This window comes from Dermacentor silvarum, chromosome 3, assembly GCF_013339745.2.
Source record: "Dermacentor silvarum isolate Dsil-2018 chromosome 3, BIME_Dsil_1.4, whole genome shotgun sequence".
NCBI lineage: Eukaryota > Metazoa > Arthropoda > Arachnida > Ixodida > Ixodidae > Dermacentor > Dermacentor silvarum.
Window position 1 is genome coordinate 232633840 of NC_051156.1, and position 139720 is coordinate 232773559.

Here is a 139720-nt window from a genome sequence, read left to right on the forward strand (position 1 = left end):
TCAGAAAATCGTAAAGTACGACTTAACCACAACCTGCAGACATCATAGCGTCGGATTGTAATTTGAATGTACGAGAAAACATAATCCTGTTACGAGGAAACTCAAACAAAAACCCCTATTCCAGCATTTCTATACCATACAACAGCGGCGCACCCAGGTAGGTTACTTGCTAAAACACCATCCTGATGGCGCTCGCGTCCTCGGCAGGTCAAACTGCGACTTAACCTGTCAAAAGGCTGTTTCACATGGTGCGATTTTGCACTGCGATTTTCGCAGATGCGAAATTCGCAACGGCCGTTTCTCATGGTGCGATGTCAACAATGCGACAGATGTAACGCCCAGGGTTGCTTGCCGTCAGATTTTGTCGCACACGCCGCATAAATTCGTTTAATGTAATGAAAAAGACATGCGCGTTATAATATAATTGACCTCTCTTTATTAGGACCAAATAATACGTGCGTTTTGTAATTTAAAAACGCTTCAAAGTATAATTTGTTTTGGATTGCGCAACAGCGGTTTGTCAAGTTCAATACGAAGAGAAATGGCGGACGTAAACAGCCATAGAGTTTCATATTACTATAACTATATGTTTTTTTTATTTAGAAACTCTATGCCCCGACCTTTTGGTGAGACGCTTCTCTCGTCTCCGTTTCGCCGCGTCGAGACGCTCGCACCCGCTGCCTGCCCGAACTTGACTAATGCCATCCTAGTGCCTTTCTTGCCGTGACGTCTTTTTGAGTGTTTGTGGTTCTTTATTCTTGTTTTTAGTTTTATTAAACGTTTTGTGTGTGTGTTCTCCAACAAACGGCTTTGTCCTCAATAGGGTTCTATGACCCTCAGAGAACCGTCTAAACCATTAAAAGAAAAGAACCTGTCATCACACCAAATAGTGCCGGGCAGGTTTCTTGGAATAATGAAACCTTTGGGCGACTTGCTAGACTTCTGCTTACTTACACGTGGTTGGATCCTAGTATATGGGGGCGCGGATCCAGGGGGGATGTCTGGATGTCCTGACGCTCCCCCATCTCCCCCCCCCCCCCCCCTCAGATTTCTGTATCGCCCCTCGCTGCCAGGGCGATCGCCCAGTCGCAAAAATTTGGCCACCAGCATTCTTAAAAAGTCTTTTTCGCGAGTACCAGTGGCAGCAGCCATGTAGAAGTAAAGCTAGCTCACTCGTAAGCTTAGCTGTTTTCAGTATGGGTGTGGTGTCGCGAAGTTGCCGTAGTAATTTTTTCTCATGAGCACCTAGGACCTCCTGTCACCGGCCGTGCCTTACTCGTTCCGTCGGCGGCATCTTGCGAACGAGGAGGCGTCCCTTTTGTCAAGCCCGCCGATGTCCGCGCGAGCGCCTTCGCGCCTGATTAACTGAGTTCCCCTTCGGGGTGTCATCGGTTGCCTCTTAAGGCGCAGTTATAGTCTAACGTAGCGTAAGCGCGCGCGCGCGGCCGCACAAGCTACATCACGTTGGCGAGAACAACAGCGTCAATTCGCCCCGCGATCTTTGAGTGGCGCCATCTCGCGTGTGACGTCAATGGTGGAACTCCGCTGCCGCGCCCCGCGCGTGCTTGCTACGTGAAGGCAACTTGAAGCTGTCGGCGGTCCTGCTCTGCTCGAGTTTTCGAAAAGCGAGTGGTGCAGGTTTTTCAACCAGTATGTACGAAATTTTCCAGGACACAATTCCCTGCGAAATCGAGCCGAGTAGTCACCACGCTTATTGTGGATTGCTCCTGGCGTCGTTTGCTAGTCTCCGTGTGTATACGTACACATATACGTGTAGCTTTTCGCCACTGCTGTTCCGTTTTCATGGCGCACTCAATGATTTGTTGGCCATTTTTTGACAATGAACTGCGGGATTTGGCCTTCACCTACGGTGCCTGCGCTGTAATCGCGTGTTTGTCTATTCAACGCATGCTGCATGTTCGGTCGCCCACTCCGTTTGCCACAGACATTCCGATTTTGTTGCTGCCCAACGCGTTGAGCCTATCACGAAAGACGTTTGATGCCATTCTCAAGAAACTAGGTGGTCACTGCGGTACGTTAATGCATGCATTGCTTTAGAGGCGTTGCAGCAAAATCTAATCAGGAATGCCTGATACAAGGGCGCTCAACATTAGTGAGCAAAACAAAATTACGTAGTCTTGTGCTGCAGCACTGACCTTCGCATGATTTTTCATTAAAATGGATTTCTTCCAGCGTGACACAGCTCGCCTCTGCAGGTTAGTCGGCTCAGCGTGACCCTTTCTTTTTTTGCTCCTACCGCAGGTAGCGTGCACATTCCCCGGGCTAGATTCGTATAGCGATGATAATTAGTGCTATCGCGTAACAAAAATAGGCGACAACGTTTTCTTAGATCACCATTTCCAATATATTTTGCTCTGTAAGCGGGTCATACCTATTCAAAACCAAAACAAGAAAATTGGTAAGTTTAGGTTTGCTGGGAACTATACCGAGTAAGTTGCTGGAGCGCTAAACACACAGGGGGGGGGGGGGGGGGGGGGGGGGCAGACATACGTATAAATTTGAAATGCTTACAAGATCTTGTGCATTTTTAACCACACTGATAAAATATTTTCCGAATGGTCTCTGGTAGTTGGAAAGTGCGTTGAACAGAAACAGTATTATGCTAGCCGAAGCAAACCTCATTTTTTCTAATTAGAAAGTGTTAATGCGATCTATTTGCAAGAAAGTAATGCAAAGCATGCTTGGCAAGTGATAACGATAGCTCGTGGTGCCCCACTAATGTTCACGATAAACCGCTTCTCGGTAAAATAACGATACTTTTGTAGTCAGAAAAAAGAATACGGAGTAAGGATAGTAGTTTTATCAGCTGTATAAACTTGGACATGCAGCAGCCCCAGCAAGGCGCAGAACTGGTGTCGACGCCGTCGCCGTTTTGCCCGCGTTCGCACCGAACGCGCGCGACGTTGGTGACTGTTGCCAGGGCCTCTGGGGGCGGGAGGACGCTGCTCGGCGTTCGCATGGAGCGGACGCGTCGCTCTCGAGCTCTGCATAGGTTTCAATTTATCCTGGTTTATGCGGTGCTGTACCTTCCATTTTTGGCAAGGATATTCCAAACGGTGATCGACACCCGCTGTTTTATTCACCACTTTCTGCGTCGCCAAGCTTAAGCCTCGGCGGCCGCTCCGCCACGTCGGCGGCAGCGTTCGGCGCCAAGGTGGCGATGGCAGCTGATATTGAAGTTGAAGGAGAAGATCTCACGGCGGAGGAGATGGCGCGATGGCGGGAACAACATATATTCCGTGCCAGCAAGCCCTCCAACCCAATCGCACTATCATCGCAGCCGAAACGACCTGGGAAGATGGCGTGGCCCAGGCAGCCACTGCCACCGGATGACTCCTACACCGCCGTGGTACGGATACGCGGCGGCCTAGATTGCTCAAAATACCATCCGATCTACCTCAAGAGTATGATGCAAGAGGCTGCCCAACTTGCAGAAGACATCGACAGTGCTCGGGTAAATACCCTAAAAAACACTTTATTGATCACCTCTACCAGTATAGACCATATTGACGCCTACCTTCGCGTCAAAAGCCTCACCATCGCTGGCAAAACCCACGAAGTGGTGGTGCACCCCACCTCTCCGCAAGACTCGTGTAAAGGAATTTTCGCTTTACCCGTCGACATTAAGGAAGCCGAAATCTTGCCGCATCTTCGACAAGCTAACCCGGAACCCGCGGTGCTCCACGCCCGCCGCATGGGTAAGACCGAAACAATATTGGTGACTTTCCTCGGGAAGAAGGTGCCGTTCTACGTCCAATACGCCCACTGCTGGCTCCGCTGCACCCCTTTTCGACAGAAGGTGGAAGCCTGTGTCAAGTGCAAGCAAATCGGACATCGGCCGGATGTGTGCCCGGTCGTGTGCGTTCCAACTTGTGAGAAGTGCGGGGAGGTTAGCCCCGACGCGAACCATACCTGCAATCATAAATGTGTGGTCTGTGCGGGAGACCACGCCACGGGCTCGGCGCAGTGTCCGCAGCGCTACAAGCCCAAGAAGACCCCTCCTCCTCCAAAGAAGAAGAAATCTGATACCAAGAAATCACGCAAGGAGCCGCCACCACCTCTGAAAGGGAAAGAACACTGGCCGGCGCTACCGACACCATCAACCTCGCAATCAGGACCAGCGCACAGCCAGGTGAGCTGGGCTGGGGTAGCTTCTCGCGGCTCCTCACTTCCCAACTTCCCTCCCAACCTGACAAACACCAATCAATTTTTCTCACTAGCTCAAGAAAACGCAATGTTAAGAGCCAAAATAGCCCAGATCGAAGCTCAAATCCAATCGCTTAACTCCCCTATCCCTAGTACGTCCAATGCATCAGAAGACATGGACGTTTCTAACAATACACAGGCGAGCCCTGTGGTGGCGCCTCCCCCTCGAAATACGGCAGGACCTCCGCCCGCCAAGCGCAGGAGCTCCGACGAGGCCGAAATTCTCTTAGACGCAGACGCCTACATGGATCTGAACGACAGAATCACAGATCTTGAAACCAAAACTGGTCAGAGATTCCTTGCCATAGAGACGCGCATTACGCACCTCGAGACTCGCATGACGAATATTGAGAGCAAAATTGACGAACTCAAAAACATGATTGCTACGATCATCCCCCTCATTCCAACACTGAATAATGGCCAAAACAAATAAAAGCAAAGATTTAATTATCTGGCAATGGAACTGCCGGGGGTACAAAAAGAAAAAAGCTAATTTCCAACACTATGTAGCCAATAGCCCACCGGCGGTAATAGCATTACAAGAAGTTCACTGTGCAGTGAAACTACCGGGATATAATACTCACCAGTCGCATCGCTCTGCTGCAGGGTCGTACACGGCATTCCTTACACAACGACACCTCACAGTAACACATGCCAAATTTGACGGGGTCGACATAGAACACGACTTTATTAAAATTCTTCCACAATCTCACAGAATTCCTACCATATCCATTCTTAATGTTTACAGCAAACCGAAAGACAAAAAACGCAAATTTGACACTCTCTTTGTTTCTGCCCGCAAGGAAGCTGGCCGTCACCCGTTAGTAATTGTGGGTGACTTCAATGCACCGCATCAGGCCTGGGGGTACAGAACCAACACTCCCAAGGGTAGGGGATTATGGGAACTCATTCAAGACTCGCACCTTACCGTACATAATAATATAGATACACCGACGAGACTCGGTAATAGTGTCGCCATGGATACGACACCTGACCTTACGCTCTCCCTTCGTGCCAGAAATGTAGATTGGCTCAGATTAGACGAGAACCTATGTAGCGATCATTATATTGTTCAAACCTCCCTTAGCTTTCAACACAAGCCATTTCGTAGCACACAACTCAGTATCACAGACTGGGCTAAATTTCGTGAATACAGGGGAGGGCAGATGTCAGGCGACATTCTTGACATAGAACAATGGGTTGAGCAGTTAAAGGACGATGCGCTCAGATATACCACTACCCTGCCTGAGGAGGCACAGATGCAAGAAATTGACGCGAAACTCCTTCACATGTGGACGGCGAAGAGCTCGCTCTTACGAAGGTGGAGAGGACAACGCTATAATAGGAAACTCAGACGCCGGATAGCGAAGCTGGACCTGGAAATCCAGGACTATGCTGAGCAACTGGCTCAACAGCAATGGGGACAAAAGTGTGAAAGTCTTAGTGGGAGACTGAGCAATAAGCGGACGTGGCAACTATTGAGGCATCTTCTTGATCCGACTGAATCTAAAACTGTACATGGTCATCAGATCAATAAAATACTGCACGAGCGAAAAGACGATCTTGCAAGCTTTTTCCAAGAGTTACGCGATAAGCACCTCCCCTCACAGACAAAAGCTCCCCACGTAAATTACACAGGATCCCGCAACCCAGAACTGGACGCCCCGATTACGGAGGCTGAGGTTGCACACGCAATGGCCAATCTCAAAACAACGTCGGCGTCAGGGCCGGATCAGGTCTCTAATAAAATGCTTCGTAACCTCGACAGGCAAGCCGTTGCTGCACTCACAAAATACTTTAACGAATGCTTGGAGACGGGAACCCTCCCCAAGCAATGGCGAGACGCCAGGGTAATCTTTATTCCGAAACCAGGCAAGCCCATTAACCCCGATAACTTACGCCCCATCTCCCTTACGTCATGCCTAGGCAAATTGCTAGAACACGTTATTCTCTACCGACTAACGGCGTACGTGGAGGAGGCAGGAATCTTTCCAACCGAAATGATTGGCTTTCGTAAGCACTTATCTACCCAGGATATCATGCTCCAACTTCAGAAGGATATAATTAGGCAGAGTCCAGGTTTCGACAGCAAAGCTGTGCTCGCACTTGACCTTCGTGGGGCTTTCAATAACGTTAGCCATGCAACCATATTGAGGGAACTTAATGGACTAGACATTGGAGAGCGTACTTATAAGTACATCGCCAACTTTCTCAAAGATAGAACAGCCACGATTCACATGGGTACAGAACACTCTTCGGAATTCAACCTGGGCAGCTTTGGAACGCCCCAAGGTTCAGTGCTATCCCCCTTCCTCTTTAACGTCGCGATGCTAAACATCACTCGCGAACTTCAGGCAATCCCAAATATATCCTTTGCCCTCTATGCGGACGACATCACCATATGGACCAGGGGCGGCGGTTCGGACGCGGAGCTGCAGGAACTCTTGCAGAAAGCCACGGACCGGGTCAACGAATGCGCGCAGCAGCTCAACCTGACGTGTGCTCCAACCAAATCAGAGCTCCTGCTTCTCCCCTCTCACAAACGAGCCGAAAAACATATGACTCCAATTCATATCACCCTAGATGGCACTCCCATTCCTATCGTTGATAACATTCGGATCTTAGGTCTCACCATACAGAAAAATAAGCAAAACACAACTATAATTCAGAGGCTTAGGCAATCTGTTGCTCAGACAATTAGACTAATTGGCAGAGTATCAAACAAGAGAGGGGGCCTGCGAGAAAGAGAACTACTCCAACTCGTTCAAGCTTTCGTAATCCCTCACATAACATATACTGTGCCCTACCTCACTCTCACTAAACGGGAGGAGGAGGAAATCAATACACTTATCCGCAAGGTTCACAAGTTTGCCCTAGGGTTACCCATGAGAACATCTACTGAACGATTTCTTGCCACTGGGGCGCATAACACAGTCTCAGAGTTAATTGAAGCCCGCCTCAATGCACAGTATTACAGACTCGCAAAATCCACTACCGGAAGATGCATACTTCACAGCCTTGATATTAACCCTCCCTTCCAATCTACACGCAAAATTCCTCTGCGGAGTGAGCTCCGAGCCAAATTGTATGTACCACCGCTTCCTCGGAACATGCATCCACAATATAACCACATGCGGAGAGTGGCTCGTGTGCGAGCGTTGCACCGCCACTACGATAAACTACCCGGCACACTATACGTAGACGCCGCAGAATACCCCTCAAACCCCCATAAGTTTGCTATCACGGCAGTCACTCCACAAGGCCAGCTGGTGGCAGCGGCCTCTGTATGCACCTCTTTCTCAGAGGAGGCAGAAGAGGCAGCCATAGCGCTGGCTCTCACCATCCCCTCAGCCGCCACAATCATCAGCGATTCTAAATCAGCCGTGTACGCCTATGGAGCCGGGTGTATCGGCAGACTGGCTGGAATCATCGCATGCAAATCAGTAGTTCAATCAGAAGTTACACTCGTTTGGGCTCCTGCACACGAGGGCCTGCCAGGCAACGAAGCCGCCCATGCCTGTGCCCGAGGTTTCACGAACCGGACACAGACAACACAAGGGGAGGCTGAGGCCGGCGCCTCGCGTGAAAGACTCATAACATATCACGACATCTGCCAACACTACACGTCATCTCGACGCACTTTACCCCCTCTCACTCGTCCCCACTCGAGGGAATTGGAAATCTTATGGAGACAACTGCAGACACACGCCATCACTACTCCGTCACTCCTGAATAAACTATACCCCGATCAATTTCTCGATCCCGGCTGCTCTCGTTGCACAGCCCCTTATGCTAACTATAACCACATACTTCTAGAATGCCCCGACCACCCCCCTCCCCCCCGCCTTAAGAGTGTGGAGCTGTGGGGGGCTGCCCTAGGCAGCTCCGAGCCTGGTCTGCAGGACGACGTCCTGCGCTGGGCCGTGGAGGTGATGGGGCTCTACCACGAGTAGATGTCTCTGTCGCCGCCCACCCCCGCAGATCCTGCAGGGTTTTAATCCTGACAAATAAAGTTATTCATTCATTCATTCTGGGGGCGGCTCGGAGGTTTTCGACGAGATCAGAACGGGAAAGTCGTCGAGCAGCGTCGGGAGTCTTTACCACCTTCTCGCCTCGCAACGTTTTATTGCGATAGCAATTAAGAGGGTCTTGCGCTGGAGTTTGAGGTATAGTAGCGGCGCCTGGTGGCGGCGAAAAACGTCATCTGGGTAGTACCAGCTTGGATAGTATTGAGCCCTGGCTGTGGCGAAGCACGTTTCTAGCCCGCGTTTTGCGTCGATTCGCACTTTTTTCTGCCCTGTTTAGAGTGCGAAAAGGCTCGTCACTTCTCACAGACCATGGCGACCAGGCTGCGAGCTGGCCGCAGCTATATAGTTACGGTGGCTAGATGGGTAGGTGTGCCGACCGGCGCCTCGGGAGCGTAGTTCACCGCTTCTCCGCGTCATGACGCAAAATTGGCGCTGCGGTCAGTAGAACGGTTCCGCAGCGCGCGTCGTCTGCTACAGGGGGCTGGCGGACTGGCGGCGAGCAAAAAAAAAAAAAAAAAAAGAAAGAAACAGAGCTAGTCCGTATTGGAATAGTTGTATGTCGTCTGTTCGTGTCAGTTTCAAAGGTGAAGAGCTCCGCATCTCTCGTACTGTTTGTAAGTTCCTAAGCGATGTGGAATGTTCCAGGTCGGAAAAATGACCGGCGAGATTAGCGCCGGCGTTGCTCCACCAATCAAGACCACCAAGGAGACTTACTGCTTCGCTCCGAACTGCAAGTCGGGCTCTAAATTTGTGACAAAGACAGCGGAATTGTTCCACTGTCTGACAGCGGAAATGTTCACCCCGAGCTGCTCAGTAGCTTGCTCAGTATCGGTACGGTGGCTAGATCGATTGTATCGGCGACGTTAATGAGCAAGCGGTACACCGAAAAGCGTACGTCCATGAACTCCTCGACGTTGGAAATTTTCAAGCCGCACATGAGGTGCTCAGCGCCCGCGACATCGAGCACCGCTGCGCTGCTACAGGGAAAAGAAAAGTGATTCTAGGCTGATATTCTATATAGCAGGCTATGTAGCAAGGAAGTTCCTGCAAAGAACCAAGTGCACCGATTGCTCAGGGACATTACTAAATTCAACAGAATGAGTAGGTCAGGGCTGTTGCTCCCTTCTGAAGCACTAAAGAAACTGGTAGCATCGCTCGAAGACGCCTTCAAGCTGTGCTTCAGTTTAAATGAGTTACGAAGGAACAGTGTATCGCCGACTTTGCATCCTTTCTGCAGCTGAATCCCCCGAATTTAATCGGCTGTAAGCGGCACAAGAAAGAGCTCACAAACGATGTTGTGAAGTTCTATTCAATTATACGCGTTTACTTTCTTGTCAAGGGCAATAACATAACGCGCGAAAGCAACAGGGAGAAGAAGAATCACCTGAAGTGGAGGCGTACATGTGCTGTGAACAATGCTATGATGTGGTGGACCAACGTTGCGGCCTTGCTGGCGCTAGGCTATTTATGTTGGTGCGTTTGCTGACTCAAGTTATGAGAGCGTTTCTTGTATTTTAAATATATTCATGAATTTAGCCCAAGACGTATTACATTATTTTATTGTAACCAAACAGTGAACCATGCATATGCACTTACCCACACAATTCGTCTCTTAACAATTTAAATACCGTAACTGAGGCAGCAATAAACACAATAGCTGGATTTCTCGAAATTGAAACATTAGAACTCACTAAATATCACGTAAACACGTTTCCATGTACCGTATAAAACCACTGCAGTATTGTTTTATGCATGGAAAAATGCATCTACATACTTAATGCAATATGCTGGAGCGCCGCGTTTATACCAATAAATGTGACCAATCGCCAAGCTAGAAAATTAACTTCAGCATATCGTGTCTTCTGACTAGACGACAGCAACAAGTTCCCCATTCTGGCTTTGCCTACACTGCTCAAAATGGCATTGCATAGCACGTACTTCAAAGCTAGAGCAGAGGCAGCGATACTATCAAACACGCTGCTCGTCTACACAGCGCAGCCGACGTTGCGCGCAGCTCAGCCGTTATACTGTCCGCAGCGCCACTTCTGCGTCATGATGCGGAGAAGTGGTGAACTACGCTCGGTCGGCACACCTACCCATCTAGCCACCGTAATATAGTTATACGAAAACGGACTCTCCGTGTGCCGTGGGACGTAATGCTGTTGGAAGCAGAAGACATCGGCGACGCCGATCGGGAGAGACCGAGCTTAGCCTCGAAAAAGCGTCACCGTCGTTAGTGCTGCGTCGTGGGCTGCCATGAACAAAAAGGCCTGAATCCCAACATCAGATTCTACCGTTTTCGTTCAAGGCCTCAGAAGTGGAGCGTCGGACGCGCTGGATAACTGCAGTTCGTCGCGCTGGGTAAGCGAAATAGAAGACCGACATAGCAGCAGGCATGGCTGGTGATTCACGATTCGAGACCCGGCCACAGCGACAACTAACAATTCGACCGGTGCGAAGTGGTGAAGTGACCAGGTGTGTGCAAAGAACCACAAATGGTCGGGCTGATTCGGTGACAATTCACTACCCCACTAGAGCAGCACAGGTTAGAGAGTTGAATGTGCTCATCCTTGACCTCAAGCCAGCACGTTGAGGCAGCACAGCAAGGTAGTATTGATTACAGCACATCGATGTTCGAGCGCTGTCATTAAAAGCTACATCAAGCGAGCAGCGCACGAGCTCGCGCTGCAGCGCGATTCGCACGTACGTACGTTAATTACTGCGAGCTTATATGCATTGCATCAGTTATTTATCAATTGCTAAAGGGACAGATGGCTGCTACTACAGCGCAGGCATAATTACTTGTCTAGCGGCATGCAGTCAACAAAGATTGCAGGAGATCCGCCGTTTCGCGGCATGTCGAAAGACCGCTGCCGTCGCGGCGTGTACGATCGTGCGCTCGAGCAGTTCGTACACCGCGGCATGCTGAATGACCGCTACCGTCGCGGCGCTAACCGTGGTGCGCTCGAGCATTTCCGTACACATGTCTGCTTATCACTGCTGTGAATTCATTTATAGAAAGCATTTCCTCGCGTTTGTGCGGCTGAATCTAGCAGCGTGGAAACCTTGCCTGAAGTTCAACTTCGCACGTGCGTGACTCGCTTCAGTTGCGATTGACACCACGGTAAAACTTCGCCGCTTATTTCTTGAACGGCGTACAGGTATTCGGCGTTGCATAATTTCTTGCCTTTACGCAGCATGCCACCCATGGAAAAATCTTCGGCGCCCGATATTCGCTGCAAGCCGTGGTACAACACAACCGAAAGTGGCGGATCCATATTGTAAACGTGCTTCCCGAAGCAGACGACCGAGTTTGGTAGTACCCAGTTTCGGATGGAGGGCGCTTTTTAGCACCATTTTCGCAGCGCCCCCTGGGCAACGCAAGAGCCCCTCTCCAAAGCAGATTTCTGCCGTCGGCGTCACCGTCGTCGTCACCGTGAGCTTCCGTATGACGTCAACGGCGATGAAATCGTCGCCGCGCTCCGGACCCTGTATGTGCGAGTGAAAGGGCGCGAGGGACGCTCGCTTTCACGGGGAGCGAACGCACGTCGGAGAGCAAACGCGCGTTCTCCGCCGTGCTCCCTGAAGCAGGCCACCAACTGGGGAGACGTTCGCGAGCACATGGTCTCATATCATGAAATTTCCCTTCATTACAGAGAGGAAAGACTCCGGTACCCACCACCACACAAATCTCTCACCAAACTGCGGCAGGTGACGTGGCGCCAGCTACAATCCCGCATTTTCCTCTCCCCCGCCCATCTAGCACTAATACACCCGGGACTTTTCTCGCCTGAGTGCACACTCTGTGGTGCGCCTAAAGCGGATTTCCACCACATTCTATATTTATGCTCTGAGCTCCGACCACCTGCCGATTGGCAACTCAGACCTCGAGCGATGGGAGGCTGCTGTGTCCAGCTCTGATCAGGCTGTGCAAAAACAGCTAACGGACTGGGCTTTAGTCGTCGCTGAGAAGCACCAGCTCCCAGCCACTGCACGCAGCCAAGAGCCAACCCATTCCTAAGGTGTAACCGCATAAGGCACAAACGACTCAATAAAGTTTTCACCACCACCACCTGAAGGGCTGCAGAATTAAGCGTCTCTTTCCTCCTTTCCATATATAGAGAGCAAACGCAACTTTTTCCGTCGCGCGAAAGGCTTGTGGGGGGGACGGGAGGAAGGGAGGGGAGGCGACGTTTAGCTGCGGCACCAAATACATATTTATATAAAAACGCCGCACGCGTTCGGTGCGAACGCGACGCCGACGGCGTCGACAACAGTTCTGCGCGTTGCTGGTGCTGCTGAATGTCCAAGTTTATATCGCTTATAAAACTACTATCCTTACTCCGTATAGCTCTCTACTAATTTGCTATCGCAATTGGTGCTTCGCCTTTCGGGTGAAACTGCGACAATTTTTTTTTCATATATATATAAATACGCATTTGGTGCTGCAGCTAAACGTCGCCTCCCCTCCCTCCCCCCACGGCCTTTCGCGGGACAGAATAAGTCGCGTTTACTTTATATATATATATATATATATATATATATATATATATATATATATATGGTGATTGTAAAGGAGGTTATAGATAGATAAAGAACTTTATTGAGGTCCTGAAGGATTCCGCCCCCGTTTTATAGGGGAGGATCGCGGGCCGCTCCCACGTAGGGACGCGGAGGCCTAGCCTCACCGCCGCGTCGTGGGCCTTCTGGACAGCCTGGAGTTGTAGTAGGACCGGGCTCTTGAACATGGAATCAAATTCATCTTCAGAGAAGTCGTGATGCTTTCCCTGTAAAGAGGGGCACCTCCAGAGCATGTGTCTGAAATCACTGCGATCGTTACAGTCTGGACAATGTGCTGAAATGTCTGAGTAGTGACTGTAAATGTAGAGGCTGGGGTATGTCCCCGTCTGAAGCATGCGAAGAGAGATTGCCTGTGGCCGAGACAACTTTTCGTGTGGGAGTGGGAAGGACCTACGCCCCATTTGATAGTGTTTCGTGACCTCGTTGAAAGTAGTCAAAATGTCCCTAAAATGAAGGCTGGGGGCTGGTTCCTCCGCCTGAGCCGCGCAAGTCCCGGCGCGGCAAGTGAGACCTCGTGCCTGGGAGTGGGCTAGCTCGTTGACATTGGAAAGGCCCCCGACCCTCGAGCCAAGATGAGCAGAGAACCAAGTGATGGTGTGGTGTGTGAGTTCCTTGTGAGCGAGAGTTCTAAAAACTTCCTTGCAGACGGTCCCAGAAGCGAAGGCTCTAGCAGCGGATCTAGAGTCAGTGTAAATATCAGTTCTTTGCGGATCAAGGAGAGCGAGTGCGATGGCCATCTGCTCTGCTTTGTGGGGAGAAGAGGTTCGAACCGATGCTGAGGATAGAATCCGACCCTTAGTATCTGTGGATACTACTGCAAAGTGAGCGGAAGATCCGTACTGGGTGGCATCGACAAAGCATGCAAGCGGAGAGTGGGCGTGAGCGTGGGATAAAAGAGAGGAGGCTCGAGCGACACGCCTGCCCACGTTGTATTGTGGGTGCATGTTTCGTGGAAGGGGAGAGACCTTGATGCAAGATCTCATGCGATCAGAGAGATGTGTGTTTTGCACTTCGAGCGTGAGGGGGTTGTGTCCCGTGTCAACCAGAATCTTTCTCCCTGCTGATGTAATTGAAAGCCTGGCAACCTGTGCCGTTTGCTGAGCCTCGATGACTTCTTCAAGCGTATTGTGGATTCCAAGGTCCATCAGTTTCTCTGTACTCGTGCGCATCGGAAGACCTAGGACTCTCTTGATGCTTTTTCGAATGAGAGTGTTTAATTTAGTCCTCTTGTGGCGTTGCCACTTGTGCATGGATGCGACATAGTTTATGTGGCTCATCAAAAAGGCATGGAACAGTCTGAGGAGGTTGTCCTCCCGAAGACCACCCCGATTGTTGGAGATCCTAGCGATTAATCGGATGACCCCTTCCGCCAGACGGTCGATCATCCAGCCGTTCTGTCCGTTGGCTTCGATGATCATGCCCAGAACACGTATGAAATCCACCCTTGGGATTCGCTTCCCCGCAGCCGTGTGCAGCCTAATGTCGACGTCTGCCAGTGGTTTCCAGTTTTGGGGTTTAGGACCCCTTCTCATAGGCCGATATAAAAGAAGTTCGGACTTTGACGGCGAGAGCTTGAGACCCATTTCCTTGATGTACACTTCAACACAGTCGACGGCCTCCTGAAGGGAGCTCTCGACGTAGCCCTCCGAGCCACCGACACTCCATATGGTAATATCGTCCGCGTATAGGGAGTACTTGATGCCGTCCAGGCTTGAGAGCTCGGCAGCAAGCCCGCACATGGCAATGTTAAACAGCAGCGGGGAGACGACTGAGCCCTGAGGAGTGCCGAAGGAACCCAGATCGTAGGGCTCAGATTTGAGGTCCCCTAGCTTGATAGTGGCTCTTCTATCCCTAAGGAACGAGCTGGCGAACTTGTGGAAGTTGGTTCCTAGGTTGAGGCGAGAGATGGATTCGAGTATGGGGGAGTGTGAAACATTGTCAAAGGCCTTCTCTAGATCGAGGCTGAGAATGGCCCTAACGTCCTTTGTCTCCTGATCTATATTATTATGTTTCAGCATTTTCATGACGTCCTGAGTCGATAGGTGTGGTCTGAAACCTATCATGTTGAAAGGGAAGAGGTTTGTTTCCTCAATGTGTTTCGATATGCGATCGTTGATGACGTGCTCGGCGACCTTGCCTATACAAGACGCGAGAGAAATCGGTCTCAAATTGTTAAAAATGGGACTCCGGCCTGGTTTGGGGATGAGAATGACTGACGCCATTTTCCAGTGCTCGGGGAAAACCCCCGACTCCCAAATACGATTGATTTCTTTGGTGAGGATGGTGACAGAATCGTCGTCTAGATTATGTAGCATCTGGTTCGTGATGCCGTCTGGGCCGGCGGCGGATTTCCCGTTAAGATTGGTTAACGCGTTCCGGACCTCTGCTTCCTGGAAGGGCTTGTCCATTTTGAGGGCTGGCGATCCCGTGTATTGCGGGTAGCCAGAAGGAGGTCGGGCTATAGCCAAGGGTAGGTATGTTCGGGCTAAAGACTCCATTAAGTCCGCGTCTGATTTCGCTTTCCTTTCCGAGTGTAGTATTCTGTCTACCAGACGTGTCTGTGTGGATCTGGATTTGGTCTCCTGCAGCAGGTGTTTGAGGAGGTTCCATTTCCCCCCCACTCTCATTTGCCCATCAACCGTGTTGCAAATTTCGTCCCAATGCTGTTTCTCCAGCGTCTGACAGTGTACGGATATGTCCCGATTAAGACTCGCTATGCGCTTGCGTAGTCTGCGATTCAGGCGGTGTGCTTTCCACCAGGTAACGAGGGCGCTTTTTGCCTCCAGAAGATGGGCAAGCCTGCTATCCATTTTACTGACCTTAAGATCAGTCTTGATCGTTTTGGTGGCCGACTTGACGTCTTCGCCAAGCTGAGATAGCCATTTGGCGAAATCCGGTGGGTCATTGCCTTCTTGTGTGTTCCTAGATCTGATCTTACGAAAGAGGTCCCAGTCTGTGAACTTGAAAGTTCTAGGGGGTTTGCCCTGAACTTGTAATGTTGTACTGAGAATATAGTGGTCGCTCCCCAAGTCCTCGGCCAAGTTAGACCACGAGACCTCTTCCGTGGTTGCAACAAAGGTGAGGTCTGGGGTGATATCCCTAGAGCAAGAATTTCCAGTGCGGGTAGGAAACGCGGGGTCCGTTACCAGAGTGAGGTGTAGATCCGAGGCCGCTTGCCAGAGCTCGGCTCCTTTGGCAGTGGTGCGAGGGTAGCCCCAAGCGTGATGGGGTGCGTTGAAATCCCCCGCTATCACTATGGGTGCACCCGCATTGCTAGCGATCGTAATGGCTTTCGATAACAACGTGGTGAAGCGATGGTGCCTACCTTTTGGAGAGCTATATATGTGGAGTATGAAGATGCTGTTTCTTAGCTTGCTGCCTGGTATGATCTCTATCAGAGAGTGCTCAACCTTGCTGTGTCTCATGTGTAGATTGTGCGTGATTGAAGTGTACTGGTTAGACACCAACGTGCAGATACCTCTGCCATCTAGACTTTTCGTGATGTGGGGTGTGTAGCCCGACAGGCTCACCATTTCCATCAGCGTCTCCTGTAGCATAACAACTTGTGGTCGGATTGATTGGGATTTGATGTACTGCTGTAGGGCTGCCCTTTTTGACTGGAAGCCCCAACAGTTCCATTGCCAAATTACGAAATTGTTATGGTGTCTCGCCATTGTTGAGTATCGCTGGAGGTTTCTCCTGCGAATTGCTACGGGATGGCAGCGTCTGTGCGATTGTGACCTTAGGATTTACTTTGACCGGAGTAGCCTCGGTTGAGTGTACAACTTTAACTTGGTCAGCTTCAATCTTTGTGACTCTGCTGTCCAATGCCGCTATCGACTGGACCACTGCCTTTAGTGCATTTTTGATATCGGCTAACGTATCCTTGACCTGCGTTTTGAAATCTGCATCCTCGTCCTTGGCCGGGTTTGCTAGTGCTCTCCTTTTTGTGGGTTTTGCCCCTGGCTGGACGTCCATAGGGACCTCATCGAGGATCGTAGCCGATGCGGCCACTGTACCGGGATACGTGATAGGAGGAGACGGTGATGAAACCGGCTGGGATTTCCTTAAGTCGGCTATTTCAGCTCTAAGTTGCTCAACAATTGCTCTGAGGCTAGCATTTTCTCTCTGCATCTGTACAAAAATATTCGTATGTTGCTCTGGATGAGTGCCCCCCTTTACCTGTGGGTGTAGGCTCTTAACCTTGGATGCCCAGGTCTGGTGCTGATCTCTTTGCTGCATAGCGATGCGGACGGCAGGTAGCCTGGAGCAGGAACGGCCCCTGTATCTCGAACGGCCTCTGGATCCCGAACGGTCACCCGCTCCGCCCCTGGAACGGGAGCGCCCTCGTGATGGGTGTAGCTGTTGGCTGACGTGAGGCAAGCGCCAGCTGCTGCTCGGGCCCGCAGCGGTATCGCGTGCACCTGCGCCGGCTGGTAGCGGCGGGAAGTCTCCGCCGCCATCTGTGAAGTTTATGTCATCGTCGATGTCTTCCGCAAAGGCCGACGTATATTGCATCAGCCGCTCTCTTCTTCTTCTTCGGACTATGTAAGGCACTTGAAAACGTTGTTTACACGTCTTGTCTGCCGTGAGATGTGGACCCCCGCACAACTTGCATTCCGGGGTGCAGACGTGACCTTCCGGAGGAGATTTAATACCGCAGCCTCTACAGACCGCCTCTTCTGGATTGGGACAAACATCGACTCGATGACCGAGCTTTCCACAGGCATAACAGACATCCGTCTGTCTGCGAAACAGGTTGCAACGCACCAAGCTTGTGCCACACACGATGTAATTTTGTACTTTTAGTCCGTCAAAGAGGACTATCACCGTGGTGGAATTCTTGATTCTCTTGACCTGTAGTGCAGTAGGGTTCCTTTGGTGCACGATAAGTGAATAAAGCTGTTCTTGACCAATGTCCAAGTCTATACCCCTGATGACACCTTTGCATGTGTTGTCGGGGGCAGCTCGGTAGACTCTAACTTCAAAAGTGGCCTTACCGATAGTAATAGTGTTGATCTTGGAGTATGCCCTGGCGTTCTCCGCCGGGGTACTGATAACTGCGATGTTCTGCATCATGTTCGGGCAAACCACGTCTTCTGCGACGTCTTCTTCACTGAGCGCTGCAGCCACTGCGAGTGACTGGGCAAACTTGATTTGACTCACATTTCTCATGTCGAGGCCATTTCTAGGTCTCACGATGACTCGATGGTGGTCTCTTGGGAGGTGAGGAAGTCTCGAAGCAGCAATAAGGCGCCTCTTCAATGCAGCTCGGGAGCGATGAGACGACTCCGCGTTGCGGGGCATCGAGACGCTTGCTTGCGTCTCGTTCGTGGGGGTATGCGTCGTACGAAGTTTGCGTTTAGCGATGGCCACGGACCACCCAGAGTCTTGAAGATCATCGGGAGTGATATCCTCTCCATCGACGGAGATTTGCATAGACATCTTCTGCGTAGAGTTCGGGAAAACCCTTGCGGGAACGGCCGGCGGCCGCTCCGCCGATGGGTAGCTAGGCCTAGCGCGGTACGCAAAAAAAGTCTTGAAGAAGAGGTCGAAAAGTCCACCCACCAAGAAAAACTTGGTACCGATGGAATCCTTGTGACTTTATGCGTTGAGTGGCGCAAAAATTCGCTCACAAATAGGCAAGAAACTGACCGGAAACATTCTCGAGAGCAGGAGCCGATATTTGTTCGGGCGGTCTAGTCGGCGTCCTCTTGTAAAGGAGGAAAGAGACGCTTAATTCTGCAGCCCTTCAGGGAGCACGGCGCAGAACGCGCGTTTGTTCTCCACCGTGCGTTCGCGCCCTTTCACTCGCACATACAGCATCCGGCGCGGGGCGACGATTTCATCGCCGTTGACGTCATACGGAACCTCACGGTGGAACCTCGCAATAACACGCTTTACATTTGTAGCCCCAAGTTACTGGAATTACGAGCGAAATGTGAAATTCGCATTCAACTACAATGCCGCTTTGTCAACGCGAGATTTTTCGCATGAGCCCTGCGATCGTGCTTCATTTCCAAAGCTGCGTAGACTCTCATTTACTGGCTCGGCGCGATGTTTTATGACGTGAGTCAGGAGATCGTGTCTGCCAGTGTGAGATGGGACCATATGAAAAAATGTCGCAGTTTGTAGCAGGAGATGTAGCAGCACCAGCAACGCGCAGACCTGTTGTCGACGCCGTCGGCGTTTGGCCCGCGTTCGCAGCGAACGTGTGCGGCGCTGGTGACTGTTGCCGGTGTCTCTGGTGGCGGCTCGGAGGTTTTCGACGAGATCAGAACGGGACACTCGTCGAGCAGCGTCGCAAGTCTTTACCACCTTCTCGCCTCGCGACGTTTTTATACTACTAACAACTACTATTACAACAACTACTACTAAATACTACTACTACTGAAAATTTTCAACAAACTGGAGTGCACTCTAAATGAATGGTACACGCATGGTTTCATGCTTAGTTTTTTACGCTTTTGTGATCAGCCCAAGATCTCTGATCTGTGCTATTTTTATGATGCAAGTTAAATAATCGTGGGCACAATGCAATGGCCTTGGTTCCCCGTGCCAGAGCAAGCAAAGCAAGAAGAGTCTGACGTCATTCTTACAAGTTAAAAAAAGAGTCCACAAAGTGCAAGAGGTGTGTGCAGCTGAACATGAGACAAAAGGAGTGCCATGCTCGGACTCTTCAATAGAGAGCTTTAGTGTGTCCGTTATTCCCGTGGCGCACCGACGGCGAGGGGGTGGGGGGGGTTGTAACCCCCCCTGAGGCCGACCTTACCCCCCCTTTTGTTTAACCCCTTTTCTTTCCTTGCGCATTTGAGTACTGCAACTAAGATGTAAGACGCGCAATCGTCTGCACACTCGCAAAAAGCGCATTTTTTGTCAATTTCCCGTGAAGAAATTGAAATTAGTGCTGTTGAGATGGTATTGGCAAACTGTCAACCCCCCCCTGGCAGAGATCCTGGGTGCGCTACTGCGTCATTCGGCTAAATGCAAGTGGACTGGGCGTTTTATCGGATGAGTGGAGGCATAAACGGTGAATGGCCAGCACAGTGCAGCCACTTGGTGCGCCACGCCACCAGGTGACTGCAAGCTGTTCACGTGTGTGCGTCCGCTCACCTGGTAAAACGCCCAGTTCGCTTGCATTTACCCGAATAACGGACACGCTCAAACTCTACAATGTTGTGCTCCAAACAACAAGTCCAGCCTGCACCTTCTCGTCAAGTCTGGTTTCTGCTGGAGCGCTCGTACAGTGGAGGGCAAGATTATGCACCAACCGAGAGAATTTCCCCTGTTTTCTGTCCATTTGCTGCAGTGACCTCCACTGCTGCACCTTTCATTGCACTGCTCCACCAGAACGACCCGTGCGACAAATGCTATGGACACCAAAAGCCAAAATGGAGCCTTAAACAACACCATGCCTTAGAGGCACAGTGCATCAACTCACCGTATTTACTCACATGTAGGCCGATACTGTTCTTTAAAAAATAATGTACGAAAGTCGGGGGTCGGCGTAGATTTGAGGATGTGGTATGGCCACCAGACATTGCCAACTGCAAGAAGGTGGATTCCACAAGGTGGACAATGGTGTTGCTGATTTTATCAGCACACAATGAGAAGTGGGAATATTCATAATGATGAAGATCATACAAGCGAAGACGAAGGAGCTCACAAATGTTCAAGGCGTTGCTCTGAACAAGTTCAGATGCCTCTCTACTTCGACATGAATTTGGCATGTCTACTTCAATTCAGGCAGTGAATTGTGTCGTGGTGGCATGGAATTAAATTCCAGTTGTTCTGATAATGCGTCTACGTAAGTGCAACATCTGAAGACTGTTGTGTGTTCTCTTTGCAGTCGAATGCATTTTTCCATTAGATTTATATATTCGAGGAAATATATTTTTCTTTATCTTAGAAATTTCAGGGGTCAGCCTAGAATCGCGGACAGCTTAGATGTGAGTAAATACAGTTAATCTAAGGTGATGCACATCTGAACAGTAGTAAAGAAACAGGTGAAAATGTGTATTTCACACTTAAGACTTGAAGAACAGAAGTCCATTGCTGCCCTTTTGGATGCTTAATTTATGTCTTTTTTTACCACCCCTTCGGCCAGCAAGAAGTCGTAGAGCTTCCTCGTCTTGTTGACATCAATCTTGATGATTGCTCGTGCATTGGCAAGGCGCAGTGAGCCCAGCTTCTCGTATTCATTGACAAGCAGTCCCTTGAAATGGAGGTACATTTCTGGCACTATGCGGAGACCTGCACACAGCTGAAACACATGTGAATCATGTAGTGCAACACACTCACAACATTTTGTGCTTTCGCATACAGACACAGTACTTGAACCCTGCTCACTCAACTGCTGCAAGTAGCACCACCAGCCATGCCAAATTATGGCATCCCTTTGGGCTGGCTACAGTGCATGCAGTTCTTGACGACCACATGATGCCAGAAGTGCACTTGAGCTCTTTGGTTTTTCATTCGCTCAGCGAATCCAGAATTCTTGGTCTTCCCTTTAGGCACAGGACGCGCTGCAGTTAATATTACAATTCACCAAATACGGTGCAAATAGCACTGCAGTTTCACAGCTAATGTGAGCTTAGAGCATCGAAAAGAAGTTTCACGCCATTTGTTGGCACACAATGAAATCTGCAAACGGCAGGTGTGGGTGTACATGTGAGTAAAACTAATTACAATACGCAGAGACAGGAACATAGAAATAAAGAAATGTAAAGGAACTCATCATCATCAGCCTATATTTATGTCCACTACAGGACGAAGGCCTCTCCCTGCGATCTCCAATTACCCCTGTCTTGCGCTAGCTGATTCCAACTTGTGCCTGCAAATTTCCTAACTTCATCACTCCACCTAGTTTTCTGCCGTCCTCGACTATGCTTCTCTTCTCTTGGTATCCATTCTGTAACTCTAATGGTCCACCGGTTATCCATCCTATGCATTACATGGCCTGCCTAGCTCCACTTTTTCTGCTTAATGTCAACTAGAATATCGGCTATCCCCATTTGTTCTCTGATCCACGCCGCTCTCTTCCTGTTTCTTAATGTTAGGCCTAACATTTGTCGTTCCATCGCTCTTTGTGCAGTCCTAACTAAGTTAAGGACAAGGAAAGGAACTATACATCGGCAATAGCAGCAGGTAACAAATTTCACTGTTCAATCATGCAGGGGAAATTTCCAAGCGGGTTATAAAAAAGCTGAAACAGGTGTGTTGTGCAAAAGAATGCCTTTATATTTACACATTTTCTCACTGTATCTAAAAACTGACACGTACCCAGCGGTCTGTAAAGCAACTGGTGATGAGTTCAATTTGTGCACCTAAATAGATACACCTGCGAGAGTTGTGTTCTGTGTGCAGGGTGTTGTTTTCTAGATGAAAGGTAGTGACACGCGTCGATTTAGGAGCGAAATTGTGACAACTGGCTAGAAGAGGCCAATACTGGCATCACACAGGCATTTAAAATTGGTAGTCGACAGGCTCAGCAGCGAAGCAGGCGCTGTAAGTAGAACAACAGGGTGTCCAAAAGATCAAAACTGTCAGAAGGACACCCTAATTAAAGATAGTGGTAAATTGTAACATGTAGCAGTCAGCTGCTTAGACTAATTATACATAATTTTAAACTGAATATATTGTTACGGTGAAGGGAAAGAAGAAGTTGACGCGAACGAGAGGAAGACGAAGACTCTGGCCATCGCCTGAACGCCATATTTCTTCGCTTGTAAATATACATTCTTCTACACTCGAGGGCCTGCTTTCTTCCTGCAACATTTTGGTGGAAGGTGCTGGGTACAATCACGGAACTTCGCAGCGGACGTCATCTACCTGCCGCCACAATGGCAGATCAACCGACACAACCGGCAACGCCTCAGCAGTCCATGCCAACGGTCATCCTCACTCATCTGCGGGACCCGGGGACATTTTGTGGCACGGACAACGCCGACGTCGAGGACTGGCTTGCGATGTACGAACGAGTGTGCGACAACAACAGGTGGGATCCAACAACGATGCTAGCAAACCTCATGTTTTATCTGAAAGGAACTGCGAAGCAATGGTACGATACGCATGAAGCTGACCTAACAAGCTGGGATGTCAGCAAAGAAAAAATGCGAGACCTGTTTGGCAGACCTGTCGGTCGTCAGTTGGCAGCAAAAAAAGAACTTGCATGCCGCGCTCAGACGTCCACAGAATCCTATGTCGTGTACATACAGGATGTGCTGGCTCTCTGCCGCAAGGCTGATAACACCATGACCGAGGCGGACAAGATTGGTATTGCAAACAAGATTGAAAGGTATTGCAGACGACGCCTTCAATCTCCTGATGTGTAAGGATTGTGCCACTGTGGATGCAATTATAAAGGAGTGCCGGCGCTTCGAACAAGCGAAAGGCCGCCGCGTCCCTCAACATTTCAACAGACTGCCCAATACCACCGCGACATCTTCATGCGAAGACCCACCGCAGTTCGTTCAGCCGACAGGATCAGAAGATATAACGTGTATCATTCGCCGTGAGCTTTAGGCCATGGCTGCGGCTCCAATTCGTTCCGACTGTCGGGAAAGTGTGCCCGCTATCTCGCTTATACAAGCGGTCGTTCGGGAGGAAATAGTGAGTTTGGGCATTCCATCTCTCTGCTCGGTCCGCCATACGAACACCTACCAAATTTCTCCAGCCGCTCGCTCCCAGACGCAAAGCTTTCCGCCACTCCGTCGCAACCCCGCTGACTGGCGCACAGCGGATGACAGACCCATCTGTTTTAATTGTTCCGGTATTGGACACATCGCCCGTCATTGCCGTAACCGCTGGTCGTCGTCTCCTCGGTGGTCGTCTCCGAGTCACTACCGCCAAGTACCAGACAATCGCACTTTCTCGCCCTACACGCCGCCTAGGAACATCAACGCCGACAGTGCTCCACCAAGATCCAGCCGCTCCCCGTCTCCGCAAGGCCGTCGGTCCCGTTCGCCTCTCGTTCACCGCTCTTCGTCCCCATCTGCAACCGGTCGCTTCCCTTCGGGAAACTAGGCGGTGCAGCTCCCGGAGGTGAAGCTGCAACTCCGACCCGACCCACAAATCCTCTGTTGACCCTGCCTACACGTGGAAACCTACTGGACATTGAAGTTGATGGTGTTCCTGTTACATCTCTCGTTGACACAGGAGCGCAGCTTTCAGTTATGAGCGCTGCTCTCCGCCGAAGGCCCAAAAAGGTTCTGACGCCCGCCGTACCGTGCACTGTGCGAGTCGCCGATGGGAGTACTTCACCTGTTCTTGGAATGTGCACAGCACGTGTGACCATTGCGGGCCATTATAGCGTTGTTTTATTTATCGTCCTTGAGCACTGTCCACACGACCTAATTCTCGGCCTCGACTTCCTTTCGAAACACTCTGCCCAAATTAACTGCTCCGCAGGTGTTGTACAGCTGGATCTGCCGCTTGCTGCCGACGCAGACGCAACAACTTGTGCTTCACCCCGCTTATGTTCTGCTGAGTTTGCAAGGCTGTCTCCACAGGCAGCTACCAATGTCCTCCTGACGCCCTGTCCTCCCGTACCTGATGGCGAGTACGTCGTGTCCCCGCTTACTGACGTGGTTTTGTCACAAAATATTGCCCTACCGAGCACCTTAATCCGGATCCTCGAAAACTGCGCTCGGGTGCCCATCCTCAATTTTGGATTTTCGACGCATGTGCTGCCACACGGTATTGCCGTCGCACTTATCACTCCTTTGGAAGAGCTTGAGATTTCTTCTTTGGCTCCGAATCCTTCCCGAGTACCAACGCACCTTTGTCACCCATTCCTTCGTGCTCGACGCCTGCGGACGATGTTTGTAAGATGATCGCCCCTGACCTTCCTTCCGAGCAAACAACAGCTCTTCGTCACCTCCTGTCATCTTATCGGGATATTTTTGATTTGGACGACCGTCCACTTAGTCAGACATCTGTTGTCACGCATCGCATCAACACCGGTTACGCCAGCCCCATTCATAGGCGGCCATATCGTGTCTCCGCAACAGAAAGGGCCACAATCTAGAAAGAGGTCGACAAGATGATGGACAAGGACATCATTGAACCTTCCAGTAGCCCATGGGCATCACCGGTTGTCTTAGTAAATAAAAAAAGACAACTTGTGGCGCTTCTGCGTTGACTACCGTCACCTCAACAAGATGACAAAAAAGGATGCTTACCCCCTGCCTCGCATTGACGACGCTCTTGACTGCCTTCACGGATCCCAATACTTTTCATCAATTGACCTCCGCTCCAGCTATTGGCAGATTAGCGTCGACGAGATGGACCGTGAGAAAACCGCCTTCGTCACACCGGACGGTCTGTACCAATTTAAAGTCATGCCCTTTGGATTATGCAATGCACCAGCTACATTCGAGCGCATGATGGACTCTCTGCTGCGCGGCTTGAAGTGGTCTACATGCCTCTGTTACCTTGACGATGTGATTGCGTTTTCGTCGAACTTTGAGAGCCACCTGAGGCGCCTCACGACCATACTCTCCGTGTTTCGCAGGGCTGGCCTTCAGCTAAACTCCTACAAGTGCCATTTCGGTCGCCGTGAAATTACCATGCTCGGCCATCTCGTAAACGCCGCCGGAATCCAACCTGATCCACAGAAAGTCCACGCTATGCGCCATTTTCCTGTACCTTGTTCAACAAACAATGTCCGTAGTTTTCTGGGCTTATGCTCTTATTTCCGGCGATTTGTGAAGCAATTTGCCAACATCGCTCGCCCTCTCACTGACCTTCTTAAGAAAGATGCCTCTTTCTCTTGGGGACCACTGCAGGAGCAAGCCTTCTCTACCCCGATCGAGCGGCTTACAACCTCCCCGATTCCGTCACACTTTGACCCTTCTGCGCCTACTGAAGTACGAACTGACGTGAGTGGTTATGGCATCGGTGCTGTCCTCGCTCAACGTCAACAGGGCCACGACCGTGTCATCGCTTACGCCAGCCGCCTTCTTTCCACGCCCGAGCGAAATTACTCCATCACTGAGAGGGAATGCCTCGCGCTCGTATGTTGCGAAATTTCGGCCGTACCTTTTCGGTCGGAGCTTCTGCGTCGTAACCGATCATCACGCCCTCTGCTGGCTCTCCTCTTTGAAGGACCCAACTGGACGACTTGCACGTTGGGCATTGCGTCTACAAGAATATACATTTTCTATTCTGTATAAGTCAGGGCGCCTGCATAAAGACGCTGACTGCCTGTCCCGCAATCCCGTGGATCAACCGGACGATACCGATGCAGACTCGGACATCAGTATTCTGTCCCTCTCCGGCTTTCTCCATATTGGCGACGAGCAACGCCAAGATCCTGTTCTTCAAACACTTATGGAACGCCTAAGATCCTCGCCTAATGACCCGTCTCTGCGGATGTTCACCTTGCGCGATGGAACTTTATACTGTCGTAGTGTTCGTCCTGATGGCCCGGAGCTCCTCCTAGTCGTTCCAAAGCACCTTCGACTGGCCGTGCTCCAGCAACTTCACGACGCTCCTACTGCTGGACATCTGGGCATCAATCGTACTTACGACCGCCTGCGGCGCCGCTTCTTCTGGCCCGGCATTTATCGCTCTGTACTCCGTTATGTCACTTCTTGCGACCTGTGTCAGCGCCGCAAGACGCCTGCTATGCCTCCTGCTGGTTTGCTTCAACCAATTTCTATCCCTACAGAGCCCTTCTTCCGTGTGGGCCTCGACCTCCTTGGCCCCTTTCCTATTTCTATGAAAGGAAACAAATGGATTGCTGTAGCAACAGATTATGCCACGAGATATGCCATTACACGAGCGATGCCAACCAGCTGCGCTATAGATGTCGCCGACTTCCTAATATATGACGTCATCCTGCACCACGGCGCCCCTCGCCAGTTACTCACGGATTGCGGCCGCTACTTTCTCTCGAAGGTCGTCGATGATCTGCTCCGCTCCTGTTCTACAGAACACCAGCTCGCTACCGCATACCACCCTCAAACGAACGGCCTCACCGAACGACTCAACCGCACACTAACTGAAATGCTGGCCCTGTACGTTTCCGACGATCACCGCAACTGGGACGTCGCTTTACCGTACATCACTTTCGCATACAACTCGTCCCGTCACGATACTGCCGGATTCTCCCCATTTTACCTTTTGTATGGCCGCGACCCCACCTTGCCCTTCGACACGTTGCTACCTTCCGCAGTACAATCATCCAGCACTGGTTACGCTCGCAATGCTATTGCCTTAGCCGCCCAGGCCCGAGAGGTCGCCCGTCATCGCCTCACAGTCTCGCAAGCTTCTCAAAAACAACGCTACGACCTTCGGCACCGAGACCACCATTTTTCACCTGGTTCCCTTGTCCTTCTCTGGACGCCTTCACGTCGCGTCGGCTTGTCGGAAAAACTACTTTCCCGTTATTCTGGTCCATACCAGATCTTACGACAACTGTCTGACGTGACATACGAGATCGCCCCAGTCGGTCAGCCTTCAGTGCCTCCCAACGTCACCAGCGATGTTGTCCACGTCGCCAGGCTCAAGCCCTATGTCCCCCCATTAAGCGACGCTCCATAACCTGCACCGGGACGGAGCTAACCCCACCGGGAGGCGGTGAAGGGAAAGAAGAAGGTGACGTGAACGAGAGGAAGACGAAGACTCTGGCCGTTGCCTGAACGCCATATTTCTTCGCTTGTAAATATACATTCTTCTACACTCGTGGGCCTGCTTTCTTCCTGCAACAATATTATGCAGTGAGGCATAGACTATGCAGAAACTTCATTAGAAGAACAAAACAGTTAAGGAAAAAATAAGAAAGAAAAAGAACCCAGAAACATGACTCTGTATAAGAAGAACAATAAAATATGCATTAACTAACCAGGTATCTGTTCTAAAAAGCACTTTTTGAGTGAACAAAAAAATGAATGCAATGAGGAACATGATTTGATTTCACATGAGATGCTATTCCAGTTTGATGTCACAGCAAAATAGGCAGTTTTGTTCCCATAGTTACAGCTTTCGGGAGTAGAAAGTTGTGTGGCTCTGCAAATCTGATTTTGCAAGTCAAAAATAACATTTTAAACAGTGAAACCTTCAATAGGTACCTCTTTGTGTAGAAGACAAAATGAAGATTAGTAGCTTATGAGAAATGAACTTGTCGAAAGGAAGAAAATTTAAGCTTTTATAAATGGGAGGCAAATCTCGAAGGCCAACCAGCAGTAAGTGCAGGCAGTCTCGTCAACAATGTGTTCACATAGCACTTTGTAAAATAATATATAACAATAATAGCATAAAACTGTTCACCTTGTAGATGATACCAAACCATAACAATGTGTGATGACGATGCTAGCACAACTAAAAATAGTACATTATTTCCATATGACGTTTAAACAACATACAGCAATGACAATGCACTTTTTTATATTTAAACTAATTTTCAGAGCTGGTCACTTTCGGAATGCAGAACTGTCGCTTGTGATTGCAGGGCCACAAGCACTTGGTGTCACGATTATTGAAGCACTTCAATAACCACCGGTTTTGCAACGTAGCACCAACACAACACCTTGAAGTTGGATTGAATTTGAGAATTACCATGGCTACCGACTCGATATCCACTGATAAGTGCCCGTGTGACAGATGCACTTACCTCCCGCTCCTGGGTGTTGAGCTTGTCATAGCCGGGCATGCCCTCAATTGCAAGTGGTGGCGCCGTGCGTCGTCCTGAGGGCACACAAAATTGGATCAAGCTGGTCTAAAACGAAACAACTGCTGACAACCATGAGCAGCCCCAACAAGCTGAACAGACTTGGTTGTCCAATCATTGCTGCATGTCATGCTATTTAAAGAAGGCTGGTTGGTTAACAAGTAATGGGATCCTGGCACTTAAAGAATAGATGACACGGCAAGATTCACACAAGGCAAACCAACAACTAGGCTTCGACCCTGACGGGACCGACAAAACTGCTTAAATTATCTGGCGGGTCTAATAAAAAGAGATGCATAACAAATCTCAAAACACACCGGTGATTCATTCTGCAGTATTTGCCAGAACTTAACCCGCCCCAGAATCAAACGCGTGCCCGCTTCATTTGTGTCCATAGCTAAAAAGTAACGTATAAATTAGATTAAAGCTCGTAAACCAAGTAGAAATTTAAGGCAAGTAGAAATTTAAGGCGACCCGATTTTATAGCAAGAAAAATATATGTGTTGCACAATGACGACCGGTTGCCTAAGGTCAGCTTCGCTGCAGTACATTTGCATTATGTGGTAAATCATACAAACGTCGGAAAAAGGTTTTGGTTTCGCATTCGATTTCACTGCACAGACAATTTTCAGCCCAATTTTCTTGAATAAGAATCAGGTAAATACTGCAAAGAGACAGGGTGAGTTACGGTTATTGCTTGAAAATCTTCCTAGGGCAGGCCAAATATAGGTGTTTTCAACAGATGACGACGTATGTTCTGCGCATTCACTGTCCCCTAAGCTTTGTGGGGACAAACACTGCCACCACTATCTGGTCACTGCCAGGTCACTATCTGGGTCACCATAGGGATGAGGCGCATGCGTGCTAACTGGCAAAGTTCGATGCGGGGACAACCACTGCCACCAAGGGGTCACTATCCGGGTCACCATAGGGATGAGGCGCATCCGTGCTAACTGGCAAAGTTCGAATTATCCGGCGAAGGTCAATTTTAGCATCGAAATAACGAAAGTTGGGGCTCATAGAAATGCATGGGCGCCGGCTGTGCGTTGCCTTCAGTCAGGATTGAATTAACCGAAAAACTGAGTAAACCCAAGTCAAATTAAAGGAAGTCTACATACAGGTGCAAATGTAGTTGCCCTGCAAGACATTTTCATATACAGAAAGCAGATACTTACCAAGGCCTTTTGGTGACGATGGTGACAGAGAGGCATCCTTGACAAGCTGCTTGTGTAGCCAAACTTGCGTGGACGTTTCATTCTGTAATGACAAGTCATCAGCCCATTACGAGCAGGAATTCAAAGTTTGTGGCTGTACTTACAAAATTTCGATTGGCATCCTCTAGCACAAATTACGCTTCTGATTTCTTTTCGCAGTTGCAGAGAATGGTGTTAAGTGTTGGCCTGAGCTAGTTTAGTTAGGTTCTATACTTGATAACAGTGCAAAAGGCATATTGTCCTTTCACCTGTGTTTTTTGTACCGTTTTCGAGTAGAGAACCTCTAGCATACATAGCATCACTGACATCAAAGTACTTAACATTGCAATTTGGGTCATCAAATCAAGATCCTAACTGTGCCACCCTGCAGAGGCAAGTTTCGAGAAATGCTCTAAAAGGAAGTTACAAGTCAACTTCTTTCACTTGTTAAACTGACAGCGTCACCATTATGTTGCTAATTTACTTCAGGGCTCTCAAAATCCTCCTGTGTATGTGTGCCTTCTGCACCACAAACCATTTTGGGAGCAATGACCAGCCCATTTCTAGTGTCCCTGCTTATCTGCTCAGCGATGAACATGCCTGTTATTTATTTAACTAAACATAGGCAGCTCGTGCTGAGACATGTCCAAGCTTTTCCGAGTTGGTGACATGTGAAGCAAAAGGAGAACAGAAAGACAACAGTAATTAACGTTTAGTGCGAGCTGTCAAAAGCTGCTGCTCTAAGCATTCTCTGTTGTCGTAACCATGGTAACAGTGGCCCCAATACCTGCAGCATTTAGAATTGCAGCATAAGCACTTAGAATTCATACTTGAATTATAATGAAAGGGAAAAACTGTCATTGACAAAATTGTCAAAAAGAGGATAGGACAATGCGCTCTGTCATGTCCTCTTTATTTATTTTCTTGTACAGAGGGGTCCACTGTTAAAGGGAACACCGGAGCGCATGGCGTCTGCTCTGCGCCACCGCCGGCCGGCGGCTGCAACGAGCTTCGCGCAGGCGCAGTGAGCGTAGTGGGCGGTGCTCTTTCGTCGTCTGCTACCGTCTGGTGCCGCACTTCGGATCGTCGCGGAAAAGCAGCTCGCGTGGTTCGTACCTGAAAGCAGCCACTTTCCTTCCAGCTGGAAGGAAAATCACGGAATTGATCTATAATCAAACAAATGTCACCCTGCACACCAGCAGCAATGATGCTGCTGTCTTTTGTTCGCCTTCTTGATACATAAACACTGCCCGCTTCAGAAAAGGTTAAGTGTGCACTTCGTTCGCCACTAATCCACGATGGCTCGAGTGCCATACGATGAAAGGCAGCGTATTGTTCAACTGTGGCAAGGGAAGTACAGACAACGCGTTATTGCAAAACTAGCGCAGAGGCCGCTCAATAAAGTTAATAGAATAGACAGTCGTCAGCGTTTGGGGCTGCATGACAAAGGATGGCCTCGGGCCTCTCGTCAGCTTAGAAGGAAAATTAACGGCCGACAAATACTGCGATGTCATCGAACAATTTGCGCTCCCTCATGCTGCAAATGGTGCTTTCCAGCCGCATGAGTTCCTCTTCCAGCATGACATCTCCCATGTGCACACCACAAAAAAGCTCGATCACTTCTACTGCGTCACCAAGTGGAAGTTCTGGGCTGGCCACCGCAGTCTCCCGACTTGAACCCTATAGAACACGTTTGGGGTACCATGAAGAAGTCCTTAGCAAGTCAATGCCTGCACGGGCTCTCCGCGGACAGCCTTTGGAGCACGGTCAAGGCCGAATGGGAGCGTTTGAAGCAAAGTGCCTCATTCTGTGAAGCCTTGTATGCAAGTCTTCCTTCTAGGATCAAGGCAATGCTGGAGGCAAACGGCGACGCAACCAGATATTGAGCGACGCACGGGTTTTATTTATTTGTTTTGACGCATGGTTTTCTTGAAGCCCAAGATGACGGCAGTTTGTAGGAGCACATTTTACACCTAGTCCTAATAAAACGGTTATAGCGCTCAGTGTTTTGAAGGTGTACCCAAAAATGCCTACCGTAATCAGAAAGGCACGATTTGTAAACGTAAACAACCTAAAGGTCTAGAACAATTTGGCATGCTGCTAAACTTCAACATCTACTCATAACTAAAATATCCGCAACTGCGGGAGTTCAACACGTTACGCATGCCAATACATTTCTCCATCGATCTTACCACTGTGAATTCTACTGAATGAGCTTCAATGGCGCTTATGGATTCTTTGTTCAGCATATATACCCACAACAGTGGCTCCAATATGCCTTAGCGTGCATGAGATGACCACTATACACGCAGAAATACTGTCTATTATTGTTGTGTCCTTAAGAGACAGTCCGCCAAAAATTGTCATGTTTTCCTTGCGAGTTCGAACGGCAGAAGTATCTGCAAGGTAATATTTTGCCCCGTCTAATTCTCGTTCAACCTTGCAACGGCTAGCTATCCAAATGTGACCATTAAGCCTCCGGCAAACTTTCAGAACGCGTGAACGGGTTGCTTTGCGACGATACGAAGCGTGGCTGCAGACGGTAGCAGACGACGAAATAGCACCACCCACCTCACTCACCGCGCCTGCGCGAAACTAGTTCTAGCCGCCGGCCGGCGGTGGCGCAGAGCAGACGCCACGCGCTCCGGTGTTCCCTTTAACAGTGGACCCCTCTGTACATCTTGCGCAGCATGTTTATGATTCAGGTATGGCCGACCAGTTCTGCGGAATCCCACAAGGTGGAGGTAGTATCATGAAAGGGAAAAACTGTGATCCACCCGAATGTAGTACTCATCTTCAAAGGAAACCCATATAGTTTTTTTTTTTTTTTTCCCTACAACCCACGTGCTCACTGTACGTTTTCCTCTAGGTCACCGTAGTCGGCTCAGTCGCCCAGTCGCCTTTTTTTCATCCCTGACTCTGTCAATAGACTGAAATTTCTCAATGACACAGGTGCTAAGGTGAGCATATTGCCGGCAAGAGTGGAGGACAAATGCTGCACACCCTTCTGCAATTGCAAGCTGTGAATGGTTCAAGCATTCCTGTTTTTCGTCGCAAATCGCTCACCCTCAACCTCGGCCTCCGTAGAACTCTCCGGAGGCTATTCCTTGTTTCTTCAGTTAGCCATTCTATACTAGGTGTCAACTTCTCTCATTTCGGCCTCCTGGTCGACATGACCCAACAAGGGGATACTTGATTCCACTACCAGATCCAGCATAGCTGGCAAACCTTTTTCGGTTGCTCCATTAGCCTTCACATTGCAATGTACGGTACCGGAGCCATTTGCCGCCCTCCTTCACGAACACCCGTCTAACTGTGTCACCCGACTGGACTACATCAGTGGTTCACAGTGTTCAGCATCACATAATCACCAACGGCCCGCCATGCCAAGCATCGCCGCGTCGTCTTGTACCAGAGAAGCTACGCAACACCAGGAACGAGTTCGAGCATACCGTAAAATTCCGAGCAAGCCCCCCCCCCCCCCTCAAGCAAGTCGAAATTACCGGCAAAGTTAGGGGGGGCGCTATCTCGAAACGGCACCAAAATTCAAGATGGCAGCGACAAAATTTTCCCGCCAAAAAAAAAAAAAGCGCAGTGGGAATGGCATTAAAATTTTATTGAACATGAGCTTTATTAAGCCAAAGATTTGTTAGTGGTGTTTAGCACTCTCAAAACCACCGAAAGAACTACAGATAGAGCGCATCGACGCTGCACCAACGCGTCGCCGCGACCGGCGACACGAACATTGGTTATGCAGCTTCTATTCCAGGCAAAATTATGTCCGCTAGAGTAAAGTGACACGTAATGTTCACTTTATTAAAAACCACATCCACAGTGAAACATTTAGCACTAATGAGAGTTCCGATACAAGTCAAGCTCAGCTGCAGTGCATGGCTACCGACGGCGGACAGCGAACTGCGGCTCAGCCATGCTCGCATCGCAGCTGGATCAGCATGTTTTCTTCGTGTGAAATTTTGCAAGGAGAGGGTAAAGCGGCAATGACGGTAACAAAACATTGCTGCTTGGGAGTGTCGGCGGTTCGTTCTGAAGTGCCGTCTGCTACAGATTCGAAGTGAACTGGAAAAGGCCTAGCGACGATATCGGTGGCGAGTGATTAGCAGCGGTGAAGCTGCCGGCGAAGCTAGAGCGTAGCAGCGACCACTCCTCTGTCGCCGAGTGGTCACGTCGTCGTGCCGCAGGGAAATCCTCTGTGCCGTGTGAGAGGCAGATCTCGCCATCGGCCGGCGGTCCATGAACAGACCGCCAGCCACAGTTCGCCCCGATGCGCACATGTGCCCACTGGGGCGTCCGGGTACGACCATGATTTGATGAAATGGCGTACCGGTGCAATTTGCCGAATTTGCCATTATTTTTGTGGACTGGATGTGGCAGGCCCGTGTTGTTGCAGGGTGGGAGGGGGGGGGGGGGCGCTTTCCCGGAACGGCGCGGAAATTTGAAATTAGCACTGAAGTTAGGGGAGGGGAGAGGGGGCTTTTGCACGGGTGGGGGTGCTTGCTCGGAATTTAACGGTATGTTAGAAATCGACATTGCTCGTCCCTCCAGCAGCTCCTGGTCCTCCACCCTTCACATTTTTATTTTTTTTATTTATACATACTGCAGCCCGTTAGGTCTACAGCAGGTGTGGGTGTACACATGAATAAAACTAATTACAATACGCAGACAGGAACATAGAAATAAAAATATGTAAAGGAATTATACATCAGCAATAGCAGCAGGTAACAAATTTAACTGTTCAATCATGCGGGGGAAAAAACTGTATTTGAAAGTGTTAGTGTGTGGATGGAATGGTCTGATATTAGAGGCATGATAAGCTCTAGTTGAGGTCAGGCAAGCAGGCGTTAAAATGAAGGGATCTGAGAGATGACAAAAAGAGTTCTTATAAGAATATAAAATCTCCAGAGATTCTATGTGCCGCCGTCTGGAAAGAAACTGGAGGTTTAATTCAGAAAGAGCAGATAACGGTAAATAGTCTCACACATGGTGAAAAGTCTTCACACGGTGCCCAAAAAGACCGGCAATTGGCGCCCTTGCGAAGATTATAGCACGCTGAATGCTGCTATGATTCCTGATCGGTACCCTCTACCAAACATTTAGGACTTCACTGTCGGTCTCCACGGTGCCCAGATATTTTCCAAGATCGATCTAGCAAAAGCCTACCATCAAATTCCTATCCCTCCCGAAGTCCAAAGGCATAGAAAAAACAGCAATCACAACGCCGTTTGGCCTCTGAGTTCCTGTGGATGCCATTAGGCCTGAAGAATGCCATCCAGACATTACAATGTTTCATTGATGGTTCACGGACTGCCCTCAGTTTTCGCCTATATCGATGACATCCTCGTGGCCAGTAGCTCATTAGAGACAAGTACGGTTTCTTCTCCATTGCCTTCAGTCTCATGGCCCTATCATCAACATCGCCAAGTGCTTCATCTATCGAGTTCCTTGGCCATCTCCTGAACGACGAAGGCATCAGACCACTTCCTTCCAAAGTTGGGACAATCATCAACTTTCCTCGCCCCACTTCAATGCGGCAGTTACTGATGTTTCCTCGGTTTGGTGAGCTTTTATAGACGTTTTATTCTGTCTTGTGCTGCTACAATCAAACCTTTGGAAGCTCTCCTCAATACCACCAACCCCACATCACTTTTACTGTGGTCAGAGGCGACAGAGTGAGCCTTCACGGAGATTAAAAGGCAACTGGCAAATGGCACTTTGCTCGTACACCCAGCACCCGAGGCCACCACTGCGCTCATAGTTGATGCTTCCGGCACTGCCGTCAGTGCAGTGCTTCAATTCATGGCTGGCGTTTGGCATCCACTCATTGCCTTCTCAAAAAAACTATCAGAAGCAGAGACAAGGTACAGTGCTTTCAGCTGCGAGCTTTTGGCAGCTTACCTATCCGTCACGAACTTCTGCTACTTTCCTCGAAGGCCGCTGTTTCACCCTGTTTACGGACCACAAGCACCTCGTCCATGCTTTCGGCTCTAGAAGAATGACATACTCCCCTCGTGAAATAAAACAACTGGCTCAACTCGCCGAGTTCTCGGTGCTATTTCAGCACGTCAAAGGTGCATTAAATACTCCAGCAGACGCGCTCAGCCGAGTCGAAGCCATTGCAACGACGGGTGTTTACTCGATTCTAACGCACCCTCAATTGTAATGCGCACTCGTTTTCCGTTTTCGTCGAAGCACTCATGTTTGGAATGTCACACCAGGTACTGCATGCGTGTCGTTTCGCACAAGCGCGAGGCATTGGAAAGGAAGAGCAAGCGTCACGATGGCGTCGTAGCATCATATAGTGTTACAGTAGAACCCTGCTGTTACGTTCCCGGGTGCTGCATTTTCTCGGCTGTTACGTCATTTACGGCTGGTCCCGGCACAGCTCCCATAGAACCCAATGCATTGATAACCCTGCTGTTGCGTCGCAACTGTGGACTGTTCCCGCATCATACGTTGCGAACTGCCACCCTGCGCCGGCCCGAGCGGCCCTTTTGACTTTTCATGTCGCTTGGCTTGATGGCTTGACGATGGCATTGGCCGCCCAAAGTGCCGGGGGCGACAACTATGACGTATTTTCGGTTTCCGCCAGCAAAAGTATGGCCCTTGAGATCCGTATTTGCTATCTAAAGATGGTGTCTATACGCATTGTGGCCCTAAATTGGTTTTGGCTCATAGATGTTCCGTATAAAGTCCAAGGGCGATAACGCAGTCGCCGAGCGCCGTATGCTGTATGTGCGAGTGAAAACGTGCGTGGGGAGCCGACGACCGCGTCTAAATCTTGCGCGCGCACAAGAAAAAAAAGCAGGGAGGACGCGCACTTTCTTCCATTGCGCTCGAGGCACTGGCGAGGGAGCGAGGGGGGAGGGATAGCGGGCGGCGTTGTACTGTACTCTGGCATCAACTGCGTACTGCGCTGCGGCGCGCGGTCGCGAGGGCCGTATCTTGAAAGCGATCTACATTGGGGGCAGAGTCTACTCAGTGTAGGTGCGTCGGCCGCTCGTATTCTGTGTATTCTCGGTGCTCAGTTTGCGTTGAAGCGATAGACAACAGCACGATGAGCGCGTGTCCGCGCTCATCGAGTGCGATGTGTCACAGCGTCTGCCAGCGCTTCAGCAACATCAACTGAAAAAGGAGAGTGCTGGCTTGGCGGGCTAGGCCAGCTGCAGCAAGATCAGGTTTGAATGAAGGGAGGAGGAAAGGTCAGGCCCGGTGCGGCAAGATCACCGGGTCGAGGGATGCAGGCCCGCCTCGCACACGCTCGCAAGCACGCACCAGGGTTCGTACACAATATTTGGCTGGAAATTCAAGGACATTTCAAGGATTTCAAGGATGCAAAAAGGAAGAATTCAAGGAGTGTTAGCGTAATTTTATTTCCTCACATGACTTAGGAAAGGAGCCCTATTTTCGCATTAATTTATCTTTCGAGAGCTGTTATCTCCGCTTCTTTTTCTTTGGCTGTTCGACGGAAACTTCGTCGCCTTTCGCCTTTCTGGTGGCTCTTCAAGGCAGATTCCCCCATCGTTGCAATGTCGACCGTCTTCTGACATAATGCGCACATTGCTCGATAAGGATCGCTTGGTTCCGGTCTCACCCAGTGACGATAGTCCGTATGTTGCAGCCACGCAGGCTGAAACTTGCACTTCCCGCCTGGCATCTTGTCAAAGTAAACACACAACGCAAACGCGAACTTCACTGAAATGGCGCGCACGAGGCCGACAAACGGCCCGACTATAGTACCTAAAAGACACATACTAGTGTGCCGAGAGCGGGTGTCGCGGTAGCACCGAGTGTGATGCCTGCCGCCGCCGGCCGCTTGGTGCGCTGCACTTCGAGACTGTGCCGGACCATGCTGAGACATGGGCGGACTTCAGGCAAGACACGACGCGAGTCTCCCCATTTGCCCGGCGATCTGCCTCTTATGTTCTTGTCCCAATCCGCAATACGTTCGGGGTCTGCGGACGCGCTGGGTAATGAGATGAGCCGTTTCTTTCCGCGTCTCTGGGAAATCGCGGCTTCGCGACCTGTTCAAAGTTTCTTTAGACGGACGAGTGCACACATAGATGCAAAAAACCCACTCACAATAAGAAAAGACTGCAACGAAAGCGGCAGCAAGGCGAGAAATGAACTAAGCATTGCAATCGACGCGTAGCAATCAACGCATCGCAAACGAACGCGAGTCGAACACCGCAGGATTTAGCATGATGCCGACAGGCATCGCTGTCTGGTGGCCCGCGGCGGCAGGCATCACAGCCCGCGCCACCGTCCCGCGTAGGGATGGTCGATTAAATGTTTGAATCGATTAACGATTAATCGTTTGTCGCTTTAGCGTATCATCGATTAATTGATTTCGATGCGGGGTTTTTCGTCGATTAATCGATTAATCGACTTTTTCTTTTCGGGCGCTTTAAAAAGGCTGAAATACAGTTATTATTCACGTAAGTACCTATTTTAATGCTTGAAAGGTGGAACCAGGATAAGACATACAAGCGTATAAATTTTGATAAAGAATAATGTTTAATTTGTTAGAGGTCAACTATAATTGCCACTAGTGACTAGTGAAGGAATAAGCAATATACAGCGTGTTCATATCGACACGTGAGCTTGTTTATCTTTCCCCGGTGACCGCTTTTCACCGGCTAACAAATGTTAAGGTGGTGGTCCGGCGCCACCAGCCCCCCGTTTCGATTACTTTTGGAGCAACCATGGTGGCTCTTCTACTTAGGATATAAAGTTGTCGTATATGCCATAAAAAAGCCTAATTTATGTAGATTCCAACTATTTATATTATAAAGAAATTGAATAATGTGATTTAGAAGTAAATGTTCAAGATCAAGCATGATATACATGGTTTTTGCGAAATGTGTCTCAGTTGTGACCATATTTAGAAGAAACTACCGCATTTACTGCATTGCGGCTTGCTCTGTAGCTTTAGGACATATTTATCTATTTCCTAGACGCAGCAAAATAATGTTGAATTTTTACTTTTTGGATAGTTTGCTTTTGAAGATTGCCAAATATCGCAACTTCTGTTGTAAACAGCCCGGCCACTACATGCTCTAGAAAGCTAAATTTTGGACAATTAGAGTTCAAGGAATTTCCATGTAGCACGCTAAATTTCATTCATGTACCTTTATTAGTTTTACACCGCACCTTCGTAGCTTTAGTACCTTCCCGCAAAAATGGGCAAAAGTAGGACCAGAATTCTAAATATTGCTTAATTTCGGTCGCATTATTAGGAAAGCCAAGAAAGGTACATAAATGAATTTTTGCATCCCAATTGGAAATTGCTTGATCTCTAATTTGTCCAAAATTTAGCTTCCTTGAGCGTGTAGTTGCCGGGCTGTTTACAACAGAAGTTGCGATATTTTGGCAAACTTCAAAAGGAAATTATCCAAAAAGTAAAAATTCTAAATTATTTTGCTACGTCTAGGAAATAAATATGTCCTAAAGCTACAGAGCAAGCCGCAATGCAGTAAATGCGGTAATTTCTTCTAAATATGGTCACAACTGAGACACAGTTCGCAAAAACCATGCATCTCATGCTTGTTCTTGAACATTTATTTCTAAATCACATTAATCAATTTCTTAATATTATCTATAGTTAGAATATACAAGAATTAAGCTTTTTATGGTATATACCACAACTTCATATCCTAAGTAGAAGAGCCACCGCGGTTGCTCCAAAGGTACTCAAAACGGGGGGGGAGCTGGTGCTGCCGGACCGCCACCTTAAACGTTATCGCTCAGCGCAGGAAGCGCCTGCATGTATCGGAATTTTCTCGAACGTTATCGATGCTTCTATCCGTTGTCAGTTGTCACCGACGCTTATGTAATCTGATTGTATGAGCGACGCCAATTGTCTAGTACCTTCTGGAAGACACGCGGGTACCAGAGATTACTCTGGAACCTTCGATGACTCATGTATAAAAGCCGACGCGCTTCGCCGCTGATCAGATTTCGACGATCGCCGATTGTGTTCGCCGCTATCGTTGTGCTTCGAGTGAAACTTGCTTTTGTGGGCACAGGCTCGCCCAATAAAAAGTCTGTTTCGTCATTCACAGTTTTGCGACTGTTTTCTTCACCGTAACTACTACGTGACAACTACAACGTAATTTTTAAAAATCGCCTGTGGCAGGTAGCATAATTCTTATCGTTGAGCGGTGGACATTAGTAGCACGATCAATCGAAAGACATATTCAACCAATTAACAAAAATTGACTAATTAACTTCTTGGTTAATTACTTTATGACACATATCGCAATTTACGAACTGTAGCCGGTGAGCTTGCAAGACGCATGTACTTGAAATGAATATCCAGGATGACACCAGGTGCGAGATACTATTTCTCAAAGTGTGGGACGAAATACATGGACGTTACAGTTACCTTTGTGCTTCCATGCATTTTGGTAAAAAATTAAGTGGAACAACAGTGCATTTTTACGGCGAGTATGATGGCGCCTATATCCAAACTGGTGTCATTCTGGAAATTCATTGCAAGTGGATACGCCTGACAAGATCACCGGCTACAATTCGTAAATTGTTATATGTGTCATAAATTAATTAACTAAGAAGTTAATCAGTGATTTTTTGTTAATTAGTTGAATATGTGTTTCGATTTCTCGTGCGAATTTGCGCCTCATCGAATAACCCAGCTCAATGATAAAATTATGCTACCTGCCACAGGCGATTTCTAAAAATTCCGTAAAACTTAAAAATGAACACCCTGTATGTTAGATGGCGCTTACTGAGGAGGGTGGGCATGGAGGAAGGAATAATTAGAAGAGAACATCGCAGCACGACTGACATCAAGAAGTAATGGCGCAACACGTGATCGCCACATCAGAGCGCGCGGTAGGTTTAATGCTGCCGGGTGCAGGGCAGCAGCGCAGCTGAACGGGTGCGCACTGATTTGAAACTGCTGCGAACCAAACATTATAGGCCAATACGTTGTCACTGAGGGTCACGTGTTGACCCTATTGCGAAGTAAAAAGCGAAGGAAATCGCTTGACGGTGAGTTCGCTTGCCAAGACTAGTTGCCTCACGTAATGCTCTCGCCTAGTTTATTTCTTCCTCCACGGGGGCGGCCTCTCTCCAGGCCCCAGGCAGCCTGTGTGACGTGCGCGTAAAGCGGGGAAGCGCTTGGCCAGCTGGATATGACTCGGGAAAACAGTCGACAGTCGCTCTCGGTCTTCGCAGCCGCGCGGTCGTTGCTCGTACTCCGCATTCTACAGTACGATTTCAAAATTTTCATGCCACTTTAGTCACTGTCTGGAAAACGATTAATCGAACTGCTTTAATCGATTAAACCGATTAAATTAAAGGTACACATCGATGACGATTAATCGTTTTGCGGCGTACTTTTAGTCGATTAATCGATTAATCGTTCATCGATAGTCCCGCGTTGGAGACTCTCGGTGGACGGCACACTAGAATATGTTCTAGGCACTATACGCAAGCCGAGCGAGCGATATGTCTCGCATTGGATTGGATTTCCAATGCATATTAGTTGCCAGACGACTTAGGGGCTGCGAGATTTAAAACCGAAACTTCCTGATGTTGCCCTTTAGTCAACACAGCTTGTTTTCATGGGCATTCGTAAGCGAAAGGGCCTTAAATATCAGCATGACTTGCGGAGGTACATCGTTAATTTCCTCTAGCGGAACAAATCCCACGGGATTTTCAAGGATTACAAGGAGCCCACGGGTATTCAAGTACTTTCAAGGGCCCTTGAACTTATACTGTCAATATCAAGGATATTCAAGGATTTCAAGGGGCTGTGCGAACCCTGACGCACACGTGCGCTCGCTTCGCATTCCGTAGCGGCGGAGAAGGTGCTTCTGCTGCTCGCGCAAAAATGACAAAATTTGGGGCGAAATCTCTAGGTTGTCGGCGGGGGAAAATTCGTTATTTCGAGGGGGTCTCTCGCTGCCACTTCGTTACGTAGAGGTTTCAAATACATGTGCTTCTATGGAGTAACGGCGAGAAATACAAAAACTTCGTTATATCCAGGAATTCGTTATATGGAAGTTCGTTGTAAGCAGGTTTAACTGTATTCATGTCAAGACCTATCATTTATTCTTGTCATACATTCTTGTCATACTATGCCAATTTTGGTACACACCAAGTTAATGAAACGACCATGAGAGCACCAAGATGTAGGCGGCTGTCTCATGACCTACATGACACATGTCATGATATTCATGTCATGCCCTATCATTTATATTCATAATACACTCTTGTCATACTACACCAATTTTGGTACATACCAAATTAACGAAACGACCATGAGAGCACCAAGACGTAGGCGGACGGACGGACGGACGGACGGACGGACGGACAGACAGACAGAGACAGACAGACAGATAGATAAAGTCAAAGTGGCAAATGTTCGCCAAGAAATGCTTCACATTTAAAAGTTCCCGGAATGGTGGTTCAGCATGCTAATGTTACGACCTATCACATTGAGTAGCACTGACAATTGGGCGAGTTGGTACGGATGCATGGCTTCAGAACGGCGCAACAAGGAAGACGAAAGGCGCTTGTGTTCGTGTGTTCTTTCGTCTTTCGTCTTCCTTGTTGCGCCGTTCTGAAGCCATGTTACGACCTATGGCAATGTTTACCTAATCACCTTCGAAGTAGGACCCTTGCGAGCACACACTGCATGTTTTCCTTGGCACTTTGCATAGTGAGGTGTGCTGGCACAGTTGTCGGAAGGGTGATCTTGGGAACTACACTTTTTACAGGTTAGTCAGCCTCAGCAGCTCTGCGAGCCATGGCCAAAACTTTGACAGTTGAAGCATCAGTGAGGGTTAGGGATATATGGCTTTACAAAGATTTTTGTGTATCCAGTTTCGAGAGTTTAAGGAAGTGTACTGGAGACAAAGGTCATGACCAGATGTTTGGTGGGAATTCCTGTGTTGCCTCATCTTAGTTTGATTCTTTGCACATTGATCACATCCTGGTCCTTCCATCCTTCATGAAGTTCAGTTTTACTCATATCTACTAGGTCATGGGGAACCCAGGAGTTTCGCAGGCCCCTCCTCAGGGTTCCGCGGGGCACTGATAAATATTCCCTGGTTCTGCGCTCTCCAAGTCTGTGTCGCCATAGTCATCAGCGAAAATCATACGGGACAGGAACACCGGAAGGCTTCGTGCGTAATTGTGCTTTTAAAGCATTTATTCTTGCTGTAAAGGCGTTTATTAGGCACCAGCCTTTCGGACCGACCGTTAGTTCAAGGCCCGAGATCTCAGAACGAGCGGCGTTTCTCGAGGAGAGCGCAGGAGGGATCGACCCACTAGACAGGGCTGGAGAGCATGACCCACTATGGCGTTCGTATCCTTCGCTACAATCACCCCCGGGAGCGAAAAGGGAGCCGTCGGGCGACCGAACAGCTAGTCACTATGAGTGGGTCATAGTAGGTCTTGAGGCGCTCGACGTTGACAATGTCGTGTCCACGACGGCGCATGTCCGTAGAAGGTTCAACTGGTTCGAACACGTAGTTGATGGGAGATGCGCGTTCAACGATACGGTAGGGGCCTTCATACTTGGGCACTAGTTTGGATGAGAGACCAGGTGTAGCGGAAGGAACCGAGAGCCACACAAGCGCTCCAGGAAGGAAGGTGGGTGCAGAAGTGGTGTCACCGCCTGTGCTCTTCTGGCGCTCTTGGTCACTGGATGTAAAGACCCGTGCGAGATCGCGGCACTCTTCGGCATGTCTTGCCGTGTCAGAAATGGGTGCACATTCGGATGCATCCGGCCGGTACGGTAGAATTGTGTCGATGGTGTGCGATGGGTGCCGACCGTACAGTAGGAAAAAAGGTGAAAAGCCAGTGGTGCTTTGAGTAGCGGTGTTATAGGCGTAAGTGACAAAGGGCAGAATGGCGTCCCAATTAGTATGGTCGGAGGCTACGTACATAGCAAGCATGTCCCCGAGGGTACGGTTGAAGCGTTCGGTAAGGCCATTGGTTTGGGAGTGGTACGCCGCAAGACACCCCCGCGATCACTAAGCAGTTCCTGGGGTGGCTCATGTCGCAGGATGAATCGTCGAAGCAAGAAGGAGGCAACATCGCGCGCTGTAGCTGCCGGTATGGCGGCAGTTTCAGCGTATCGCGTCAGGTGGTCGACTACCACAATTGCTCAGCGATTTCCAGCCGACATCAGTGGAAGGGGCCCATACAAATCGATGCCGACGCGTCCAAACGGCCGAGTAGGGCAAGGTAAAGGTTGCAGACCGGCTGGCGAGAGGCGGGCCGAAGATTTCTGGCGCTGGCAATCGGGACAAGAGCGAACGAACTTGAGAACGTAGCTGTACATCCCGCGCCAGTAATACCGCTGTGAAGACGCTGGTAAGTCTTGAAAACGCCGCAGTGCGCACACTGTGGATCAGTGTGGAAAGCTGCGCATACTTCGGAACGCAGACTGCGGGGTACCACTAACAACCACTGGCGTCCGTCGGGGTTATAATTGCGTCGGTGAAGCAGGTTGTCGCAAATGGCAAAGTGACGTGCTTGGCGACGCAATGTGCGAGTGCTTGGTTGGGCCGACGAACCAGAAAGCAAGTCTAGAAGGGAGGCAATCCAATGGTCCTTGCGCTGCTCAGAAGCGATGGTGTTAAGGTCGAGCGAAGAAACAATCTCGGATAGGGAAGAGCAGGTATTGTCAGGCAACGGAGAGCGCGAGAGGGCATCGGCGTCAGAATGCTGGCGGCCGTTGCGGTACAGCACGCGGATATCGTAGTCCTGCAAGCAAAGTGCCCATCGAGCAAGACGGCCAGAAGGGTCCTTCAAGGACGACAGCCAACATAGTGCATGGTGGTCCGTGACGACGTCAAATGGACGGCCATATAAATTAGGTCGGAACTTAGTCAGAGCCCAGATGATGGCTAAGCATTCTTTTTCTGTCACACTGTAATTTGTCTCAGCTTTCGTAAGCGTGCGACTTGCATAGGCGACAACATATTCAGGAAACCCTTGTTTGCGTTGGGCAAGAACAGCGCTGAGGCCAACCCCGCTGGCATCTGTATGCACCTCAGTAGGAACTGTCGGATCATAGTGGCGCAAAATTGGCGGGGAGGTAAGCAGATGACGCAGCTTTGTGAAGGCCTCGTCGCACTGGGACGACCACGAAGTGAGGGGCCCGTTGCATGTAAGCAGTTTCGTCAGGGGTGAGATGATGGCGGCGAAATTGCGAATAAAGCGTCTGAAGTAAGAACACAGACCTATGAAACTGCGCAATTCTTTGACGGATGTTGGCTTAGGGAATTCGGCGACGGCCCGAAGCTTGGCTGGATCGGGGAGTATCCCATCCTTGGATACGACGTAACCGAGGATCGTCAGTTGCAGAGCTGCAAATCGGCACTTCTTGAGGTTTAGTTGCAGGCCTGCGTTTGTTAAGCACGTCAAAACACACCGTAGGCGTTGAAGGTGCGTTGTGAAGTCCGGCGCAAAAAGAACAATGTCATCAAGGTAGCACAAGCATGTGTGCCACTTCAAGCCACGCAGAACGGTGTCCATCATGCGCTCAAATGTTGCGGGCGCATTACAAAGCCCAAAAGGCATTACGTTAAATTCGTATAAGCCGTCGGGTGTTACAAAAGCTGTCTTTGGCCGATTGCCGTCAGCCATGGGTACTTGCCAATACCCTGAGCGCAGATCTAAAGATTAAAATAATTCTGCGCCTTGTAGACTGTCAATGGCGTCGTCTATGCGCGGGAGAGGGTAGACGTCCTTGTGTGTGATCTTGTTTAGGCGCCGGTAGTCGACACAGAACCGCACAGAACCATCTTTCTTCGTAACGAGGACCACAGGGGATGACCATGGACTGTTGGAAGGTCGTATCACCTCGCGGCGAAGCATGTCGTCGACTTGTTCGTTGATTACACGACGCTCTGCAGGAGATACACGATACGGGCGTTGCCGCAATGGCGGTTGCGAGCCAGTGTCGATGCGGTGAGTAACAGTTGATGTCCGGCCTAGGGAAGATTGCCCGACATCGAAAGAAGAACGAAATTCTTCCAAGAGGCAGACAAGTTGAGATCGCTGGACCGGCGTAAGGTCATCGGCAATGGAAGAATCAAACACATCACTGGACGGTCCCTTACAGGCAGAAATAGCGGTGAGCGCATTAGAACTAGCGCAGTAATTTTTCATCGGGCACGTCCATAACTTGCACGTCTTCAATCGCTTCGACATTGCCTAGACATTCCCCTCGGAGCAGAATGACAGGGTAGGGGAACGGGTTGCAAACGAAAATGGTGCTGTAGCCCTGCTTGATGTCCACTGTCGCAAAAGGTAGCAGCAGGCCTGTCCGAGTAAGGAAGCGGTCAGATGGAGACAGCAGCGCAACAGCGTCTGAGATTCCACTGCAGTACATGGGCACGACTGTCGACGCGCGGGGAGGAACGTGGGTGTCGTCGTGGACAATTAGCTTGCTCGACAGGGAAGTATTGTCGGTGATCGGCAAGTCTAACAGTGGCGAGAGTTCCATCTCGGCCCGTGCGCAATTGATAACGGCATTGTGGCGCGAGAGGAAATCCCAGCCGAGGATAACGTCGTGAGAACACGAGGTGAGGATTATGAATTCTATGGCGTACAGAACGTCGTCTATAACAACACGAGCAGTGCAAGCCGCTAAGGGGTGGATATGCTGAGCACTGGCTGTGCAGAGGGACAGTCCAGAAAGGGGCGTCGTGACTTTCCAAAGTAGGCGGCAAAGCTTAGCGTCCTTAACACATACGGCGGCTCCAGTGTCCACGAGTGCAGATGCGCGAACACCGTCAACAAACACTTCGATCACATTTGAAGGACTGCGTTGAGGACTTTCACGTTTCGACGGGGCCACAGCCCTTGCCTCTTGGACTGCGACGATTAGTTTTCCTCGTCCCGAGTTACGGGACGGGGTCGCATCGGCGACATTGAGCAACGGCGTGGAGATGGTGAACAGCGGGTAGTTGGCGTCGGGCGCGAAGTCGGTGACATAGCCGAATGGGATTCGTAATATGGACGGTTGAACTGGCTTGTCATAGATGATGCGGCGCTAGGCGACTGAGCGCGATAACAATAACGAGCGACGTGACCGGCATAGCCGCACGCAAAGCACACCGGCCGGTTGTCGGAAGTACGCCATTGGTTCGCTGGGGCAGGTCCCATCCATGTAAGAGGTCGCGTTGTACTGGGCGGATGCTGGTATGACGGCATGGCGGGCAGCGGTCGGGGCCTAGCCACAACGTCGCCATAACGGAGAGGCACACTCGGAGAGAGTGGTTGAGACCTCGCGACGACTTCAGCGTAGCTTAGTGGAGCGGCCTCAGGATGATGGTGATGTCGGAACATGTTGGAGCGTTGCGACGACATCGGCGTAGCTTAGTGGAGCGGCCTCAGGATGATGGTGATGCTGGTCTGGCAAGACCTCGGCGATTTCCTGCTCGATCGCGCGACGGAGCGTGGGCATAACATTCGTTGCGGGCTGTTGCACATGCGGTGGCTGAGCGAAGGTTAGCAAGGAGAGCTGGCGTGCAACTTCCTCCCGAACGAACGCTTTCCCTTCTGTCGTCAGTGCTGTCTGGTCGGAGATGGTGGCCAAACCAGCAATGTGTCCATCACACGATGAAGGGCGACGTGTCAAGGAGCGCTGCCTTCGTAGCTCCTCGTAGCTTTGGCATAGAGTGACGATGTCGGTCACGGACTGAGGATTCTTCGCAAGCAGCATGTTGAACGCATCGTCTTCAATCCCTTTAATGACATTGCTTATTTTGTCGGATTCCGACATCGTTGCGTTGACTCGTATGCACAAGTCCAGAACATCTTCGATGTAGCTGGTAAATGATTCACCCGGCTGCTGTGCACGTTCTCGCAAACGCGATTCCGCTCGGAGCTTGCGCACCGCAGGGCGACCAAACACCGCCACCAAAGAAGTCTTGAACGAGGACCACGTCGGAAAATCGGTCTCATGGTTGCTGTACCAGAGACTGGCGACACCCGCGAGATAGAAGATAACATTGCTTAGCTTTGCGGGGTCGTCCCATTTGTTGTGATGGCTGACCCTCTCATACGTTGTCAGCCAATCCTCCACGTCGGTTTCATCCGCGCCGCTGAAGATGGCAGGGTCCCTGTGGCGAGGCACACCAGAGCACGACAGACTGAGGAGGCGCTTGCTGGGATGGGGTAGGTGGCACTTGCTGGGACGCGTCTTCTGGCATGGTTGAGCGAAGGGTACGGGATCGAAGCTCCAGGATTCGCGCTGAAGGCAGAAGCACTCTCCACCACTTGTAAAGGCGTTTATTAGGCACCAGCCTTTTGGACCGACCATTAGTTCAAGGCCCGAGATCTCAGAACGAGCGGCGTTTCTCGAGGAGAGCGCAGGAGGGATCGAACCACTAGACAGGGCTGGAGAGCATGACCCACTATGGCGTTCGTATCCTTCGCTACATTGCGTTTATCGCCACACATAACACCGCGTTGGCGACTGGCCACGTGCCTTAATAAGTCGAACCTGGGTATATCGAACTCGCCAAAAAACGTTTATTAGTTCAATATATGGCATAATTCGATGTAGGCCCGCTATAGGATTTGATGACGCAAAGGCACATACCAATAAGAAAAGTACTTTATTAATATGGTGGCTTACTTGCGTGCCCTACTTTGGAACAAAATAGTCCTGGATTTTCTTCTGTTTCGACTTCGCTGCCTGCGACAGCACGCACGCCTCCACGTTGTCCAATGAGTCGGAGCAGCTGAGGCCGCAACCTTCTATATTCACGCAATAGCGCCGGACCAATGCAAGTGCACTAATCACTTCGGAGGATGTAGGCAACGGGCCATCGTCAATTTCCTTATTGCTGTCGTTTTGGCTCGTGGTCGGCACGACGTCTGCAACGCAGTCCTCATCTTGTAGCTGGCCCATGATGGCGACATCATTATCCGCACTGACGAACTCGTTGAATGTCGATCCGTCGATAGCACCCGGGAACTCTGCCAGCTCGCTCCAAACTTCGGCGGAAACACCTGCGGTGACTTCAGTGTCTCCGCGCCTCGGAGAAAGCACGACGGCCTCTGATTGAATGTAAGCGCTGCGAGCAGGCCAGGATCATTTTTTGCAGGGGGGTGCCCGTGCACAGCCGGGTCTAAACCACTTTTTCTAGGGTGGCGCCGACAGTTTTCCCCACCAATGCGAGGGAAAGCCAACTTGCTGGGGCACTTTTGAGGCACATGGAGTTTGATATATCGGTTGTCGTTAATATTTTCGTTCGATGTAACAGTAACTTTTCCTATATATTCTCAATGTAAATTTACCGTGTTTAGAAATTGTTCGATATACGGGATAATTTGATATAAACGGGTTCGATATAGTCGGGCTCGACTGTAATTGCGCAGTCGCCATCCATGATCGCGTCTACACTCACCACGGTTTTGTCTGGAGCGGCTGCGGCAAACAATAGTTTTGTTTTGAGTCAGTGCATGCGTCGGCCGCGTGCCTTCAAAAATGCCTAGTCGCCATCCATGATTACGGCGATAGCGACCACGGCTTGGTCTGTAGTTGTTGCAGCAAACGGTAGTTTCATTTTGTCTTGGTGCGTGTGTTGGCCACCTGCCTTCAGAGCTACAAGGTCACTGTCAATAGCGGCCATGGTTTCGTACCGCACCGGTTGCAGCAAACAGTAGTTTCCCTATCACTCAGTGCAGAGATGTCGAGGATGAAGTGCACCGTCTACAACGCAATGGACGGACAATTTGTTGGCGACCAGCTCAATGGCTAAAAAATGGCAAGCAGAAACTTCTCTGGGAGTTCTCTACGTATGCATAAGCATTGTGCCACTTGCTCATCTCCACACAGCCTGGTGTCATTATCAGTGTTAAGACACTTGATCCGACCAGTACAAACTACGTGCTGCGGCGACACGAACTGGTGCAGACGAAGGCGCAAGGTGCATTGATAACGCAAGCTAAGTACTGCAGGTGGCGGCGCCATGTGCGCTGATGACGTTCCGATCATCATAAGCCGTTATTGCTCCTTAGCTCCTTGTCCATACGTGCCGAACCATTATGAACCGTGATCAAAGGACTCCGGCGGCGGCACGGACCGATCAAACATACTCTGGCACGGCCGCGCGGACCGTATCTTGAAAGCATCTGCGAAGCGGACAGACAGTGCCGACTGCTGCTAACTTTGCATGTTCTGTTTTCGCCACTCCGTTTGCGCTAAAGCGCCAGGCGGCCCGAAGGTAAAGTTGCTCGCTGCTGCGGGCTCTATCTTGAAAACTATTGTCCAATGCGAGACGGACGGACTGACGAACGGACAGTTTTCATGTTGGGTAAGCATAGAAATGCTTACGCGTTTAAAAATAATGTAGTGAAAAGCGTTCCTCAGATGAAGACACGTGTCGCAGCCATGCTGCCAAGAAAGTCGCGAGGCCTTCGCCGCTGCGAGCGCTAATCAGATACGAGATGACGAGAATTGCAGTTTTCGCACTGTTTTGTAAATAAAAATGGGTTGACGTAGTGGGCATTTGTTACTGTTCTTTACACCCACGATAATTCGACAATCGGTTAATTTTGCGATTTTTTTTTCGGTCCCATGAAATATGAATTAACGTGGTTTTACAATACACAAAGTAGAGCCGGCACTAGTTCTAACTAAATATAAGTCTCCCTGTGCGACATGCACTGAAAACTCATTCTTTATACAAAAAGAATGAGTTTTCAGTGCATATCGCACAGGGAGACTTATAATTAGAATTAGTACTGGCTCTACTTTGCGTACTGTAAAACCTCGCTAACTCGGATTTCACGGGACCAAAAAAAAAAAAATGGTCGAATTAACCGAGTTTTCAGGTGTAACGAAGAACATAAGTTTGTTTTGGTGGTGTGCTTTGGTCATGCCTTTGTTGCGATGCTGTCTTGTCTTGGATCATGACGACTGCACCCAGTTTGCACCACGTGGGCTGCATGCCACCCTCACCGTTGGCCCCAAACATGTTGCACGCTATGCCTAGCAGCTTTACTGGAAGGGGGGGGGGGGGGGGGGGTCCTTGGCACTTGAAGCTTAGCAGGGTACCCTGGGACCAACATGCTTGAGAACCCCTGTACTAGGTCTTTCTCGGATATGACACTGAAAACAGTGTTTAGGGAACCATACTGGGTTGCCGTTACAGGGATATCCCCGAACGTCCCAAGTTTGGAGAGTTTTTCATACTGAAGCTTGTGGCACACCTCTAGGAGGAGGTCACCACTCGCCATCTTGGTTAACTTGTAGCCTGGTCCTATGGTGTCCATGAAACATTTGGCCATGACAAATGGTGAGCAAGTTCTTACAGTCTTTTTCACTATGAATTACATGAAATCTCGGAACGTTTTCTTTGACATGGGTGACGAAAGCGAACGTTTCATCGGTGAATCTTCTTTTTGAAAGAGAACGATAAGGTAGTGCTGGGAAACAAGTTGAAGTCATAAAGGTTGACGTTATTTCGGCCCACCACGGAGCCCAACAAGGGGATGCTGCAATGCCTCTGGAAAGAGACTTGCATGCGCCCGCTGTGCATCACCGCTATTACCCAATATAACATACCCAAGGTTGGATAGATTACACCAGGTTAACCGTCGCCACCAGAAATTTGGGAAACTAAGATGAAATAAAAAGGAGACAGGAAAGATGATGTTACAGGGCATGAAGAGTGACAGGAAAAGGAGACTACCGATTTCGCTCCACGGAGGGGCCTTAGAAGTCCGAACACCAGGTGTCAACTCAACCCCCGGGATCCCCTTTTCCCTGGACACAGATAAGCCCACACATGACTACACGCGAGAGGGTCCAACCCCCATATGCTCGGGACTGTGGGACGCCTGCTTAAGCAGACGTCCCTGCAGTGGCTGATAGTATGTACCTTTGCATGTATTCAAACACAATGCAAGTTGCCAATACATTAGAATCTCGATGCTACACTCACATTTGATACGAATTTCGGGATGATAGGAACTTTTCAAAAGTCGTGGCCCAAGTCTATTACTTACAATGTGCTAAATTTCAGATGTTGCAAACCACTTTTTGCACTGCTTCAAATGGCATGAACAACCAAGCCGCCACGCATATGATGGCAAGAAAGCCCCAACTGGCTCAAACTAGCTTGGCAAAGAGTGAGGCGTGCTTGCATGAGACACTGGCTGTTTTCAGGCCGGCTGAGCTTGAAGTTGACGCTGAGGTTGAGCAGCTGAGCTGTCACAGCAATGTACCAGTCGCATTCATGTTGCCAGGGAGAGGTATATCACTTTACCTCGACTCCACCTGTGCACGTACCACACCCAAGAAAAAAAAGTAAATAAAAGTAGCTTTTGATTTGTGTGTGCGTGGACGTGCACACTCCCCCTATCCCCTCACCGGCTGTCTCGGTGGCGTGGCCAGTGTTGTCTGATGTGCCCGTAAGCGAACGTGTTGCCTCAGTTGCTTCGACACGTGTGAGGATAATACTGCAAGTTGGACTCGACTAGTCTAAGATGTCTACTCGGAAGCGGAAAACCCTTTTCTTCATAGAGCAGCTCAAAATTCTGAGAAAGGTGAATGAAGACCTTAAGAGGAAGTGCTTGGACATAACGACAAGCTAGGCCTTGCTACATCGACACTGAGAACAATTGTCAGACTTCACCGCAAGACACTGCATATGCTTCACCGCACAACATGACTGTATTGCAGCAAAACTAATTTTGAGAACCGGCCACTATGTAACACTTAAAAGACCCTTGTCATCGCGACCAGGTACCCTATGGGCGCGCACGAACTCAGCAACAACATCTGCAACTGAATTTATGCTTTCACAAAAATATATTCTGCCCCAAATAAGAATATTGAGGTGTGCTTGTGTTCAGTTACATTAATTTCTTTATTTTGTTTTACATTTATGAGTGACACTAATTGTTTTCACCGTTCCGAGAGATTCATATCATCGAGGTTCTACTGCAGTTCTACGACGTTTCCCCCACAAGATAAAATGGCCTTCAGATGTTGGAGTTTTCACATTTGTTGCATACATTCTGCTTGCAAGACAAGAACACGGCAATTGTAGCACGGTATTCTTTGCACGGTCAAATGTATTACGATTAAATTATGTGTACAGAGCACTTTAATGATTTACAACCTCGACGAAATGTTGTATCAAGGGCACAACAAAATAGCATAGTACCTGACAAGTACCAGGCCAACGTTGCGCTGTACGTGCAACTAGTTTGTTGCAATCTGTTCATGTTGGTTTTCAGACATAATTTTTCCAGTCGATCAAACATACCATTTCAAGGAAAAAACTCTGCTGTAGGACATTACTACACATTAAGAGTTCCCATACCAAACTTGCATACTGTAAGAGATGATCATATTAAGTTTTACAGAATTTTAAAGATTGCCTGTGGCAGATAGCATAATTCTTGTCTTTAAGCTGGATTATTCGAAGAGGCGGACATTACTAGCATGAGAAATTGAAACACATATTCAACTGCTAATTAGCAAGAATACACTAATTAACTTCTTCATTAATTCCTTTATGAAGCATACTGCAATTTACGAATTGTAACTGGTGAGTTTGCAAGATGTATCTACTTGAAATGAATTTTCAGGATGACACCAGTTTCGAGATATTATTTCCCAATGTGTGGGACGAAATACATGGACGTTAGGTTACTTTTGTGCTTCAATGCATAAAAGAGCGTCTTGTTAAAAAAGTAAGTGGAACAACCATGCATTTTTATGGCAAATTTGATGGTGCATATCTCTAACTGGTGTCATTCTAGAAATTAATTCCAAGTGAATACGCCTAGCAAAATCACCGGCTACAATTCCTAAATTGTCATATGTGCCATAAAGTAGAATGCGATGTTGGGCTAGTTGGTTCATGCTTTAAATGTGGTTCTGGCACAGCAAAACTAAGTGCAATTCCCACTTAGTCCACTTAGTTTTGTTGCGCCAGAACCACATTTCATGCCGTAAAGCAATTAACTGGAAAGTTGGCTAGGGAATATTTTTTTTCATTAGATAAATATGTGTTTTGATTGCTCATGCAAGTAATGTCTGCGTCTTCAAGTAATTCAGCTAAAGGACTAGAATTATGTTATCTGCAACAAGCGATTTTTCTTTAACTTCGTAAGACTTAAAAATGATCACCCTGTATAATTATGCATTTTCTGTAAAGGCATATGTCATTAACACTGTGACTTAAAACTAATGGTATTGGCAATTTATTTTAATTAACACCATTTAAATGGTGATGGTGACATTTCTTTCTGTTCTGGCACAAAAAATCTATATTTTTGCAAGCTCTTTGCATCCACTCGTATTTCAAATGTAAAATTTTGCACAGAGAGTGCTCTATACCTACACATTATTTGTAGCTATACTTCTTATGCGGCCCGAAAGGTCGTTACGGTTGGCTTTTAAATGAAATGCAAAAAGCTGACACTGTGGGCTGGTGCCACTGAGTAGAGAGAAAAGAAGAATCCTCCTTTGTGTATCTAAGCAAATGCCACAAGCATGTCTGCAGAGCAGCCCTGCTCATTAAACAGTTGCCTACGATTAAAGCAGTACTCTTCAGACGTGTTCTGCACTGAAAAGTGCAGATTTGAGTTTGCCGGAGCATGTGCGATCCACAGAAGAAGCAACGCTCCACATTCCTTGACCTGCATGCAACATCAGAATGCATGTAAAATAACTCCTCAAATGACTAAGAGCTACCTTGATGTGTGCCAGCAGCTCAGTGAAGGCAGTGTGCTTGGGGCGGTGGGTTGCCCTCCAGCGGCGGCACTGCTTGAAAAGCGCAATGCTGTCCAGCCGAGTAAGCCCAGCCCGACGGGACTCCTGCAGGAGCTGCACCTGTTGGCACAACAGCTGCTCACCTGCGCATTGACACAAATCATGCAAGGGCCTCAAAAATGTGCACACTGTCACCACATGTTTGCCGGGTCGCACTGTAAGGATGGACTGTCACACCTCACACACAGCTAGTGATGGCCAGCACACAATGTTTCACACTGCAATGCAGTGAAAGCTGAAGAGATTTTTGCACTGCTTCTATTTGCAACCACAAGGTTGTGCGCCACACGTAGAAAGCAATAATATTGACGCGAAATAAATTGGCATGTGGTGACACTGGCCCCTTGTGGTGAGAACTACGAAGTTCGTGGTTGCGCACGCTCTCCGAGGTCAAGCCATTGCTAAAGGCTGACGTGTTTTTTTGTCTATCTGTTGCTGGTCAACTATTCTAGCTGTACTAGCTGGGTGAAATTTCTGGTGGAGGTGCTGGGTACGGTCGATGTTAAGATCTTCGGAGCATACCCTAGACCTAAGCCCGGCGAGTAGTTCGGACGAGCTTACTCCTGTGCACGTACGTACTAGCCGACATCTCCAGGGACTCCAGCCACAGCACGGCCTGCTACCCGAATCATGTAGAATGACGAACCAACTACCTCCTGCCACTACTGCAGCATCGCACGTGGTCGTCAATCAGACCTGGAAGCCGAATCCGTTCCATGGGAGTGCTTCAGAGGACGCCGACGACTGGCTTGACCATTTTAACCGGGTCGCCAACCTCAAGGACTGGACCCACGAGCGCAAGCTACGCTACCGTACTTCGCTCTTGAAGATTCCGCCAAAACATGGTTTTAGAACCATGAGGCGACACTGACGTCATGGGAAGAATTTCGTCGGCAGTTCCTCAATGCCGTCGCCAGGGCGGACAGGAAGGAGAGGGCGGAGTTAGCAATGAAGGCTAGTATTCAAGGCCCGAATGAGCGAGTGACCCCGTACGTAGAAGACATGAATCAACTGTTCAGACGTGCGGACCCCTCTATGACTGAAGCAAAGAAGGTGCGCCACCTAATGCACGGCGTCAAAGAGGAAATCTTCGCTGGCCTCAATCAAAATCCGACGACGACACTTGCAGAGTTCCACGACGAAGGCACTACCATGGAAAAGGCCCTTCAACAGCAGGCCAGGCAATACAACCGCGACGCCGTGATTTCAAGGGAGCTCTCTGCCGTTACCCTTGGCAACGAGATCGGCGCCTTGCGAGGAATCATCAGGGCTGTCATCAAGGAGGAACTGCAGAAGATGCAGACGATCGCTGCCTCTGTGGGACAACTTTCCATTGCGGAAATGGTGCACGCCGAGGTCCGACAGGCCGTCCATGTTCCTGGACAGTACGAGGCACCACAGCAGGGACCGCGTGCTGAAATGAGTTACGCTGAAGCAATACGCCGTCCACCACCCTCAAGTGCATATAGCGTGGTACACCCCGCTCAGCAAATGGACGTAAGCTTCAGGCCTCGCAGCCCACCCCACATCGCCGAGGCAAGAACTAGGAAGAGCGACATCTGGCGCACCATAGACTACAAGCCCCTTTGTCATCATTGTGTCGAAGCCAGGCACATCTACAGAATGTGTTCTTATCGTCATGTGGGGCTCCGTGGATTCTCACCGAATGCACCTCGTCCACGACCTGGTGAGCGGCCTCCAGAAATAGAGTTTCGTCGCGAATCATCACAATGGTGATCAACGATGGCACGAGCCCCGTTCGTCATCTCCTGCTCATTACAGGTCACCATCACCAAGCCAAGCCTTCTCTCGCGGCGCTCTCAGACGCTGCTCGCCTAGCCCGGCGAGTCGGGAAAACTGAGTTCAGCGACCTCCGGAGCTGAGGCCGCTGACATCGACTGTGCGCAAGATCCTCCACTATGACAACAACGATGAAAACAGAACGACGCAGACATACAGACGCAGTCAAACACCGTACGAGAGGTAGTAACGTCGAACATTCCCGTCACCGTAGACAACGAAGAAATAACGGCGTTAACCGACACTGGAGCGGACACCTCAGTTATGAGCATGGACCTTGCCTGAAAGCTGAAGAAAGTTTCTACCGAATGGACTGGGTCGCAGATTCGCACTGCAAGAGGCCATCTGCTAACCCTGGTAGGAAGATGCACAGCGCGAGTGAGCATTCGTGGGTTTACGTACCTCGGAGTTTTCGTTATCCTCCCAAACTGTTCGAGGGATCTAATTCTGGGAATGGACTTTCTGCAGGCTAATGGAGCCGTGATTAACTTACAAAAGTCGCTGGTAACGTTTTCGACGGTGCAGGCCTTAACAGGGAGCAGCACTGACGACACGTATGTCAACGCCTTGAGGATTGTCGACGAGAACATCACGATGCCGCCAAGGAGCAGCGTATTGACCCTTGTAACCTGCGACGCATTTGACGACTGTGAGGGTATTGCCGAGGCAAATATCCCGCTGTTGCTCGAAAGACACATCTGCATCGCCCGGGGCCTTGTTCGAATACAGAATAAGTGCTCGCAAGTTTTGTTGATAAACTTCAGCTATAGGTATCAGCACGTCCCTCAAGGTACAGCTGTAGCCTTTCTGAACGACATTGCTGACTTCTCCGACGTCGGCACGTTACAAGTTACTTCACCAGATGCAACAACTCACGCCAGCATGAGTACCCGTGTCTACATTAATGCTGACTTAGCAGATGTACAGAAGGATCAGCTGCTGGGCCTAGTGACAGAATTCTCTGGCTGTTTTTCCACAGAATCTAAAGTCCAGTGCACCTCCATTATGCAACACCGGATATTTACAGAGGAGTCGGCGCGGCCTGTTCGTCAGCATCTGTACCGCGTGTCACCTATGGAGCGGGAGGCGATTAAGCGTCAAGTTCAATAAATGCTAAATGATGACGTCATCCAGCCGTCGACAAGTCCGTGGGCGTTGCCTGTCGTACTAGTAAAAAAAAAGACAACGCACTCCGCTTCCGCGTTGACTACAGACGGCTTAACCGAGTCACCAAACGCGACATTTACTCCCTGCCACGGATCGATGACGCTTTGGACCGTCTGCGTCATGTTGAGTGCTTTACTTCGTTAGACCTAAAGTCAGAGTACTGGCAAATCGAAGTGGACGAGCGTGACCGTGAAAAAACCGCCTTCGTGACTCCCAACGGGCTATACGAATTTAAAGTCCCGCCTTTCGGTCTCTGTTCCGCTCCTGCTACGTTTCAACGAATGATGGACACTGTACTCATCGGACTAAAGTGGCAGACGTGTCTAGCGTACCTAGATGACGTTGTTGTGTTTTCCAGCACGTTCTATGAACATCTCACCCGGCTACGAAGTGTCCTTACCGCAATACGCAAGGCAAGCCTCACCATCAAGCCTGAAAAATGTTACTTTGGCTTCCAGGAACTCAAGTTTTTAGGCCACGTGGTCAGCTCCCAAGGAGTACGACCAGACCCAGAAAAGCTCGCTGCCGTTGCCGAGTTTCCTCACCCTAAAGACAAGAAGGCTGTTCAGCGGTTCCTGGGCCTCTGCGCTTACTACCGTCGTTTCGTTGAAAGCTTCTCAAGGATTGCTTAACCTCTCACGAGACTGACGCGACAAGATGTGCTCATTGCGTGGACAGAAGACCAGGAGCAGGCCTTCACCAAATTGCGCAAACGCCTCCAATCCACTCCAGTGCTGGCGCATTTTAATTCACACAGACGCAAGCAACGTAACACTCGGGGCCATTCTGGTTCAATGGCAAGACAGCACAGAACGTGTAATTGCGTACGCGAGCCATAGTCTTACAAAAGCAGAAAATAATTATTCAACCACCGAAAAAGAATGTTTAGCAGTCGTGTGGGCCATCAGCAAGTTCCGACCTTACTTATACGGCCGGCCATTTCGAGCAAACAGTGACCACCATTCGCTCTGCTGGCTTGCCAATCTACGAGACCCGTCAGGTCACCTCGCTCGTTGGAGCCTCCGCCTCCAGGAATACGACAAAACAGTTGTCTACAGATCAGGCCATAAGCATAGTGACGCTGACTGCTTGTCACGTTCTCCTATTCCTTTGACATCCTCTGACTTGGAGCTAGATTTGCCATTTCTTGGTGTCGTCGACGTGGTGCGCATGGCTGACTATCAACGTGCAGACTCTGAACTGCTTCCAGTCATCCGATATCTCGAGGGAGCTGACATTGTTGTCCCACGCCCACTTTCATGAGGATTGACATCGTATTGCCTGCGGAACGATGTCCTGTACAAGAAAAATTTCGAGAACAGCCAAGAAACGTTCCTTCTCGTCGCTTCGACGGTGCTACACGAGGAAGTTTTACAAGCGTGTCATGACGATCCCTGTGCCAGCCACTTAGGCTTCGCGAGGACATTAGCGCGCATACGGCAGAAATACTATTGGCCACACCTATTTTCGTCGGTTCAGCGCTATGTGCGAACGTGCCGTGACTGTCAGAGGCGTAAAGTCGCACCCGTCAAGCCTGCTGGCCTCCTTCATCCTTTGGATCCGCCTCCGGTGCCATTCCAGCAAGTGGGAATGGACCTTCTTGGACCGTTCCCCATGTCTTCCTTGCAAAACAAGTAGATAATCGTGGCAACTGATTTTTTAACTCACTATGCGGAGACAAAAGCTGTGCCGCGGGGAACTGCTGCTGAAGTCGCCAGCTTCTTCGTCCACAACATCGTGCTTCATCATGGTGCACCCGCTGTGCTCATTACTGACCGCGGTGCAGCGTTTACAGCGGAGTTGTTGCAACAAGTCGTCACCCTGACGCACACCAACCACCGAAGGACCACAGCCTATCATCCCCAGACTAACAGCTTAACAGAGCGCCTGAACAGAACATTGGCCGACATGCTATCCATGTACATTAATATGGAACACAAACCATGGGATGAAATCTTGCCATACGTGACGTTTGCTTACAATACCGCTGTGCAGGAGACCACCGAGTTTACACCATTCGAGCTCGTTTACGGGCGTCGCGTTACAACCCCCTTAGACGCCATGCTCCCGGTAGACCACAGAACCACAAGGAATAACACCACTGAAGAGTTCGTTGAGAGAAATGTCACCCAGCTAGCACAGCTAGAATAGTTGACCAGCAACAGAAAGACAAAGAAACACGTCAGCCTTTAGCAATGGCTTGACCTCGGACAGTGCGCGCGCAACCACGAACTTCGTCGTTCTCGCCTCAAGGGGCCAGTGTCACCACGTGCCAACTTATTTCACGTCAATATGATAACATTTGTGAGGACGCTAGACTCTCTCGCATCGCCCACATAGCAAGTGCTGTGGCAGCAGTCGATGCAGCGGCACAGTAGTAGATGAGACTGCAGACACCGCCTGACCGCAGGGATACTCGGGCACAAGAGGAGCTAGCTTCTTCCTCTTCTGCTTGAGGGTTCATCTCCCAGACGCCCTCACGTTTGCTTCCCAAGACTTCAACTGCGAATGACTGAGGCATTTGTGTCCAGCATGGGGCAAACATTATAGCTTGGTGCCTTTATGTCATTGAGAACTGCCTCTATTCCTCAGTGTATTCCATCGGCCTGTCTCATTCCATGTAATTTCTCTAGCTGGCAACGTTGTACAAAAGGTGCAATAAATGCCCTTTTGTTTGTTAGCACTACAGTGTCCTTTGTTCGTAGTGCACACACAATGTGTTTACAGGCAACACAGAGTCCTACGGCTATTGTTGGCTTATTTACCCAATAGTAGCTACGCTCAGCCCCCAAATGCAGCCTGGTGTGACATCAGGGCAAGTGCTCACGTCTGCTACAGTCCAGCCCACACTCCAGTCAAGTTGCTTTGTTGTTTTTTCCCCTTTAATAATCGCATACACCAAAGTTCATACAGGAAATCAGTGGTAGACAATGATCTATTTCCCAAACTCAACACCTACAGTGCCATCTGACATCGATTTGTTTCCTCCAGTGCTGCATGGAGTTTAATGTGTCGTTTTACACACTGAAGCAGCAGCAGCAGCTTGCATCAATAATAAAGTTATAAAGCGAAATTTCTGCTTAGCTGCAACAAGCATGAAGCACAAGCTGGCTATATATAAGTCCAAAGTCCAGAACATTTACCTTCATTCTAAACCACTATAATTTGTTTTATCATGATTTGTAGTTGATAGCACAGAAATGAATTGTCACAAGTGTTCAGAACAATGCGTGACAGTAATGTAACAAGTCAACTAACAATTTTGTTTGCTCTCTGAAACGGTAATACCGGGCTGGCAATGTGGCAAAGGCATGCGTGGCACGTTAAGAGTACAGTGCCTCGCCTTTTTTTTTTCCTTTTTCTCTTCCAGGATTTTACATTCCATTTCCTTTTGGTGCAGACGTCCAGTAGCCAAATTTAATAGTTGTAATCAATAAAGTGGCATGGGATCATTGTACGAGGGCTATTTTTTTTTTCAAGGTCCGATCAGTTGCGAAATGAAAACCACAGTGAAAAATAAGAGCCGTTTTATTTGGAACATTTAGGTACACTTCCCAGCTACTTCTCTACATAGTCGCCGCTCCGATTGAGACATTTGTTGTAGCATGGTACTATAGCGGCTGCGAGAGGGCCACAAGGTGCAGGCAAGGGCAAGCAGTGAGCGTACCTCCGAAACCTTTCTAGCCGCCATACCGGTTGCACCCCGCGCCCCCGTCTTCCACTCTCCACCAATGGTGACGAGTGGAAAGGATGAGCAGCCCCAAGGGCGGCTGAAGCAAAAGAAAAATAAAACCAGTTGACAGTTGGGATTCACGCCGTCGAGTCGTCTCTCTCTCTCCTCCGCGCATACTTGCGTCCCAACAGTGGTGACCCAGACGAGGCTTAACGACAACAACATATCGATGCCATGGAGACTACAACCAACGCACCAGCAATCTCCGCCGTCGACGTTAAGCTGCCGCCATTTTGGACAGTCGACCCAGAACTCTGGTTCCTGCAAGTGGAATCGCAATTCGCCGCCCGATGCATTACTACCGACCAGACAAAGTACACCACATGGTCAGCAGCCTTCCACCTATAACAGCGAGCGAAGTACGAGATCTACTGGTCGCTCCACCTGCAGTGAACGCGTACACAATGCTCAAGCAACTGCTCATCAGCCGCCTCACGCCATCAGAGCCTCAGCAACTGCAACAGCTGCTACATGGTGCTGAGCTCAGCGACCGGGGACCCCTAGCCAATTGTTGCGCCACATGCAACAGCCGCTCGGCACGACGACCACCGACGTGGACAGCAGGCTGCTTCGGGAGCTCTTCCTGCAACGGCTCTCCACAAACGTGCAGATGGTCCTCACCTCAGCTGCCGACAAACAGCTTTCTCAGCTGGCCGAACTTGCTGACTTAATAACGGCAGTGGCTTCGCCATCCATCGCGGCGGTGCAAACAGACATGGGACTCCGCTCATCTACCAACGAGCTGCAGGACATAAGGGAGCAGATCTCTCACCTCGCCGACACCGTAGCAGCCATACGGGACGGCAGCGTGCGTGCGGAGCACCAGCGTGCCACAGCGCAACCCCAGCAACTGCGACAGAGAATCTGTTGGTACCACAGGAAGCACGGCAACGCAGCCCGCAAATGTATTCCACCTTGCGACTACGCGGGAAACGACTGCAGCTGGCAACTGAGGGCGACCAGTGTTCCGGATACCTCAGAGCGTCGTCCTTCAGTGTTCTTTCTCACCGACCGCGACAGTGGCCTGCGATTCCTCGTGGACACCGGTGCTGAGGTGAGCGTGGTGCCGGCTTTGTCAACAGAGCACCGTGTCCCCAGTGCGTCTCCCCTTCAGGCGGTCAACAATACCACCATTTCCACTTATGGATATCGCTCGCTGCCATTGGATTTAGGTTTGCAGAAAACATTACGATGGATTTTCATTGTGGCAGAGGTGAAACTCGCTATCCTGGGAGCAGACTTCCTTCGGCACTTCGGTCTTCTCATCAATGTGCGCAACAGACGACTCCACAATCCCGTGTCGCAAGCGACTGTGCAGGGAAACCCCTTGAAACACCCTCCGTTGAGTCCTACGCTGCTCGGGCCGGCCGGCGCCAAACATTTTGCTCGCATCCTGCACGAATTTCCTGAACTGACGAGGCAGCCGCCAGCCGGCTCTGCAGCGAAGCACGCGGTATGCCACTACATCTCCACCAGCGGCCCACGTGCGTGCACGGCCTCGCCGTCTGTGCCCGGAGAAGTTGAAAGTCGCCCGGCAGGAATTCGACCACATGCTGGAAGTGGGGATCATCAGGCCCTCGTCGAGCCCCTGGGCATCTCCACTTCACATGGTCCCTAAGTCGACACCGGGAGACTGGCACCCATGTGGAGACTACTGTGTGCTAAACCGGGTTACGACACCAGACAGGTACCCGGTACCGCATATCCATGACATCACGACGAGTCTGCACGGTGCTACCATCTTCGCAAAGATGGTAGCACCGTGCTGTGCTACCATCTGTGCTACCATCAGTGCTGTCTTACAGCAGCTCGTCGATGGAATCTGGCCCCCCACATCGTTTTTCTCGAGGAAGCTAACTCCCCCTGAGCGCCACTATAGTACTTTCGGGAGAGAACTGCTGGCCATGTACTTGGCCATCCGACATTTTCGCCACTTCCTGGAAGGCGTAAAATTCTTTGTCCTTACTGACCACAAGCTGCTTACCCTGCGTTTGCTAAGCTCCGACGGTGGCGCGCACACAGCGCGGGAATTGCGCGACCTGTCATATATATCTGAATTCATGACAGAGATCCACCACATCAAGGGGGACGACAACGAGGTGGCAGACGCCCTTTCCCTGAACCCTATAAATGCCATTGTGGAAACACAGCAGGTTGATCTCTCCACTTTGGCAGCAGCTCGACGTGAAGACGACGAGCTAAAGAGCCTGTTGACCGCAACCACTGCCCTGAAGCTGCAGTGGCTGCCAATTCCCGGATCCCAAGACAGAATTTGCTGTGACATAAGTATTGGCAATGCTCACCTGTTTGTGCCTTCCAACCTCTGTCGCCACATGTTCCAATCGCTGCACAGACTCTCTCATCCAGGGGTTTGAGCCACACAAAGACTGGTGACGGCAAAGATTGTCTGGCCATGCATTAATTGTGACGTCCGGCGCTGGGCACGTGAATGTGTAGCCTGCCAGCGTTCCAAGATACAGCGACACACCTTGACAGCACTGGGAGCACTCCCAACCCCGGACTCCCAATTTGATCATGTTCACCTGGACATTGTTGGCCCACTACCACCCTGCCACGGACAGACTTATCTGCTGACATGCGTGGATAGATTCACCCGTTGGGCGGAGGCCATTCCTATCATGGACATCACTGCTGAAACGGTTGCCAGTGCCTTCCTGTACCATTGGGTTGCCCTTCGGGGTGCCTTCCACGATCACAACGAACCGCGGCCGGCAGTTCGAATCCGCCCTCTTCACTAGCATCACTCAGCTCATCGGTGCCACTCGCATATGTACAACGGCATACCATCCCATGAGTAATGGCATGGCGGAGCGCTTTCACCTTCAGCTTAAGGCAGCGCTCACAGCAACCGAAGAACACAGCTGGGTGGAGGCGCTCCCGCTCGTCCTTTTGGGCATACGGTCCACTCTAAAAGCTGACATTGGCTGCAGCGCCGCTGAGCTGGTCTATGGCACGACACTCAGGCTGCCAGGGGAGTTCTTTGTGCACGGCTCAGACGAGACACCTATGGCTTCCAGTGGTTATGCACTTCGTCTACGTGATATGACGAGCAAACTTCGTGCTGTGCCCCTGCGATATCCAGGGATGCGGGCTGTACATGTCGACCCGCGGCTCACATCATGCCCATACGTGTTTGTGCGACATGACGCTGTTCGGCGGCCTCTTCAACCACCATATGATAATACCACCACGTAACAATATGATGGACCGTTTAAGGTCCTCCGCCTTGGGGACAAGCATGTCACCATCAATAAATGCGGCCGCCAAGAGGTTGTGTCGCTTGACCGTGTCAAGCCAGCACACATGGACAGTGACGCCGCCGCGGTGTCTCTGCCAAGAGAGCCCCCACCTTCCCCAGGGCCCCCAGCTGCAGCGCAAACTCCAGAGGTGCTCACGCGACGTACGCAAAGTGGACGGTGCTCAAGAGCCCCTACTCGCCTGGACCTTTGATCACTCCGTTCGGCAACTCACTAAGGGGGGAGTGCTATGGCGGCCGCGAGAGGGCCACAACGTGCAGGCAAGGGCGGGCAGCGAGCGCACCTCCGAAACCTTTCTAGCCACCATACCAGTTGCACCTCGCGTCCCCGTCCTCCACTCTCCACCAATGGTGACGAGTGGAAAGGGCGAGCAGCCCCAAGGGCGGCTGAAGCAACAGAAAAATAAAACCAGTTGACAGTTGGGATTCACGCCGTCGAGTTGTCTCTCTCTCTCTCCTCCGCGTGTACTCGCATCCCAACAGTACCAACTTTCCTATACCCTCATCATAGAACGCTGTGCTTTCAGCCAATTCTGTACGCTGGTCTGCAGCTCGTTGTCCGAGTTAAACTCCTGTCCTCCTAGCCAGCGTTTCATGTGAGCAAAGAGATGGTAATCAAAGGGAGCCAAGCCCGGGCTGTACGGTGGGTGTTCAAACACTTTCCATCATTTGTTAGGATGGATAGTTGGGCGTGTTGGTTAAGCATGATCTGAAGTGAAGGCGCAAAAACGACGACAGACGAAGAGAGAACACACACACACAGGGCTCCGATCTTGAGCGACTTATTCTTCGCTCGTGCTGGCAGAACCATGTCTAGCAGTCTAGAGGGTAGTGGTGTAGTCGAAGTTTTTAGATTCATTGAGAACTTCCTAATTTTCGTAGATAGGAATTTCATTGACGCTGACTTGGTCGTTAGTCAAACAGTGACAATCTTCAGGCAGATTCTATCTCCCATAGAAGTGACCAACGAACTTTTGGTAGATTCCTCCATCAGGTTTTTAGATCTTAGATTGTTTTTAGCAAGTAACCACGTCTGTTGGTAGTATGAACCTCGGGCTAGTAAACCTCTGCTACCTTTTAATTCCTCTCACTCTAAGCTAGTTAAACGAAGCATTGCTAACATAAGCCTGCTGAATGTTTTTAAGAAGTCCTGTCCACATAGAGCTGCGGCGAGTTTTCTTAAGCAGATCGACCGACTGGAAGAGGCAGGCTACCCGCAGCCTGTTCCAGTTTTCGTAGCGGAAACAATCCTGAAGAAGTCGAGAACTCGCCAACTGAACCAGGAGCCACCTCGCGAAAAAGAAAAGGTAGCCATCATACCTTACATACACCGCATGTCGCATAATTTGAAAAAGATTGCCAAGCGACCTAATGTAAATGTCGTGTTTTCTGCCCCGTGCAAGCTTTCCAACCTCTGCAGAATGACCAACCCTTTTTTCCGCAAGGCAGCAGCCTGTGTCACAAAACACGATAACAAATACGTAGATTGTCAGGCAGGAGTCGTGTATGAGATTGCTTTAGATTGTGGTAAAAAGTACGTGGGCCAAACCGAGCAGTGCCTGAATGACAGGCTGAGGCAACATAATAAGTCAACAATGGGAGGGAGGGCCACCTGGCAATTCATTGTAGAGACTGCAAATGTAAGCCAGACTTCTACGCCAGCGCTGTGGTTGCTAGAAGCCGTGACAAATGATTCCGTTTAATAATTGAGGCCAAAAGGATCATTGAGGCAGGTGATAAGTGCGTAAGTGTTGCCTCATTATCACTATCACGCAAAGAACTACTTTACCTGAACGCGAATGCGCACTGAGAAACTGGGATTGCGCTCCCTGTATAAAATAGTGGCGTTTTTTCTGATTAAACATTGTTGGAAGTGGCGCCGTGTGTGTGTGTTCTCTCTTCGTCCGTCGTCGTTTTCGCGCCTTCACTTCAGATCATCACTTCCCATCAAAAACGCTGCAGAAGCTTCTTTGTTGCAGCTGCACTGTACAGCCACGCATTGTCATGAAAAAGGACAATGCCTGATGACAACATTCCTCTTTGCTTCGTAGACATTCAAGAATCACGCTGTATAAGGCTGCAGTGATGGTCATGCCACGATCCATGAATTCCACCAAGAGAACACCATTGCTGTCCCAGAATACAGTAGCCATACGAGGGCGGTCCGATAAGTACTTAGCCTTCAAAATAAAAATGAAAATTTTGGAATGCTGTCGATTTATTTCTCAACATAGTCCCCTTTCAACTCTATACACTTGACCCAGCGATCCTCCAACTTCTTGATCCCGTCAGAAAAATATGTTTTCTCCTGAGCTGCAAAGTAGGCTTCTGTGGCGGCGATAACTTCTTCATTCGACTCAAATTTTTGTCCGGCAAGTGACTTTTTCAAGTCGGGAAACAAGAAAAAATCACTCGGGGCCAAATCTGGAGAATACGCTGGATGGGGCACCACTTCGTAGCCCAGTTCGACCAACTTGGCCGTGGCGATGGTGCAGGTGTGAGCTGGCGCGTTGTCATGGTGGAAGAGCACCTTTTTCTTTACCAAATGTGGCCGTTTTTTTCGCTATTCGGCATCGAATCGGCCCAGTAATTCGGCGTAGTAGGGTCCTGTCACCGTTTTGCCCTTCTCGAGGCAGTCGACGAAGATCACACCTTGAGAATCCCAGAAAATGGTGGCAATCACCTTTCCGGCCGATGCGACAGTCTTCGCCTTCTTCGGAGCAGGTTCTACGGGTGCAGTCCACTTTTTCGACTGTTCTTTGGTCTCTGGTGTGTACCAGTGGATCCATGTTTCGTCGACGGTCACAAAACGACACAGGAACTCCTTCGAATTACGCTTAAACAGCTTCAAACACTGCTCTCAAGTGGTCTCACGGTTGCGCTTGATGTCCGGAGTGAGCAAACGCGGCACCCCTCACGCCGACAGCTTTCTCATGCCCAAAATTTCATGCAGGATATGACCCACGTGGTCTTTTGAGATGCCTACTATCTCAGCTATCTCGCGCACCTTCAGATGGCGGTCTGCCAATACGAGGTCGTGAATTTTTGCCACGTTATCGGCCGTGGTAGCCGTTTGCGGGGCCCCTGGGCGAGGCTCATCAAAAACCGATATGCGACAATGTTTATACTCGTTTAGCCAATTTTTGACGGTGGCCATCGAAGGAGAAGACTCACTGGAGACGGCATCCAGTCGCTCTTTGATTTTGCTGCGTGATTTCCCTTCCAAAAACAAGAATCGAATCACCGGCCGATATTGCTCTTTTTCCATTTTTTTAATGGACACGAAAAATCACCTGCTTCCTCTTCCTCAAGCGGCCAAAAACAAAACCGCGAGCCCGATTCGACTGGACCTTTGCATGTGTCCCTCTAAGAGAGCGTACTCAATGTCAGTATATGTCATGCGATAGCATCGCGCTCTCACAGTGAGACTAAGTACTTATCGGACCGCCCTCGTACACTTTCTGCTGGAGAATGTTCGCTTGAACTTCAAATGCATCTACTATTTGGAATCAAAATGCATCTACTATTTGGATTGCTCTTTTGTTTCTTCAGTTTTGAAACGAACCTATGTCTCGTCCCCTGTGAAGATTTTCTTCAAAATATCTTCTCCTTCACTATGGCAACGCTCGAGAAACATTAGGGCTGCGCCCATTCGCTTTGTTTTGAGATGGTCGGTCAGCATCTTGGGAACCCACCTCGCACAGAGTTTGCGATACTGGAGTCTCTCACTCACGATGGTATAGAGAGCTGACTGTGAAATTTCGGGAAACAATCACTCAACACAGAATTGTGAACTGATGATTTTCTCAAATTGCCTGATCCACTCACTGAACAAGATTGGTTGACATTAGCTTCCTTCCCTGCCTGCCTGCATCATGAACGTCTGCGCATCCTGCTTCGAAGTTCCTGCACCATTGCCGCACTTTGCTGCCGCTCATGAAAGTTGTACCGTACACATTACTAATTCGTCGATGATATTATATTATTTATTTATTTACTTACACATACTGCAGCCCAATATAGGGCTATAGCAGGAGTGGGAACATTATACATTACTATAAATTACATATTAAAAACATACACATACCCAAAAAAATGAAAAAAGGAAGCGCTTTACATGTTAGCGAGGTGCTTACCGGTGGTAGCTATAAAATCTTTTAGTACTAATAGTGAACACATGTTGCCAGGTAGAGAATTCCATAGCTCTATTGGACATGGAAAAAAACTATTTGAATGTGTTAGTACGAGCAAAGATAGGTGTTATGTTCAAAGTGTGGGAGCTACGGGTACAACTTTGTTACAATGAGAAAGACCAGAGGTGGAGTTGTGTACAAAAAAAAACGTTTTAAGGCTTCAATGCAATAACGTGAAAGTAATGGCTCGATGTTCAGAGATTGTTGAGCCTGTGTTGGTGAGAAACTGCGGCTGTAATTTTGGCAAATGAAACGGATAGATTTACATTGAACATTATTGAGCAAAATTATTTCACAGTGTTTGTAGGGAAAAGAGACAACAGATGCATATACTAGAAGAGGGCGAATTTGGCTGCATTGCACCCCTCAGCAAGCAGAAATCAAATGACAGCACACACTTAACACTTAGCGGGAGACTGTATTGTTTGAGGCATGTTTACGTGCTCACTAAACGCTCAGAATTGACAACTGCGACCTCACACGATTGACGAACATACTAAAAACACTGCACAACACATCTGCACACAGCGTCATTGGGTTTTCTCTGTGGTTTTCATTTCACCACCGATCGGACCTTGAAAAAAAAAAATAAGACCTCATGCTAAGCAGTTTATTTTACTATAAAACATAGACAAAAGTTCACAGTGTCACAGCTGCTCATTGTTACATCGAGTATCATTAAATCTGGTTATGGTGAAGCGGGTTCGACTGTATTCCTTCCTGTCTAACTAAATTGTTTTGATTAGGGGAGTGTGAATACAAGCAAATCTAATATGAATATCTACTATTTGATTTTTCGAATATTCAGTACATTCAGTGTAGAGCCCCACTTTGTTGTTTTGGCGCAAAAAAAGCACCAAGTGTGCCGCAGGTGCACTTTCTGCGAGCACTTTTGCCATACTGCATGCGCTTCCCAACATCGGCCCGATGTGGGATCGCACACATCGGGCCCTAATGCCGCAATTCGCAGAACGGCGCCGCATCGGTAACGGGAACGGCGCCGCCGCCTCTGTCTGTACAATAATATTGTAACGTAGTACAATAATATGTTACGCAATGAACGAGTCAGTAAGACGGGCAACTATTTACAGGATGTATTTACAACAGCGGTTGCAGCGCTGACCGGTTAGGTTCACAGCGCGAGCCCAGCTCGTTCTTCCTCTTCTTTTCTCGAGTGATGGCACCCGCGCGCCTCGGTCAAACAATCAAATACCACACGCGTGTAGCAATATAACCAGGTTGACAGGACTGATTGAAACAACAACGTGACGCAGATAGGAGAAATGGCAACAAAACCAGGTTGACAGGACTGATTTAGACAACAATGTGACGCAGATAGGAGAAATGGCAACAAAAGCAGCGTGTATTTCGGTAAGTGTGAAAGCAAGTGCGAAGATCGGGCCAATTAGCCACCGAAAGGCACGCAGATGGTGTTGATTACATGGTGACGAACTTTCACACCACTTCAACAGCTGTCATTCTAACCCACACGCATGTTCTCAGGACCTATCACTGATAAGCCACCCGTACGAACATAGTAATGACCATTAAGGCTTGTGGCGCATTAACACTTTGGACAGCGGCGAATTTTCGTTACGGCCACAATGCATAGGCCATTAGGTCTAATAGACCGATCCAACCGGCCAGTTTCACGACGCCACCGCTGCCGCGGTGCATGCTGGTACTTGTCATCCGGCCACTCCAGCCGCCCGGAGTGCCTGAGCCTCCCCTTTCCGAACGCTTTTTGGCAATTTTTATGGTTCATGTAGAGCCATTGTGCGATGGGAGGATTGACCTGCTGCGTTCCTGGGTGCTACAACAACCACACAAGGAACAAAGGCTTCGGATTCTATGTGTTTTCTAAAGAGCGAAAGCTTCGAGAGACGTGGATCCAATGGATTAATAGGTGGTACTGGTAATACACAGCGCGAGAAGAAATACGGAGACGAATAGCGGCCTCATTTCGATGGGGGCAAAATGCGAAAACACCCGTGTACTTAGATTTCCCGGAATTTAAAGATTTGTCAATTATCGATTAGCTATTGATTGGCTATCGGTTGGCTATCACAAGGTATTGGCTACATATTTGGGCTAGGCTAAGCACTAACAAGTCATCCCCAGAATTTATTATTATCGATCGATTATCGATTAGCTATTGATTGGCTATCGATGACTTGGCTATGATTGGCTATCGGCGGTTTTATAATAAAACCGCCGCCTAGCTTACCCAAGAACTTCTAGATATCGCTGTTACCGAAGTCTGCAAGTCGTGCGCGAAACCCCTGTAGGTAAGCATCATTAGGGCACGAAAGTTTCGGTGCCTCATTTCAAACCTGTCTTGAACAGGTATACAAATCCTATTATGTCCGTCTCTAAGCAAGCATAACGTTGCAGTCACCGAGATGCACGTGTGCAAAAATAGTAACGCAATACGACCGTGTACATCAGCACGTACTACATACAAAGCTCGAACAAATACGATACTCACCGCGTAATCAGCGGGCCGCAACCGAAATGAAAGAGCAGCAGGCACTTTTCAACATTCGCCTCACATGCTACAATGAACAGCCGATGTAATTTCTTAAAATACATGATGAATGATTCTCGGTGGTGGAGTCACAGAGATATCTGGGAAGCTTGTGCGCAGTACTGAACGAGCGCGAACTGCGGTTACAGTGGCTGTACTGCGGTGGTGTGGTTGACCAGTTGACTACAACCAAGATGGTGGCAGTGCTACTTCCGGAAAACCGGCGCATGCGCAGATCGGTCTATTGGCGCTGATTAATTGGGCACGTTGGCGACTTAAGTTACGGCTCGATGCCGAATCAATGCAGATATATTTGCAGCAATCGTGCGACACCAGGGAAGCCAACAAATCATCTCGCATATAAAAGCGAGTGCACGGGTTGGCAACAAAGTTGCTCGCAACCACCATCTTTGTGACAGAGCGTACGGTGGTCTCTCGTTCCAGACGCGGGTCATAGACGCACATTGTTCTTTTTTTTTTAACACGAAAGTGTTTTATGCCGGGGTCCACCAAACTTCACTGACGTATTTCCGTCACGGAAATACGTCAGCTCACAATGTACACGAACATAATACAAAGAAAGAAAGCAGAAGAAAAAGTTCCACAAACATGCAAAATTTGGGAATCGAACCCACGACCGCTCGGTCCGCGACGATAGATCGCCGAGCGTTTAACCCATTGCGCCACAAACGCATTTGCAGAGAGCTACGCAGACGCGCCTTATATATCTAACACTCCTCCGTGTACCCGCGCTCTTGCTCGGGGCGGTGCCGCCGCCTACGAGCAGAAAAGAGAAGTACAGCATTATGACACTAACGCTATAGTGCCTAGAATATACTTACTAGTGTGCCGACCGCGGGCTTTCCGGTGGCACGGAGAATGATGCCTTCCGCCGGCGGCCATCAGACGGCGATAGCCGTACGGACCGTGCTATGCCGAGCGGCGTCTCTAGCCAACGCGCGCGTGTGCGACAGACGCCAATGGGCTGTCCCAGCCCGTTTCGTTCTGCGGAGCGTTGGTTGAGGTGCAAAACGTAATCGAAAGAATATGATTTCGTTGCACTTACAAACGATCGTATGCACAGTTATCATTATAACGCTACACGATACGGGGTGTTTCTGTGAGAAATACCAATAAATAAATACGTAGTCTCCGAAGAAGTGTAACTTTTTTCCACAGTAAACTATTATATGCGAGACATGTCCACAAATGCTAAATTCGCACCAAGTTGTATCTAATTACCATAAATTAAATTAATTACCATAAATGACGGTATTTAAACAGGGCACATTTTCATGGGCGACATGCCGTCGACTAATTTTGAAGGAGCGCTCAATGTAGCAATTACTAAAGTGTTTCTCACAAGCGACAGCTGCCAGAGTTATAGCCTTCGATCAGCCCTCTTATATTCTTCTCCCACTCGGCAAAACGTTCTGGCCAGTCAACAGGCGCGCTGAATAATCGGTATCCAGTTCTACAATATGGGACAAAACAGGGGCTGTCTTTACGCCTCGTTTTCTGCGACGACATCTCGGTTATGTCCGTGAACAGACACAAGTGCGAACCACTCGCACAGAAAAAAGTTGTCGCAGTTTCACCCGAAAGGCGAAGCATCAATTGCGATAGTACCTTAGTAGAGAGCTATACGGAGTAAGGATAGATAGTAGTTTTATCCGCAGTACAAACTTGGACATGCAGCAGCACCGGCAACACACAGCATTGTTGTCGACGCCGTCGGCGTTTTGCCCGCGTTCGCACAAAATGCGTGCGGCGTTGGTGATTGTTGGCGGAACCTCTGATATAAATAGGCACTTGGTGCCGCAGCTAAACGTCGCCTCCCGTCCCTGCCCCCCCCCCACGGCCTTTCGTGCGTCAGAAGAAGGCGCGTTTGCTCTACATATATGGTGATTGTAAAGGAGGAAAGAGACGCCTACTTCTGCAGCCCTTAAGCGAGCACGGCGCAGAACGCGCGTTTGTTCTCCGCCGTGCGTTCACTCCCCGTGAAAGCGCGCGTCCCTCGCGCCCTTTCACTCGCACATACAGCGTTCGGCGGCGCGCGGCGACGATTTCATCTCCATTGACGTCATACGGAACCTCACGGCGACGGCAACGGCGACGGCAACGGCGACGGCGACGCCGACGGCAGAAATCTGCTTTGGAGTGTCCATATAATTGCTATCGCAATAAAAGAAACCCAGCAATGACATGCGGAGGCACCACATGCTACTTGCTCGAAAGCTACAACGCGCCGCAACCGACTGCGCTTACGAACGCGCATCCGAAGTGCACCCGAAGCGCAAGTGACGCGTGATGCGCCGCTCGGTTAATTAGCACGGTCCCAAACAGTGTCGCCGTCTGGGGGCCTCCGGTGGAAGGCATCACCGGCGGTGCCAGCGTCTCCCATTGGAAACGCCCGGCGGTCGGCACACTAGTAAGTATATTCTAGGCACTATACTAACGCGCACCGACAGTGAACGCTTCGGTGGTCTCAGCACTACGACGCCTCGATGCCAGCATTCGAAAGGACGCTGGCATCAAGAAGCACTACCAACGCCACCTAGGTGGCGTTCACCGTACTCAGCACAGCGGAGCGTGGCCTCCGCAATTAGCTCTGAAAATGTTTCTGAAGTTGATCGCGGAGGCTGCAATTACGACGCGCTGTACGCGCTGATTTGACTCGGTGACGATTCAGTTACGTGCTTTGTCTTGCGCGTTGTATTAGTGTGTCAGTTACGTGCTTCGTCTTTCGCGTTGTGCTAGCGTGTGCAGCGTAGTGCAGCTTCCATATGCACGACGGTTGCTCATGGTCATCGACGTTGGTAGTCGTGATGGAGGAGACGTGCCACCAGGCGTCAGCGTGGGTGCATCAACGCCTAAGGGCGCTTTAGCCACAAAACACCAATAGACATTATATATCAATGTGCAATAAACATTACACTACTTCTGTGAAGACACGTTTCACTTTCGTGTTCTATACCGATTCCTATATAAGAGGGATCAACCACATTTTTTTTCTTTAGCTTGGAGCAACCCGGCACAAGACTAGCTTTAGACTTACACGGCGGTCGTGAAAGTGTCATGTCCAGGTTGAATGTACTTGCGCGGATGGCGGATGAATGAGGACAGGGGGGGACGTCTGCCATGACTCTCCAGATTTCAGAATGTTTGAAACGTGGCAAATCACGCCGAACCTGACAATGAAACGGCACGGATGACGCCTGCTCTTTTACCATCAGCGCCAGCTACGGACGGAGCAGTGTTCAAGTCACTTGATGTGTGGTCCTTTCATCTGTTGCGCAAACTGGCCTTACGATAGCCCAGCTGCCGTAAAGTTGGCATAACTCTTCTGTATTTTGGAGTAAAACTGGAAAGCAGAACAGTCTATGTAATATTGCCCTCAAAACACAGGTCCACTATTAAACTGAGAACCCCATTGGTATTCAGTACAACAGAATGTCACTAATTAATTAGCTTCAGAGAGGAAGAAAAGGCACTTTATTCTATTCAACCGGCATTCTACAGATAAAAAGTATTTTCCAGACTTTCACATACTAGAACTTAGCTGTAATCAGTGCTGGCATACTAATTTGGAGTTCCCTTTAATAAGAGTTCTGTACATCTGATAATAAGAGCATTGCATATCTTTTCTATGTACCTAATTTACTGACAGCTTGCCACATTATGCAATGCTAGGCAACCCCATCTGATTCAATATTTGGCTTTTTTAATGTGTGAGCATTCAAAAGCGTCAAAGCAGAAAAAGTGCATGTGTGTGAAGTGTGGGAAGTTGGTCATGTGGCAGAGGAGTGTGTGTATATATATGTACATGTATATATATAACATATCACGCCAACAAACAATGAAGCCAAGGGGAAAGCATCGGGGAAATTAACTGTGGTTGAAATTGAAATGTAGAAAATAGTAAAGAAAAGGGAAATTAAAGTGGACAAAAAGATAACTTGCCGCCGGCGGGAGCCGGACCCACAACTTCCACACTACGCATGCGTTGCACTACATATTGTGCGACAGCGATGGCTATCAATCCATGGCCATGGCTATCAGCGATGGCTATCAAACACCAACTTGGGTATTTATGTTTACTAGATCGATTCCTAGGAATGTTAGAGCCATGGTGGGCAGATGAGGAATATCCTTTTTTGCCCAATGGTGTCACGTAACACATGAACTTCGCAGGCACGTGGCTGAAAACCCTTGTAGGCTACCTGACGGCATCAAGGCTGGCAGATTCGAGACTTTCTATGAATGAGTGAGGGAAGAAGAGAAACCGAGAGCCTAGATTTTTCTTAATCGTGACCATATTGTTACGCGAAGGACGAGTCAATTAGACGAGCAACTATTTACAGAATATATTTACAGCAGTGGTTGCAGCACTGCAGCCAGTCAACGCAGCCAGCTGTGGAAGACGACGATGATGAACACGGGAGCAGTGGCACAAGCGCGTGCCAAGCGCGAGCACGAGCCACTTGCTTTACCGTGACGATGACAACACAGAAGACACCGACAGCCCGAGCGCATAAGGTGCTTCGCGAGCTCGCGCTTTACCGTGACGACGACGACAGGAGACGCTGACAGCCCGAGCGCATAAGATGCTTCGTACCTAAAAGAACCAAGAACTGGTCACACTCACTGTGCAGCCCCTCGCAGAGGAACTCGAAGTCATCCGGCGGGAGCAGCTGCATGAAGCGACCCAGCAGGGCGGTGGTGGTCTCCCCTAGTGTGGTGCTGTACCGGCGCCAGCTCTGGCGCGTCTTCTGGGGATGCACCAGGCCATGCTTCCGTACCAGCCACTTCCTTCTGGCCCGCTCCCGCAATCGGTCCTGGTAGATTGACACCATGGCCAGCTGGAGCTCTGCAATAGCAGAATAGCCTCCCATCTCAGAATCTCTTGGCCACCAGTCTTGCTGCTGCAGTGCATCATTGGTGCAGTGAGTGCAATACCATATGGATGCCACTGGCACTATTTCCACGCTATTGCCGAGCAACAAATGTCAGCATGAAGAGGAAGCCAGGTGGATGGGTCTGGAATACACAACTCTTTCCAAGACATGGAAACGAAAGGCCCTCCTGATGTCATAATTCTGACAGTGTGTACTCGTAGCTATTTATTCGATTACAATGAAACCCTGTTGATATGTTCCTCGCTGTTGCATTTTCCTAGCTGCTACGTCGCCTTTTCACAGTCCCGACCTAAAGCCCATTGACTTCTATGTATTATGTTGCCATCTGATACACCATTCTGCAACGTTCCCACATGTTATGTTGAGTTCAAATGCGGTAACACGTAAATTTAGCACTGCAAAGGCAAATTCGAAAGTACAAAATGCCACAAGTATGCAATCATCAGTCCTGATAGGCATGTCACGGTGTGGTTGTAGTTTTTAGTGGGTCCCTAATATCAGCTTTGCCGCAATATGACTGTGTTATGCGGTCCAGCATTTTAGGAGTAGAAAGGGCCTGCTCCATGGGCCCTGCAGCACCAAGAAGGGGAGTCGCAAGTTGCATGTTGTGCAGAGAATGCCTTCTCTGCTGGTGCACTTTGTGATTAACAGGATTCTGCAATACACATAAATGGTTATCTATCGTAGCTGAATGCTTGTTTCTAAAAATGAGGTACTCAGCTTTCAAAAAAATAGTTTTAGTTGTGATATGAACATGTTAAAGGGGCCCTGCAATGCTCTTTGAGCGTACTAAATAAATGATACTACACATACGAGAATGCTTCAGTGAACACCTGAGCCAAATATTACACAATTCAATGCAGTGGGGAACACACTAATTGGGCATGCTCTCCTACGGCTCCCTCAAACCCCCACCATTGAAACTGCACATGATGACGCCATGGCGCCCTCATACGACATTTGGCCATACATCCGGTATACGTCCGGTGGTCGCCGTCAGCTCAAGTTGTGCTGCCTCCTCCACAGTGCAAAATCATGGCATCACTGAAGTTTCGCTGACTGCTATCACAGTACACATCTGCACGTTACAGTGCACGTCTGCATATTAGAGTGTGTCTCTCGCTTTGTGTGTAAAAATTGTCACACGCAGGCTCACTAGAATGCAAGCAGACGTGGAGCATGAATGTGGCGATTGTCATTTTTGCAGCTGTGGAATTTGTGAGAGACGTGTTTCATCAGTCTTTTGCTTAAAATTAACGCGAAAGAGCAAGGTCGGTGTGCAGTTGTTGGCTGCAAAAGCAACGAATCTGGTAAAAATGCACTGCACTAGTTATTGCAAGACGATCAGCTTTGGCGAGCCTTGTTAGGTGGCAGCCTCTGAGTTTAGTTTAGCGTGTCATAGGCGGTAAAACAAGAAGTAGTGGCATCTACACGAAAATCTAAAACCAAATTTAAACTGAGAGCCCTTCAGCGGCCAGAGCGCTGCAGCCTCTATAGCCTCCACAGTGCACACCGCTGACGAAGGAGCGGGGGCACCGCGAAGGGGATGAAATGCGATCTTTTGAATGCCCCAAACTCTGCTTCTACTGAATGGCTCGAAGTACTTTAAACTCAGTTTCCAACGCAGCAGAAGAATTAGTAGTAATGTTATGCCAGCTTCTAGCATTGTAGCAGTTACTCTGCTCTATGCTTGTTTCCGGCAAGGAGAGTTGAGTAGTTATGTTACTCTTCCTGCCACAACGAACGCACGTGAAAGTGCATCCTCCATAACATTGTTCTTTTGCCTCCTGTAGCGCACGGTAAAGTCATGTCGCTACAGGAAGTGCCGGTTCCGCCGGGTGCCACTTGGGTCAACTTGAGAGAGATCAACTCATGTGTAGCACTGCCCTCATCCAAGCTGATCACAATTCCGTTGGCTAAAGTTCACAGCAGGATTCGAATGTGCGCTAGCTGTTACAGCCGCTTCGAACTGCATGTGCGTTGATAGCCATCTGTGGCAGCATGTACAACATTTGTACATTGGCCCTGTATGCTGCCATTGTTCGTACGTGTTCCGGCTGTCACTCACACAGACAGACTCGACCTCTCACACCTATGGCCCCACGTTTGGTGCCAAATATAGGGGCATTAATCAAGTTCGCGCATGCGGACTTGACCCTTCTCTAAATCGCACCGCACCAGCGAAGCGGCAGTCACTGGCTAGCACTTTCACAGCAGCTATAACAGTCAGAGCTGTGACCCCTAACCAGTGATTCGCAGTGAGTTGCAACCATGGCGGATTCAGGCCAGGGTGACAGGGCGAGTCTGTGACTTAAGGCATTTATTCACCTTAGTGTTACACCGACAATGGCAACAAAAGATGAATGAAACAAAACCACAGAGGCAGAGCATTCCGCACGACTGAGGTGAAAAACCACAAAATGGGGGAAACACACAAGAGGCTTTGTAATGGTTCAGCTCACCTAGCGTGGATCCGTGCTCAAGCCCTGGCATGCTCAGCCACTCCGAAAGGCCGGGCGCTGCAGGGGGACGGCATGCAGCGATCTCCGCGGAACGCCGCGGAGATCGCCGCAAGCTCCTCCTCGCATCTCCTCACAAGCTCGTCAGCCTAAAGACAAAAACGCATGGGGGGAACCACGCTTCTCCTGAACGGTGTAGAAGGAGTCTCTCCAGTTCGAAGAAAGGGGAAAGGAGAGTACGGGGTGTCTTGGCTGCAACATCGCAGCAAGGCTCAAAAGGCAGCGAGCGGCAAAAGGTGCCTTCTCCACGCTACTCTCCGCAAGCGCGCGCGTGATCATCACGTGATAACTGCGCACGGCCGCTCCGAACATATCAGGATGCATGTGCATTCCCACTACTTCCTGCTGCAAAATATTTCTAAAATTGTGTCTTTTCATGTCAAATGCTTTGCACAACATCTGCATAAGAAGTCTTGCAGGGCCCCTTTTACGAGCTAAGTGATATGGGAAGTCTCCTTTCGCTCACTTTCCACATTGCCAGCACTGTGCCACGTTTGCTAGTAGCAGGAGGAGGCGACTAGCCAGGTCTCTCACACGTGCACTTAATGATGATATGAGTCATGGTGATAAACAGACGCCTCCTTGACTGTGTAAACAATTTTTCCCAACTATGCATGTAGTGGAAGTATAGGAATGAGAAACGTGGTGTTCCACTACGAATTTTGTCCAGAGCACATAAAGCAAAATGAAATACCTTCAACTGGCTGCCCTTTCAGTGAGGCACAAAACGTCAAGGCACTTTCAGCAAAATATTTTAACAGTTGGGTGACAAATAAGCAAATGTAACAATAGCATAACTAAGTAGCCAGACCTTTACGTATGGCCAGAGCTTTATGAACCCATAAGCTGATTCTCGTTGATTCTCGCTGATTTTCCATGTACAGGCATTATCAGTTTCCTGCATGTTCAGAAAAACTGACTGTGGCAGTCAGAGAAACACTGAAGCCCTTAAATGACCCTGGAAGTAATATTATCAACACATTGCACACACATAACCACAGTCACGATGGATTACACAGCACTAAGGTTGTAAGAGCCACCTACTGTGAAGAGAAAATAGAACAAGTATGCGTACACCTTGATGATGGTTGAGCCAAATTAAATCTCGTTCCTGTTTGGATTCCCTGGCCCATGTTTCACTGATAAATGTTAGCAGCAAGTCATACCACTACACAGATAAAGGGTAAGAGTAGGGTTGAATAGCCTGGCAAGGAGCGAAGAATTCTTGATCAGCTTTCAGCCTCTAGAACCTGTGCAAGAATATGTTTATGTAGGCCAATTACTCACAAAGATCCCCAATCAAGAAAAAGAAATTTAAAGAATGAAAAAAATTATGCAAGTCCAAAGCACATCTTGAAATCTATGTGAAGCAAAGCTTTCATGAAACAGTTAATCAAGTGCTACAAATTTGTCTATTTCATTCATGCATCTTTCCCACTGAACGCAAGACATTTTGTAGGAGTCTTGCACCAGCCAAAATGAGTTAAATCTTCTAATACAACTATTCTAGGCAGCTACAAAATCTCTTTCTGTACACGTCTAGAAGACATCTTGCAAAAGACAGCTAGAAGACATTTTGTTGAAGTGTTTTCAGCTTACACTTTGCTAAGACTTATACAAAATGTTGTCTAAAGGTGGCTAGAAAATATACTGCGAGAACTTCTAGAAGGTATATAGCTGATCTGTAATCAGATATAAGTATAAAATAAGATATTTCAGTGCTTTCCTTAGCTTTATATGGATGTTACATATCTAGTGCCTGAAATGGCCACTCAGCCTAGACTTAAATAGCATGTGCATGCCCTTCCGTTCCTTCGGTTCGTCATTTTACTGTGCTGAAAGGTGGTAAAATGTGCACATCTCCGTTAGCAGCATATATATTGTTGTACTGTCTTTCTAGTGGTAGCGTCTATACGTATTTCACAAAGAAAAACACAAAGCAAATGTAAAGGAATACACAAAGTGTATGTGAACATATACATGACCAAAGGCCTTTACCAATGTACAGCCACACCCCTTTGTACAACTCTTCCTTGTGTCCGGTTAAGTAAATATCACCAGGCCAGCTACACGTTTACACGCTGTTGTTAATTTATGCTTTGCTTGTTGTTTACCATTTATTTATCAGTGCTTCATTGGTTTACTGGCAGGGTATTACTATCCTATAGCAATTGCCTACAACGCTCTCTGCTAGGTGGGAACGAAAATTGAAATTGTAAGGTTGCTACACACATTTTGCATAACGCTATATACCACTCTACCGTTGCTGTGCCGATCTCTGGCACCAGCCTGGTTGGCACATGCTAGATGAGCCCCCCCCCCCCCCCCCCGACTTATTTTCTAGTACTGACAGGAGAACTACATTACAATTGTATTTACCGATATACAAATGACCACACAAACATCAATGTCTCACTTTTGCAAGCATTTCGTTATTGCTGATTCTGTCTACAAAAATTCTTTAAAATTTAAATACATTCTCAGATCTTACACCCCACAACCACCATCTGATTATGAGGCACACTGTAGTGGGGAACTCCGGTTTGATTTCGACCATCTGGGGTTCTTTAACGTACACCCAATGGACGGCACATGGGCATTTTTTCATTTCGCCCTTAACTAAATCCTGCGAACTCGTGCTTAGCAGCGCAATTGCAAAGCCACTCAGCAACCACGGCGGGTGTTCAAAATTCCTTTAGATAATGTTTGATTGTAAGAAATTTTATTTCCGCTGTGTCCTTGTATTTAGCCGCTCCGACTACATTGCTCTGTGGTATCAACAAAATACCCAATGCCACTTCGGCTGAGCACTACATTAAAATACTTCAAGACACTTTTTGAGCCAGCGCTCCTTGCTTTTAAAGCCATGACTGACTGTAGGCCTACGCAATGCCAGAGCGGCTGACGCTGAGGAGAACGACGGAGAGTCTAGTGTTGCTAGTGGCGGAATGCGGCATTCGATGGCTAGCTTAATGAGGCTAGGGCCACTAGGGCACCCAACAACCCCGTCAGTGTAAGGAGCAGCTCTGCGGTTAACAAAATAGCGCATGTACAGTGTAGACCGTTTATAACGTTAAGTCGCCGGAGTCGCGAATATCTGCACTATAAGCGGTACCGCACTATAAGCGGTACCGCACTATAACCAAAGCAACAATTTTCAAGGCCCGCACATATGCAAAACATGTGCACCGAGCCGCCACACGTATGCGACAGTCAAGGAATGCGGCTAGAACATTTGCATTCAATTTACCAGTCGAATCTCGTCAAACCAAACCAAATCACGCAGCGGCGCCTCCGACCGGCATTGCTCCGGCACCGCCATAGAGTAAAAGCTTAGGAGAGACCCCTCAATGTCGCGCACGAACAAAACAAATAAAAAGAAAGGGAAAAAAATGCGGCAGAGATTTCACCCTTTCTCAAATGGCAAGGTCGCCGATCTGCGTTGCGCCGGAACATGCGTGTACGTGCTGACGTCTCAGCCACGCTACCGTAGCCACGCGTAGAAAATGGCAGTGAACCCTTCTTTCTCCTTTACAGTCACGTGTTGACCTTGCACGCTGCGGCTACTGCGCAGAGGGAAGCAGCGGCGCTGTCCCAGGCCGGCCAATGAAACTGCCCCACGCCGGCAAACGCTCGCTTCCCGATAACGGCAGAAAACGAAACTTCAGGGAGCTGGCGCCAGACCGGCTGGAGCGGCGGCGGGCGCGCATGGTGACAGTCGAAAGTGAGGGAGCTACGAGGGAGGGCGAGGGGAGCCACCGAAGCGGCGGAGTTGCCGAGGTGAAATCCGCTTCCCTGCCGCCCTCCTCCCTCACATTCCACGGTCTCCTCGTGCACCCTTCGCCGTGCCGTGCCGGCGCCGCCCGCTCCCTGAAGTTTCGTTTTTGCCGCTATCATGAAGCGAGTGTTGGCAGTTTCGTAGCCCTCGCTAGCTATGCAAGGGTCACGGACTATACGCGCCGTGATATTTCACGACTCGCACTGAAGATTCTGGTTTCAGCCTCACTGGCTGTTCGTTCGCACCACATGCCCTTCTCCTCCACTTCGTCTCTTTCTTCCTCGAGCAGTCCTTGTGGCGCCCGTTTGAGGGGAGCGTTCGCCGTCTCCGCTGACTTCCGCACTCCCAGGCAGCCGCACTGTAACCGGTATTTCGTTTCCCGCAACTGCACTATAAGCGATACGTGTATACATGGAGTGCTATGGGAAAATTAACGGGAGTCTGAAAAGACCGCACCATATCCGGTCCTGCACTATAAGCGGTTACGTTATAAGTGGTCTATACTGTATAGGATTTCCCTACTACTTTCTTAACAATTTTTTGAGCGATGAACTTCCAGCTGGATTGGATTGGGCTGGATTCTTTTTGCCAATGTGGCCTGGCAAAGCGCTGGACGTGGATAGAGACGGGACACAACTGCAACTTCCGGGAGATTTTTCTGTCAACCGTACAACCGGAAGAAACGGTCCAAAATTCGGGAGTCTCCCGGGTAATCCGGGAGACTTGGCAGGTATGCTAGCATACTTGCAAGTTGTTGAACACAGCCTGTTTGTGGCCTGATGACTACTTGCAGCCTTTCGATGCAGGTAATGTATGTGGCTGCAATGCCTTTGGCACTTTGCTGTTGTTAGGACACTTGGCACTTACAGCAGTACGTGACAAATTGCACCAAAAAGCTCATGCTCGTGTGTCCCCCCCTGCAGCAGTGCTCATAGAGCATTGCAAGTTTTCGTGTTCAAGAGGAAGGAATTGCACCTTGGCTGCGGGAGGTGGTTCGCTTGGAACACTTTACCACAGCGGTGGTGAAATGGTAGAGCTTCCACCTCCTAAGCGGGAGGTCCTGGGTTCAAATTCCACTGTCGCCGATAACCCACCTTGTTTTTTTTAATGGGTAGAGATATACCACGATCAGGCGCTCGGTTGTTTAAATGGCTTCTCATCTAAAAAGGGAGCCCTATACAGACTTGCAAAGGTCTCTGGGCACCCCTTGTACCACCACAGCTTTGGTGAAATAGTCAAGCATCTGCCGATGCTGTGGGAGGCAGATGAGCCGTCAGGTACCTACTGATAAAATTGGTACAAGCACGCTCCCGGCCCAGTACTCGGCAACTACGGGATTTCCAGATGCTTGGAAGGACACCCACCTGATGGGAAGTTGGCAGCATGGGACCGCTAGACACCTTTTTTTTCTGCGCTCCCCAGATTTTGAGGGTACTGGCTCTTTTTCCAAGTGATCACCCCTGAAAAAAGCCGAGCGCCAGACCAAGGTATGCTTGCACCCATTTTGAACGAACCAGTGGGTGCCCGGTGGCTGTAGGAATCGAACTCATGAGCTCCTGGTGATGAGGCTGGCACTCTACCACTAAGCCACGGCTACGGTTGCAATTCAAGGATGCAATTCATGTAAATGATATTATGTCACTACACATAACGAGGTTTGTGACATGGAGATGATGGAAGCAATGATGGCACATGAGCTATTCGATGGTTAAGTTTATCAGTGATTTGACAATATATTCATTTGAAAGTGGAACAGAAATACATTCAACCATTCGGCATTCAACTCGGTATTCAACTTGAACTCAAATATTTGCACAGTCTTACTTTTCATGGTCGCCCTGTATTTATACGGCAACTCAGTTGTGTTGGAGTGGTAAGTGTCATGAAAAGTAAAAATCATCAGACACCTGGGAGCTACAAAGGAAACCCTGTGTTCACTATTGCAGCCTGCAATGGGTGTTGGCCACAGCTGTATAAGCAGGTAACCTGTAAGACATGAGAACACACATCAGACAACATACTCTCACCTTTATCCAGGTTGTCTTCACACTGGCTGAAATCCAGGTCAGCCACATCCATTTCCGCAAAGTTGTCGAACTCATAAGCAAAGTCACCCCTGGCTGCCATGTAACCAGCCATGTCAACGTGCTGCTGGGAGCAGAGTACAGGCCGCGGTGGGTCCCCCGACACTGCATCATGGCAAACACAACCACTGTGTTGTGTGTCTCAAAATGTGGGTGGCTCTTCTCTGACTCTCCATGGGAAGAGCACCTATAGACTAGTGCCCTAAACCTAAACTCTCAGTTCCACAAAAACTGATTATTTCCGGTTCAGCTATGGAGTTAAAAAAATGGTTCAAACCGGTTTATGACCATTTGCATAACCTAAGTATACTTACAGCAAAACACCATAAATTTATTTTCTACTAAAGCTTGATGGTGCTCCAAGCTGCATCAGAAGACTTTCTTTTCTTAACTCTTTACCTACCGCGCCCATTGGGCATCGTTAGTCCGCTATCGATTATTTGAAATGCTGATTTCGAGACCTTCTGCGCCGCTCATGGTCACACTGCACCATCGGACATGAAGGAGGAGAACAATATTTTTGTTTCCTAAGCAGTCTGCTTTTTTCCCACTTGGCAATGATTTTTGAACACGCTACAAAGTTTCGCAATTGTCAAAGTTGAAAGCGAAAATGGCTGCCTCCAAAAGCAGCGCACGCACCTTGAAAGATGGCGGATTTCGTGATTCCACTGCGTCTGCGGCTGATTTTATCGACGGGTCGAGTAGCAGCGAGTCTGAGGATACTTCCTTTTCGTTGGACTTTAACTCTGAGAGCTACAACGACACTAGCTAGTGAAACTGCTCCTTGAACTTGAGGATACGCCCCCAGTTCGCCCTCCCCTACCATCTGAAGCTATTCAGTACCAGCCTGCCAAGATGGAGACTTATAAAAATTGCAAGAAATGCTACGACAGGAAAACTGAGCAGAAAACAAGAGTTGACTGCAAGACATACAACGTTCCGCTATGTTTTACATCAAGGAACTGCTTCGCCGCATGGCACGCCGAAATGTAGTCCTTGCAGTTACATTTTTGAAGTGGGAGACCTCTTAAATGAAAATTTTTGATTTTTTGTGAGACAGTGCTAATTAGACAACAATACATTTTGTAGCACAGCCATACTGGAGCAGATGAGTGCAAGTTCCAACTCAAGCCCTGTCATGCACAAAGCAAACTGCATTCGCACTACAGTTGAATGTAGCTGCAGTCTGCTACGTAGCGTAGATACCGCGGCAGCCGCGGGGTGCCCCAACAAGTCCGCTGGCTGAGCCACTGTGCGTCGCAGGCGCCAAAATCAGAAGTAGTGGTGTCTATACAGGAACATCTAAAATCAAATTTGAACTGCGCGCCACGACGACATTTAGTAGGCGGAGCACTGTGGGCACATCCCGCTCCGCCGTCACTTTCGCAATGGAAGACACTGAAGGAGGAGCGGAAGCACCTTGAAGGGGATGTTTGATAGCCAATAACTCCGCTTCTGCTTAATGCATTTCTCGACTTCGATAAGAAGTGGTTCAGGGCCCCTTTAAGGTTTTATACTGAAAGCAGCACCCATCGTGGAGATAGGCAAGTACATTCTGTGTAATTCAATACAACATCCCTCATCAATTGCTCCATGTTAAACAAGGGAGATGTGTATCTGCACAAGTATAGCACAAACAATAACTGGAACACTGCCAGACAGCTTAGGAATGTTGTTTTCTTCTTGGCCGGCACAGCGTTAGTATGGTACGACAACCACACGGGCATGCTAACTACATGAATACGTTTCGTTGAGGAGATTAAGAAGTGTTTCGGCGACTCGGACGCAAAGAAGAAATGTGTAGAATTCACATTAGCCCAGAAGCTCAGGTACCCGGCGAAACTTGCACTACCTATATAGAAGAAATGCTGAAGCTGTGCGGAGCGTCGACCTTCAAGTGACAGGGGAAGATAAAGTGGGGCATGTCTTAAAAGGAGTAGCAGAAGACGTCTACAACTTCCTCATTGGTAAAAAGAACTTGAACACCGTATCATAACTGATACGGCACTGCTGTACGTTCGAGGCACTGAAGACTCGCCGAATTACACCAAAGTTTGGACAGCTGGCCAACGTAATGACCGCAGCAAGTGTTGACACGAGTCCTCCGCACCCAGACCTTTCGTCCTCCATCCGCCAGATAGTCCGCGAAAAGCTCCAGCGGCATGACAAACAGGCACGTTATGCGGTGCCACGCTGCAGCTCTTCCATTTTCCCGAGACACTCTTTGGGAACCCCCTTCGGCTACTTGGAACCAGTCAGTGAACGTCGCAGATTTTAACGGCTCCAGAGACAAACCGCATTACGATACGACAAAACCACCACGCATGATTCACCCCCTCAACGTTTTGACCAACGCCTACACAACTTTCGTCCATGAAGACTTACCGCTACCTACAACTTTCAAAGAGCCTCGTTACCCTCAACCGATGTCTTCGGCAGAATACTTCAATCCGCATCCTGAAGTTCGCCCTTTGCCAGTGTGTTACTTCTGCGGCATGCCTGGCCACATAGCTAGGTACTGTAGCCGACACCGAGCATCGAACTATGGACCGTCAGCGCCGAATATGCAGTCTAGCGGTCGTACACTGCACACTCAGTGGCCAGGAGAGTCCACTTCAGGAAGCCACTTCCGAGAGGACCAACGCACCGCCCAGGAGACCTACTTTGGAGAAGAAAGAACCTGGAACCGCTCCCCTGCCTCCGACCGTACTCTGATGCCACCACCAGCCTTCCGAGCTTCCCAATCACCATCCCCTCGGCCGCGATTCACGTCACCATCGCCTCGGTGCCGTTTCGTGTCACCCCCGCCGGGAAACTAGCCAGCGCGGCCGATGGAGGTGAGGTCGCTGGAAAATGTGTGCTGCCAACTCAACTGCCTTCAACTATTTTCATGCTTAAGAATTTAAGGTTCATGTACTGATTGATGGGGTCTCTACAATGGCTTTAATCGACACGGGAGCAACTGTCTCAGTCATGAGTGTGGGGTTTAAAGACCTTCTGGGACGCAAGGTTGTGTTTCGTTGGGAGTTTTCGTGGAGTCTGTGGTGAATCATTATACCCGGTAGGTGTGAGTAATGTAGATGTGTCTTTGGGTGGGAGAGTTTTTAATGCAGAGTTTACTGTTCTTCCTCGCTTCTCGCGTGACGTGATTCTGGGGATTGACTTTTTGCAATTGTGTGGTGCCAATGTTGACTGCCGGATGGGAGAACTCAGTGTCGGCACCAGTCTTTCGCCTGGTCTCTTTGAAGGTGCAGTTTCCCCGGAGAGTGTGTTTTGCTTGTCTGATGATACCGTTGTTCCCGCCTTATTCCCGATGCGTGTTTCCATTGCCCGTTCATCTCCAACTCGTTTCTCGTTCGATGCTGCAGTGAAACCTGCACATCAGAACTGTCGAAAAACGTGTTGGTTCCGCACTGCGTGGTCTTAGTGACCAATGGATGCGCGGGGCTGTGGGCGCTAAACTGTTCCACTGAAGCGGCCGTGCTACCTCAAGGCCTAAAGCTTGCCATGTTTCAGGAAGACACACCCATATCGGTGGCAGTAGTTACAGAGCTACCCAATGGAGGAGCAACCAGTGTCTCGTGGCCCGGGAGCACGAAGATACTTTCCATGATTCATAAATCACTCAGTGATCATGAGCGTTGATTGCCCTGCTTACAAAACACTCCTCGGTATTCGACTTTGCGCAGCACGACGGAACTCGTCACCGCATCAACACAGGAGCCGCCCAGCCAATCCGACAAAAACCCTATCGTGTGTCCCCGGCAGACCGCAAGATAATCAGTGATCAAGTCCAAGAAACGCTATGCAAAGGCGTCATCCGAGAATCATTTAGTCCTTGCGCTGCCCCCGTGATATAGGTGAAGAAGAATGACGGTATTTGGCAGTTCTGCATTGATTATCGTCGCCTAAACGCCGTTACTAAGAAAGACGTATATCCACTCCCACGAATTGACGACGCCATCAACCGACTCTTTGCAGCATCATACTTTTCCTCAGTTAATTTACGGTCAGGTTACTGGCAAATTCCTATGCACAAGGACGACAGAGAAAAGACAGCATTTGTAACCATTTGAGTTTAACGTGATTGCTTTCGGGTTGTGTAACGCGCCCGCAACGAGGTTCATGGACACGATATTACGTGGCTTTAAATGGCAAGTTTGCATGTGCTACTTAGACGACGTTGTGATCTTCAGGCGAACGTTTAGTGAGCACAACAAACGTTTGGACTTGGTATTGAACTGCTTGGAGAAAGCGGGCTCGTGCTCAATTAAAAAAAAATGACGTTTTGGGGAACGACAAACGCTTGTGCTAGAACATCTGGTCGCTAAAGAAGGCATCTTTAGGCTGCGGCAGTAGAAGCATTTAAAGTACCCGACTGTCAAAAAGTTTAGAAGTCTCTTGGGCTTGTGCTCCTACTTTCGCCGATTCATTCCCAGGTTTTCTGACATGGCTCATCCTTTTACCCGCCTTCTCCAAAAAGGCGTGCCTTTTGAGTGGACTGCAGATTGTGACTCGTCGTTTCGCCAGCTGAAGTTCCTGTTGACGTCCCAACCAATTCTTCGCAACTTCGAACCTTCATCACCAACCGAGATTCACATCGATGCCAGTGGCGTAGGCATCAGTGCTGTGCTAGTTTAGCATATTGGCGAGAGCGAGCACGTGATCTTGTACGCTAGCCGGTCCTTGAGCCTCTCCGAGCGCAACTACACAGTGACCGAACAAGAGTGTCTGGCAGCTATCTTCGCATTGGAACGGTTTCGTTCGTATCTTTACGGGCACCCCTTCACTGTGGTAACAGATCATCATTCGTTATGCTGGCTCGTGAATCTGCGGGATTCCTCAGGCCAATTAGCGTGCTAGGCCCTCCGTCTACAGGAATACGATTTCGTTATTTGCTTTAAGGAGGGATATGGGGATTAAAGCTATCCTAGCCTATTTTTGAACCAAACTTGAGCATGCTTGTTTAGTTTCTTCTCCTGATTATAAAAATGCTGTTATTTTTTCTGTACATTCATATTGCATTACATAATTAAGAAAATAATGTCTTCTGTTCTTACTGCAATAGACAAGTAACAGTCACACGAAAATATACAAATGACATATGGATCAATAGCAGAAAGCACAAGACTCGCAACATAGGAAGCACTTTTATGATTGGGTCAATATTTCTTACTTTACAGTACACTGAACTTCATTGTTTTGAACATGGCCATGCATTTGGTCCCACAAAAGATCAATTTTAAAAACTTAAAACACAAAACCTTGAAAATTACTTCCAATGTTGTGTGCTCCAAACATCTAGCTTCATGCTGCAAAAAGAATTATTATTCTATCTGTGATAGTTACTGATATATCACAGTAAATGTATTTCTGGGTGTGCAAAATTAGTATTTCGCGAAAATGAAGAAAACAAACTAATCTCCCACACTATAGTTTTAAAACTAATATATTGTTATGTAAAACGGCACAAGGCGGGACTATTTACACTGTATTTACAGTATAAGAGAGACACAGTAGCCAAGATGGTGGACAGCCACCAGCACCAGAGAGAACCGTCTTCTTCGTCGTCTACCCCAGGATGAATGTCTCTCGCGTAGCATTACCCCCGGCGGTGCAAGCGCCGTCTCGGCGCACTTCACACATTGTCGTTAGGAGGAAGGCGGTAGGCTTTCAGTCTGCTAACGTGAACTATGTCACTGGGAGCGATCGCCGGCGGTAAAGTCGGAGAGACGGGAACAATCTCGTAGGTGACGTCCGTGACCTGGCGGACGATTCGGTAAGGACCCGTGTATCGAGATAGCAACTTTTCGGATAAGCCAACACGGCGGAATGGACACCACAGGAGAACTAAGGCACCGGGTGAGAAGCGAACGTCGCGATGCTGGCTGTCATAGAGGCGCTTCTGGGTCGCTTGCGAGGCCAACAGCCTCGAGCGGGCGATCTGACGAGCGTGATCGGCACGAGCGATGGCATCACGTGCATATTCGCTAGGCGGCGCGGCAGCAGCCAGTAGTATGGTGTCCATCGGTAACGTTGGTTCACGGCCAAAGAGCATATAAAAGGGTGAATAACCGGCGGTATCGTGACGCGAGGAATTGTACACGAAAGTCACGTAAGGTAACGCCAGGTCCCAGTCACGGTGGTCAGATGAAACATACATTGAGAGCATGTCCGTGAGGGTGCGATTTAGTCTCTCGGTGAGGCCATTTGTTTGGGGATGGTAGGCAGTGGTCAACTTGTGCTGCGTTGAGGAGGAGCGCAAGAGATCGTCGATTACTCGTGATAAGAATGCGCGGCCTCGATCTGTGAGCAATTGGCTAGGGGCGCATGGTGCAGAATAACATCGTGGAGCAAGAAATCGGCAACGTCAGTAGCAGTGCTGGTGGGGAGCGCTCGAGTGATTGCATACCTGGTCACATATTCGATAGCAACGGCGACCCACTTGTTGCCGGATCGTGACTCAGGAAAAGGACCGAGAAGGTCCAAACCAACCCACTGCCGAGGGTGCGGCAGGACGTTTCCGACGTTGGCATTTGTCGCAGGAGGTCACGTAACGTCGAACAGACCGGGCGAGACCGCGCCAAAAGAAGCGGCGCCGGACACGATCGTACGTGCGGGACACACCAAGGTGACCAGCAGTTGGTTCGTCGTGAAGCTCACGCAGTACCGTTGAACGCAGCTGTTTAGGCACAACGAGAAGCAGCTCAGGGCCATCTGATTGGAAGTTACGACGGTAAAGTGTGCCATTCACGAGGGCGAACATGCGCAGTGAGGCGTCGTTAGGTGCGGATTCCAGCCGATCAATGAGCGATCGCAAAGCATCATCACGGCGTTGTTCGTCACCAATCTGGAGAAACTGAGACATAGACGTAACGCAGGGGTTAGGTTCGATGTCCAGTCCCTCTGGTTGGTCAACAGGGTAGCGGGACAAGCAGTCCGCGTCCAAATGGAGGCGGCCAGACTTGTAGGTAACTGAGTAAGAGTACTCCTGAAGGCGCAGCGCCCAACGACCAAGTCGTCCAGTAGGGTCCTTCAGTGAAGAAAGCCAACAGAGAGCGTGATGATCGGTGACAACACGGAAAGGGCGGCCATACAAGTAAGGACGGAATTTCGAAACCGCCCAGACAAGGGCAAGACATTCCCGTTCCGTAATAGAGTAATTGCGTTCAGATTTCGATAGGAGACGACTTGCGCACGCAATAACACGGTCAACGCCTTGTTGGTTTTGGGCTAAAACTGCACCGATGCCGTGACCACTAGCATCTGTGCGCACTTCCATGGGAGCAGCTGGGTCAAAATGGGCAAGAATAGGTGGAGTCGTTAGGGCGGCGATGAGCTCAGAGAAGGCGTCAGCTTGTAGAGGACCCCAACAAAACGGGACGTCTTGTTTGAGTAGGTCAGTGAGTGGACGTGCGAGCGCCGCAAAGTTTTTCACAAAACGGCGAAAGTAGGAACAAAGCCCCACGAAGCTACGAACGTCATGGACAGACCGTGGAACGGGGAAGTTCGTGACAGCGCGTATCTTTGCTGGGTCCGGTCGGACACCGGAAGCGTCAACAAGGTGGCCCAGGACAGTAATTTGACGAAGGGCGAAGTGGCACTTCGAGGAATTTAGCTGGAGGCCAGCTCGTCGGAAGATTGCTAGAATGGTCGAAAGCCGCTCAAGGTGTGTTGCGAAAGTGGGGGAGAAAATTATCACGTCGTCCAGGTAACATAAACACGTCGACCATTTAAATCCTTGAAGCAGTGTGTCCATCATTCTCTCAAACGTGGCTGGTGCGTTGCAGAGACCGAAAGGCATGACCTTGAATTGGTAAAGGCCGTCAGGGGTCACGAAGGCGGTCTTCTCGCGATCCAGGTCGTCTACAGCAATTTGCCAGTAGCCAGATCGAAGGTCCAGGGATGAAAAGAAGGTGGCACCATGGAGGCAGTCGAGGGCGTCGTCAATACGTGGAAGAGGGTACACGTCCTTCTTGGTGATTTTGTTGAGGTGCCGATAATCAATGCAGAAACGCCAGGAACCGTCTTTCTTCTTTACTAATACGACGGGAGAGGCCCAAGGACTAGAAGATGGTTCGATGATGTCCTTCGCAAGCATTTTAGCCACTTCTTTTTGAATCACTTCGCGCTCTGATGCGGACACACGGTAAGGTCGACGGCGAATGGGCAAAGAGTTGCCAGTGTTGATACGGTGGGCGACAATCTTAGTCTGGCTCAGGGGTCGATCACGAATGTCGAAAATGTCGTTGTATGAGGCCAAAACCCGGCAAAGAGCGTCGGCCTGGTTAGGCGAAAGGTCTGATCCAATCATGTTGCGAAAAATGCTGTCGTCGGAACTTGGTGACGGGGAAACTGCAGCTTCCGCAGGTGCAGTTATGGCGACAACCTCGACATCATAGTCTGTTATTGCGGTGAGGTGGGCAAGCGACATCTTGTGGGGCAACACTTGGGGGGGTCAGACCAAAGTTTAGTAGCGGGAGAAACACACAGTTATCAACTAATGTGGCGATGGTATGTGGCACAGTAACATTGCGCGTCAGGTGGACGTCTGTAATCGGAGAGACGATATAGTCGCCGTCAGGAACGGGAGGGGTCGATGACAAACACACGTACGTGACGGCTCGCGGTGGTAGGCGAACAAAATTGGTGGGGCTTAAGCGGCTGACGGGCGTATCGCAGGCATCTGATACAAGAGGAAGATCGAGGCAGAGCGTTTCAGAAGAACAATCAATTAAGGCTGAGTGTGCCGAAAGGAAGTCAAGGCCAAGGATAAGGTCATGGGGGCAGTGAGCAAGGACGGCAAAAAGGACAACAGTGTGACGACCGGCAATGCTGACACGGGCGGTGCACATTCCGATCACTTGAACAGCACCACCATCGGCAACACGTATTGTCTGTGTCGTAGACGGCGTCATAATCTTCTGCAGGCGGCGGCGTAAAGGGGCGCTCATAATAGACAAGTGTGCGCCAGTGTCGATGAGGGCGGTCACAGGAACATTGTCGACTTTTACTTCAAGAAGGCTATGGTGAGTGGGGAGCGTCAGTAGAGGATTTGCAGGGGACGATGGCATTGCAGCTTCACCTCCATAAGCTGCACTATCTAGTTTTCCTGTGGCGATCGTCCAGAGAAGGACGGCGACGAAAAGCGGCGAGGCTGCGGAGAGCGGGATTGGCGGCGTTGCGGCGACGGGGAGCGGGAGAAGCGGCGAACAGGAGCAGTGGAGTCAGATGGAAGAGGCTCGTGGGAGGACGACGAGTAGTAAGTAGGGGAACCAGCGGCTGGACGTCTGAAAGGAGTAGGGTACATGGAGGTCTGGCGAGATACGTAGGTCCAACGGCGACGGCAATAACGAGCAATGTGCCCGGCCTGATGGCAGGAGAAGCAGATGGGCTGATCGTCGGGCGTTCTCCATTCCGCAGGATTGCGGAAGGAGCCGGGAGACGTGTAGGAGCGTCGAGTGGGTCCAGAGGAATAAGGCCGAGCGTCAGGACGAGTCAGTGGGCACGCTGATGGAAGGCCAAGATTAGCAAACTCCTGCCTGACGACAGCTTGGATGAGGGACACCGATGGCTGCGATGGGTCACTGGCGTGGGTTGTAAACACGGGGGGTTGAATAAGTGCAGGACAGGCGGCTTCAATCTCGCGACGAACAATGCGAGTAACGTGGTCACAGGTGGGCGGCAGGCGAACGGCATCACACGATGAAGTTGCAGCCGTATTGGGCAGCCGGGTGAATTTCTGGGTAATACGGCGGCTCTTCGCGTGTTCAAACCGCCGGCACTCTTTGATGATTGTGTCGACGGTATCAACGTTGGTATAGACGAGCAGGTTAAAAGCATCGTCGGCGATACCTTTGAGCACATGAGAAACCCTCTCGGACTCAGACATGTGCTCGTCAACCTGGCGGCAAAGAGCAATAACGTCCTGAATGTACGAGACGTATGACTCGGAGGATGTTTATGCACGAGTTGCAAGTTCATTCCGCGCAGCAAGCTGCCGACCAGTGCTGTCACCGAAAAGGTCACGAATCTTCTCTTTGAAAGAGTCCCAGCTGGTAATTTCCGTCTCGTGCGTCTCGAACCACACCCGCGGTGGGCCATCGAGGTAAAAAAGCACATTGGCGAGCATAAGGGTCGGGTCCCACCTGTAGCCGGCGCTGATCCGTTCGTAAAGGTTGAGCCATTTGTCGACGTCAACCCCATCCTGGCCGGAAAATACGCCAGGATCACGAGCAGGAGGCAGAACGATGTAGGTCGGAGCGACGGGAGGGGCAGGGGTTGAAGACGATGTGCCCGCACCGACTGACATGGTCACAAGCGTGATGAGGCGGCCGTTGCGAAGCTCCGTGATCGAAACAGGGAACTACCCAGCACTTCCACCAAAAAGATGTTACGTAAAACGGCACAAGGCGGGACTATTTACACTGTATTTACAGTATAAGAGAGACACAGTAGCCAAGATGGTGGACAGCCACCAGCACCAGAGAGAACCGTCTTCTTCGTCGTCTACCCCAGGATGAATGTCTCTCGCGTAGCAATATTATGGTTTAAATATTGACATATGAGATAATAAACTTGGTAGATCAAGAGAATAATAGATGCAGAATCCGAAAATGCAATTTTACAAAGCTTGATTTTTTTGGTAATTTTTAGGCCTAAAGACCCATGCCCCCGGTGACATGCTGACACTGATTGTCTCTCTCGGATGCCACTTCCGACAACCGTATGCGGAGCGGACAACTTTGACCAATACATCACTTTTGTGTCCCCGGAATTTCCGCATATGGGTACCGTCATATCCGAGCAGCACAAGGACGAGAGCTTACAACCGTTTTTCGCGGCAGCACAGGAGTCACCTGCAGGCAGTCGTTATCGCCTACGTGACGGCAGCACTCTGTATAAGAAGAGCTACTCGACCACCAGTGCGCGCTACCTTTTAGTTGTCCCCAAGAGCCTTCGCACCCAAGTATTATACGCCATGCACGATGATCCAACTTCCAGTCATCTTGGTTCCACACGTATGCTCTACCGGGCTCAAGAACGTTTTTATTGGCCTAAGATGCCGAAGGATATCGAACGGTACGTTGCCAGCTGCTCTCAATGCCAGCGTTACAAGTGTCCTCCACAAGCGCCCCACGGCCTGCTTCAACCAGTCCCCCTTTCTAGCATTTGAGCAAGTTGGTATAGATCTTCTGGGCCCTTTCCCGCGATCCTTCAAGGGCAATCGTTGGGTTATCGTTTGCGTAGATCACCTTACCCGCTATTGTGAGACCGCCGCGTTGCCATCGGCCCCAGCTACAGAAGTTTCTATCTTCTTGCTGGCTCACTTTATACTCCGCCATGGACCTCGTCGCATAGTAATCAGCGATCGTGGGCGACAATTTACCGCAGACGTAGTTGAAGAAACCCTTCGTTTGTGTTCATGTAGCTTCCACCATTCTGTGCCCTACCATCCACTAACTAATGGCCTGGTCGAACGCACAAACAGAACGCTTGCCAACATGCTGTTCATGTACGTCGATTCGGCACACAAGAATTGGGACAGTATCTTGCCTTTCATTACCTATGCCTTCAACATCGCGAGACACAAGACTACTGGTTACTCGCCATTTTTCCTACTTTATGCTAGTCCGCCGCGCTACACCCTCGACACCACATTTCCCTACTTCGCTCATGACAACGAATCAATGGATGAGATCCTCTGTCGAGCAGAAGAAGCACGACGCCTTGCTAGGTTACGCACCCTGGCATTGCAGGACCAGTCCAAGATACGCTATGATGGGCGTCACCGCCATGTTTACTTCGATCCTGGTGACCTTGTGTGGCTCTGGACGCCGTTGCGGAAGCGTGGCTTGTGCCAGAAGTTTCTCGCCCACTACGTCGGTCCCTACGTTATTCTGGAGAGCCTCGACGAAGTGAACTATTGCATTGCGCGTCTCACGAGCAGTGGACAACACTCGGCCAAGGCTGAAGTGACACACGTCGCGCGTCTGAGGCGTTACAATCCACGAGATGACTGACTCGCCCGGCGGGCTTCGTCTGCCAGGGGGGAAATGTCACGACTCTTGCGATGAACCACGGATGCTGCGCTGATAACCAGGTGGAAAAAAGGGTGGAAGAGGAGAATGACGTTAGCCAAGCTGCATCGGGACCACTCTCGAAACGCGCTTATCAACCAGATTCATCTGGTTCTGCATTAATCACCTCGTGTGTAACAATATCTATATAATGAACAAGAAAGGGAACCGAGGGGGCTTTCTTCTCGTTCATTACATAACGAGGGTCTCGAATCCTGCAACATTGATGCCTTCAGGTAACATATGTGGGTTTATTGACCAGTTGCCCTCACCCAAAAAGATGACGTACTTGTGACGCCTGCAGCAAAAAGGATGTTCCACATCCGCTATCAAGGTTTGTGAGTGGTGGTGCTGGCTAACACTCCCAGGGTTAGTTGTAGTAGTAAAACATAAATGCTACCCCCCGAAAGTGGACGGGAAAACGGCACCACGGTAGCTCAATGGTAAGAGCATCTCACACGTAATGCGAAGACGTGGGATCGTTCCCCACCTGCGGCAAGTTGTTTTTTCATCTACTTAAATTTATCATTTCTTCATTTCAATTCGTAAGTACACATAATTGCCCCTATGTTGTCCTTGGTGTCAATGATGCTTGGAATCACAGGATCCGGATGTGCAACAGGTCAAGAATTCTAGGAAAAATAAGAGAATTTAATGACGTTTCGGCCTGGGACCAGCCTTCACTCCGACCAAGGCCGGGCCCCGCCTGAAACGGCAGTAACATCCTGGTATATTTACACACACACACACACACACACACACACACACACATGGTGGTCCTACCGTCTTCAGAGTGATTGCTCTAATGAAGGCAAGACCAAATGCCAAAACGCTATTAAAGTTATCTTTCATGTGTGCCGCACTAGGGATCTTCCTTCATGACTAAATGAGATTCTACGAGACAGTCGGTTTCGTCAAAACTCTCAAAGGCCACAGAAGTTGTCTTTAGGACATTCACATTATCTTTACTTTATTGCCACTGTCAAAGTCAACTTCAAGCAATTGTAGTGAAGCCAACTTTATCTAAAATTAAATAAATTTTTATGTATGTTCTGCAGATGAATATATTATTCTGAGTGCACTTCGGGTGTTTATTTAATGTGCCGATTCAATCAAACACATAAAAATTGACATTTCGGAATTTTTTTTTATCAAAAATAACTCTGGAAGTAAAGGATTAAAGATATGTGAGCTCAGAGCAAATGAGACTGGCTACAACACAGAACACTAGTTTCCTTGCTTCATTGACAACCTCAGGCACTACAACAATATATTTTATGGTTTCACACACACCTATACAAATGTACAAAATTGATACACCTTTGGTATAGCACAGCACTCATAATGCACAACTAAACAAATAAAAATTAACTGGTAATCTAAAGAAACCAAGGTTAGCCTTCACTAATTGACGAGCAGGTAGCTTAACGCTCAGGTGGCTCATAAAAGAGTATGCTGTGCCAAGAATCTTGGTCGAACAAGAGTGGTGACCGTCCTGTGCAGTGCCTCGGGGTAATGCATGCAGCAGTACAATACCTGTTTTCCTGTTTTTTACTCATGCCACAGCAGCCGATCAATTGCAATTAAATCACTAATCGCAGAATTGGAGAGTTAGAATTGCACTGCACAAAGCACTACTGGCAGTAATCCCTTCATACACGGCGTCCACATTTGTGGGCGCGACCTATTTTAGGAATAGAGCACAAACATCAAGCTTAGGGTAAATTGAACATTCTGCTGAACTATATTACTTCCATTTTACTTCTGAGTGATATGTATCGTTACAGAGTACCGCTTTTGTGAAGGTACTACTATGGTTTACGTGAAGTTTGACGTGGGGCATGTCGGTAGCAACCTCGAAATATTAACAGCCGAGCTGTTTAAGGTCGACGTTGAACCGTGCCGAGCATACACCAAGAATCGGCACAGCTGGATGAGGAGTGCGCGCCGGGGCGCAGGTGTTCGGAGAGCGGCGAGGGAGAGTGAGGAGGAAGGCGTGCACTGAGCAGCAGCTGGGTGGGAGAGGGTGTGCGCCAAGCAGTAGTTGAGGCGTAGAGAGAGAGAAGTGATGACATAACCATGACATGTAGGGTTCTCCCGAGCTGAAGAGAGTGTGCTCTGGCGGCGGCGTCATTCTGCCGTGAGCATGGCTAGGACGAAGAAGCAGCTTTCTCCCGAAGAAGAAGAGACGGGAGCGGCTTCAACGACGGCACGCAGATCCAGAATTCCGAGCAAGGGCTGCTGAAGCAATACGACGGAGGAGGGTTGGAGATCCAGAGTTTACAGAGAGAGAAGCTGCATCTCGGCAACGCTACAAAGAAGCTCACCGTGAAGACAGACAAATCGAAGTTAAAGCAAAGTTAAAGCTAAGTAAAAATTCAAGCTAATGCTAAGTATAAGCCAAGTTATAGATAAGTAATAGCTAGTATAAGCCACCAGCTTCGCTGTTTTATCAGTCTTCGCGCTGTCGAGTCTGTGAAGCTGACAAAATTTTTTTCTTTTCTTTCTTGAAATGCTTGCCGCCAATAAAAAACTTGTGCATGCAATTCGAGTGAGTGATTCCATCCTATATATGAAGAATCATAGCATGACTAACTTTACAATATTCAAATATTTAGTTAATCTTTAATTACGATGACTCATCATAAAATGCACAAAGAGTCATTCTACCACCTTGATTTGATTTGCTCAAGCCACCCTGGCATAAAATTATTCCCAGGTGTATCGACAGTCAATCATAATGCGTGTCTGAAGGGGACACCTCCAGCTCTTGTCGAATGTACGCCACAGTGCTACAGCTGACCTGCCAAGGAGGGCCGAGCCCCTACTTGAAAAATGGAAGAGGGGCCGGGCCTCGCTGACTTTAAGCACTGGGTTAGACACTGTACTCTGCGGTACAATTGCCCAGTGCAGAGCTCAGACCAAGAAGTTGACTGCACGCGACCAGGGGGAGTGCTCCCAGAGCACACACAAAAGTAGGGTAACCCCAGAGTTATGCACATGTTTTTTCATGCCACAGAGCAATGGGAAAGGGCCTCACCTCTGTAGGGCACTGGAGCAAGCTGGCAGCTGCCCACATGGCTGGGTTCAGGTGCAATGCCTGGGGCAAAAAAGCTGAGTTAATACACTGCGATACTACCATAATGAAATTTGCAGGACACAGGCAGCTGACATTGCTGATCTCACACCTTTCTCCCATGCAAAAATCCGACAGAACCCTTGTCACGATAAATGTTGATGCTACTGCAATTAGCAAAGAAGCAATGTTTCGACACACCGTGTCGCAACTGCCGAAACGTGCCACGTATAAGACGTGTATGCACTTCCCTCTGGACACACCGGGCCATCTAGTGCGCTGCAGCGAAGTCCCCGCGTTGTGTATGCGTGAATGTACTATATTCAGACAAGACTGTCTGAACATTTATGATGCCAGTTTTACTCTGCCCAACACCCAAAAGATAATATTTTGTCATTAAAGGGTGGCACATACGCAGTAGCACACACCCAGTGACCCAAGTTGACGTCACTGAAGAACGGGCACATGCCGAGTGGTGTCTATCCAGTGGCTAAGAGGTTACTTGCACATCCCCAGTGACCCAAACTTGCATCCCTCAAGTGGCTAGTTTCACAAGTTGGGGTAAATGAGGTTCACTGAAGGGCAGTGGCACATACCCAATGACACAAGTGGGCGTCAAGCAGGTTTACTGATGCAATGCACCTGTGACCAAAGTTGGCCCAACAATTGTTTTCGAACCCGGTTCCCTCATCACTGCAGTAAGATGCTCTAACCACTAGACCCAAGTCGGTGGTAAAACGGTTAGACAGAGTTGCCGACAGACCCTGAAAAGTGCGTGAGGCACCCTAATAACGCTAATTGCATTATTAATTCTTCACAGGTACTCAACAAATACTAGTACTAATACAGAACAATTTTCCAAGAAACATAATTGTGTTCAGCAAGCCCCGTTCAATGGTGCCGCATTCATCAGCAGACACTCTCAGCCCCCCCCCCCCCCCCCCCGATAATTAGAAATATCTTGCATGAGCAATAAAAACTCCAAGAATGCGATATAGCAGATGCTGCTGAAAATACCACCACGACCACTCGATGATCCGTGCCTTTTCATCCAGCGACCGTGCTATCACTTGACCTTGATGGACTGGTTGCCATAACAGCAACATGGCCCCTGGCCAAAAAAGTATTTCACATGCCCTGAACACATGAATTGTGCTCCATTCATTGTCCACTTTTGTCAGCATTCCACTCACATTGAACAACACAGCCTGTTCAGAACACCACAGCACACGAATTTGGGTAAATGGTGCTTACTGTAAAATGAAAGCGACCCCCCCCCCCCCCCTTTGTAACAAGCTGTCTTGCTCGAGAATGACAGCCGAGTTATTCTGTAGCTGGTGGAGCCATCAGTTCTCGGCACGTGGCCTGGGGCTTCTTATGAACTACCGACTTACTCCTGTGCTGCTTAGGTAAGGTGTTCATGCTTACCTAAAGAATAAAGACCTGTCAATGCATGAACTGTGGGATTTCTTCAGAAAGTTATTTCAGGTGTACTACCATGCGCATAAAAATATGTTTAAAGAGGGGCACGGGTCCTTAATGAATTGTCCGCGAGGTCACGGATGTCACCTACAAGATTGTTCCCGTCTCTCCGACTATACCACCTGCGATCGCTCCCAGTGACATAGTTCACATCAGCAGACTGAAAGCCTACCGCCCTCCTTCTAACGACAATGTGTGAAGTGCGCCGAGACAGCGCTTCCACTGCCGGGAGTAATGCTAGGAGAGAGACATTCAGCCTGGGGCAGACGACAAAGAAGACAGTTCTGTCTGGTGCTGGTGGCTGTCTACCATCTTAGGTACTGTGTCTCTCACATAGTGTAAATACAGTGTAAATAGTCCTGCCTTGTGTCGTTTCACATAACAATATTTGGTGATTTCATCGTAACTAACCATGCGCTGCTCTATCATCTCTGGGTGAGGCTGCTCTCTAGCTTGGTTAGTGAGTTCTCGAGCGAATGTGTGAGCCGCCTCGTTACCAGGAAGGGAGGCTTTCAAATTAGTTAAAATCTTAATCGCCTCTGGCGATAATCGCCCTCTTAAGAAATTTCAACCGCTGCTTTTGAGTGATTAATTATGTGTCTGGCCGACGAGGAAGCTCTCGCCAATGCGATGGCTAATTCCTCTGCTGTTTCTGCGCTGTGCGCTTGTAATGAGCCGCTAGCAGTTTTCTTGCCCTCTTTATCAGTGATTACGACAGTCATTTTTTGTTCATTTGGATATTTCGCAGTTGCGTTTTGACAACTCTGGGCTCTGACTCAGTCTTTGGACCACAACCGGCGTTCGCTGGCGCACCAGAAGGCCTCTTATTAATTTTCCGTGTTTTCGTGTAGTTATTTTCAGAAGCTGTTAAGTCGGCTTTAGAATTTGGCCTGGCGTTAGCACCTCGTTCACGGGGTGTGTGACAACCGTTTGAAAATGAAATGTTTTTTTCACAATTTTTGTCTCTCCAAGTTTCCGTTCAAACCATTCGTACAAAGACATCATTTCCAGCCCCTTCTTTGGTACACCTAGATGAGAATGATGCAAATGCTGACCACATGCAGAATGCCGAATACGAAAGCGAAAGATCGGGCGCCACGCTGTTGACAGACAGTGAAACTTGAAAGTGGAGGCACTTCCTTAGTGGCAGGTTCACTGGACATTGCAGCAAAAAAGCAAGTTGACAACTTCTCTAAGAGGCGCTTGTTGGAATCCCATTGGCAGCCACCCAAAAATTATAGCTTCCCACACTCCATCCACAAGAAAGGCGGCACAGAGGAGAGGGGATACTTGAGCCACTCACATTTGCTTAAATTTAAGTGGCTTGTTCTGTTGGACAGTCAAAGAGGTCTCTATTGCAAATACTGTGCATTGTTTGCAACGGGCAGCGTAGGAGGCTACCAAAAAAATTTTCCACTTCAAAAACTTGTGACGAGGCCGCTCAAAACATTTGCGAGGCTACAAGGTAAGGATGGTGATCTTCCTCTGCACTAGATACCACAAGGAAGCAGTGGAGGCCGGAAAGAACTTTCTTGCATTTGCTGCTGCACCAGAAAAAGTGCACCCGTTGCGACAGGAAGGGCGCTCAGAGAACAAGTTACTCTGAAGGCGTTAGGACTTGATCTTGAAAAGTGTGTTGGTACAGGCTGCAGCATCATGGCCTCTCAGGTTTGTGGTGCTGTATCTGAAATGAAGCACTCTGCACCCAATGCTGTGCACTGTCTTTGCTGCAACCATGCACTACTTGTCATTGTCAAAGTCATCGAGGCTTCAGTCCATTAGGAATGCTGTTGGTGTTGTGAAGAGGCAATTTCCTTCTTTGCAGAGTCGCCAAAACGAACAATTGTTCTGAAGACCATCCTTGGTGGCCAACTTAAAGGCCTCTGTGAAACAAGATGGGTTGAGCAACACGACAGCATTATCCGGTTTCAGGATTCACTTGGGAGCGTGACGAAAGCTCTGGATAATGTTTCCAGCTGGACAGAAATGCACAGCTCTGCGAAAGCTACGACACTCCGTGCAGCTGTCAGTGACGGCGAACTCCTGCTTGCAATTATTTGCTTGGCAGATATAGTGACGCTTCCGCTTAGTCGCCTGTTCCAAAGAGATTGCGTTGGCATTCGAACTACTAAGAACGCATTGGTAGACACCATGGCCGATCTTGATAACCAAACAGTGGACTCTGCCGAAACATTTTCACAGCTCTACAAAGATGTCGTTGCTTTGGCGGATGATCTGGAAACAGAGATGCGGACCCCATGGGTAACTAAAAGACAGGTGCAACGTGCCTACACTTGATGTAGAGCGCTACTACAGAATGGCAGTGTGCATTCCATTACTGGACTGATTTAAAAGCGAGATTCACAGTTGAGGCAGAAAGTGCCTACGAACTGTTGTGACATTTCAGATATGCGCTACAAAAGAGGACGACAAAAAAGCTTTCACAAGTATTGCGTTCACAAGATTTTCTGCGTTTGTGGGGGAAAATGCCTCAACGACAGCAAAGACAGGTCAAGCTGAAGACGGAGTTCCCACTACTGCTGTTGGCGTGTACGACAGGGAAGTCTTTCCTGCATTCCTGCAGATACTGGCCACTCTACCTGCGAGTGTTGCCAGTGCCAAAAGGTCTTTCTCTGCTCTATGCCATTTGAAGACTTGGATGCGTTCTCAAATGAGCGAAGGGCACTTGACTGGACTAGCATTGTTACATACTCATAGGGACATTGCCATTGACATGACAAAAGTAACTGAGCGGTTCACAATCAAAGATAGCGGACAACGCAGGTTCAAGTTTGTTATCTAAGTAGCTTGCATAGATTCGGTCTTTGCAAGGTTAACTGCCCAAGATACCAACCCTAATGCTTTTATAACAAAAACCTGCGAACCTTGTCATTGCAAATGGACATTTTTGTTCTTGTATAAATATTGTCTTTCCGCTGTACGTGTTGCTTTTCGATTCTTCTGTTTTCGTTGGTTAAGATTGTCGCCTGTTCTGACTGTACTAGTTGTACGTTTACTTTTAGTAGATGTTAGTGTAGCAGTTTTGCTTGTCTCTACATATCTGTATAGTATTTGAATTTTGTTCTTCCAGAGTTTACTTGTTGTCCATAACTCATGAGTGTTACTCTACTTTCCTATAGGCAAAGCTCGGCAGGGCATTTAGGGTAAATGAAGAAATAGCTGCACTCTGCTGGATAATGCTGTTTGTATCATTTTTCTAATTACTGCTTGTGTTCATATTTGTAGCCGATATTATCCAGATTCCTGTATAAAATTCTTGCTTTAGTTTTTAGTGCTATTACAAGGTTTGACCACACCCACCAGTGTCAATAAATTGTTTTCAAACTGGTCACATGGTTGTCTGCAAGATGATGATGGAAAAGGCACTAAGGCATGCAACTGAGAACAAATCATGTCCATTTAGTTACATACATGTGCTTAGTTGCGTGACCCGCCCTCCCCCAAAGTGGGCACCTGGATTTGGCCCTGAAAGGAGCCCGGCTGCTGCGTTTCTGAGCATTTGCACATGTGGGCACGCCATACAATACATGCGCAGGCTTCCACTAGATCGCACCAATTTTTCTTAAGTAAGCTCAAGAGAGGTGTCCTGCTGTAGTACATGCCTCATACATAACTTGTTTGGACAGTAACAATACATTGTGTCACTATATTGATTCAATGCTAAACACATTACCGTGGACAGTCAGAGTGAGACGGGTTCTGCCGAATTTTTGCACCGCGAGTAGAAGTGCCAACTTCCAAGAATTCTTTCAGAGAAATAACATCAGAGGCATCAGAGTACCATCCTATCACCCCGAGTCCAATGGCGATGCAGAGTTTGTAGTTCAGCTCGTAAAAGAAGAATCTAGCAGAACCTCATTTCATGATGAATGTCGATTTTACTGCAATTAGCATTGAAGCAATGTATCAACACACCATATTGCAACCGCCGAAATGCACCATGCATAAGGCATGTATGCAGTTCTCGCACTCCCCTCTGGACACGCTGCAGCATCCAGTGCCGTCGCAGCAAAGTCCCTGCATGGCACGTGTGTGAATATACATTCAGACAAGATTTATTTATTTATTTTCAAATACTGTTAGCCCATCCAGGCTGTTACAAGGGTGGGAAGGGTACATTCAATCAATACAGCACAGTTCCAACTCTTTTTCAAAAGTTTCTAGCGACCAAGTGTTATCAAATACGCGTTGGTCAAGGTTATTCCATTCTATAATTGTTTTAGGCAGAAATGAATATTTATAGACATCAACACTTGGCTCGTAGGACATAACTGCAAAGGGATGGTTAGTACATGATGATAGTCTACCGGATGGCTGCAAGTATAAGCCCGAATTCAAATTGAATCTATTGTGATAGAGCTGGTAAAGATACTTAAGCCTAGCAGTTTTCCTGCGCATAACAGCCAAAGTTGGTAGCTCTGCACTGTGCAAGAACTTCTGTTACGGACTGCATTCTTCGGTAACAAAAAATACAAACCTCACTGCCGATCTCTGAACATGTTTAAGTTTGTCAATGAGATATATTTTAAATCTGGATCCCAAATTATACTTGCGTATTCCAGAGTTGGCCTTGCTATTGATATATATGCTTTTAGTTTGACACCTGACGGTGCATCTTTTAGTTTTCGCCGTAGGAATAGGAGTTTTCGTTGGGCTGTTCCACATATATTTTGTACATGACCCCTCCAGTTCATGCCATGAGAAATCGTAATACCTAAATATTTTAATTTACTGGAACGTTTTATTTCTATGTTGTTAATTATGTACAGGAACACAAATGGCATCTTCTTGTTTGACACAATCATAGAAGTAGACTTTTCATAATTGATTTGCATGTTACATTTTACACAACAGACATATACAACTTTCAAAGAGTCATTCAACAGGACCTGGCCTTGCAGGCTTTTTATGCGACATTATATCATCCGCAAACAATCGCACTTCGATGAGAGGGTGTATGTTCTTTGCGATATCATTGATATATAATAAATACAATATAGGACCCAGAACGGACCCTTGAGGAACCTCCGATGATATTGATGAAGTCAAAGAGCATTCTTTATCTATTACTACAAAGTGTTCTCTGTTAGTTAAATAAGCCTTGATCCAATTGATAATTTGTTAATCGATACCAAACTCACGCAATTTGTGTAAAAGTTTGACATGACACACTCTGTAGAATGCCTTGGACCGATCAACATCAATTTGTTATCTTGAGTTTAAGGCTGTAGAAAAAGCAGGAGTAATGTTATGGTTTGGGTTCACCTCCACTTCCATGGGAGAAACTTGCATTCTTTTTTTGTCATTGAAGGCAGCACACATGCAGTGACGAATAGCTCGTGACCCAAGTAGGCACATATGTTGTAGGACATACACAGTTAGGAACCAAGTTGGTGTGAAAGAGATTCAATGAAAGGAGCCCAAAAACACTTTTTATCCAAGTCGAGAAATGCATTTGACATTTAAATTTTCAGAAATACTTTGCAGCAAGCATTCAGCAGAGTTGGCAATCGCATTTGATCCCCTTTGCGGTGCTCCTTCTTCAATGCCTTGCACTGCGGCCTACTGAACGTCCCCGCAGCACATATTTCAGATTTGATTTTGGATGTTCACGTAGACGCCACTACTTCCAATGTACGATGCACCAAACCCCGAGGCTATCCCTTAACTTAAGGTTGAGTTCATGATGTCTCATCCCTTGCTGTGTTATAGGGCACTAGCTAGCTACGCAAGGCTCTGTTTTCTCGCACCGAGTGGCAAGTAGCACATTTGCTTTCACAGTTATTCTCTATGGCAATCGCACAATTTCCAAGGGTCGAATGAAACGTCATCTTTCTGCTCGCTCGTGCTGTTACGTCAGCAGCACCCACATCGGGTAAGCAACGGCTGCCGCACTAAGGGCTCGCATTTAAAGGATACCTAATGTAATGAGCTTTGACCGTGATGGTGATACACCTTGAAAGTGTGCAACTCAGGAAGCAGACGACCTGTCCAAGTCAGATGTTGGCACCCGGGCTGGCTAACCACACCCCTGGAGCCACGTCAATGATAGAGACCAACCAGAGCACGCAGTTGTCTTCGGCGAGCCGCAGAGTTGTGGTGGCTGTGATATCTGCGCTACGTAGCAGACACAGCTGCATGCCACTGTGCTCAACGTTTGCTATGTGCACGAGAGAAGCGGGGGCATGCTAGCGCTCGTGTGCTCCAGTCTGGCCGGGCTACGCGGTGCAGACAGGCTTTCTCCGGCACCAGCTTGACCGACGGATAGTAGCCACATCCACATTGCGCATTCTGAAGCAATTTCAATAGCTCAATACGAAGCAATGTCTGCCAAAACGTCTAGCCAAGAGCGTACAGGAGTAAGCACACACTGGCAAACGTACGCGTGGTCTCACCTTTAGTTTTGCATGGTTCAAGGCTAGTCAAGCGTTCAAAAGTAATCTAAATTAGAAATGCCTCATGGCTACAACACCGATAAGCAGTGTGGGCAAAGTTTAATTCCTATGCAGGCAGTCGTGGTCAAGCGTGAGCAGACAATAATCAGCTATTTCCGGAATTATGCAATTCTTAACAAAATTATATCTGCAGATTTTCGCCTACTTCAACCTCTTTTTAAACTGCGTTAATAAATATACACAGTAAAAGAGGGAAGAAGCGCACTGATCTAAACAACCTCCTTATTGATGTTGGCATCAGCCAATAGCACTTGTCTATGGGAATCTTGCGTACGACGACATATGCGGTAGTTTGAAAACAAGTAAGGGGAAGACCTCGTTTTAAAGATAAAGAATATTTGATGAAACGGTGACTTTGCCCTCCGCCTCTAAGCTCCATGCGCAGCGCACGACTGCAAAATTTGGCTGAGACGTTCACAGCAGCAAATGCTATCCGCAGATTGTATCAAGGGCTGGTTGAGGACCTCTCAAAGAGCAGCACATACCCAGCGACCCAAATTCACATCAAAGAGGTTCACCGAACATCATCACATAAGCAGTGACCAAAGTTAGGGTAAACGAAAGAGTGGCACATACCGACCTAAGTTTGCCTGACAACTGGTCTAGGTCACAGTAGCCCGATGCTCTAACCATGGACAACCCAAGTTGGTGGCTGGGAAGACCCCTAAGAATGCGATAAAAATAAGCTGAAGAAGTCATCGCCAGTTGAATTCCAAAGGAAGACTTGGCATTCTTTGGATACACTTTCCACGGACTATGTCTCCCATCTACCTGGGTAGCTCGTCGTCGAATGGTGCTGTGCCGAGGGTTCGAAGCCAGACCAACTTGGGCCACCGAGTATGTGTGCATACGTGCCGCTCTCGAAGGAACCTCTTGTATAGGTCACTGGGTAGGTATCACTGTTCGAAAAAACTCTTTGATGCCACATGGAGCACTGGGTACACACCACTCGGTCTTTCTGGCCTTCAATGAGATGCCAACTTGGCTCACTGGGTGTATGCCAACAAGTGTCTTCAATGAACGTCTTTGACGCCAACTCGAGTAACTAGGTATGTGCCACTGGGAATGTGCTGGTCTACAATGACCAAAAAGGCCCTGTGGCACTTCTGGCACGGCCCTAGTCAACCGTGTGAGCTGGTGCAAAGATAGGCAAGAAAGAGGAATTGACGGTGGGCGGATCCCAAGTCGGGTCTCTCACAACTGCCGAAATAAAGTCACCAAGTTTCTAACTACAAAAACTGTGCTTAGTAACCCACAGTTACGGGTCGGCGGACTCAAATAAAACCTGCAACGGATAGGACCACGGATGCCAGAAACTCCGCCCACACCACCTCTGAAACCGATTCTGGACCTTCCGCAAGTGTGATGGAAGCTCCGGCTAACGTCACCATACGGCAGTTGTGGATTACTGACCCAGCATTATGGTTCGTTCAAGCCAAGAACCAGTTCTGCACGACACGAGTCGCATCGCCTTGGAAGTTCGCAAGTACGTGCTGCTCTATGAAGCGCTGCCAAAGCAAGCAATGGCCAAGGTACGTGACATCCTGGTACTGCCACTGGGCAAAACTCCACACACATCAATCAAAGGGACTGCCTCGTCCCACCTACACATCACTGTATCCAGCAGCTCCCGAGTACCGAGGAGCTCGGTGACAAGACGTCCGACCCAGTTTCTGCGTCACCTTCAGCATCCACTCGACAACGTGGCAGGTTTCCTTAACACGGCCATATGTACTACGCGAGTCGTTCCTGCAGCATCTTCTGGCCAATTTAGGATTGACTCTCATTGTACAAACGAGTGAGCGAGTTGACTGCTGCGCCGAGGTCGTACGGCCACTTTGGGGCTCCGACGCGAGCTGCATTGCTCGCTGTTAAGAACTTGGTACACATTGCGTATAAACATTAGATCGCGCCGAGTTAATTGTCTCTGCCTTCACTAAAGTAGTGGCGTTATGCAAGGTCAGAGAAATCTAAACCAAAACTGATGCAAAGCTCGCCCAGACTACATTGCATGTGACTGCAATCATGTGCAGAAGCTCTGCCCCCGTAGATTTCGCTTCACCGCCAAAAGAAGTCTGTGAGTATAGTGCATCAGATTGTTGCACCATGTTGCACAACAAGAAACAGTTTCTGATTCAAACCTTTAAGAAGATCTTGCGGAGCATAGATGTAATATTGCAAATAGTGAGACTTGCATTCCTTTGCAGACTTCGAACCCACATGGTTTGCAATGTCACTCCTGAAAAGCAATAAGAAATGAAATGTTTTTAATAAATTAGTTCCTGCATTATGGTCCCTTGATTTATATCCACACCACAGCATGATGCTGGTGAGCATCCAAGATCTGCAGCTACAAGACAAGCATGCAAGCAAACTTGTATCACATGAAATCCTATCTCATGGCTTTGTGATTTTCCTAAACTGTCTGTCGCAAAACTTTCACACATTTTATTCGAGGAGTTCTTGCACCAGATAAATCTCAGCCCAGTGATCATGGTCCCAAGTTTCAACTCATGCAGTGCCCCCCCTCCCTCCCGCCAATTTTTTTTTTTTTTTTTTTGGGGGGGGGGAGGGGGGGAATCTGAAATATGGCAAGTCGCATACTGGCCATGCCACCCAATTGGCCACTTCTTTCTACGCTGCTTCATGCATAGCAGGCAATGCTACAAAGGCACTCTTAGAGCACATTTGCGACCAAATAACAGTGTGTCACATGCAAAAGACTGTAAGTGTCATGTAATTTCATGTGACATTACCGTATCTTCAGTAACATAAGTTGTACCCCCCCCCCCCTTTTTGCAAGTTTCTAAAAAAGAAATGGTATACAACAGACAGTTTTAGTAAAGCGTGTTTATCGTAACAGTGGGATCAAAATACACAAGCCGAGAACGCGAAATGACCCATAGCATTAGCGTACGCATGCTATTTCTCATAGAGTTAACATTTCCATCCTTGCGTGGTTTATGTAGTCTATATAAAGACATGGAACGGTCCCAGCCGCCCGCTTCGAACAAACTTCGGCATTGTGTTGGTAGAACTACCTTCGTTTGTAGCAAGTGAGTGTAAATGGCTTTCGCATAGTCTCAGGTCACTTCGATGACAGAGTATAATTGATACCCTTGCCGAGCTTTTGAGATTTGCTTCTCATTTTAACCGCTTCGAGGCCTAACATGATAAATGATGATGATGACAAAGATTTATTGGCATCGCCTTTGAAACGGGGCTGTGACAAATAGTCACCTAGCCTGCTTGATTTAATCAAGTATACTGTACATGTTTTTCATTCTATCCTTTTTATATACACCTCCACATCTCTTTTTTCTCTTCCTCAAAACTTCTCTACCATGGTTCGCTACCTATGCCTGTAACGGATCCGGTCGTATCAATCTTTTCCCTGCTTTTTTTCCACCAGTACTCTAAACGTCTCTTGCTTATCTCGACTGCCGACCAATTGATGTTTCCATCCACTTTAAATCCAAACGCTTCTGGAAGGTGTGCATAACATACAGGTCCCACTGGGTGAATCCCTTCGCATACTATAAAGATGTGCCGAGTGGTCTCCGGATTTTTGCTGCAGCATACGAGGTCTGCTAGAAAAGTATCCGACCTTATTTTTTTTTTGCGAACACCTGATGGATATGAAACAAGCACGCTTGCATCAGTCGACCTTGAACCTTTGTGCGCATGCGCAAATTTTTCCCCGCCTGCCGATAGCATCAATCGCTGGGACGCAGCATTTCAGTGAGGCAGTGCGCAGTGCTCTCGTCAGTTTTTTTTTTATTGCAAGGAAAATGATGGAGCGACTGGAGCAGCGCTACTGCATCAAATTTTGCCAGAAACTGGGCGACAGCCAAGTGGAAACCATTCGGAAGATTCAGACGGCTTTCGGTGACGAGGCTATGAGCAGCACACAGATTAAGGAGTGGTACAACCAGTTTAAAGATGGCCACACATCGGTGGAGAGCGAGTCACGCTCCGGTCGTCCATCAACTCGAGTTGTTGCCGATGGCTGCTTGCCGGTTCTAAGTTTCGCAATCCAAAATACACGCAGCTTCTCAGCCTGCGGGCACTTGTGAAGGCTTACACCAGGCTCCGTTACATACGCGTCCGGCACTGCGGCACCGAGCGATAGCCTACCATGTCGGACGCCTTCAAAGGCAGCCACTACTTACTATATAGTGCTTTCAAGTGCAATCACGCAGACACACGAAGCGGGAAAACATCCCCACTTAATCAGAACCGTAGCACAGGTGGGACTAAACTTTAGTTTTCAGCTCGCTTTCGGAGCTTCCGAAGAAGAGGATGCAGATGCTATGTCCACGTGATCCCTCATACTACGTCACGCCGGCGGTGGCACCAGCTTTTCCAGTGGTGGAGCTCGCCCCCAATAAGGTAACGCTCTGCTCTGTTGTTACTGTGTGTGCTCAGTACGAACAGCCGAAAGATAACATCCCGCAACTAAGCAGCCTGAGCACAGGCAAAGAAAAATTAAAATGGTGACCAAATACAAAAGGAACTTCTTGCGCTGGCAGCTGATGATGATGATAATAAAGTGGTGCATTTTGAAACAGGTTAAAGTCACTAGAACCTGGACTTGCTTTCCCAGGGGCACTATTTAGGACACTGCCAACTTCTGCCATGTTGTTGAATTCGGTAATGGTGGCGTTTCGAGCCAATAAGAGGCTGCTGTGGGCTTCTTTGATTGGCTCAAAATGCCACAATTACCAAATCCGACAACTTGCAGGAATCTGGCAATGTCCAGAATAGTACTCCAAGTTCCAGTGACATTAAAACAAGTAATCTTGAGCACCACAATGTAACACTAAAAATTGTGGAAGCCTTTAATTTCTATTGCATCAGTTCCGTGGGTTTAACCTTTTTTTAAATAAAAGCTAACCTATAATTGAAAACTACAGCGTTACCTCCAATCATGGCGGCACCTACTGATATTACGGAAGGTATGCTGATGGCCTTCACTGCTGCCACTGCACATAAAATTTACTGTATATGCTACCAAAGGCTTTGGTAGCATACACAGCAACTTTAGCTGAGCTGCTTAAACAGTGAGCCCGACGAGCTAACATCTGTACTGATGGTTCCTCCACTGTTAATAAGATTCGATTTCTTTCAGAATGCTGCTACACACGGTTTATGTTTTTCGCAAAAAGAAAAAAAAAAAACAACCACCACATATATTGGTTGCGCCAGCACACATGGTTTTATTCACATATGAGTCGCACCATTGTAGAAGACGTACCAAGACTTCTGCATCAATACATAGAGTAAGTCTCATGCTTTAGTTTCACAAAATAAGACATAATTATAACGTAGAAGACATCACATATATGAACTGTTGAGTAACACATATTTGGAATGCATACATTGTGGAATTTGCAATCTGGTCAGATCGAATTGGCCCAGAGGGTTGCCTCTCTGATTGGCTCAAAATGCCGCCATTACAGAACTTGCCAATATGGCCAAATTTTACAATGTCACCCTGCTCACAACTAAAACATGGTACATCGCATACTGGAAGCACAAAGGTGCCCGGCAATTTGACATTACTAACCATACGGCCACAAGTTGTGATGTCTGAAGTAATTATTCCGTAGACGCGGAACCAAAAACAACTGCCCTGTGAAATCTGCGGAGTGGGACCGTCCTACTAGTGTAGCTTCTGCCTGCTGAAGTACAGCAGACATGTTGAATGAACATATTCGGCAGAATGCCTCACGCAGACACAAATAGAAGCTCAAAATGACATATGTTACGGGGATGTTGGGAGTATAGACGATGTATTTACAATATATGTATACACAAGTAGAGTTAATGTGGTCAAGATAGCTGACCAGCAACAACAGCTAGTGTCTCTCGATCTTTTCTTTCCTCCTATCACAAGACCCCCGGTGAGCTGAAGCGCCGTCTCGGCGTATGTCAGATGAATAACTGCGAGCGAAGTATGGCTTCAACCGCGAAACGTGCACAATGTTAACTTGACGTAGGACTTCATAAGAATAAGATTAAATGGCGGACAACACCTGTCTTAGCGAAGTTATGGTTCGTGGATAGTTATTCTACCTGGACCGCTACATATTTCGGCGCAGTCGACGATGAACATGTGGGTTACGTTCTGCATCGACCAGATGTCTTCGCAGCATGTTGTCATCAAAAGTTACCAAGTGCAAGGTGAGCCATCAACTGACCTTCCACGTCATGTTAGTTCATCTTCTTTCTTTCTGGGGTTTTACGTGCCAAAACCAGTTCTGATTATGAGGCACGCTGTAGTGGAGGGCTCCGGATTAATCTTGACCACCTGGGCGTTTTTGCATTTCGCCTCCATCGAAATGCGGCCGCCGCGGGCGGGACTCGATTCCGCGATCTCGTGCACAGCAGCGCAACGCCTTGGCTGACTCAGCCACCGCGGCGGGTAACCTGGCTGCTTTCGACATCAGTGCTGTAAACAGATGGGATGCTGCTTTATGTTACCAGTACACATCAGTCTCTCCTCTAGAGTATGTGCTTGAGAAGCGTCGTTTACTGCATGCTGCTGAGTATAGACTCTTCTCAACAGCAGTTCTTGCCTTAGTGACGCAGGGTCTCTGTGAGGACATTCAAAATGAAGTTCAGATGAGAGCCCCAAAGACCCTAGAGGAGATTTTGCAGTGCCTCCAGAATCTGTTACCAGGAAAAGAACTGGAACAGGAAGGCTCAATGTGGAGGAGACAACTGGTGTTTAACAATCAGGACGTGAATAAATTGAGTGTCCATAAGAGTGCCTTTCCTCAAATAACTATGCACATAACTCCATGCACATTTCGGGCCAATCTGCTGATAATGACTGGGATAGCGTCGAACACCATTCTGTCAGTGCACAGGATCAAGCACCCTACCAACTACAACCAAAACTCAGTGAAAGCCATCGGCACCACCGTAACGATCCCCATGAGACGGTGTACGTAGTGTCGTCCAGTTTACTACAGGTACCCGTCAAGATCGATGGTGTCAAAATGAAAGCCTTGGTAAACAGTGGAGCTTCAGTATCAATTATTAACAAGAATCGATTGGATATCAGTCGTTTTCACACTGGCAAAGCTCTTCACGTACAAGGATATGATGGTTCGGTGAGCTTACACAAGTAGTGGGCATCCGTAGTAATTATATTTCAAGGTCATCTAGTCACGAGCCACATGTTAGCAATCCCAGATGTTACATATGACTTTCTCCTGTCTCGCTCTGACATGAAGAAACTCAAGATTAATCTTTATTGGGACGACAAAGTGCTCGGTGAAGAAGAATCAACAGTGAAGGGAAATGCTGAGATACCTAGACCACTACAAATAATTCAGTGCGAGGAAGACATTGGAGTTATATATCCTGAGCTCGTTTGTGTGGGAAACTACCTGCCAGCAATGAAGTCACATGTGGTTCCATTTGAAATTACTGATAAAAAGGTGACGAAAAGCTCCATACAATATGTCAAGAGAAAAGAAGATACAGCTGAAAAAGCAATTGCAAGCAATGTTAGAGGCTAATAGTATTCGACCTTCCGTCTCACTGTTTGCCTCACCCATAACAATTGCACCCAAAGAAGACTATACCTTCCGTCTTTACACTGATTATAGGGCCTTTAACCAGCAAACGGAACTTATACCTTTCCCAATGCCGAACATAGATACCATTATAGATGAAACAGGTGGATGCCACTGGTTTTTTCGTATCGATCTTTCTAAGGAGTTTTGGCAAATTCTGCTCTAGGTTTTGTCGAACATTAGGTCTGCTTCTTCTAAATGTCTGGTTTGTACTGCAGCATTACTAATGCCACAAATGGTACAGTTCTGCAAGATGTTCTCAAGCTTTGTCCCGAACACAATTTTCAAACAAGCTTTTCAGTGACGCAACAAAGTTGCTCACAGTCTCTGCTCGAACACGATCTGAAGCACTGCAGCAGAGAACTTCGTCAAGGGACTTATCTTGAGGGTTTGACAAGGTTAGGTTCTTTGCCCACAGCAGCTGAAGAGGACAGCTTTTTTTTTTTTTTTCTTCCTCAACATCGTTTGCAACATAGAAGGCCTTAGGGTGCTCCATGTCACATGGCCAGTCTTCATCTCTGCTGTTGAAGGGTTCAATGTTGCTGTACACTGGCGTCACGAACTGAGGCTACTAACTTAAAAGGAGCTGCACTGCTTTTTTGCGCTGTGTTTTTTCCAATGAATCACCAACACGCCCAAGCTTCCACGCTAAATAACTGAAAAGGTTTCACAGCTTGGAGCGATGATACAATGATTTTTTTTTTTTTCATGGCCAAAAATGTCCCAGGCCAGGGGGCGTAGCCTAGAAGGGGCAGCAACCATGTCGCAGCCACGACAACCAAGAACCAGCACATATGGCAGCACGCAACGAAATGAACTTCATTCAGACTGCATGCAGCTGTCACCGCTGCGGCATGGTTGCTGTCACTTCTAGGTTATACCCCCTAGCCTGTGACAACCTATACATATAATTTTCTGATGTTTCAGAGACATGGGCTGGTCACAGCTAGTGCAAAGTCTAGTGTTTTACAAAGGACTGTCGGCTCATAGATTGTCATGGCACAGTTGTGCAAGAACACGCCCACCACCCACCTAGACGTCTAAATGTTCTCTCTCAGCTCTAGTTTGTTGGTGTGCATGTTTTCACACAACTATGGATGCGACGCCTATTGGCTTGTGCTACTATGCGGGGGTGCTTGCTCTGGGTGTGCACGTAGGAACGGGCACCACCGTATCCCCACTCGAATGCCGCGCTGCACTGACCACGTAGCCGAACTCAATGTCGAAGTTATCTAACTGAACACTGTCAGTCATTTCTCAAGGTATTCTCTCTCAAATCGATAAGCAACGCAAAAAAAAGAAATCGCTTTCGTCGATTCGTTGTTCAGCTAATATAAACCAGACAGAGCGACGTCACGTACCAGTTTCCGACGCCGCATTCCAAGAGTGCGTCGAGTAGCTTCAACTCTTCTGCGGCAGTCCATGTTTTACACAGCAACGGGAACTCAGTCGTCTGCAACGAGCAAGATAACAATTATTCTTTCACCAAATGTACACATACAGAGAAGTTAGTGAGCGCTCGCGTATTTAAAACTGCCAAAGACCAACACAACTCTTACCACGACACTGTACTGATGATCATTCTTGTGCGTCAAGGACTCTAGGCCTCTAGAAAAGCACCGTATGCAGATAGGCACTTTCGGGTCGCAGTTCACACACAGTATATGCACGTCCACGAAAACGTAGCTACAGAAGGAGCACGATTCCGACATAACACGCAGTGGTCACCGAACTTCCCTTGTGTTCAATCACAAAATCGGAGAAACCCGAAGCTAAAAAAAACAAACAAACAGAGCTCCACACGCAAAAATATCTTTACTTCAGCCGTAACAGCGGTAAGTGGCCATAGAATAAAGAACCAACCAAGAACCAACGGCCGAAAGACACAACCAGCGACTACCACAGAACACCCATACCACTACCAGCGTGGTCGTTGTGATCGTGGTTGCCATAGACAACGCCTCCTATAAATATAGGAGGCGTTTTTATAGAACTTTATATATATATATATATATATATATATATATATATATATATATATATATATATATATATATATACAGGAGTTCATAGTTTGTATAGGCGTTTTTATAGGAGGCGTTGCCATAGAGCAATGCCTTTGCATAGAGTTTCCATCATACAATAAAGACCAACTGTAGAGAAGGGAGACCAACGTTACTAGTAACGTTGAGGGAGACTACCTTCCACAGTGGTACGCACCATAGAGTTTCATATTAGAAACTCTATGGTACGCACTATGCGTTACGAAAATAAGAAGCGGCAGCGCATGGAACTCACTGGGGTACCCGACAGATAGCGCTGCTCAAACAGAAAGCGGAAATCTTTTTTTTTTTTTTTTTTTTTTTTTTTGCAAAATCCAATATGGGGTTCTTGCGTTGCCCAGGGGGCGCTGCAAATAGATGGATGGACGCACTTCGCCAGTTTAGCCGACGCTGAGGAGGCTAGCTTCGCGTGCAGGTCGTGTGAAGGATTTAAGGGAGCTGTGCGGCGGATGGAAAGGGAATGGGCAGCCAGTGTGGAAGAGCTCAAAGGGGAGCTGAAGGTGGAGCGAGAGCGGCGAATTGAGCTCGAAACTCGGATCGGCGAGTTGCTTCACAGGGAGGGGGCCGAGGCCGTCCTGGTAAAGCGAATAGCTGGCGAGCTACAAGAAGAACGGGAAAAGCGGGCCGTGCTGGAAGAGCGAGTGGAGGCGCTAATGGTACAGGCGGCGCGTAATCCCGGGTCAGCTCAGGCGGGCGGCGGGGACAGCGCGGACACTCAGGCAGAGGCATGCCATGAGAGCAGGGAGGGACGCCTAGGGGCCGTTGAACAGCAGGCGAGAGCCGGCGGCAACACGGCGGTTCCACAACTCTACAGCGAGGTAGTGCGGCAGGCTTCGGGTGGGAAGGGACGAACGGCAGGGAGCACATCGTCACGTGTCAGTGGCGCAGGGCGGGTGGAGAACCAGCTAGCGCGAACTGGAGGACGACAATCGCAGGCGGGAGGCAAACGTGTAGAGCGAAGGGTCCTAGTGGTGGGGGACTCCAACGTAGCTAGGGTTAAGGAGGGCGTCCTTACAACAGTGAAGGCAGACGGGCGGGTGAGGGTGGAGGCCCAGTCAGGGAAGTGCATGGTTGACGCAATGGAAGAAGCTCAGAAGGTGGTATCAGACAACCTCGAGCATGAACATCTGGTCGTTATCCATGCTGGTCTCAACGATGTGCTGAAGGGAAGGAGCCAGAACCTAAACGGACAGTTAGAGGTTGGGTTGCGTAAACTCAGAGAAACCTCTGCGAAAGTGCATGTGACCATATGCACAATCCCACATGTCCGGGGCCAGGCTAGCGCGGTGGAATGGAGGGTGCGTGAGGCTAACCGGGTCATTAGGGGTCTGAGCAGACCACTTGGGTACGGTGTAATGGAGGTAAACCGGGAAGTGTACGAGTCTGGCTCCCAGCCTTTTGCACAGGATGGCATTCACTACAGTGGTGCCACGGGCGGGAGCGTAGGTAGTAGGATAGGGCGCCAAGCTACGGCTTTTTTGGGGGGACCCAGAGCCCTAAGACCACCAGTGTAGACGAAGACGGACCCAGAGAGGCTCCAAGATTCAAGAAACGTAGAATCGGTAGAAGAAATAGACGTAAGCACCAGGGGCAAGGTCATTCTGACATAGGTTACATTAACATGCAAGGTGGCAGGAATAGGCTGAAGTGGGAGGAGATAGACGAGCAACTAAGGCAAGAAAAGCTGATGGTATACGGGTTTGTGGAGACACATCTTAGGGACATGGAGCAACCTCCCTGTAACCCTGACTATGCATGGGAATATTGCAATAGAACAGAGGGCAGCAGAAAAGGGGGTGGAATTGGTGCATTTATTCATAAAAGTATGAACTGGCAAAGGGTCAAACAGGAATGCAAGGAGCATTTATGGCTAAAAGGGAAAGTTGCAGGAGAGCAGACACTCCTTGGCTTTGTATACCTGTGGACAGGAGCAAATGCCAAAGAGGAAAACAAAAAAATGCTGGAATGCATATCAAGTGACATTAATGAGCTAGGAGAAGGGTGCGAGATTATTATACTAGGAGATATGAACGCACACATAGAAGACATGGACGGGTACACAGACTCAACAGGCAACATGATGCTGGATATGTGTGAAATGCATGACTTAGTTGTATGCAACAGTACTGAGAAGTGTGAAGGGCACATAACATGGGAGGTAGGGAGCCTGCAGTCGACGATAGATTATGCACTAATGTCACATAGGATGCACGATAGGCTAAATGTAATGAGCATAGATGAATATGGCTCCAGAAGTCTAGGTAGTGATCACAAACGTATTAAGGTGAGTTTTAGAAGGGAAATGAAAGTAGGTAGGAGGCAAGATGAACAACCAGGTGGGATATTTTACTCGGAAAAGCAGCTTGAAATAGCAACCCAGCAAATTGAGGAAGTAATTTCAGAGGATACAAAAACAGAATGGACATATGCAAATTTAACAGGACTATTTGAGCTAGAGCTTACTAAGGTACGAGTCAGGACAAAAGGGAACAGAAGACGTAAACCCAAGAGCTGGTGGGATGAGGAGGTTAAGAAGGCCATAGAGAAACGCCAGGAAGCATCCAGGGAACACAGATATTCAAAGCAGAGGGGTGAACCAGAAGCTGATGTAGGCAGAAAATGGAACAACTTCTTAAGCTGTAGAAGGGAAGCATCCAATTTGATCAATGAGAAGATCAGAAGAAAGGGGAGCCAATGGTTGTCAGAAGTAAACAAAAAGGATAGAAAAGCAGCGAAGAAATTTTGGCAACATCTCAACTCCTTGAGTAATAAGACTAGCCTAGAGCAGAGGTTTATAGTTACAGCTCAAGGTGTTCGACTAGAGGGAGATGAGGCAATGGAACATATAAGAACAATGATGACAGAAAAATTTAAAGAACGAAACATAGCATGTGCTCAATCAGGTGAGGATGGACTAGTCAGTGCAGTGGCTCCACTGGCACAAAGCGAGTGGGAAAGGGCAGAGAAGAGGGTTCCTAGTAGCACGTCGACAGGTCCTGATGGCATCCCAATTATGTTGATAAAGACATTGGGCCCAAAATCTAAGAAAGCATTAAGAGAGGCAGTGAGCAAAATGATAATGGACGGTAAAGCCCCCGACGGGTGGAGACTGAGCAGGATGAGCATGATATATAAGGGAAAGGGGGACAAAGCCGACATAAACAACTACCGTCCCATAACAGTGACGTCAGTGGTTTACAGGGTGGTGATGCAGATTATAAAGGACAGACTGCAGGCATGGGTGGAGAGCGAGGAGGTGCTGGGGGAACTACAAATTGGGTTCCGGAAACAAAGAAGGTTAGAAGATAATCTGTTCTCATTGACACAGTGTATTGAAATAGCAGAAAAGGAACACAGGCCCCTATGGCTTGCCTTTCTGGATATCAAGGGAGCCTATGACAGTGTAATCCAAAAGGATTTGTGGGACATACTGGGCACTCTAGAGGTGGAAGATGGAGTAAGAAATCTTTTAAAAGATATCTATAAAAGTAACAGGGTGCTTATAAAATGGGAAAACAAGGTATCTGGGCCTATAGAGATACAGCAGGGGCTTAGGCAGGGGTGCCCTCTGTCACCTCTGTTGTTCATGCTGTATTTACAAGGATTAGAGAAAAAATTAGAGAGGAGCGGACTTGGCTTCAACCTTTCCTATTTCAAGCAGGGAGAATGGATTAAACAGTCATTACCAGGACTGATGTATGCAGATGACATTGTACTTATGGCTGACAGCAAGGAAGACTTGCAGAGATTAATGGACATCTGTGGTAAAGAGGGAGATAGCTTAGGTTTGAAGTTTAGTAAAGAAAAATCGGCAGTCATGACTTTTAATGATAATCAGGGCAGCGAGCATAGGATACAGGAGGTTACGCTGGAGGTGGTGGATAAGTACAAATATCTTGGAGTGTGGATAAACAATGGGGTTGAGTACCTAACAGAACATGAAAAATATGTGACGGCTAAAGGTAGCAGAAATGCAGCTGTGATGAAAAATAGGGCACTGTGGAATTACAATAGGTACGAAGTGGTGAGAGGGATTTGGAAAGGGGTGATGGTCCCTAGTTTGACTTTCGGCAATGCGGTCCTGTGCATGAGATCAGAGGTTCGAGCAAGGTTGGAAGTTAAGCAGCGAGGGGTAGGTAGACTGGCTCTGGGAGCACACGGAAATACACCAAATCAGGGGGTACAGGGTGACATGGGATGGACGTCATTCGAGTGCAGGGAAGCCAGCAGCAAGATAGAATTTGAGGAGCGATTGAGAGAGATGGCAGAAAAGCGGTGGGCAAGGAGAGTTTTCAGTTATTTGTACATGATGAATGTTGATACAAAATGGAGGAAGCTGACCAGAAAACTGTCAATCAAATATTTGGACTGCAGGAGGGGTGCAAACCAGGAAACAGCGGTTAAGAAAAAGGTTAAGGAAACAGAGAGGGGTCTGTGGAAAACAGGGATGCAGACGAAATCAGCACTGGGCACATACCGAACTTTCAAGCAAGAAATTGCCAAAGAAAATATCTACGATAATTCTAGGGGAAGCTCTTTGTTGTTTGAAGCCAGGACGGGAGTATTACGGACTAAGATGTACCGAGTCAAGTACCAAGGTATAGACACGTTGTGCTGTGCGTGTGGAGAAGAAGAGGAAACGGCTGAACACCTCATACTTTTCTGTAAGGGGCTTAACCCTACAGTGCAAGGCAACGGGGGTGATTTTTTCAAAGCATTGGGGTTTAGGGACAGTGAAGGCAAAATAGACTTTAAGCGGGTAGAAATAACCAAACAGAGGTTATCTGATTGGTGGATAAAATTAAGGCAGGGGTGAAATTTCACCCACCACAAAGTACAAATTATGTTAATAGCCATGGCTAGGTGGCGTATGCCACCGCCCGATTTAAAGGGTTCAGCCTCATCCATCCATCCATCCATCGTTGCCAATTAATCCAATCCAATCCAAGTTGCTGTAGTGCATGGACCACGTTGGCTGTGTGCGAGTGCTCGTTGCAGTGAGGTGGTAGTTGAATTTTATATTAGAAGTGCCTAGGCAAAATGTGCTTCTTATCGTGTGCATTAACCATCGCACGACCTCTGGACTCGTGAAATGCCGTGTGTTCGCCGTGGGTTTCGTGCGATACGCCAGTGTCAACAGTGTCTTACTGCGCCCGTCCAAGCTGCCTTTGTTCCCGCCTGCCTGCGCTCTCTCGTCAAAAGCCTGGTACTGGGGCTTCATCTCAGTGTATGGAGGAATTTGTTGTAGGTTGTGCATTCGTGGTGCTGTAGTTCATCGGCAGCTCTACAGTGTTTGCGCCCGAAAGAGAGTTGGTGCCACGGTACCCGTGAGACGAAAGAGCGTTTGTTGACTACGTCTTGAAAGGTAAGCAAGTTTGGCGCTTGTGCGCGTTGTTGTAGCTTATGGTTCATGTAATGAGCTTTGTGTAACAAGAGCAGAGCGCATTCTGAGCGTAAGTTGTCCATGTTTCTGGTGCACATATAGTAAGCAATTTTACGAAAGCTTCTGTTGATGTTATCGCGTACTTGCATTTTCCTGTGAAATATGCTACCCCATCTGATTGCTGTTACGTTTGACCGAGTTGTATTCAAAGCCGGGAGAAGGAAGAACGTACTTTTAATGCGGCATGCTTGCCGAAAGAAGGTGTACAAAAAGAAGCGCCAATGGCGTGATCCGCAGTCCTTTATAAAGGAACGCCGTGATCAAAGGGCGAGTGAAAACATATCAGCGCACATGCGCGAAACAGATTATCGTCTGGAACAGATTAGCCAGACTTGGGCGCTGGCTGATAAGCGGTGCGCAAACGCAACAGCTCTGACTGAATGGGAACACAATTATGGAAACACTGCAAGTTACTGTTTGTTGGGTAGTTTCCCGGCAGAAAATTATTCCGTATTTAAGCATTTCCGTGAGTACACTGCACGTGCGTATACGTCGATGTGTTATGGGCTTCACGCGTTGGCACAGGATAGCTATGTTTGACGCATGCGCACATATTAGCTTGTATGAAGACTTTTTTGTATACAGTTCACTTTCAAAGCCCGCATCGCGAGAACCTGTCTGTATTCTATATTGAACTATAGAACCTGTCGTGTTCTATATTGCAAGGCAGATATACGCAGATATTGCAATGACGAGGTTTCTTTTTAATCGAGACATCCCAATCAGACGCTGGCTTTTACTATATATACATATTCATCTAAAGAACAGTATGCCAGCTCTTCCAGTCATAGGTAATGACTGTGCCTTGTAGTAATAAAGTAAGGGCTGCGATTTCGTGGCGCTACTTTGCGCTCTATCCTACGTCACTCTTACCACCCACCGTGAACGGCCGGCTATTCCAGTTCATAACACGGGCGGCGCGTCGGTCAAACCACTGACGAAGAGCAAGAAGGAATATCATCGCTAAACAAACACGGCCTAGGGTTCAAAATACTTTTCATGTGCTCAGTATTTTTCTTCATAATCCAATGCTCTTTTGCTTTATTACATATTTTAGTTTCGGTGATTTTTCTGGTAGTCTTATGTTTGCTGCATTCCCGCATGGAATCTCACTTGTTACAACATAACTGTGTAACCTCCTGAGATATAGTGGAAAGATTCGTACGAGACGCGCATTAATGTAGCTGCTAGTGTGAGGCTCTTTGCAATTCAGTATTACACTGATATGACAGGTTTCTAGATTTACATTGCAATAAATTATTCATTTCTTGCAGTTGAAGGCTATGCGGATTCTGGAGGCATCCCACAGGAACCTGCAGCACTGCTGCAAGCTGGAGAGCACCACTATAACGCACCTGATCTGCGTGCTTTTACAAAGGTGCGTACAAACTTTACTGTGTGTGCCATTTTCATGATTTCTAGTGGCAAATCACTTGCATATCACTTTTGGTCATCTGGGGGGTCCTCAGTTTAATTAACTTACCTTTAACTAGCCTCCTCTGAGCTAAATATAACCCTTACTTGAGTAACTGCATGATAAACTCTCTACAGACTGTATATTAATCTAGTCAGTTTGCCTTTTTAAGATAATCGTTGAGAAGCATGAGGTCTCAAGATGTGTATCTTTTTGTCATTTTTATTATGGAGTATTGTGAAGCTCACTTCTCACACTATTGCCTGTGCGCCTATATTGTTCCCTCTAATCGCTCACACTTATGTATTTTGTACCGTACTTCATCTCGTAAAATTAGCATACAAACAGCAAGATTATCTTTATTAGGTAGCTGCTGAATCCCTAGCCACAGTATGAGAAGGTAATTCCTCAAGCATATAACTAACCAATAACCTTTTAATGTGACAAGTTCAATATGCACCCGAAGTGCAAGTTGGCTTCAAGCAGGAAGCTGGTCTCCTTTGTATTTTACAGAAATTTTAGGTGGTAACGCAAACTGCTAAATCACAACAATCCGCACAGCACAGTAGTTGCAAGCCACGACAGGGCAGCTGAATGCTGACTGTTCGCCGTTACATTGGCACTTTTTTTTCTGCCGGCAGTAGCAAGCCACGACAGTGCAGCTGAACACTGAGCGTTCGCCTTTACATTGGCATTTTTTTCAGCATGTCTCTTCCATTCCCCAGTTGACATTGGATAAAGCTTGTTCTTTGCTGTCACTTATCTGAAATGCAAACAATCCTTTTTACCTTTTCTTTCCTATTACTTGTCAGCAGCCTAATACACAAGCTTCCAGTGACATGGTAACACTGCTGACTACTGCCCAGAACATGTGTGCATCTGTGGTTTGTGGTACCACATGCTCACTACCTCGGATTTACTGAGATGTCACAAGGAAGCTTGCTTCATGCTCAAGCTGCCCTGCACTTGGTGGAAATATTGAAATAGTCACTTTTTAATATAATAATTTGTTGTGGTTTTAGCAAATTGAGTTTTGAAACTGTGAATAATGCGCACCAGAGGGTCTATAAAAATGTTTTCTACCACCTAAAGACATGGTTTAGGCAAAAAGTGCTTTACGCATGTCATCGCATTTATTGAGTTCGGCATATCTCGCTGAAGCCATTCTAAAAACTTTGAGTATCTTTACTGCAACTGATTTACAGATACTTTATACAAGTGTACGATTCCTACATGTAACACATGCATATCATGTGCAGCAGTTTTGCTTCAGCAATGCTTCAGTCACTTTTTGGGTGGTGTTCCAATACTCACAAGGACGTCGCCCAACAAGAAGCTTTGCACCCCAGAGGTGTGAATGCCATTCTAAGTATGTGTGGCAAGGCAGTCAGTTGAAATCTTCGTTTTGATTGTGGGTCATTCGAAGTCAAATTCTTGTGGATGACTGCATCATGCTATCTTGACCAGATACAATTCATAAGGCTAACTATTATTGCATTCTTCCTCCTTTAGGCTTGCAGCAAGAGGGATATCAAGAACACGGGAGATATCCAGACCACATTATAGTCACTGCTTGCTTGTGGCTTCTTAGGGCATGTATGAAAGGGTTGGAAAATAAACCTCAGTGTTTGAAAAGATTGGTGTGTTTCGCTAACAGGTACATACTTTTATATGTTCAAGGTTGCATCAGAGCACTACAAGACAAGTTTAAAAAATGCTGGAAAAAGTCGATAAATGTCACCAGGATGTTTCTAGGGCGAGCAACAAAGTTGGAAAAAAGCTACAAGAATGTTTCTAGAGCAAGCAACAGAAAGTTGAAAGAACGTTACAAGGATGTTTCTAGGGTGAACAGCAAAAAGTAGGAAAAAGGTTACTAGGATGTTTCTAGGTCAGGCAACAGAAAGTTGGAAAAAAGTTACAAGGATGTTTCTAGGGCGAACAGCAAAAAGTAGGAAAAAAGTTACTAGGAAGTTTCTAGTGAAGCAACAGAAAGTTGGAAAAAAGTTACAAGGATGTTTCTAAGGTGAACGGCAAAAAGTAGGAAAAAAGTTGCTAGCATGTTTCTAAGAAGTAAAAAGATGCCCTGCTTTTAATGTTTGAAGGATGTTCATTCATCGTTTCAAGAAAGTTTGTAAATGAAATTTTAATTGAATAGCTGTGGCCAATAGTCGACAGTATGTTGGTATGAAGTACTTAGGAAGTTTAAAAACGGTTTGAGAACTTTCAATAGACCGTTCGTAGGTTTTAGTAACATTTGTCTAAAAAAATTTAATTGAAAGTTACTAGAATTTTTTGTAAGGGTTGTTCGGTGCCAACTTGAATCACTGGGGCCAGTAGGTGTATTCCGCTCTACAACGACAACACCGATCCTTTAAATTTATCCGAAGCTGGGCGGAATTGAACCCACGTGACACGGGTTCATCCAGGACAACAACAAGCCGCTTTAACATGCTGAAGCACAAATGTACTCGGTATGTGCCGCTCTTTATAGAACATGTTTCACGCAAATACTTTATCGAGCTGCGCCATGAATGAACTGGGTACGTCTTAAATGAACCTGTCGCCAATATGGCTCACTGGGCATGTGCCACTGGGTGTGCGGCGATTGAGGAAACGTTCTCATCATTTGCAAGCGCCGGCGTGTCACACTCCACTTCTAGGCAGCGCCACTAGGCAGCGCCACGTGTTTTGAAGTGCCCGCTGCAGTACACGGCTAATACATAACTCGTTTCGACGGTGGCAATACGTTGTGTCGCAATTTTTATTTATTTCTTAACGCATTACCGTCAACAGACATAGTGAGACGGGTTCTGCGGATTTTTACAGTGAAGCTGTGTTTGGCTAGGGTTCCCTAGATTTTTCGTGTCCGTCAACAGATCTGCGTGTGCAAAAACTCAGCTTACAAAATTAGATGCAAAATCATTTCATTCTATGCAAAAGCGTATACGTATCATCACCTGGATATGTATCTTAATTAGATTAGTTATCATGAGGTACCATTTTCAAAATCAGTACACTCTCATGTAGATAATAAAGGTTTCTCAAAGATTTGCCGCTGTGCGACCCGCGCCGGCTATGTGTACGCTCGCACCGCCCTCTCTTTGTGTCGTTCCAAACGCTTGCTTACCTGTTTCCTTCAGATCTCCCGGGTGGCGGTCCCGTCGCGCGTGTCTAGTTTACTCCGTCTCCCCGAGGTGGCGGTAGTCTTCCACGCGAATGTATGCCACCGATAAGACCGCCAATCAAAATAAAAGTGTAAAATAAACGAGAAACAAAATTTCTTCATACCTTTGATCTAAATTCTTTGTCAACTCTATCACGTGTGCTAAACTGCTTCGCTGGTAATCCACACTCACAGTAGTGGAATGGCGCGTGATTTATTTTTTTTATTTTTCATTTGCCATTTTTTATATGATTCTGACCTTTGTTCGTGTTCTATTGACACCCAGGTGCGAATACTAAAGACTTATTTTGGTTGGCCACGGCTGTTACCACAAATATATGATAAAACGTGCAGATTTGCATACACTGAGTTCTTAGCGGGAATGTACTGTGAAACACTGTGAATAAAAGGGATACGTATTTCAGGCTTAATTTACAGTTGCACTTTCAAGACATCTGTAACACTGACCAATTGTATATATTTGTAATGACCAAATGCAGGGTGCTGGTGGGGCGACACTCTTGATGCTCGGTTACCAATTGTGGCACATGGCTGAAACTCTCAAAAGTGGAACAAGAGCTGCAAGGCTTCCGGTATCTCTTGATTACTGCCCTGGAAACCACAGTAGCACATTTTCACCACTTAACACTACCTTTACAGTACCAAACCTTGAGTAAGTACACTAAAACTCCTACCCTTGGTCTTGTACTTAACTAAACATAAGCAGTAGTTTTTTTAAGGAAGGAAACGTTTAATTACTTCCTGTAGCCTAAGCACACTATTTGCCAGCAAGCGATCAAGCACTAAAGCCCAGCCCACACGTACGCTTACAGACGCACGCAAACTCGCGCGCGCGCGCCCCTACGCATGCGCAGACGCTGCGGCACGGCTCGCACGCGTCGGAACGCGGCACGATCTCGGTGAACAGCTCCTCTGTTGTCGCGCGCTTAGGCTGCCTCGAGCCTGTATATGCAGCTAGAGCGAGGTACACTCAACTCTCAGTGAAACAGATTCATATCATGCAAGAAAGTGCTTCTTCTTTCACTTTTGGGCTGATCTATAAGCTCTAAGAATATAACAATTAGATTTATAGATATCAACGCATTTTACAATACTGCCCATATCAAAGTACCAAGTTGCGTCTGCCAAGGCGCCTATGAGTGAGCCCAGTGAGCGCGCGGTGTCGCGCGTCTTTGTGGATGTAAACCGAAATTCCTCTCGTTGCGCGGCAGGCGCAAGTCGCGTAGACGCGAGCTTGCGCGCGAGCAAGCGTACGTGTGGTAAGAGCCTAATACTAGGTGAGGGAAAAGTTGGGCATAATGTGGCTCCGCATGTTTCATTAACATGACAGAACAATGGAGAAATAAAAATGCAGAAGTTACCAAGAGACGGGCAACGCTGTTTCAGAATAGCTGCACTAACGTTCACTAATTTATGACAAGCTATAGGATAGCTCCTTGTGCTCTCTATATGTGGAAGTTTCCTCAGGCTGTGCGCTTATAAATGTGAAGGTGGTGAATAATAAATCTGCACTGTATGCATACTGTTCGTTTTTATGCAATAGCCAAGTCGACCATAAGATTCAAGCGGTACATTTTCACAGCAAATAAGAGAATCTGTTGTCTGAGCCTTATCAGGACAACTTAGCTCGAGACCTTCTATAAAAATACATACCGAATAGATAGAAGGTCTTTCTCGGTAACCACTGAACCAAGGATTCATGTTAAAATAAATATGTTACAGGCAGCGCATGCAGTGTTTTATTTTTTGTCTGGGTCATAATTTTTTTTGTTGCAACAGGTGAAAATAAAATACTTTCTGAATGAAGGATGAAGTATAGAACACTAAATCCGCCATAATAAATCACGATAACATTTTTGTTTCCTGAACCTATACGAACATATGAAACAGACATTATTTAATTATGTGATGCCGCTATGAATCATGGTGCTAGTTTTTCGGTGTGTGAGGGTGAGTGACAAATGAACCTATTTTGCGCAATCTGTGAAATAATGCGCCATCCTTTCTAATAATTCACCGCCATTTCATATTTCGCCACCAGTTTAGGCAACTGGGGAAACTGCACTGCATTTCCAAATTTCCTTTTTTTTTCTGAAATTCTTGGCCTAAGTAATGCCTTTTCGAAAACTCAACGGAATGATTCTTGTTTTTCTCTTCATTTCAGGGAACAATATTTCTCAATCAAAACACTATGGTAGTCATCTAATTGAATTGCTCATCCACCAACAACATATTTACATATAAATACGCCCCTCGCCCCGAGCTAAACTACCGTACTAATGCTGTCAATAATAAGCTTGCCAAACCGCAGCTGTCGGTTAAAACGAAATTGACAGCATTCATAAAAAAGAAAACGTTATTCTTAGGCATTTCTGTGCTGATTTTTTTATGCAGATCAGAAGAAACGTTCTTCATCTTGCGCTTGTCATACTTCTGGAGTAGTTTTTTCGCTCTCATCGGAACTATCCTGATTGCAGTATTTATAAGTGCGGTTACAGGTAAAAAAAAAACGTTTCTTTTCTCTCTTTCTTTTTTCTCTTGCGGTCGGGTGCGTCGTTGAACTGCAACGTTCTGGTTGCCCGAGTGACTCGCAAAACAATAGTTCAGTGTTCTGTTGTAAAAATTCTTCACGATTGTGTTGGAGGAGAAGTCTGATGTCCGTAACGCAACAATCAGGTGCGGTTGAACAAGGACACTATTTTAAAGTCAGTGCTTGCAGTTCTATGCAGGGCATGAAACCATGTGCGTCTATGTCGTCTGTCCTCCCCTCAGTACATATTAGTAAACGAGTGCAAATCTTGTCGCAAAACCACTCGGCACAGGGTGGCGACAATGTTTATTTCTTGATGAGCAGACACAATCTTGTTATCTCCACCACTAAGTTATTATGGCGCAAATGGTATGCTGGCTTAGTGTGATTAAGGTTAAATTTATGATAATGTTCACAAGGGCACCTATGGCGATGGTAGTATAACCCGACCCCGTAGAAGACGTTCGCCGCTGTTTCTCGGTCCACTTTCTTCGGTATGTGCATATGTGCCAAACCTACCGCTTTAAGGCACTTGAGGAAGTTAAGAGATACCCACAGTTATTGCTTAGTGGCGATTGTGTGGGGCTGCTAAGCACGAGGTCAAGGGATCGAATCCCGGCCACAGCTGCCGCATTTCGATGGGGAAAAATGCGATAACACCCATCTACATAGATTTAGGTGCACGTTAGATAAACCCTAGAGGTCCAAATTATTCCGGAGTCCCCCACTACGGCGTGCCTCGTAATCTAATAATGAGATCGGGGTTCTGGCGCGTAAACCCCATCATTTAAAGTTAAGAGACCTGAAGACAGTGGTGTTGATTACATGGCAAAACGGAGTAACCAATTTAATAGTTCAGATTAGGAGGCAGGAATGGAGCTGAGACGGCCGCGTAGCGCGTGAGGCGGATAACCGGAGGTCTCTTATATAGAGTTGCGGAACGGTTGCCAAGAGAAGGGAAGCGTAGTTAGTGAGGCCAGAGAATCCGGTGGTGTCAGTCACTCAATAATATGGATTCTACAGTACTGATGGTTAAAAATCACAGGTGGGACTTTGTTGCAATATAGTCAATAAGGTACTACAGCACTAATAAGCACGAAAACTGAGATGTAATGAGTTACGAAATAAGCATAAAAATAAATAGATATGCAGCAGTGCTGTACACGCATCTGCCGTGTGAGCTCACTTACGTAGTATATAGACTAGCCGCAGCGCAGGGCGTCGTAAAGCTACTGCGCTGCTGCCGTCATATTCAGTGCAGGCTTAATAAAGTATTTGTGCCATCAACTGGTTATATTGTTCTAAGAACGCAACGGTGTCAAAAAATTTACTCAGTAAAGAACACTGTTCAAGATGCTGAGCAGTGGAGAAAAAGAGAGGAATGAACCTCATCTCTTGAGCTATCTTACCCTGCGATATGTCCATTTCGGTAAAATCAATGTATTTATATATATATATATATATATATATATATATATAGAAAGAGAGAGAGAAATGAGAAGCACAACTTCGCGGTTATCTTAGGTTTATTTACTCAACAGTTTTGATCGGTGCACCGACCATAACTGTTCTTGTTGTGCTTTTCATTTTTCTAAATACGCTCGGCCTACTGAAATATCCAGTTACTTTATATATATATATATATATATATATATATATATATATATATATATATATATATTGTGAGCGCAATTTGCGCACATCGTCATCGTCATCTGTACATACAACTCGTCATCATCTTTTGTCTCGTGCGGTGCTTCGTCTCTGACTCGGGCGACTGCTCGGAAATACGGGCATCGCATCGGTCCACGTCTCACAAGTAGTGGAGCGTGCTTCGATTCCCACGTCCTCTTACTTTCCCGATTCCCCTGGAGCTCCGGTCCGTACCGGTCGTCGTTTGCTCTCGCCTACCACGGTGATGGCAGAAACCAACCCATCCACCAGTGCTGCTACCACCTCTGCTCAGCCAGCTGGGCCTACCTGGGCGGTGATCCTCCCGTGATCACCGTGATCCTCCCGTCTTTGCCGGCCTCCGCGGCGACGACGTGGAAGATTCGCTCGATCACTACAACAGAGCAAGCGACGTCAACCATTGGGACGACACGCACAAATTGCGGTATGTCTCCTTTTACCTAACCGATGTTGCGAACACGTGGTTTTTTCACCACAAAAGTGACTTTTCGGACTGGCCATCATTCACCCAGCAATTTCGCCAGATATTCGGCATGTCATCTGGACGCTCCGAAATCGCGAAACAGAGGCTGGCAACGCACGTACAAGAACAGGACGAGTCTTATACATCCTGCATTGAGGACGTCCTCGCTCTCTGCCGGCGCGCACAGAGTGACATAGCGGAAGCTGACCGCGTTCGCCACATACTGAAGGGCATCAACACAGTCGCCTTCAATGCTCTCGTCATGCAGAGCCCAAACTGCGTTGGTGATATTATCACAGCATGCCAACGTCTAGACAGGCTCCAGTCTATTCGCCTGCCACGCGCCTCTTGCGACCCTCGTCTCAACGGTGATGCTGAGTTGCGAGCCCTGATACGCACTCTCATCAGGGAGGAACTTCACGGACACCTTTCTGGACCTGCGACGCTTGCGACCGTTCGCCCCGCTCCTACTGGACTGCGTGACATAATCAAGGACGAACTGGCGTCGATGACAAACGCTAAAATGGAAAAGTCTACTGGACCATTTCGTCCGCCAAGTTATGCCGGAATTGCCTCCCGGCCTCCCTCGACCGTTCGGTCTCGACCTGCCGAAGCTTACCACGACCCCCTAGCTTCGCGGGCAGCGAATACTCCTGCACAGCCGTACTACTCTCCGTGGCGGTCGTCGCGCCCGGTTTGTTTCTACTGCGATATTCGCGGCCACATTTCTCGCTACTGCCGTCGTCGTCAGCAGGATGAAAGGCGGGGCTATGCTACCTTTGAGCGAGACAGCGTACCTAGGTTTGACTCCTCCGTTCCCGGGCGTCACCCAGGTGAAAGGCGAGGCTACGCCAACTTTGAGCGTGACAGGACACCAGGGCCAGATTACTACGTTCCCGGACCGTACACAACCTCCTCTGGTCGCTCTCCTTCACCTTCCCAGGACATGGCTCGAGCATCCCGCTCGCCCCGGCGTCGCTCTCCTCACCTTACCGCCGTTCCTCATCGCCCTTGCGCGCTGCTTCCCATGTTCTGGACACCCGTTCGAAAAACTAGAGGCTGCAGTTTTTGGAGTAGAAACTGCATCGTGTCGGACTGTCCCAATTCCTCCTGCTCGCCCCGCCAATTTGCTATCGGTTTGTATGGAAGGTGTTTCTGTCGACGCCCTTGTAGATACTGGAGCCGTTATTTCTGTTATACATCGTGAACTGTGCTTTCGTCGGCGAAAAGTGCAAACGCCGTATGTTGGTCCAGTCCTATGTGGTGCCAATGACGTTCCCATGTTTCCTACCCGACAGTGCACAGCTCGCGTTCTGATAGACGGTATTCGTCATCATGTGCAACTTGCGGTGCTTTTGACTTGCGCTCATCAGATTATATTAGGATGGGACTTCCTGTCCGCTGCTTCTGCACTAATTTCGTGCGGCGACCCAAGGATTCACATCAGCGACACCGAGACTTATCCAGTTTTCGATTCCCCGTGTCCCAACCTTATTGCAGCAGCGGATTTTCTTATCCCACCAGACGAAGAACGTATTATATTACCGTTGGGTCAACAGACATTGTCGACGGAGACGCATTGGTTGTACCTCCTCACCGTTGCATTTCTCGAGGACTCGCGATCGCTTCTTGCTTAGTCCGGTTCTCGAGTGGCTATGCCAGCCTCGCAGCCTTTATTTAATACGACTCCTGAGCCACTACTACTGCCGAAAGGGTCTACTGTCGCCAAGCTCGCTGACGCTGCGCCGGTATGTGTCGTCAGTGTTTCGCCCGCCACATCTTCCGCGCAATGTACGCCCGCAGAAGGCCACAATAGTGCTATTAGGGCCACCTTGAGTGCAGATTTCAATCCGGCCCAGACCAATGCACTCCTCACCATTTTAATGAAGCATGAAGCTTGTTTGACGTTTCTTCGCGAGGCCTGGGTCAGACCACTGTAACTAATCATCGAATTGAAACAGACGGCTCTCGCATCATTCGCCGTCGCCCGTTCCGTGTATCACGTTCGGAGAGAAAAGTTATAGAAGACCAAGTGAACGACATGCTGACACGCAACATTATAAGGCCTTCAGCATGCCCTTGGTCTTCTGCTGTTCTGCTTGTTAAAAAAAGGATGGTTCTGTGCGCTTTTGCATCGATTATAGGGCGCTAAACAAAATTACCCGTAAGGATGTTTATCCAATGCCTCGTATTGACGATGCTTTGGATACCTTACAAGGTGCCGAGTATTTCTCGAGCCTCGACTTGCGCTCCGGATATTGGCAGATTGCCATGCATGAGCCAGATAAAGAAAAGACTGCGTTTGCTACACCTGATGGCCTTTTCAAATTTAACGTGATGCCTTTTGGACTGTGCAATGCACCAGCTACGTTTGAACGTATGATAGATACCATACTCCGGGGCTTAAAATGGAAACCTGCCTTTGTTACTTGGACGACATTGTCATCTTTTCGTCGAGTTTCTCCCAGCACCTACAACGTCTAGACCAAGTTCTCGCGTGTCTAGAAAAAGCTGGTCTGCAACTCACTACTAAAAAGTGTCGCTTTGCAAGCCGAAGCATTGAAGTATTGGGCCACGTCGTCAGGAAGCATGGCATCCAGCCTGATCCCGATAAAATCGCTGCAGTACTGCAATTTCTGCCACCAGCCGCACTAATAGAACTCCGCAGCTTTCTAGGACTGGCGTCCTACTTCTGCCGCTTTCTCCGTGACTTCGCCACGATGGCAACTCCTCTACACAAACTTCTGACTTCGAGCGCGTCCTTTGTGTGGTCGGAAGACTGTGAAGCCGCCTTCCAGACCGTCAAACGAGTTCTCAGGTCAGGGCCCGTGCTCCGTCATTTCGATGCAACGGCCCCTACTACTCTCCCTTATAAAATGACTATTGAAATGTTGTTGGCATATTGTTGAGGAAGTGTTGACACAATATCCTTTCAATAATGTCTCAATACTTATTGAACGTACACAACAATACCTCAACAATAAAGTTGTTGAGCGCTTCACAACAGTAAAGTCATTGACTAATTGTTGTTGACATATTGTTGAATAATGTTGAGTACTATTGAGAATTGTTGAGCAATACTGACATTAAATATATATCTGAAACACACACATGTAGACGTGTATGTGTTTTACACATATATATTGTTTTATTGTTCACTTAATCACCACTAAATATATAGAGTGTCACATAACTTGAACCAAATGCCTATCTCTCGAGTCGTAACTGGGGGAGCTTGTGGCAAGACGACGCTGCCGCAGGCGTTCCGCTTCGTTTGCCCTAAATTCAGGGTCGGCGGCTCTTCGCTGACGTTTCTCCTGGGCTTCGGAAGCCGTCACGCTAGAATCAGCATGCTAGAATCGGACGACAAGCTTTGCTTACGTAAGATATGTCTTTGCTTACGTAAGATGCTTATGGCGACAAGCTTTGCTTTCATATATATATCCAATGTCAATATTGCTCAACACTTCTCAATTATACTCAACATTATTCAACAATATGTCAACAACAATTAGTCAATGACTTTACTGTTGTGAAGTGCTCAACAACATTATTGTTGAGGTATTGTTGTGTACGTTCAATAACTATTGAGGCATTATTGAAAGGATATTGTGTCAACAATTCCTCAGCAATATGCCAACAACATATCAATAGTCAGTACTCCATTTTCTCGACAGAGGAAGGGCTGTTGATTTTGTCTCTTTGGGTCCAACGTATGACAAGGGCAGTTCAAGGAAGCGTTACAGGTCCCCGTGCCCACAGGGGATGTGTGCCATTGAGCTTGGACCCTTTCTGCACTGCCTCCAGGATCGGCCCACATAGAAGGGGTGCCATTGATCTTGGACCCTTTCTGCACTGCCTCCAGGATCGTCCCACTTTATCTGCCCCTGTATCTATCTGCCTTTTGAACGTCGCCATTGGAAATGACAAATAACACTTCAGCGTAATAGAAGTTACAGCTTGAGTGATGTTGTCAAGAAACATTGGGAAGAACTCGCAAGCAATTTTTTTGTAATTTGTTTGGAGAGTAACTAGCATGTGTAGTAAAGGGTTGGTGCCAGAGACCACCTTTTTTCAAGTTTGACTGGTTGCTCGGATGATCTCGTTTTGTTCTCGCAACTTGTCATAGTGGTTTTTGATGTGTGGCAAAGCCAGTGCCAAGCAGACACCATTTACTATTTTGTTTGCTCATATGTTTTGCTTATATCAAGTACAATGTATTGCATGTACGGTACGCTATATTGCACTCTACGTCCATGCCACAGTTGTACTCGTGCCTACGGGTGACTAAATTTCATTTTCAACTTGCCGGCATGTTCTCGTTTTGAATGCCCCGGATAACAGCTTTGGCTTTTGGCTCAAGGTCACTTGAAGATCGCCGACAACGGGAGCTAAAAGCATTTCATGCTTAAAAGAGTAGGCAACCTTAAAGTTTGACTTAGGTGTTTCTTTTTGGCACTCGCATCCCGGCGTTGGTGTTCTGTGCTTTGGCAAGCAGTAATAAGTGATTTCTGATCAATTATAATTATTCTAGACACTTCAGTAACTCAACTTGAACTAAGCTTATGCTTTGATATCATGTCTATAAATAAACCGATGGATTTTGCACTGTACTACTTTTTTTCTTTTTTTCCTGATTTATTTTTAATCTGGTCTCAGCTAATTAGTTATAATTATCTCAGACACTTCAGCAAGTCAGCTTGCAACAAAACTTATGCTTTGATATCATATCTATAATGAAAGTCATGAATTCTGAAATGAACCATTTTTTTCTATTTTTCTGATTTACTTGGATTGCGTCCCCGGTCGTCTCAGCTAATTAATTCTAATTGTTCCAGACACTTCAGTAACTCAACTTATAGCTAAACTTATGCTCTGATATCATATCTCTAATGAAATTCGTGAATTTTGTACTGTACAATTTTTTTCGATTTATTTTCACCTCTTGATCATCTCAGGAGGTGAACCAGAAGTACTGTCCAAAGAACAAATGGCACTCGACGCTCCTGCCACTAAAAACTCCCGACACAGCTTTCTATTGCTCAATACGTGCAACATAAAATTGATTTTTTTTTTTCTTTTTCTTTTTTTTTTTTCGAGCGTGAAAGAAGCCCGCGAATACACGCAAAATTGCCCCACAACTAGCCGCTCGAGGCACTATGCGTGTATCCGCGGGCTTCTTTCACGCTCGGAAAAACACTTTAATGCACCACGTATTGGGCAACAGAAAGCTGTATCGGGAGTTTTTCCTGTTGCTCTATAATTTTCTGATTAACACTTTTCATCTAAATATAATATCTGAGAAGCTAATTATTATTATTTATTGATTAATAATGATTAATTATAATGACTATCTAATTATTTATCTAACGCAAAAAATTGAGTATCTGTAAGTGACGGCAAACAACATTACCTTGGTTCTGTCCAGCTACGTGGCATTTGCCTATAGTTAAGTGTCGGTGCAAGAAAGTTCGGACACCCTGTATATACTGGGTGTTCAAAATTATAGGCTTTACGAAAATTTTTAAAAATCGTTTGTACAGGTAGCATAATTCTTATCGCTTAGCTTGGTTATTCGAAGAAACGGACATTAGTAACACAAGAAATTGAAACTATATTCTAATAATTAACAAAAATTGAAAAATGAACTTCTTAATTAATTATTTGCGACACATATTGCAATATATGAATTGTAGCGGGTGAGTTTGCAAGACGCATCCACCTAAAATGAACTTCCAGGATAACACCAGTTTCGATATATTATTGCCCAAAGTGTGGGACGAAATACATGGGCGTTTTAGTTACTGTTGTGCTTCAATGTGTAAAACAGCATTTTGGTAACAAAGTAAGTGTAACAACAGTGCATTTTTACGGCGAGTTGATGGCGCATATTTCCAAACTGGTGTCATTTTGGAAATTCATTCCAAGTGGATACGCCTGACAAGCTCACCGGCTCAAATTCGTAAATCGCAATGTGTCGTAAAGTAATAAGATAAGAAGCTAATTAGTGATTTGTTGTTAATTAGTTTAATCTATGTTTCGATTGCTCGTGCTACTAATGTCCGCCTCATCGATTAACCCAGCTCAATGATAAGAATTATGCTACCTGCCACAGGCGATTTCTAAAAATTCCGTAAGACTTAAAAATGACCACCCTGTATGAATATATATACACAAAATTGGAGCACAAGACAAACGTCTCAATAAGCAGTGACCAATGACCGATGATTGGGCACCTCCTGGATTCCCATCGGCTTCTATTGTAAGTGGCCAGTGCCCTGTCTGTGTCAGAAAACGGCATTGCCTCCATGTTAATTATGGCAAGATGGTGGGAAAAGTAGTATGTTAGCAGAATAAATAAATATGTTTTTTAAAGAGTGCGTTTCGTTTAGTTGTTAGCCCTTAGCGCACAAAAGAATGAAACAAGTTTGGGTGATCTCTGCGACGTGGTGCCCATATTTTACATGAAAGTCTAGGTCTATTCTGTAACACGTAGAGACGGGTGCTGGCCAGTGTGCTGGGAAACTGCTTGGCCACCACGCACAATCTACGCTGTTATACTTTGCCGGTGGCAAATCGTAGCGCAGAAGCACAGGTACAAATGTTTAATCAATGGGACGGCATGCTGTCTACCGTTCGTCATGATGTCCAACTAACAAGCGCGAACAGCGACAATTGTGTACGTTACTGGTCCGTAGTTCATTTCGCGCTGGTTGCTTCACGTATTAAAATAATATTTCTTTTTAATACAAACGATTAAAGCTGTGCGCGCACACAGGGCGCGACATTTTGCGACGTTTGAATTTTGCACTATTTCCCGCGCGCTCCGTACGTGACCGGTCGGCGCACTGCGTTACCGCGATAAAGAAAATAGTTCCTCAAGGAAGCTAAGCAGAAAACTTTCACACTCTTGCAAACCACAGAAAGTGTTAAGAAATACCATTATATTACAAGATTTGTTAATAAATGGCAATTCATATCTATGAAAGCATGGATTTGTATGCGCGTTTTTGTGTGAATGCGCGCTTGCGCTGTTGACTCTTTGGCGCATTCCGGAACTTTGTGCGTGCGACGTATGTGTGTGGGTTGCGTGATGAGTTTGCTGCGTTTTCTGTGCCCTTTGCCTCGCTGTGACATCTTTGTATATTCCAACTTGTTGCTCGCTCGTTATGGGCTACACGTTGCCTCGAAGATCACCATGATCGCCTCCGACTCAGCCACATCGAAGGTGAGTGAGTGTTTTCGAATTCCACTTGCTCGTTCTTTGCGACGCTATCAGCAAAAGTGCGTACAGAGCCCGTGCGTGTCTTCCACGCGCCTCTGTGCTCGTTTTCATTTCTAGTACTATCCTTCCGTTGCAAGGAATTGGTTGTGCAGCACTAGATTTGTGATATTGAGCATGAAGTTTTTGTCCTGATTTAACTTCACAGCCCGCTTGCGGCGACGTAAAGCAGCTATTGTGGAGCCAGCTAAAACAGGGCTGTTGTGCGCGCCGCGATTTTTGGTACGGTGTTCCAGCACCGATTGAAATTAGCCTTATTAATGAGCGCTTGTGCTCTGCCGTTTTGGTGGGCAGCTATGTGGAGCCAGCTAAAACAGGGCATGTTGTGCGCGCCCGATGGTTGGTACGGTGTTCTCAGCAGCGCGATTTGAAATTGCCTTATTAATGAGCGCTCGTCTTTGCCGTTTTCGTGGAAACAATGCGACGCGAAATAATCGAACTGCTT

The 139720-nt window shown here is 48.1% G+C and overlaps 1 protein-coding gene and 1 long non-coding RNA gene across 3 annotated transcripts; one reads left to right on the forward strand and one right to left on the reverse strand.

Annotated features, from left to right (window-relative positions):
• Positions 1-20480: 20480 nt before the first annotated feature.
• LOC119446866 (transcriptional adapter 2-alpha) lies at positions 20481-117131 on the reverse strand. Of its 2 annotated transcripts, XM_037711442.2 has the most exons (10): positions 116764-117130; positions 116566-116657; positions 109757-109854; positions 99622-99681; positions 84445-84606; positions 75850-76071; positions 54427-54587; positions 29685-29766; positions 28453-28526; positions 20484-21099 (listed from the first exon to the last, which is right to left on the reverse strand). In XM_037711442.2, the coding sequence occupies exons 1-10, from the start codon at positions 116914-116916 to the stop codon at positions 20908-20910; spliced, it is 1296 nt and encodes a 431-aa protein (XP_037567370.1). In that variant the 5' UTR covers positions 116917-117130; the 3' UTR covers positions 20484-20907. The 2 variants fall into 2 exon arrangements, with proteins under 2 accessions (XP_037567371.1, XP_037567370.1); XM_037711443.2 differs by lacking the exon at positions 84445-84606 and having other exon boundaries at positions 20481-21099; positions 116764-117131.
• Positions 117132-122258: 5127 nt separating this feature from the next.
• On the forward strand, positions 122259-125759 carry LOC125944588 (uncharacterized). Its single transcript, XR_007466291.1, has 3 exons — positions 122259-122632; positions 123985-124088; positions 125637-125759. It is a non-coding gene; the product is annotated as an uncharacterized LOC125944588 (long non-coding RNA).
• The last annotated feature ends 13961 nt before the right edge of the window (positions 125760-139720 follow it).

Coding starts and splice junctions, on each gene's coding strand:
- LOC119446866 (XM_037711442.2), bottom strand. CDS start 116,916: ATGTCGGAATCGTGCTCCTTCTGTAGCTACGTTTTCGTGGACGTGCAT. Junction 116,658..116,763: donor ATCATCAGTACAGTGTCGTG/GTAAGAGTTGTG, acceptor TGCTCGTTGCAG/ACGACTGAGTTCCCGTTGCT. Junction 54,588..75,849: donor CCTCTGCGAGGGGCTGCACA/GTGAGTGTGACC, acceptor GTCAATGCGCAG/GTGAGCAGCTGTTGTGCCAA.